Source organism: Vigna unguiculata, chromosome 4 (genome assembly GCF_004118075.2).
Source record: "Vigna unguiculata cultivar IT97K-499-35 chromosome 4, ASM411807v1, whole genome shotgun sequence".
In the NCBI taxonomy this organism is placed as follows: domain Eukaryota; kingdom Viridiplantae; phylum Streptophyta; class Magnoliopsida; order Fabales; family Fabaceae; genus Vigna; species Vigna unguiculata.
This window is the reverse complement of record NC_040282.1, coordinates 2542495-2686673: the sequence shown is the minus strand read 5'-3', so window position 1 is coordinate 2686673 and position 144179 is coordinate 2542495. Positions and strand designations below refer to the sequence as shown.

Below are 144179 nucleotides of genomic sequence, written 5' to 3'. Positions count from 1 at the left end.
CCCTCTGCTTTAGAGGAACTAATTCCTTGTTTGAAAATGGATATTTCTTATACTATGTCCTGTACGATAATTTTCTCTTGGAGTATATCTTGTTATTTTGATTGAAAATCTCCGTGTGTTGTATGAACTTTAAGATTTACTTTTGGTGAAGTATTATTAACTTATTGTGGCCCATTATGGATGTTTCATGTCATTGACATCTCTTTTCATCAATATAATTATCCATGGATGCAATGTGTTTAGTGTGACCGGCTAAACATTGTTGAGCTTTTGAGAGCTTAGAAGATCTTCCATTTATCTGCATCACTTCATAAGTTTTAAGTCCAATCTCTTCTGTGTTAAATATCATCATATTTTCAAGTCAACTATTTTTTTTTTCTTGTTCATAAGCAATCCATTCCTGGTTTTGAATACTTCCCTGCCACTGGTGTAATGAATAAATGGCATTAGTTGTTCACAGTTTCGTCTGTTCTTATATTGTGTTTTTCTTCTTCCAGTGTGAGTTTTCCAATTTTAGTCAATAGAGGGTGGGTTCCACGCAGTTGGAAAGACAAATTTTTAGAGGCTTCACAAAATGAAAATTTGGCAGATTCGCCACCTTCCTCTTCTCACACAGATGGAACTACATCCTGGTGGAGACTGTGGTCTAAAAAGCCTCCTGTTATCACTGAGGTTGCCTATCTCCTAAGTCATTTCCTTATATAATGTGGAAAAATCATGGATTCAAACTTATCATGTGGAACCACTTACAGGATCAGGTACCGTCTGTTACACCTATAGAAGTTGTTGGCGTAGTTCGAGGAAGTGAAAAACCAAGTATATTTGTTCCTGCAAATGATCCTAAATCTTCTCAATGGTTCTATGTTGATGTTCCTGCCATTGCTCGTACTTGTGGCCTTCCAGAAAATACCATCTATGTTGAAGATATTCATGAAAATGTCAATCCAAGTAATCCTTACCCTCTGCCCAAGGATGTGAATACTTTGATTCGAAGTTCTGTCATGCCTAGGGACCACCTTAACTACACATTGACATGGTATGCAACTTACTCTCCAATGCTCATTGAATATCAATGTAATTCTGGTGTTGGCCCTATCAATAAATGGTTATTTTTGTTGTTGATAGTCAATTTTTATATTGATAATGTGTAGAAATTAAACTTGTAAATGGTTATTTTTTATTGGTTGGCAGTGCCAAATTATATTGGTAATGTTTGGAAAGTAAACTTTTTGTATAAAGTAAATAGTGTATGCATTAAGGGTGTAAAGATTCTTACATTCTCATTGAACTATATAAGTCATGATGTTATGCAAAGTAAGTTTGTTGAGTTGAAGCTTTATTGACTGGTTAATAGTGTAAAACTTTCACAGAAATTAAACTCTTGTGTATAATTGATTGGCAAGGTTATAGGTTTTGCGTTAATAATTATATGATTGACATTACTTGTATGATACTGCTAATATATTAATATTATATGATTGAAAATCTATTAAAATAAACAAGTTTCTGTTGAATCCTGTTTGTAATGATGAGGTTGAAATAATCTTGCTAACAACTTTTCTTTTGTATTTGGGTCAGGTATTCTCTTTCTGCAGCAGTTACATTTATGGCTTTTAAGAGGCTTAAACAGAAAAGTAAGCGGAGATAGCAAAGTCATTTTTCTGTTGCATGTGATAGTTGAGATATACACACAGATGACACATTATATCCTTGAAGCATTGTCTTACCAAACTTTTCTTCAAATGTCAATTTTCATGCAACTTTTGTCATTCAAGTAAAGTCCTCCCTGAAAGTTATCCTCACCTCAAAAACAGTGATGAAATGAAAGTGAGGTGATATTTTTATCAAGAAAACCATGTCAAGAATTTTGGTGCCACTGAGGATGAAGTTGCGGATATTCATTTTCTAGAAGGTCATTTTTTTTTTTCTGTTGTTGGAAAAGCAAGTAGTTGTAAGAGGATATCATATGAATATGTTTGGATTGTAGGTTAGGGAGTTGAGAGTGCAAAACAATTTTACCGACACAGACACATGTTCTACTAATTGGCTTAATGGTAAAGTTGGATGAGAGGGTTGAAAGATGTTCTGGGTTCAATTCTTCCCATTAATATTTGTGAGTTGAAAATACTAACCATCATGATAGTTGAATCACGAATCGAATGGTGTATTCATGAACATTAAAAAAAGTAATATACAAAACATGTAAATATGTAATTAATGTACGGTTAGTAATGCTAACAACGATAAAGAAACAAAATTGATTAATTTTTATTTTATTTTTGATGAAATGAAATTCATGGATTCTATTCCAAGAGTGATAATTCTTCAAGAGGTTTAAAACGGACTCCTTTGGAATACTTACAGAAAAATTCACAAATTTAAGCTTAATCGATGGATTTATATTTAAATGCACAATTATAAGTTTTTTTTGTTATCACCTTATTTCAGGTTTTCTTCCCCACTTTTAAGTGTTCTATTAACCAAAACATTTCCTATAATAATATTCTTTTATGAACAGATTTAAGATAAGGGTGTACCAAATAATAGAAGATAAGATATAAAGATATTCTCCTTAAATTTTTATTCAAAGAGTAACTTGAATGTTTTTATAAAGTAGCATTACATGTATATCTGAAGAAAAATGTTTTTTTTTTCTTTTTTTAAATTGAAACAGACATATTTCGGTACCTTTTGGTTTTTGTTTTACTTAATAATGAATACAAAAGTATTATATTATTCAACTTTATATGCGAAATCAAAATGAAGGTGGGAGGACATTTAAAATGCAAGGATTACATGAATTTACTTTGAAATCACAATATTTTACCATGTAACTTCTTCTTAAGATTATTTTGTAAGTTTTGCTTTAACAAAGGAAGCCTTATATCATTACTATAATTTTACAACCTATTTATTTTTATAAAAATTCAATTACATGGTTAATTTTAGGGTTAGATATGTTTTTGGTCCTTTAACTTTCAATGAATTTTGGAATTAGTCCATTTCAAAACTTTGAACCAATTTAGTCATTCATCTTTCGAAATATGTGTCTTTAGTACTTTTAATCAAATTTTGTTAAGTTGATTTGACATTTCAAACGCGTTTCATAATAGTATTTGACTTAACATTAAAGCAAAAATGTGTCAAACAGTATGAACAATTCAAATACAATTTTGAAATACGTACGAAACATAAAATAAACCTAACAAAATTGGATTAAAAGGACTACATTTACATATTTCGAGAGATGAAGGACTAAAATGATTCAAAATTTTAAAATAGACTAATTCTAAAATTTACTAAAAGTTAAGGGGTCAACAGCATATTTAACCTTTAATTTTATGGATATTGCTTATTAATGTCCTAGGACGAGTTAACAATAAGTATTCAGTTTTACAAAAGTTGATTATAAATCATGATATTGAATGATTATTGACTTAATAATAATTAATGTAACTTATTTAGAGGACAACAAAGTCCAAAAATATTGTACAATGTTTAATATTTTATCTAATATGCACTAATACAAAATAAAAAAAATTATTTACCAATGTTACTAAAATTTAAAATATAATTAATTAAAATCTAAAAAGTTTAAATTAATAGAAAAATAAAAAAATAGCAATAAACGTGTAAAATGTTAAAAAAAATTAAAACATAAATTAAATAATAAAATAATTAAATTTTAATGTTGGTAAAAATCTTAAATTTTTTGCAAAAATTAAAGAATTTAATTTTTTAAGTCTTCACATTTTAAATTTAGAAAATCTTTCAAGTGTCAGAGATTTTTTTTTTTTTTTAATAAAAGTTTTAGAAATTTCAAAATATTTATTTTATATAAAAGAAAAATTATTTAAAAATTTCAGAATATTTTTGTCTTTATAAAAATTTATTATATAATTAATTAATAAAATTAATTATTCCATTTTCAATGTCGAAACGATGAAATCAAATCATTAAGAAAAAATCACTTGAACAGAAGCAAAATTCAAATACATTTCGATCTAGGTTACTATAAAATCCAAAAAGAGTCATTGTTTTATATTTCCTTTGAATTTATTTTTGCAGTTTTTATTACTATAGAACTATTAAACATTTTCTTCCAAAAGAATTGTTAAATATTTTATAACAAAAATATACTAAATATTTTTAGTATAATTATCTACATGTCTAAATGAGCATCAAACAATGTGAATCACTTTACTTTGTGACCATCCATGGCTTCACTCACGTGTCTCCACCCAACCCACCCTCTTCTTCTTCATCTCGGTTCAGCTCTTCCCGCCATTTCCAACCGCTGCTTCAACCATTCCTCCTCACTGAACCGGACCCTCTCTGCAAAATCTCCTCGAACAGTTCCTCCACGCGCCATGACCAAGCCTAGTCTCTCACCAGCACAAGACCAAGTTGCTTCTCGTAAGTTCTACTTCACTCCACTGATTCAACCCTATCTCTCTTTTTTTAATTTTTTTTTTCTCAAGCCTTGGTCTCTCTGTATGTTTTTTTGAAGCTGGTGATTTTGAATTTGTGCCACCTCTGAGAATTGTGGAGTATCCAGACCCGAAGTTGAGGGCCAAGAATAAACGCATAGTTACCTTCGATGATAATCTGAAGAAGCTTGTCCACGAAATGTTTGATGTAATGTACAAGTAAGCTTTTTTTTTTTTTTCGTTTTAGTTGAATTATTAATAAAATGTGGCATCAGTTGGGTTTGAGCTCGAACGCAAGGCTTCTTACCTCAGTTCATTTTCTTGTTTCTGACTGCCAGTGAGATAATGCCATTTGTGTGATGTTCGGGTTTTAGTGCATTTCAGTGTTTGCTCTAATTTGGAAGGAAAGCTTGTATTTTTTTAAAGCACGGTTGTGAAGATTGATTTTCAAATTATATAGGCTACTTTTGTTTTCGAATACTAGACAAAACAAATATAAATTTACTCTTACCCTGACAATGTTTTTCTCAATGGATGTTTCCTTACAATACAAGAGTGTTCTTTATTGTAAGCAATATCAACCATAATAGAAATTTGAGGGCAGTTTGCTGTTTCAAACACTGTATTTTGTTTTAGGACTTTTGTCTAAAATACCCCTACAGTAGGAAAAGGCAGTTTGAATTGGAACAAGGCATGCGATATATTTTAAATTATGTTGAATATAAATAAGCTATATTAATTGACATTTTGATGTTATTGTAATCAATATTGTAATTCAAATAACATATCTCTATTTGCTTAATTGTTAACAATATTGGTTGGCTTCCCACAGAACTGATGGTATTGGTCTCTCAGCACCTCAAGTGGGAATAAATGTTCAACTTATGGTGTTCAACCCAGTTGGTGAGCGTGGTGAAGGAGAGGAAATTGTTCTTGTAAACCCAAGGGTTAGCAAATACTCAAAGAAATTGACTCTATTCAACGAGGGTTGCCTATCTTTCCCTGGAATTAATGCTGATGTAAAGGTACCTAACACGAATCCTTTTCTTTTGCATCATTCTTTTGACTGTATCTTTCCTTTTATACCTGCTTTTGGAGAACTGGAGTAGCAACTTTTAAATTTTAGTCAGTTGGAAAAGTTTGTCGTGTTTATTATATATTTAAAACTATTCTTCTTCATACTTGTGATCTTTGCTCCTATAAACTCAGAAAATCTTGGTACTGTTCTCTGATATTTCAAATCAAGCTTTGTTATTGGTGTTTTGGTTCTATATGTTAGAATGTAGTGACTAAAAGATTGAAGTATGTAACCAGCCTTTTCAGCATACATACTTCAATTGCGTGAATATCCATTGCTTTTCTTCCACCTATTTGGTGCTTGCTGAATACCGAGTTGGGTTTCATAAAATCATGATATTTTGTCTGATTGCGTGATTCTAATTTTCATTGCCTGATAGATCCTGATCATGCTGTAGAACATGTTGTGAAGTCATCTAGGATTGTATTGTTTACAAATAAATGGAGGGATCATGTGATCCTTCAAGCTGGACCAAAATACCTATAGAACCCAAATTCACGGTTGGCTCTTCCAACCCCAATTTTGGCATATCCCTTCGAACAAAACTCATTCTCCACCATTCCTCTTCTGTTCTTGCACTTCCCATCTGTACTGGTGTTGCCTGTGTTCTCTAGTGCACTAGTTGTCTTTGTTCATATGGTTCAATGCCAGTGCAGGGTCAGAGGCTAGTACAGTGTGCTGCTGGTTCCTCTGTTTCTATCTGTTGACTTATATGGGGATGTGCTGGACAAAGCTTTATTTTCCTTTTACCAGTGTTGTTTACTCCACTTTATTTTTCTGGTTTATAGAGAATCTATATACCCTAAAGTTATAATTTTCTTGTATATAGTTTAAGTTGTTTTTCCCTTTTTTGTTGCTTTCAACATGTGCTCAACCGCAGAAATATAGCCATTTTGTCGTTTGTTTCATATGTATTTACTCTTATGCCTACTTATGTGTCTCATAATTGTGGTTTAGCGACCAGAATCTGTGAAGATTGATGCACGTGATGTTAATGGAACTAGATTTTCAGTCAACTTGTCTGACCTTCCTGCACGAATATTCCAGCATGAATTTGATCATCTACAGGTGTGCTTTGAACTTTGATAACTAAAGCAACTAGTGTTTTAGTTAGAGCATCTTGTTTTTATATAATTAAAAATCATAACGACTAAATATTTTTAAATACATGGGTTATATTATAATTATATTCATAATAAATATCTTTGAATGTATAAAATATAATTTGAATTTATTTTAATTGTTGTATAATAATGGTTTTTTTAATTATTGACAAAATTTAGTGAAAGATACTATGAAAATGCAGCTCAGAGATAGAGATGAAATATTATAGATTGACAGAGTGGTCAGGAAATATCTCATCATATCATTACTGTACAAAAGAACAATTAAAACACTTACACCTCTTGAGCGTGATCTCCAAGTTTCATTATATTTTATGATTTGTATCTTTCTTTTTCTTTAAAATCAAGATAAGATTGTTATGGCACCACTCTAAATGTTATAATTCTAACTAGTTAACACAACCTATATTAATCGCATGTAACATCCCTAATACTATTAATAAAAAAAAAAAGGGAAGTACAACAGGAGAGGGACAAATTAAACCCATTGGCAAAACGTAAAATGTGGAAGACCTGATCTATCTCCACAATAATCACAACAGATGCAAGGAGGAGCACCCTCCCACCAAGTGAAAGCTAGTCCCCTACTACCATGGTTAGTTGAACTATTACAACACCTGCTAGATTCTCTAAAAATATGAGGAATTCTAAAGTACTTGAACTATCCAAGGAAACAAGAAAACAATTTTATTGATAACAATCACAGGAATTACATTCTCAGCTCCTCTATTTGTAACAATCAATCTCTCTAAAATAAGGAAACAATATATGCTAAAATAAATAGAAATTCAAAAGATATTTTATCATAATATAGTCGTGATGACTATGTTGAAGCCCATCAAATCATGTCAAATCACAATACGTTAAATGTATACTATTTTTTTCCTATTAATTCTTGATTTTGAACATCTTTTATTAATTTATTCACTTGATTGTATTGCAAAATTAGTTCAAAGTTAAACTTTTTAAACTAAATTTATGTAACGACTTGGTGTAATTTTAAACTTTTATGTAATTTTGAGCATATGCTTACATATTGTTGTGGTGTCTGCAGGGAATTCTTTTCTTTGACAGAATGAGTGAAGATGTTCTTGATAGTATTCGCGGGCAATTACAGGTTAGAAAATCCTTTTCCTGTTTTGTCACTGTCACTTGTTTATCTTCTGGTAGAATGATATTAAGTGGTCTACTAGAAGTTATTAGAAGGTTCTTTAGATCTCTCTGTAGTTATTACTTTAGGATTAGATTTCTATATATGGAGGCTGATGTGCTGCTTAATAAGAATCTTTTTTCTTTCAGATTATCCCTTTCAAGTTCTTCCTTTGATTTTATAATACATTATTAGAAAATATTTATTTCTTTGCATAAATAAGCTAGACGATTCATTTCATGATATGAGGTTTTTAGTTATGATTTGTGATGTATAAGGTGGAATTGACTAAGCCCTTAGTAATCAAAACTAAAATTCTAATTTCTATTTGTAGCCCAAATTTACTTGTTTTAAAAAAAGATAGAAAAACTTGTCAGAGAGTGAGCCTTGTGAAAGGTATAAGGTACCTTCTGACTTGGATGTCATAAGTTCAAATCTTGAAAATAATATATCTACTTGCGGAGATAAGGCTGCATGTAGGCCTGGTCAAGAAAACTGAAACTGGGCAAAACTATTTTGAGAATAACAGGTTTGAATGTGTGAAGTTGGATATTGGGTACTGAAATAAAAATTTGGTTATATTTGGATTTGTTGGGTTGGTGTGGGTGAGGTAAAAGTAGCCTGTCAGAATCCACACTTGACCAAAAGAAATTGTGTTTAAAAACTTGAACAAATGACAGTCTATGTGATAGCATAATATAATGATGGTGATCCACCTTCGAGTATTGTATAATGGTAGGAAAAACCTCATATCCGGGAAGAGTAAAAAGAAAATTTTAGTTTCAAGAACCTGTGCCAAAGCTGAATATAAGACGATGGAGGTAGCTACTGGCGAACTCATTTGGTTGAAACAGGTCATTGGGGAACTCAAGATTGAAGAAAATATATAAATGACCATAAAGTTTTGGACATTGTATTCTACGACAGGACCAAAGACATTCAATTGGGCTATCACTTTATTAGAGAGAAGATCAAGATAGGAGACATAACAACTAGATTTGTTAACTCTAGTAATCAATGGTATGATGCTTTCACAAATCCTTAAGGGGTCTGCGGATTAGCTATATATCTAGTAAAAATGGTACATATACAGGAAATAGTATCTACATATAATGAGGTTTATTGGCAACAAAGATCTTATCTAGAGGAAACAAAATCTCCTCTTATTATTTGCATTTCATTCTCAAAACTTTCATTGTTTTGTAAGAGTAACACAAACTAATCATTCAAGACTATTTATCACATTTCTAAAGGTTTATTTCATCTGTCACACAAAGTAAATATCTATGATGTCTATATTGAGTTCAAAGGGATTAAATTCTAGAGAAAGAATGTTAATAAATGTTTCGGTTATGGTTAAATTATTACAGGCCCTAGAAAAAAAGTACGAGGGAATGACTGGACTCCCAAGCCCTGAAATGATAGAGAACAGCAAAAAGAGAAAAGCCGCAGTTGGTTTTGGGAAATGATTATCTTCAAGGTCTTTTCTATGATAAATTTTATTTTTCTCAATCGCATAGATATGTAAGAGTTTACATTGAACTGAAAACGGCTTACCTATTTTACAGGTCAATATTCATAGCACTGAACACATAAAGACATTTCTCAGGGTGGACTTCCTTGTCTAGAATTGTTTGTTACACTGATTACATGACACCTCTATTATAAACAATGCCAAAGTCAGTTGTTCATGTTGCCCTGAAGGAGAGAACTGTCTCGAAGAGATATTTCCTATTGATTTATTGGTTTTAATTATGGTTCTTGAGGTCACCTGTGGAGTTGATTTTATATTTTTGTTGGCCTTTACTATGTATTATTTTGGGATTTATCACCTGAAAACGGCTCATGGAATGGAAGAAAACCTTTCTTTATATGGTTTTCTCTCAACATCCCAAAGGCAATAATTGTCTGTAATAAAAGGGCCAATTTTAGTTTCATAGCTTCACTAGTTTGAATGGTTATCCCTGCCTTTGTTGATGGGGCTTTTGGATTTTATACTTGCATTTTAATTTTCAGTGCAGTTGTGTACTTTCACGTCTCTTAACTCATTTTGATTTCTAGGCATTGGATGTTTTCAAGTGTCTTGCGGTCACTTTTCAGATATCTAGGCATTGGATTCTACATACTAGGAAGAATGGATGCGCAGAGTAAGTGGATTTCAATAAATAACCTTGCTTTTACCATATTCTCATTCTTGTGGATGAACCAATGGATATGTTATCCGGGTACGGATACGACACGGACACGGATACAGAGATACGGTTAAATTGAAAAAACATAGGACACGGGACACGGCGTGTATATACATGTTAAGTTTGAAGCTGTCAACTAATACATTGCCAATTAACACAAAAATAAATCAAATCTATCTATCTAATATTTAATATGCCAAAAGTAGTGAAATAATAAGATTTGTTTCTTATTTCAATCATCAAAATCATGTCAAAGATAAAAAAATATTTTTCAAATTGGACATAGTGTGTCTTACAAGTATCGTACAAGTGTCGGTGTCCGATACGTGTCGGACACGGGACACGCCATTTATGAGGCATGTCGGAGCATCACAGTGGAAGTTGGTATAGTCTATAGACACTGATGGAGTTTGTTTGTGTAATGCAAAATTTGAATGAATGTTTGGTTTTAATAAACTTCACAATGTTATGTACCTTTCTGCAAATCATGCTTTGGCTTATTTCTATAAAAGCTATCTGGATCTGTCGTAAATTTCACAGTAGGAGGTTTTAATAATTTATCCATGATGGTGCTGAAAGAGATAAATTAAATCGATGATGGGAAAAGATGAAGCAACAAATTCAGACATTTTAAAATTTTGCTTATCTCATTATTAAGCATGCTTTCATCATCCTATCCAAAATTATTTTTCTTTCTATATGCTTTATTTTCCCCATGCATCAACAAAGGGAAACCGCACTGAGGCAAAGTAATTGGTGGTGACAGATTAGTTTGGCAAAGAAGATTTTGGGAAAGTTGCAACAGAGATTAGTTCCATCAAAAAATAGTTCTTAAACCTATAAATTACAATATAATTTAGTTCAATATTTTCAATATAGAACAGATCTCATGAAGCTATAAATAGTTCATATTAGTTTGAACAAAGAGTGCGAATTTGATTCTTATGGAAAAGTTAGAGTCTTGAGCCCTTTTGAGTGATGCTTTGAATCATGAATTGATTTTTCTTAGTCTTTATCTTCTTCCTTCCAATGTTGTTCTTTTGCAAGATGTTGATTCTGTAATTTAAAGAGTAATGGTTGATACCAAAATTTTCTCCTCTAAATTTAAAAGGGGATACTCAATCAAAAGAATGTAATTTTATTGAAGTCATTATTTATTGAAGTTAACATAGACACAAAAACACTCACAAGAGCAAGAACAAGGTCAGTAAAATATGAAAAATTAAAGACACAGAAAAAAAGAAGTCAAAGCAAATAAATATATGATATCAAGCTAAAATAAAAGAAATCAGGGCAAATCAAATAAAAAGAAATAGAAACAACAAAACAAGAGACACAAACATGTTAAAGCAAATCAAAGCAAAAAGAATGAAATAAAATAACACGACCAAACCAAACTGAATCAAGCAAGATAAATGAAATAAAAAACCACACCAAATAAAATAAGTTAGTAAAAGAATATAAATTAAATATTAATAAAAATATAATAAAAATAATTATAATAAAAAATAATATTATAATTTAATAATTAAATGAAATTAATTTAATTTAATATTATTCTATCAATAAAAATATTTTTTATTTTAACTGATGACTCATATTTTATTTTAAATTCACTTCTACAATTAAAATTAATAATAATAATATAAATAAATTTATATCTTAAAAATAAAAAAAATAATAATTGATACTTATATAAGAGATTTTTTTGTTATGTCAACATTTATTTTTCTATTTTATCCTTTAAATAATTTTTTTAAATTAAAATAATTATTTTATCAATTTGAACTTAACCACATCGTCATATTTAATCAAATTTTTTTTTTCAATTGAACCAACTTTTAAATTTAATCATTTATAAAACTACCTAAAAAGTAATAAAAATGATTTATTTTAATTTTGTAATTAAAATAATAATTTATAACTATATATAAAGATATATTTCTTTTGTTTCGTTTTTATTTTATTTTATTATTTTAATTACTAATTTTTAAATTTAAATAATTATTTACAATAAAGAAACTATTATTCAGCTTTATCATTTTATTAACTATTTCTTGAATTCAAATACTTACATAATAATTTAAAATATTTGAAAGAGAATTATTTACTTTTATATTTTAATAACTTCTTTTTAAATTTAAATAATTATTCATAATATTATTTATCTTAATAATAATAATAATAATTTTATTATTTTTTACTATTATAAAAAAATTAAAAATGAATAATAATAATTTTTAATATAACGATAATTTATCTTTTTATTTCATTATTAATTTTTTTATTTACATTGCCTAAAATTATTCACAAACTTTTTTTTCTTCTTTTTTTGTCTGTCTTTTTTACAGTCTTGATAATTATGGTTATATTAAAAATGATTATAATTCAGCAGCAAATAATCTGAAAATTAAAAAAAAAACATAATAAGAATTCAGTGTTTGATAAAAAAAAATTTACTTAGAACGGTAGGAAAAGGACTTAATTTGGAAAAAAAAATCTATAATAGTCTATACACGTCAATAAAATTCAAAAAACAGTTTACAACACAGAAAAAAAATTTAATTAACAACCAATATATCTCTAATCATACTCTTTTAAATAAAATTATTCTTTTAAAATAATTAATATACATTTTTAACTCTTATCACAATAAAAAAAACCTCTTTCAAATATAACAACGAATAAATCACTTTATATATATATATATATATATATATATATATATATATATATATTATAATTTGTTGGTATTTTTTATTCTATGCGTTATATTGTATAGGGTGTGACATTTGATGGTTTTGGCGAATACTTTGTTGCTGGAGCTTTTTTAGAGAGATTTTCTTTCACTTCCTTTTAAAATGTTTTTCAAGCCTTGTTGATATATTATGCGAAATGTAGCTTTTTAGTGATTTTTTAATTTTAATTTTTTTGGCTTTTTGCAAATGGACTAGTTGAAAATAAAGTGCATTTGTGTTCATATTCTGAGTTTTCTTAGGTGCTGTTGGTGAGTAATGCATACCAAAGAAAAGAGAGAAAATGACCTAAATTATTTAAAGAATCAAATTTATTATGTGTTTATTTTTTATGTTCTCGTATTGTCATCTACTTGACAAATTTTGCTTTAGCATTATTCTTAGGTTGATTACACATAAAGTATTTTCAAATCTATTTTAGGTTGACTTGTTAACAATCAATAGTATTTTATCAATGACTGGAAAATTATTCAGATGCAACTTTTAATACACTATTATTTTGAGATTGAGCCATAAAAGAGAAATATGAGGTCTTTGTAACTCATTTAAATAAAAACTTAGTTTATTTATTTAAATCATTTTTACATCAAATTTTAATCGTCAACAACTTTGTTTTAGTCCAATTAATTCAAATTTTCTGATTCTTACTAACTATAATTAATATTTACAAGTAATAAGCTATTGAGATTTATATAATAATTATTCATTAAAAAATGTTGTACATGTATATCAGTCAAAATTAATAACTTATAAATACTATTCAATTAAAAATGTTTAAATATTTAAAGTTGAAACAAAGTATTAAAAAACTAAAGATAATAAACATAGAGTAAGATTTAAGTAAAAATATCGATGTTAAAATAATCATTAATGCAAACTCTTGATAAAGAATGTTTAATATATCAGGATTCTTAATAGATTTTAGACTTGTCGTTAAAATATTAGAGTTTGTTATGTAAGGTGTGAATGTTAGAGTAGGAATTAAAAAAATATTGTTTAGTATTTTTGTTTTGAATTGGATCATGAAAGTCAATCTCAAAATTTTTGTCTTATATTTTTTCTCAATCAAAGATATTTGTTTTCATTGTGCCAATTTCAATTTATTCTTTACATTAATTCTAAATTTAGTTTTTATTAATATAAACCAAAATGTTTTATTATTTTTATCCTTGATCAGTAAACAACCAGTTTATTAAATCACATTATTCTTTGCAGGAATGATATTTGAACTTGTCTACTGAATTATTTGTATAACTTGACAATTTGGTACACTTGTCAACATGTAACAATCCTAAAACCAATCATTATAATTTTCTAAGATATTAACATAAAAGAAAAACTTCTCAATAAAAAATTCCAGTTTGACTATAAATTAAAATTAACTCACAAAGAAAATTAAAAAAATATTTTTTAAAATCTATATAAACTAGTATACGTAAGTTAATTTTAACTAATACTCATATATATATATATATATATATATATATATATATATATATATATTATAGATAGATAAATAAAAACAAAGTTTTACATATTACATATGTTATAAGTGTAAAAATGTGCTTATAGATGAGTATTAACAGAGTCAGATCAGGTTACTCATTCTGTAAGGTAAAAATGATGTGGATCTCAAGAACAATGTTAAGGTTTGGTCTTTCTTCTTCCATTCCGAAGTTTCATCCTTTTCTTTCAAACCCTTCTTCCCTCTCTTCCTTTCGCTCTCACACTCAGACCCCATTACTTCACGATTACTATGTTCCTCACACTGTTTTCCAATTGGATAGAATGATTAGTACGCGCCCTATTTCTCCCATATATGAATTTAATAAGATTTTGGGATCCGTTACAAAGATGAAGCGCTACCCTACTGTAATTTCCCTTTCTAAGCAAATGGAGATCAAGGGAATTCACCATGACCTTTTTACTCTCAACATCCTCATCAATTGTTTCTGTCACTTGTCTCAAATGACATTTGTTTTCTCAATATTCGGCAAAATTTTCAAACTGGGCTATCACCCAAATGTCGTAACCTTAACTACACTCATGCGAGGTCTCTGTACAAATGGTGAGGTGAAAAAAGCACTCAACTTTCACTACAAGATGGTAGCACAAGGATTTCGGTTCAACGAAGTCGGTTACGGGACTTTGATCCAGGGATTGTGCCATATTGGAGAAACCGAAGCTGCCATACAGTTACTCAGAATAATTGAAGTTCGGTCAATTAAACCTAATGTGGTAATGTACAATACAATTATTCACCATCTATTCATTGATGGACTTGCAAATGAGGCTTTTGATTTGTATTCTGAAATGGTTGCCAAGGGAATTTCTCCTAATATTGTAACATGCACTACTCTGGTCTATGGATTTTGCATTCTAGATCATTTACAAGAAGCAATTGACTTCATAAATGAGATGATATCAAATTACATCAGACCAAATATTTATACTTATAGTATTCTCATTGATGCCTTGTGTAAAGAAGGAAGGATAAAACAAGCCAAGAATGTGTTAGCTATGATGGTGAGAGTTTATGTGAAACCTAATATTGTTACCCTCAACACTTTAATGGATGGGTATTACTTAGTTAACGAGGTGAAGAATGCAAAACATGTATTCAACCTTATTACTAAGTTAGGAGTGACACCTACCGTTAACAGCTACAATATCATGATTAATGGATTATGTAAGAGTAAAAAAGTGGACGAGGCAATGAATATCTTTCAGGATATGCATAAGAGAAACACGGAGAGAAACACGGTTAGTGACCTACAGTTCTCTTATAGATGGTTTTTGCAAATCTGGAAGAATAGCTTATGTTTGGGATCTTATTGATGAGATGCATGATAGAAACCAACAACCGGATGTAATCACTTACACTTGCTTGATAGATGCTTTATGCAAAAACTATATTTAGACAAGGCATTTGAATTATTGAAGACAATGATGGAAAAGGGAATTCAGTCGAATATGTACACCTGAAACATACTTATTAATGGAATGTGCAGAGGGGGAAGACTTGAGAAGGCACAAGAGATCTTTCAAGATCTTTTAATTAAAGGCTACCCTTTAGATGTACGTAGCTATAGTATTATGATCAGTGGTTTTTGTAAAAGGGGTTTGGTTGACGAGGCATTGAGCTTATGGTCAAAAATGGAAGACAATGGTTGCTTGCCAAATGCAGTAACTTTTGAGATAATTATTACGGCTCTATTTGAAAAGGATGAGACTGATAAGGCAGAGACATTTCTTCGTGAAATGATATCTAGAGGCTTGTTGAAATCATAAAAGGTTAAACCTCATTTCCATATCAAGTTCTACCTTTCCTATATGTTGGAACAGAGGACTTGGTTCATGCAGTGACCCTCTTGCATTTTGATTGCTATCAAACTTCTGTGTTCCTTGAAATTGGATTTTTATGGTAGAATTTGTTTAAATGATTAGTAGAGGGGTTGGAATCAATGATCGCAATGTGTAAATCCTGATGTCTTCGTTTTTCCAAGTTCATTGTACTTTTAGTGATTCTCTATCACATAAGAACATCATTGAGGAAGGCTACTATCATACTTTGTTACTTTTTTGATAATGATTTAACTCATTACAATTTTTAAATTATGCAAATAAGCTTCAATGCAATGAAAAGATGCCTACTGATAAATTAATGAAATATAAATTTCGGATTTTTTTTATCAGGTTGCAGAAGACACTACGGGTATAGAGTTACACTAAAAATGAGTTACACTAGAGAATGTTACAAAAGCAACAGAGTGGCAATTGAAGTCTAACATTAGGCTTGAATATTAATAAATTAAGATCAACCAACTCTTACAATACAATCATCACTTGCATTTTCCAAGTTTAAGTTCTTCCATTAGTAGATGTGCCACTGATTTATATCCCATTTCACGAGCTTCATCATTTCAGTCCATCAAAAGAAAAATCACATACTCAGTACAAAAATATACATCAATTACAACAACAACAAAGGAGGTGAGAATGGAAAAAGAACTAACCTTTAAATACTGCTATTCCAGTTGGAGGCATCTTTCGCTTCCTCAGGCATATTGAACTAATTATCAATTACAGCAAAAAGAGACTTTACATAAAGTTTTATTAACTGCCTCAAAAAGGAACTTTGCACTGAACACTTTGTTTCTGCATGTTTCTATTTACATACCACTTGTCTGGTTTTACAGGAGGGGTATAACTGGGGAGAACAACACCAATGAGATCTGAGCCTAACTACATAAGACATTGACACCACTCTCAACCCAAAATTTTAAGGCAAAGAGTTTATGGGTCTTTATTCTTATATAGTGCTCTATTTTCTCAATTCTGGTCAATGTGAGACTTAGACTCACACTTGAATTCTTAACATTGTTCATGTCCAGAGCTTCATACTAAACCCTTTACTTATCAATCAATTTTTCATGCAGTGACTATCACCTTTTTACATTAGCTATAATTATATAAAGCATATACCACAGACTGTGTAGAATTTGTGATCCTTAACTTACAGAAAAAAAAAATACATTAATCTATGATTGTTGTTAAGAGAGCTGAGAAAATGAACCTGCAAAAATGGCAGCATATTCCCAAAACTGGATTGTAGATACTACCTCTGCCTTTGCTATTACACCGCCTACCAGAATTCTCTGATGAAAGCAGAAGATCAGCATCGCTTAGGTTCACAAGAGGAGCATTGGCAGGTCTCTGTTTCTCTTTTTTCTCCCCAGACAAAGTTACCTTATCTGTCACAAAAAAAATAAAAAAACATTAATTTCCAACCCATGTTCATAAAAGAAGTATTTTTTTTATTAGTTATGCAAAACCATCACATATTTTATATTTATCATAACAATATAAATAGAGATGTCAATGTGAGCCGGAACCCGTGAGCCAACCCGGCTCACCACGGGTTCGAGCCGGATTGAGTTGAGAAATTTTCTTTTTGTGATAATGAGTCAAAACGGGTTGAGCTCACTTAACCCACGGGTTATGCGGGTCGAACCGGGTTATGGTGAGTTGACCCACCAACCCACCTATATTTAAAAAAACCTAATTTAATAAAATTAATTATTTAAAATTAATATTTTTCAGAATCTGAAAAAAATTTAGACAATCCCTAATTCATTTCATTTTCACGCAGCGCGCAATTCCCTTTCTCTTTTCCTTTCCCTTTCCCTGTCGCGATGGTGCCATAGGTGGTGGTTGTCGGTGGTTCTTTGGCGGCGGTGGTCGACGTTGGGTGGCGGCCGTTCGGTGGTGGTCGAGCTGAGGAAAAACGCAATCCCCTACCAACCTAGTCCTGTTCTCATTTTCAATTTCGACCCACACAGCGCAGTTCCCTTCCCTCTCAGTCGTGTCCGTCGCAGTGGTGCCCACAGGTGGTGGTCGTCGGTCGTTCTTTGGCGGCGGTGGTCGACGTTGGTGGCGGTCGTTCGGTGGTGGTCGCGTCGAGAGAAAACGCAATCCCTAACCTTATTCTCTTCTCATTTTCATTTTCGACCAACTCGCACTTCCCTTCCCTCTCACTCGTGTTCGTGGCGGTGGTGCCCAGAGGTGGTGGTCGTCGGTCGTTCTTTGGCGGCGGTGGTCGACGTTGGTACCGGCCGTTCGGTGGTGGTCGAGCCGACGCTTCTTTTGCTCCTGCTGCTCCTGTGCCTAGCCACTTTCAGGTTTCTTTCTTTCCCTTTCTCTGTTTTCTTCTATCCTGATAATATGTTCTGCTCCTGTGCAACATCAGTGACCACTGTAAATGTGTTCAAGTTTTTAAATTGTAGAAAGATCTAAATTGGCCACTGTAATATTCATTCTAAATTTGTATTTATATGTGTAATTATGTATGATTCTGTTTCTACTAAGGGAGTTTTGCAGACTACCTGTTTCTACTAAGGGAGTTTTGCAGACTATTAGTCTCATATCTATGATTCTGTTTCTGCGATATTGGTACGATGCTGTGAGAGTGTTGCATATGTATGGCAGAAGCTTTTACTAATATTTGTTTGTGGTGCATAACATTCATCTCATAAATCACCAATTTTTTTATATGCATTATTCAACAATAGATAAAAAAGAGAAGAAAAAAAATTACAAATATGATTTTTTTTTAAAAAAAAATCTTTTTTTTTTAATTTTTATACGGGTTAGTGAGCCAACCCACTTAACCCACCAATCCGTGGTGGGTTGAGCCGGGTTGGAAAATTTCTGGCTCACTAAAAGTGAGTCGGGTTGGCTCACTTTGACATGTTTAAACATAAATAAAAGGCTAAACCTTGTTTTGGTGTTGGAAGGGGTGTGGAATTAGATTGTGGTGGCGTAAGGTTGTTGCTGATTCTAAGGGAACGACGCAAAGGGGTGAGACCGTAGACTTTCTTTTGGTAACTACGACGAGGTGGTTGTTGTTCCTTTACCTGTTTTCTAAGCTCAGAAACAGTTTTTCCAACACCCAGAGACTTCAACCTAGCCTGCATAAAATCACCATGTCCATCAGACAAAAACATAATATAAGTGTGAGTACTTTCAACTACAGACAACTATGTCAAAACCTCAAACATGCCTGATTCTCTAACATACGAGCCTGTCTGAGAGCTTCATAGTCGAATTTTGGTTCTTCTATCACTCTCCCCATTCCTTACTTTTTTCTTTTTTCTTTTTTCTTCTTACACTCCTAAACTGTAGCATTACACTGAGTACTCTTAGGTTTCAAACATAACGGTCGAATCTCTGACCATATTTAGAGCTTTTATTTCAAATTGTAAAACAGAAAATGAACTTAAGAAAATGAACTTAAGTGCTTGTATTTAACTACATTCCATCTAAGAGTTAAAACTAAATATTAAGGATCATACTTCTGAACTAAATATAGCTATTAGATTACTGTAGATGGCACCTAGGTAAAAGAATTGGACTTATGTAGTCACACTCAATAAATCAAATTCATCTGATAAATATTGGTTTTAAAATAACTAAATGTAAAATTATAAAAAATGGTATTTTAAAAGTAACGGTGATTTAATAATAGTATATTAATTATTTTAAAAGAATAATTTTATTTAAAAGAGTATGATTAGAGATATATTGGTTGTTAATTAGATTTTTTTTTGTCTGTGTTGTAAACTGTTTGTGAATAATTAGATTTGCCTCGGTTGGTCCTACAAGCAAACATTCCACCTGCATGACAAAGAGGAAAAATAATCAGAGAAATAGCAGACAAGAAACAAGTGTAGAAAGCATAAACGAAGAAGACGCAAATTTGGAACAAAATTAAAGAGTATACAGAGAGAGGAGAGATATAACCTAATTATTACCAATTAAAATAAAAGCACTTAATAGTACTAATAATGTATATTTTGTGAAATATTAAGATGTTAATATACAATTTAAAAATATTAAATGTAATTACTTTGACTAAAATAAAAGGAATCCACCTTAAACAAATAAATGAATAACATGGAGACTAAGTTAACTCATCCAGAAGAACTATAGGCATTAATTATTAATAATAAGAAAGTCTACAATCAAGTATTTTTTTATTATGAGCGTGCACGAAATACAGTTTTAAAATATGAAAATACTTGAGTTGTATTTTGGGTTACATTCTATTTTTTTTCTTCAAAATAACATATTAATCGTGAATCTTATTTTAATAAGTATATTCATACAAGAAGATATTGTATTTATATTAGTATTACGTTTCTTAAGTCAACTCATTATTTAGAATAAAATTATATATATATATATATATATATAAATATATAATAGAGAAATTGTAATTAAAATTTCAAAAACTAGGTATAATTATATATATTGTTGCACTTTAGAGCTCTTCATCGCTTGTAATATTATTTACTTATTATCATAATTTTAACCTTAGCATAGGTCTCCTTTGTAATTTGTTGTAATTTAGCATTAAAGATAAAAAATTATGATATTTTTTCCAAATAGTAAAATAATTAGTTTGATTTCTTTTCTGAATTTTAACTACAACTTTAATAATTATTAACTTTTTTTCAAAGAATTACATGTAGCAGATAAAAGAATGGTTTGGTTCTTCTAATATATATATATATATATATATATATATATATATATATATATATATATATATATATATATATATATATATATATAATGTGTCAAGAAAATGAGGAATGGAATAACATATTTTTTAAACCCAACTTTTTATTTATTTATAAAACAATGATAACCTGCAATTCTATTATTTTGTACAATGTTACATATGTAATTTTGGATTAGTTCGAGTTAAACGACATCGTTTCTGTCAGTGGTGTCATCATTTCAACTCTGAAGTAATCCCCCATTTTTTTCCTCTTTTTTGTTTGGCTGCTGAGAAAATTTTCCAATTATTTTCCCTTGAGACTGTGAAAAGCTTTGCGATTACGAATTACTTTCACTGCAACAAAATCACTTCTGGCAGCCGCATTTGGAATTGCGGTTTCACTGCTTCTGTGCTGACAAACTGGTAGCGTGACGCATTTATCTAAGGTGTGAATTCGCCGTAATTGTATGTAACAAGAGCATGTGAATGTTCTCTCTTTGCATTTTGTTGCTGCGTTACTTGAACCTGTTGTGTGTGCAGAAGAGGTTTGAATTGCTGCCGCAATTGCGGTTTGAAACCTCAAACAGTGGTTCTCTCTTCTGACTTAATATCTTTGTTTTGTGTTAATTTTATATTAATTTTACGCATTGTATTATAATTCTGTTATGTTTATGATTTTTAAAATTTGTGTGCTCTCTTATATCATATCCATGTCACATGTCATATCCCTGCTTCCTAGCTATTGACTAGATACTTGATGTTGCATTTTATTTGAATTTGAACTCTTTCCTCAAAACAAATGTATCTTTTTCTCTGCAGGAATTGATGTAAAATCTAATAGCTCATGTACATAAACGCTCCATTGTTTGTGTGTTCAGTATCTCTCATCTACTAGGACCATTATCTGGACTATTTTAGATTGTCAAAGGAAAGTTTTGGACTTGTGTGATAAGTATCTCTCATTGTTTCATTTTCTGGCTTTAAATGCAATAGCATTATAGCATATACGGACTTGATGCAAATGCAAAAACATGGTGTATGAGCGAAATTGAGTAGATGCTTATCATGCCGTGCACTTTCCATGGTTTGTGCTTAGTCTGTTATCGGCAATTTATGACTGTGTTTCTCGCCTTCTTTAGTTTTTATATTCAGATGTGCCGGGAGTGGAGCTAAGTTCTGTTTGTAACCAGGCCTTAATTGCCAAATTTGAGAAACCTTGTCTGGCTTTTAGTCTCACTCAAGTGAAAGAGATAGGGAGGAAAAGGTTGAAAAGGTATGAATGACTGGCCATTGATTTACATTTTTATGGTACAACAAATTTCGTTTTCATACTTCTATCTACTGACATATAACATCTGTCAGAATAATTTTATTTAAAAGAGTATGATTAGAGATATATTGGTTGTTAATTAGATTTTTTTTTTCTGTGTTGTAAACTGTTTGTGAATAATTAGATTTGCCTCGGTTCGTCCTAAAAGCAAACATTTCACCTGCATGACAAAGAGGAAAAATAATCAGAGAAATCGCAGACAAGAAACAAGTGTAGAAAGCATAAACGAAGAAGACGCAAATTTGGAACAAAATTAAAGAGTATACAGAGAGAGGAGAGATATAACCTAATGTAAACTGGCGTGCGTGCTCACAGAGGAGATGCTGCTGCTGCCAGGTCCCACTTTTGTGTTTGGGCGTTTGAAGAAGAAAGTGTGCTCTGAGGGAACAAGGTATGTTGTCTTTAATTTTTTTTTTTCATTAATATTTTGAGATGCATATATAAGAAGAAAATGTTAATAAGTTTGCCAACTATCCAATTGCATAAAGGTTGTATGGGTTAGTGAGGTGCTTCTCTCATCTCTGTTTTCTTCTTCTCAATTCTTAATTGGTTTCAATTATTGGATGCAAATCTTCGCAGGATATGAGTGTTGTGAAGTTCACCCCAACTAATTCTTCGTTCAAAGTTTGGAAAGAGCAGTTGAGTGGAAGCTTAGAAAAAGAAAAATCCAATCTTGGTCATACTTGGAAGGAAGATTGTCATGTCGTACACTGCTAAGACAACAAGCTTAAGGTACGCCATTCCCAAATTTAGTGTCTTTCTGAGGTTCTTTTCTTATTCCCAAAACCAAAACGCCAAAAACAATTATGGGTTTGATGCCATTGGTGATGCTGTGGCCTTATTCAGTCGCTTAATCACTATGCACCCTCTTCCATCTGTTGTAGAATTTAACATGATTTTAGGGTCAGTAGTGAAGATGAAGCATTACCCTACTGCTATATCATTGTTTAAACAAATGGGGTTGAGAGGAATTACCCCTTCTATAGTGTCTTTGAGTATCTTGATCAATTGTTACTGTCACTTGGGTCACTTGGGTTTTGCCTTTTCAGTGTTGGGCATGGTTCTCAAGATGGGTTATCAGCCCAATCCAGTAACCTTGACCACGCTCATGAGAGGGCTTTGTCTCAATGGTGAGGTTAGGAAAGCTGTGGACTTTCATGATAGCGTGGTGGCTCAGGGGTTCCTGTTGGATGAAGTTAGTTATGGGACCTTGATCAATGGGCTGTGTAAACTAGGACAGATAAGAGGTGCCTTTGAGTTCGTGCAGAAAATGGAAGGGCAAATGGTTAAGCCTAATGTAGTAATCTACAATATTATGATTGATGGTTTGTGCAAAGATGGATTTGTAACTGAGGCGTGTGGTTTATATTCAGAAATTGTTAGCCGGGGAATAAGTCCTGATATTTTTACTTACACTTGTCTGATTCATGGTTTTTGTAGTTTGGGGCAGTGGCGAGAAGTTACCCAGTTGTTGTGTGATATGGTTGACAAAAAGGTCAACCCAAATGTTTATACCTATAACATATTGATTGATGCATTATGTAAAAACAGAATGCTCACAAAAGCTCATGATATGTGTAATTTGATGATTGAAAGAGGTGAACAACCAGATGTAGTTACTTTCAACACTTTGATGAGTGGATATTGCTTGTACAATGATGTGGATGAGGCAAGAAAGTTATTTGATACATTTGTTGATTGGGATATTGTGCCTGATGTTTGGAGTTATAACATCTTGATTATTGGGTATTGCAAGAGTAAAAGGATTGATGAAGCTTTGATCCTCTTCAATAAAATGCACTGCACCAATTTGGTTCCTAATATTGTAACTTACAGTTCTGTTATTGATGGTTTGTGCAAATCTGGGAGAATCTCGTATGCGTGGGAACTTTTTAGTGCAATTTGTGATGGTGGGCCATCCCCTAATGTTATCACTTACAATATCATGTTAGATGCTCTTTGCAAAACTCAACTTATGGACGATGCAATTGAATTATTTAACCTAATGTTTGAAAGGGGATTGACTCCTAATGTTTCGAGTTATAACATATTGATTAATGGGTATTGCAAGAGGAAGAGGATTGTTGAAGCCATGAACCTTTTCAAAGAAATGCATCACAGAAATTTGGTTCCTGATTCCGTGACTTATAATTCCCTCATTGATGGGTTGTGTAAATCTGGAAGAATCTCTCATGCATGGGAGCTTTTCTATGCAATGCATGATGGTGGTATGCCAATTAATGTTATCAGTTATAATATCTTGTTAGATGCCTTTTCCTAAACACACCATGTTTTCTAGGAAATTGATTATTAAACCTAATGTTTGAAAGGGGATTCACTACTTATGGTTTTAGCCATTGCATTGCATCTTGATTGATGAATATTACAAGGGTAAAGGGATGGAAGAAGCTATGAATCTCTTCAGAGACATGCATTGCAACAGTTTGATTCTTGATACTATAAAGTCATCTCTTGGTAATGTTGTCACATATAACACCATTATCAATGGACTCTGCTTAGAAGTGAGAATGATAAAGCATAGGAGCTACTTCAAGAAATGTTTGCTGAAGATCTGAACAAATGATAAAACCTGGTGAGATACAGAAGCTAATTCACACTGAAATCTATACTTCTATACTTATTACTAAAGATAGGTTTGAATAAATGCTTGGCAAATGCACTGTTGCAGCTTTGGTGTAGGTTGAAATGAACCCCATGGAAAATGCATTATTGCATATAGTCTTGCATGATCATCTCGAATAGTTCATGAAAGGTGGCACTCTCTTGAGGTAATCGAGTTCAGGCAATTTACATTTATTCTTGGAATAAATTTTCTATTTCTTAAATCAACAACAGTGCATATAAGATTTAGCCTGTAAAATTCTCATGTAATTAACAAGAGTAAACTTTCTTTTTGTACGTTGCTTTTCAAATTTCTGTGGCTGTTTCTTTTATGTTTTATTTTTATTCTTATTTTTTGCTTCTATGGAGGTTTCTTGCTCTCCTTTAGTCTCTCAAGAGCTTTCATATGTCTTACTCGGTTGTTCTACCATAATTTACATAATGTATTTTAATCTTTTTTACATCTACCAATTTAAATTAATTGGTGAACACTACTTGTTACTGGAGGAACAATTTGGATTGGTATGTAACTATGTATGTCAGCATATTGTATTGCAGTTCAATTTTCAATCAATGTCTGGTTTGTCACTAAAGATGTAGATTATCAGTTTATTCTTAATGAAATCATTAAGGCTTCTTTAATCTTTCTGCTAGGCTCTCCCATATTATCTCTGAATATGTTGAACCACCAGGATCAGGTAAGGGAATTGGAAACTACAGAAAAAAAAATAAAAGGGCTGTTCATGAGCATAAACAGTTGGTGTGGAAGGACCTGAACCCCAAAATTTGTTCATCATTAATGTTATTTTTGTAATCCTGTGCTGCTGCAAATTGTACTTTGCTTTAATAATTGTTCTGGTTAGACTTTTTAAAAGAAGAGAAATTGAGATTCAACTGAGGGTTGAAAATTCAGACACAATTTCCTCTATTGAATTTACTTTGTTTTTTGTTTACTACTCTCAGATGTGATGATTTCATTCTTCAGTATAAATGTGATGTTAAAACCCTGAACTTAGAGAGTTATTCGATTGGTTTAATGGGAAAGTTGGAATGAAAGGCGAGAGAAGTTGATAGGTCAATTTTTCTCACTAATATTTGGAAGTTATAAAGTTGACTCGATGGATTTGAAAGAAAAATTGAAAGAGATGTGGATTCAACTTGATTATTAACAAAATTCTAAAATTAACATTTATCGATAAAAAAAAAACACTAAACCGTGGACAAGGGTTGTTAATAATATCAATGTTGGATCAAAAGAAAGATATTTTTATATTAAAAGAAAGAAAGGTCAAATATGTTTGTAAAATTTGGAATTGGTTATTTTTGAAAATATTAAATCAATTTGGTCCCTCAACTCTATAAATAATTAGATTTAGTTTTTTTTAATTAAATTTTATTAAGTTTATTATAGTATTTTAGTTTGTTTAGACTGTTTGACACTTTCCGCTTCAAACGTATGTCTGATAAAAAATTAAATTAGTTTAAAATTTTCAAGAAAAATTAATATCAATTTTTACTAAAATTTGAAGATTAAAATCATTAAGGTGGAGCCTAAATTTTCATTCATTTTACAATTAACTTTACCGGATTGAATAAGTCAGAAAACTTGTAAATTTACTTGAACGTTGGTTTTGGTTAATCATTTTATCAAGAACCAAAATCTTTCTGTAATCCATATTTTTCTAATAATTTTTTTTATCTTTTGGCCTAAATGCAGCATATGATTACGACCAATCACCCATAATGTCTGTGTATTAATAATATTAGTAATTGGTAATTATAAGGTGGTGGACCACAATTATCAAAAGAAGAACAAAAGAGAAAAAGTAAAAAGCCCAAAAGGCAAAGCTTGCGTTTTGCATATAAACCACGGACAAAAAGAATCTTAATCTTCCAATCTGTAAAAGCCAAACAATCCAAAAAAAGTTATAAAAAATTAAAATAAACCCACAAAAATTTCTTTTCTTTTTATAAAATATTAAAAATAAAAATTGGAAAAACGCTATCATAACAACCTAAGCGGCTCCGCCGCTGCAAATTCCGGCGAGCGCGACAGGAAACCGATTGCAAAGGCTCTCTGCCGCCCGTGCTCCGTCGTCGACGTCGGCTGTGGGCGGAAGAACCCTCCCGTCGACGAACAGCACTCTTCCACCGTTCCTCTGCTGGTGGCCGGCGACCATCCCCTCGAGCTCCGCCGCCGTGCCGTAGAACTCGCCGTCGCCGAACCGTCGCTCCACCTCCAGAAACTCGCCGAGCGACGCCGATCTGGTGTCACCGTCGCGGCAAAGCTGCCACCACTTCCGCCGTCTCTCCGCTGCTGTCGACGTCGACACGATAGCCCTTTTCTTCTTTTTGACTGCGGCGGCGGTCCTCCTTGCACCGCCGGTGACCTCGGCCACGGAATTTGGATTCCGGTGCTGTGACGGGACTCTGAATGTAATCGTGGGGAAGTTCACTCCCATCAGAGTCCCCAAGGTAGTGCTTCTGTCATGGAAGAATGATCCGGTGGACTATCATTCAGAAACCCAAACAAAAAAAAATTAAAACTTTTGATTAATTTGAAGTGAAAAAGGAAAAATAAATTCTGGGGTGTGAAAAAAATTTGAGATTTCTGAGAAGTTTAAAAGATGATGCAACATGAATCAGTGACAGTGAACTTGATGATACCTCAGTGTCAAGATCAGATGAAGAAATGGAAGAGATTGTGGGTGAAGATGGTGGTGGCACCAATTCAGTGGCTGGATCCAGCATTGTTGTGTTGTGATTTGTGGCGAGAGATGAATCAGAGATGAAAACAGAGAAAATCTCTGAGGTGTTGTGAAGGTTTTGGGAAGAGTATTTTGTGTCAACTATGAATGTTTTGAGGTTGAGATTTGAAGGTTTATATGCAGAATAAGGAACAGATGAAAAAGCATGTTGGGATCAAAGGAATAGGATGTGATGCATTTGAAATGATTGTTTGCTTTGGGTGATTATCAGTTTTGGAAACTTCAAATCCACTTTTAATTGGACATTTTCTTTGAAACCAAAATAAAAAGAGAGTTAGGTAATAGGATTCAAACTTGGAAATTACATTCTTAATGTAGGTTTTTATTTTCTTTGAAACTCTTGTGAACATTGTTAATTGTTAATGCAGCTAATTTAATTATATTTGGATAATTGACTTGAGTCAAATGTTAACCTTAATGTAAAAAGTAAGAAATTGCTTATAATGTCATTTTTTTTTAAGGTTTATAGCCTTATTTGCTTTCTTATAGGTTACATTTGAGAAAAGGTGGAGGGATAAGTCAAAATGTATTGGTAAGATGCCTCAATTATTGTTTTTCCTCTTTTATCTCCTCAGAACAAATTTTTCTTTACTCCTAACTTTTGCACACAATTTCTTAACTTAGTATTTGATAGTTGTGTGAGGACAAGGAAAATGTTTATCATAAATGTGATTCCTTTAATATGACTCTTGTTTTGAAAGGAATGAGTTCCTAGATAGATGGTTTTTAAAGCTAAAGATGAAAACTTTGAGTAGAGACTATACTAGCTTTGTGAAGATCAATAAGAAACAATTTTTTTTTTTTTAATTTAAGAGTAAGTATCTTTTTTCTAAAATTATGTTTCGTTTTTAAATTAGTATATATACTTAGTTTGTTCTTACATTCTTAAAAAGGTAACATAAAATATTATCCTCAACAAAATACATGAAAATTATGTCATAATTTATAGTAAATTTCGTTTGTCAAATGATATTTTTTTTTACTTGTTTATTGGAAAGATATTTTACATAATTTTCAAAAAATGTACAAATATATATAAAAGTTATAAACAAAAAATATATATATATATATATATATATATATATATATTTTAAAAAGTAATTTAGAAAAAAATATATTTAATTAATATAATAATATATAATAAGGTTAAATATGTTTTTGGTCCTTCAAGTTTCAGCGAAATTTGGAATTAGTCATTTCATCAAAACTTTTGACCAATTTAGTCCTTCATCTTTCAAAATGCGTGAATTTAGTCCTTTTAATCAAATTTTGTTAAGTTTATCTGATGTTTCAAGTGCATTTCATGATAGTATTTAAATTATTTACACTGTTTGACACATTTTGGCTTCAATGTTAACTTAAATACTATCATGAAATGCGCTTGAAATATCAGATAAACTTAACAAAATTTGGTTAAAAGGACTAAATTCACACATTTTGAAAGATGAAGGACTAAATTGGTATAAAGGTTTGATGAGGGACTAATTCCAAAATTCACTGAAACTTGAGGGACCAAAAACATATTTAACCCTATATAATACTACTGGGTGAGAGAATACTGAGGAAAACATTGGTGGCTTTTCAACTAGAGTTAGTTTAGATATAGTTCAGCTGAAATAATAGAATAACTTCATTTAAATTAAAAAAAAAAAGTAAAAATATGAACCATTAATAAATTATAGGATTAAATATGTTTTTGTCTCTGAAGTTGTAGCGAAATTTGGAATTAATCACTTTTCAAAACTTTTAACCAATTTAATACGTGAATTTAGTCTTTTTTAATCAAATTTTGTTAAGTTTATCTTACGTTTCAAATGTACCTTATGATAGTATTTTAATTGTTGTTTGACACATTTTTGCTTCAATGTTAACTCAAATATTATCATAAAACACAATTGAAATGTCAAATAAACTTAACAAAATTATGTTAGAAGGACTAAATCTACGCATTTCTAAAGATGAAGGACTGAATTAGTTAAAAGTTTTGATGAGAAACTAATTCTAAATTTTACTAAACTTGAGGATACCCTAAATTATAATATGGTCTAAAAAACCGTTAATAAGATTAATTTAATATTAAACTCTGAAACATTATAACTTCTATCCATTACAAAAAGTTGGTGTAATTAAAGTTTGTAAATTGGCCTGAAACAATAATTGAATTATTAACATCTATATTGTAACATGCAGCATAGTTCTGAATGAGTGGGGAGAGATAACCTAATGATGCTTGTGAGTGGTAAAAGATGAATTATAATATGGAACATTATGACAGGCTTTAGTAAGGAGATAAATTAAGTATTAAGTACTGAAACATCATAATCCACATGATTTAATAAATTACGTTAATGGTACTTGAAAGTTGCAACGATACTCAATGTCATACTTGTTAAAAATCATAGGTTGAGAATATAAATTATAAATGGTATGAAGTATAAGTTACAAGAAAATGGTGATTCAAATCTTCAATTTAAGCCAAAGCTAGCTTGAGAGAGACTTTCATTCACATGATGTAGTGCCCAACCGATGGTATATTTCTGTCCATATCCCCAACTAAAAAGCTGAATTAAAGCGTAGTTTTTTTTTTTAATCGATTAAATAGTAATCTCTTACAAATTATTTGAATTAAGAGAAATAGATATAGGAAGGGTTAAGAATCTCTGAAAGTCTTGTATTAATTAAAAATAAAAAAAGTTGAAATATAAAAAAAATAGACCCACAAACATTGGATTTAAAGATTTTATATAAAAATGATGTCAAATTTTTTATATAAACAATATATTTTATTTATGGTGAATCTCTTTGATCTATTAATAAAAAAAATCAATAATTGTATCAGAATCTAATTTATTTTACTTGATGTTAAAGATAAAATAAAATTATAGATACTTAATAAATTAAACATATATGTTTTCAGATGTTCTAACTTGTTTATATTACTTTTAATGTAGTTTTACCATTATAAATGTTATAGTCAAAATATTATCTTAGATCAAGAGATTTTCATATTTTTTTATACATGACATTACATATGATAGCCAATTAATAAATTAAAGGACAATGATATTTTGATTCTTACAATTTGACTCTCATTTTGTATTTTCGATGTGGCTTAGTATTGGACATTGATTCTTTTGAAGAAAAAGATAATGGTACATTAATCAATGCTCTACACTAAATTACACAAAGGAGTACAAAATGATAATCAAATTGTGGGAGTCAAAATATGATTTTCCTAAGTTCATTGTTATCGATGCATTTTTAATAATTTAAGATTTATTTAGGTTAATATTTGTATTGTATTCATACATGGTGTTACCAAGATGTTCATACAACCTTGTGAGTTGTTATTACTCATTTTAAATTGTGGAAATGACACCAAAGTGCATGAGTCATATGATATGATCAAAAGGGAATTGCATAAAGTGGGAAAAGGCTATGCCATCATACATGGCGCACGAGATTTAGCACATCAAACTCATATGGTCCTTCCAAATATTCAGACTACATTCACGTGGAGTTTGAGTTTTCTTTAACTTTACAGTTCAATTGGGGGTTTGGGATTCATGGAAAAAGTTTCAAGCACAAATATGGCTCATTCATTCTATAAAGGTTTTGGCCTTTCTAAAATTGAGAACATGTTTTCTATTTTTATTTATAAGAAGAAAATTTTAAATACCTGTTTCATTGCCATCTTAACAAATCAAGAAATATGTTAACTTGAAGTAGTAACTGTTCGACCACTATTTATTCATTTCTAGATTAAAATGATTATAGAAATATATTAAATAAAAAAGGATGAATAACAGACATGTGTGTACTATGCAGCGAGTATATTAAGAAATTTGGTAGAGCTATTAAATTAAAGTAAAAGGTTAACGTAATTATGTTGTGTAACAAAAATATTATCACATTTTGAAGTTCATTGAATGGCATAAAACTATCAATGCAGAAGAAAGAGAGGAATATCATAATGTCTTGGGGGATACTGAATCACGTGCGAAATTCTATAGCATGACAGCAATGTATTAGCCTTTCAAGCTAAGTCAGTTCTCTGTCTATGTACCTTCATTCCCAATTCCATGTCAGTATATTTCTTATGGTCCCATGAACATTTGAGTACACTGTACACCAAATGTAACTATATCTTTTTGGCTTGAACAGACTATGAATATTGAATGTGAAGGTCACCCACATGACCTCACTTGGCAACAAGAGGAGGTACAGAGAGAAAAAAAAAATCTTCCAAACAACTATAGGAAATTTGGATAGTAAAAATTGGCAAAGAAACCATTTTTTTGAAGGAAACTCTACAGTAGAAGATCTGAATTTTTTACTGTGTTCATCTGTCGGCAGGGATTGGAAGTTCGTTGGCCCCAATATTGAAGTGTATAATCCATCTTACAATAATTAAAAGCAAAAGCTAATGATGTGAGATGTGATGTACAGGAATACTTCTGTTTTCTGAACAAAATGCTAAAGTAAATTATGGCATACTAAGGATCCAGAGGAAAATGCAAACCTAATCTGATCGTATAAGCTGGATTAAAGAAATTTACAAGGGGGGGAAATCTTGAATAAAATCATTCCACATTTCAGCAGCAATAGAGTTCCTTAACTGTGAAGCAACTACAACTTCTTTAGAATCAAAAGTATGATCGGACGGCTGAGTCTGGGTCTCAACATCCATCTTTGGTGCTACTGCCATCTCTAATGGGGGTTCTGATTCCTCCATTGGAAATGAACCATGCTCATACATCTTGAAAAGCCAATCATCTGGATTCTCCTTGCGAATGAAATTGTGTAATGCACATGCAGCCACCACCAACTTCACTTGTGTTTGTAATGGGTAAGAAGGAGCAGACATCAATATAGGAAATCGTGCCTTTAAAGCCCCAAAAGTTCGATCTATGACGTTTCGTAATAATGAGTGCCGTTGATTGAATAGCTCTCTAGCATCTTGTGGGTGGAAATCGCTGGGAAATTCCTTGTAGTAGGGAGCAATGGAATATGGAGCAACAAAACCTGGCACATTTGGATACTTACTGTCTACGATGTAGTATTTACCTGTAGCATAAGACAAAGTGTATGGAAGTCATAGGAAATAATTAATCATTTGACCCTTAAGTTCGCATCATGTTTCATTTTTGTTGTGTTAGCTTCATATGTTTCGATTGAGTCTTAAATATAAAAAGTTGGAAATATTTTCCCTTAGTTGCTATGTGAAAATAGGAATACATCACCAATCAATCACTTAAGATGGCATTTGCCATTGTAATCTCCTAACCATCAATCTCTCACAAATACAACCAAATTGTGCTTGAAAATTGTTACTCTCGTTTATTTAGGACATAATTGAAGCATAAAACTTTTGGTACAAGAATGAAATTAAAAGGCCAAAGGAGTTCAGATCTTCCTAATCAATTAGTATATCATACAACTGAAATAAAATGACTTTAACTTCCGAGTGTCAGAAGTTGGTTTCATTCAAGAGACAGAGTTCAAACAGTATGACTACCTCAATCATAACTGCATTTTACATAAATTTACCCAAATAAAATAACAGAATATTTACCTTCAGGGACCTGCAATTTGTTCCGTCTTGTAATTGCTGAATTAAAAACTTGCAAGTCTGTAGCAGATCCTTCCCATCCAGCCAAAACATAATGGAACTTGAGGTCAAATGAGCAAGCTGCCAGAATATTCTGTGAAAGTAAACCATTCTTGTTGCGGAAAGGTCCTTGCTCATCCACACCTACCGTCACTGGTACATGTATACCATCAATTACTCCCACACAATCCTATTAAAGAGTTCTTAAAAAGTAAGACAAAATCAACCCATACAAGATAGTGATCAAAGTCATTTCTGAAATCTTACTTTAAAATATGGATAAAATCTAGGATCTTCAGAGATTTCTGAAGGAACACCAGAGCCAGGAGGCTGAAATAGATCCAGTGAAATTGACATTATAGCATTCAAAACATGGTTAAAGTGACGACTAATAGTTTCTCCAGAATAACGAAATAACTCTTGAACTGCTCTTGTCCGTAGATTATGTCCAATTATGAACACAAATATGGCTAGTTGCTCCTCAATTTTGATTCGATTTGTGTGACGCAATAAACCCTTGGCTCGCAGGATATTACATAACTTATGAAATACATGCTTATCCATGCGAAAACTCTCCAGACAACATTCATTTTGACCACTGAGTACTTCGTCAACAAATTTTGCACCATTAGATGCTAAACGAATCAGTTCCTTGGGGACATGATTTCTGGAGACTCCATCATTTTCCTCTTCAGAACTCTCCATAAAGGAATTATGACTGCTTCTAAGTTCTGACAGATGTTATATGTCAGTAGATAGAAGTATGAAAACGAAATTTGTTGTACCATAAAAATGTAAATCAATGGCCAGTCATTCATACCTTTTCAACCTCTTCCTCCCTATCTCTTTCACTTGAGTGAGACTAAAAGCCAGACAAGGTTTCTCAAATTTGGCAATTAAGGCCTGGTTACAAACAGAACTTAGCTCCACTCCCGGCACATCTGAATATAAAAACTAAAGAAGGCGAGAAACACAGTCATAAATTGCCGATAACAGACTAAGCACAAACCATGGAAAGTGCACGGCATGATAAGCATCTACTCAATTTCGCTCATACACCATGTTTTTGCATTTGCATCAAGTCCGTATATGCTATAATGCTATTGCATTTAAAGCCAGAAAATGAAACAATGAGAGATACTTATCACACAAGTCCAAAAATTTCCTTTGACAATCTAAAATAGTCCAGATAATGGTCCTAGTAGATGAGAGATACTGAACACACAAACAATGGAGCGTTTATGTAAATGAGCTATTAGATTTTACATCAATTCCTGCAGTGAAAAAGATACATTTGTTTTGAGGAAAGAGTTCAAATTCAAATAAAATGCAACATCAAGTATCTAGTCAATAGCTAGGAAGCAGGGATATGACATGTGACATGGATATGATATAAGAGAGCACACAAATTTTAAAAATCATAAACATAACAGAATTATAATACAATGCGTAAAATTAATATAAAATTAACACAAAACAAAGATATTAAGTCAGAAGAGAGAACCACTGTTTGAGGTTTCAAACCGCAATTGCGGCAGCAATTCAAACCTCTTCTGCACACACAACAGGTTCAAGTAACGCAGCAACAAAATGCAAAGAGAGAACATTCACATGCTCTTGTTACATACAATTACGGCGAATTCACACCTTAGATAAATGCGTCACGCTACCAGTTTGTCAGCACAGAAGCAGTGAAACCGCAATTCCAAATGCGGCTGCCAGAAGTGATTTTGTTGCAGTGAAAGTAACTCGTAATCGCAAAGCTTCTCACAGTCTCAAGGGAAAATAATTGGAAAATTTTCTCAGCAGCCAAATAAAAAAGAGGACAAAAATGGGGGATTACTTCAGAGTTGAAACGATGACACCACTGACAGAGACGACGTCGTTTAAGAACTAATCCAAAATTACATATGTAACATTGTACAACATTAAGCAATAATAGAATTGCAGGTTATCATTGTTTTATAAATAAAAAGTTGGGTTTAAAAAAAATTTTATATATATATATATATATATATATATATATATATATATATTATAAGAACCAAACCATTCTTTTATCTGTTACATGTAATTCTTTGAAAAAAAGTTAATAATTATTAAAGTTGTAGTTAAAGTTCAGAAATGAAATCAAACTAATTATTTTACTATTTGGAAAAAATATCATAATTTTTTATCTTTAATGCTAAATTACAACAAATTACAAAGGAGACCGACCTATGCTAAGGTTAAAATTATGATAATAAGTAAATAATATTACAAGCGATGAAGAGCTCTAAAGTGCAACAATATATATATATAATTATACCTAGTTTTTGAAATTTTAATTACAATTTCTATATTATATATATATATATATATATATATATATATATAAAATTTTATTCTAAATAATGAGTTGACTTAAGAAACCTAAATTATTTAGAATAAAATTATATATAATACTAATATATATATATATATATATATATATATATATATATATATATAATATCTTCTTGTATGAATATAGTTATTAAAATAAGATTCACGATTAATATGTTATTTTGAAAAAAAAAATAGAATGTAACCCAAAATACAACTCAAGTATTTTCATATTTTAAAACTGTATTTCGTGCACGTCTCATAATAACAACAATACTTGATTGTAGACTTTCTTATTATTATATTACTAATAATTAATGCCTATAGTTCTTCTGGATGAGTTAACTTAGTCTCCATGTTATCCATTTATTTGTTTAAAGTGGATTCCTTTTATTTTAGTCAAAGTAATTACATTTAATATTTTTAAATTGTATATTAACACCTTAATATTTTACAAAATATATATTATTAGTACTATTAAGTGCTTTTATTTTAATTGGTAATAATTAATAAATATTATGATTGATGACTGTTAAGTTGTATAAATATATTTTAATTGTAATCCAAAATATTATAAAATTAGTAATAACCAGTGGCATACGTGACGAGTTCGAAATAACCGATGTGGGACATTGACCGCTTATATATTTGGCTTGGAATTTTATATAGTTGGATTGGAATTATGAATGACTAGGAAATGAGTCAGTGAAAAAGATACGTAGTACACTTGCAGCGGGAACATCTTGTATATTTTTAAGATAATTAATATGTTGATTTTTTTTATCTAATACTTCTTTATAGATTAATTAATGGACTGTTTTAGGATGATTTGTATAAAAAAGTATAATATATTAAAAAAATTAGTAGACCTTACGTTAAAAATTTAAGATTTTTTATCTCCTTTTTGTTTAAATTTTTTGAAAGTACTAATAGTTTTAATTTTTTAAGACAAAATATCCCCTTACCAATTATATTTATATTTATGTTATTTTAAATTTAATAGTACTTTTAACCTCTAGATATTAGTAATTATGATATTTTACTCAAGAGATACGTACATTTTTTTCTGAATGTCTTCCATCTATTAAAACTGTGCAATTATGGTTTATCTATAAATTAAATTATCTATTAAAACTGTGCAATTATGGTTTATCTATAAATTAAATTTTCTTGACGTGATATTCTCTTGTTTTGAATCACCCGATCACTATATTAATATTGGGGTTAATTATCTTTTTCGTCCCTCAAGTATTATGCGATTTTGTTTTTAGTTCTCCAACTAAAATTTGTTCCAATTTGGTCCCTCATGTTTTGAAACGATTGGAAATAGTCCTCCTTTTTGGACGCCGTTAGTTTTGTTTGACACCTGGCAAACGGACTGCCACGTATGGATCCCGTTTTAAGCTGTGTAAGTGGACTGTGTTTCTGCACGTGCTAATTAAAGAGAATGACATCCAAATAAAAGAGGGTTGGGAGAGTTTGAAACCCTAAAATTGAAATTTGAGAATTGGGGCTTCGAGATAGTGAGGAATTGCTGCATATCGTCACTGGGCAGGCAAAGTTTGGCATAGTTATTGCGTTCTTGACTGATGAAGAGTGGGAGCAAAGGGTTTCCATGTACGCCGCGGAATACAGGTTCGAAAATGTCGCAAAGTTGTGCGTCATCTTCAGAAATGTCATACCAAAGTCTGTGGGTGTGGGGAAAGATTGTTGCTCCTAAAGGCATCTACTGTGAAAAACAAAGGGAGATTATTTTGGAGATGTCGAAATTGGGCTGTAAGTTTCAAATCCCGTGACTTATTGGATGTTGCTTTTGTATTTGTGGTAATGGTTTCATCTTTTTCTTTGGCAGACCAATTCACATTATAATTACTTTGAATGGGTTGACGATGAGGAATCTGATTTTCAAGGGAAAGAAAAAGAAAGTGAAGCCAGTGGTGGAAAAAGAGTTGATGGTGGGGAAAAAGGTGAAGAAGATGAAGTTTCTTTGAATAGGGAGAAAATTATGCTGGATTTGATGAAGAAAAATGAGAAGTTGAAGATGAAATTGCAACAAGAGAAAAAAATTGGGACATTCCTGCTTTTTTTATTTGTGATATCGTGGGTCTCAACAATTGTAATGGTGTTCATGCTGTTGTTCAAAGTTAATTGCAATGTTTGAGATTACTGTAGTGGGAAGTGTTTTGTAGTTGTGATTATGATATTATTGGAATTGTAATGGAATTTCAAACTTTTGGTTACTATTATGTCTTAGTATTTGCAATGAAAATGGAACTTGTAGCTGTGATTATTACGCGTTTACTGTTATCATTAATCTCAGATTCTGGAAATTTTGCTTAATACCACATTCAGCACATTGAAACAAAACTCACTGCAATGAAATAATTACATCATGATTTACTGATAAAACAAAGTGATCTAAATTGTTTTCATTCATAAACAATAAAACGTAATCTAACAGTAGTTGTCAATTAAGTCTAGCAGATAAGTGGTACCTAATTGTGAATACAATAATCCAATAGTTCTGCAATCAAAAAAGTGGTTAACTTTCACTATGCCCAATATTATAAAACAGTGGTCCACTATTATAATGCACTGTATTACAGAAAAGTGGTCCACCATACAAAAAAAGCAACAAAAAAACTTGATTCTTTCACATTCACGTGGGTTGTGCTGAAGTTGCAGTACTTGCTTGAGACCCTAAAACCCGTGTTCCCATTCTTCTTCTCCTTATGGTGGTTCGAGGTCTTTCTCCTTGATTGGTGGGTGCTACAACCCGTGATGTGGATCTGATTCTACTGGTGGAGCTAAGGTTTGATGTTCCTGCAGTGTTGCTTGCTGCACTACCAGTTGTATGCATCTGTCCCTGCTAATTTGGTATGAATTAAAGATTCAGAAGTTGTATTTAGGAAGAAAAGAAATTGTAAATAGTACAGATGTGCGTTTACCTTTTTGTTTCTGATTCCCCTTCTACAGCTTCTTATGTTATGGCCTAACTGTTTGCACTTGCTACATTTGATGATGGTATTCTTCTTTGATAGTTTGGAATGACTGACATGTTCATCAGCTTCCCTTCTTCTTAGCTTTTTTGGTCTCCCAGGTGGAGTCTTGTAAATGGGTGGCAGTAGTTCAGGTTCATTAGTTTTTGGCCAAAGTTGTTGTCCATTGATTGGGGTAATTTGAGGGTCATACGAAGCCTGGTAGGCATCCCTTTTGTAATAAGCATGAACATAATCCTCTGGGTTTTCAACCTTGTAATTAATGGCTGCCACAACATGCCTACAAGGTATACTTACTAAATCCCAAAAATAACAACTACAACTATGGTTACTTAAATCAACAACAAATTTTTTCATAGTGAACCCCTGCGTCACTTCAAACTTAGAATCTCCTGCCCATACAGGAAGCCAATTCCCACTTTTTTCTATTTCCCTGTCCAGCCTTTTCTGTGGTTTAGGCATCACAGTTCCTGAATATGCATTCACTTTCTCTCTAAGGGTTGCAAACCTACTCATTATATATGATCTAATCCATTCCATCATAGTAATTATAGGTTTATCCCTAGCCAGTAAAATAGTACTATTAAATGACTCTGACAGATTATTCATCAAGACATCACATCTTGGATACATGCTGAATGCATGTTTACACCAAGACTCCCTAGGAATGACAACTAACCAATTAAAAGCATCAGGGTTGATGTTTCTCAACTCACCCATCTTTTTTTCCCATCCTGCATAGTACGTTGCCTTTGCTGCTCCCATCATCAAGTCCCTGATCACTACACCACCACCAAATTTCTTCTTGAAATTGCTATATAAGTGTCGCAAACAGAAACGATGCTCCACTCCATTCAAGATTTCATCAAAGATCGTCATTAGGCCCTGCACAAATTTAATTCAGAGGTAGAATTAGATGTCAGTTTTACATTCCAGATTAATTTAAATCAGAGTTACATTCCACTTTATTTCAATGTAAATGACAATTACCTTTTGTTGATCTGAAATAAATACCCATCTATGATTTTCAATGTCCCCAATATCTTCTAACAACAATGTCAAGAACCACCTCCAAGTCTCCTTGCACTCGTTTTCTACTACTGCAAAAGCCAGCGGATAGTATTGATCATTCGGGTCCCTACCCACTGCAACCAACAATTGACCACCATATGATGTTTTCAAGTGGCAACCATCCACACCTATAAAGGGTCTGAATCCAGCCAAGAACCCTTGCTTACATCCATCTAAACACATGTAAAAACAGCCAAACCTAGGTGGCAGAGTTGGTTGGGGTTGATTTATCTTAATCTTGAAAGTTCCAGCTTTCACTCTCAATAATTCAGCCACATAGTCATATAAACGACCATATTGTCGCTGACCATCCCCAACCAAACAGTCCATGGCAATCTGTTTTGCTTTCCCAGCCCTCCATGGTGTTATACCTACACTATATGTCTTCTTCACCTCATCAATAATTTGAGCCACAGTCATAATACTAACATTCATAAACCTGTCTACAAGGACCTGAGCAATCCAGTCCTTATTTGCATTTTTATTTCCAAATACCCTTCCACATTTATGACACCTAATAAGTGTCTTGACTCTGTAGGTTTCCCTCCCTCCAACCCTGCTAGCCATGATTAGAAAACCACATTTCTTCTTGCAAATTACCCTCACTCGCTTCTGATCATTTTTAACAAACTTTACTTCTTTTTCATTAAGAACACTATGCTCCATTAAAGCTTGTTTAAAGTCCTTCAAAGATCCAGACTCCATTCCCAATTTAAATTTGAAGTCTTTATTCATATCTTCAGGTCTGAACTTACTAAATTTGGGACCAACTGTGCTAGCACCCTCATCACTGTCAACATCAGAATCTAATTCATCTGTATCGTAGTCCTCATTAATGTCATGCACTCCAACTTCTTCATTTGTCACAAATGCCCCTTCACCAACATCTCTTTTCCTCTTCACTCTGCTTGAATTCCGTTTGAATGTTTTCCACCTATCTAAAACAGGCCCAAACTTCCTCACAGGTGGATCAATATCCATCCCAAACCCATCATCGTCGTCTGCCACCCTCTCTTCTTCACTGTCATTTAATTTCTCTCCACCTAAACCTTCTTCATCTTCACAATTTACATCTTCAGCCACTACTTCCTCTTCTGTTACCACATTCTCTTGAGTCACATTATCTATTACCACATTATCTGCAGCCACTTGTTCCTCTTCTACAACCACATTATCTACACCCACTCCCTCCTCTTCAATTACCACATTAGCCGCAGCCACTTCTTCCTCTTCTCCTACCACACTCTCTTCAACCAGTACTTCCTCTTGGTGTACAACATTCTCTTCACCCACTACCTCCTCTGCTACACCATCACAAATAAAGTGAACAACTTCAGGCTGACTAGGTACATGTTGAACGTATATATCAACCTCTTCCTTAGTCTCCTCTGCAAAGTTAGCCAAAGCCATTGCTTCCTTGTCATCATTCAGCGTTCGTAGATTGTTTAATAGCTTCTCTTTTGAACCCTTCCACCACAGTTTAACATCACCCCCGTATTTAAACTCTTTGAGGATGCCCAATGCTTCAAAATAAGACCAAAAATCGGGGTCGATCCCTTTAACTACATGAATCTCACCCCCAACGTATTTTAGTCCCTTATTCCTTTCGAATCGACCCATATGATGAAAAGCAACTGCAAACCCCATTTCCAGCCCTACATTTCCAATCAATAGACAAACTAAACAAATACAACCATACACGAACCAAAATATGCAACCAAACCAGACCAAGTATCCAAAAAAAAACATGAAGGAACGAACTTACCTTAGGTCGCGATTCTACTCTTCAATACTTGAATCCCTTACATCAACCTCCTGATTCTACTCCCGATTCTACTCTTCGATGCTTTAATCCCTATCCTCAACCTCCTGATTGCTGTGTAATGGTTTAATCCCTTCCCTCAAGCCCTGGATTGGTCTGTGCAACGCTTTCGTTCAGACAAAATAACTCTCCCACTCAAGATACGACCTTTCCTATCTTTTTAATTTGAACAGCGACATTCTCATTTAATTCGGACAACTTAATTAAATAACACATCCCACTTAATTCAGACAAAATAACTCTCCCAATGAAGAAATAACATTTTCGATTTACTTAATTAAAGCTTCTCTTTAATTAGCATATGCAGAAACACAGTCCACTTACACGGTTTAAAACGGGATCCATACGTGGCAGTCCGTTTGTCAGGTGTCAAACAAAACTAACGGCGTCCAAAAAGGAGAACTATTTCCAATCGTTTCAAAACAGGAGGGACCAAATTGGAGCAAACGTTAGTTGGGGGACTACAAACAAAATCGCATAATACTTTAGGGACGAAAAACATAATTAACCCTTAATATTGCGAATAGTCAATTGGAAGTTTGAAAATATAAAAAATTAATCACATATTCCAAATATTAAAAAGAAAAAATATAGTTAACGTAATTTGAAAACTAAAATCGTAACCATGACCGTACCTAAAAGATGAAAAGTGCAATCAACTTTATATTTGTTGCTCTACAAAATTAAGTATTTTTATTCAAGCTTTATCAATAAATTAAGATGTCAGAATATGTATCAAATATCCATGAGCATTATGGAACTATACATGTCATATTTCCTAATTTATTTGATAATATAAAGTATTAAATATGTTTTTGTCACTTAATTTTTTTAAAAATTAAAATTAGTTTTTCATTCAAATTTTAAACTAATTTAGTTTCTTTATTTTGGAATGTGTGGAGGTAATCATTTTAACCAAATTTTATTAAGTTCATTTAATATTTCAAACGCGTTTCTTAAATAATATTGAAGCATTTTATGATAATATTTTAGTCACTTATACCGTTTGGCACATGTTTGTTTCAACATTACATGAGAAACATGTTTAAAACGTCATATAAACTTAACAATATTTGACTAAAATGACTAAATTCACACATTTTTAAAGATGAGAGACTTAATTGGTCTAAAGTCTCAAAGAGAGACTAATTTCAAATTTCACTAAAAGTTAAGAGACCAAAAACATATTTAACTCAAGTAAAAGTGTCTATCGAGAACATATGAGTCTTTATGACTTGTTTGTTCCCACTTTAGTTTTCTTTAATGGTGATATACCAAGTTATTCACATTAAAGTCATCTATATTTTTTGGGAGGATTAAAATATAAGGAATTTAGAAAAATGTTGGGTGAAGTCCACATAACAAAATATGCATTGTCATCGAATGTAGATTGGGGATATCACCAAAAGCAACAACGAATCAATTCATAAAGTTTAGGAGTGACTCGTAATTTCTTTCGTTGACATGTTTAAGGAAGGTTGATAAGGTTATCGCAAGTTTGTTGTTGGTAAACAGAGATGTAAATATGACACAAATCAAAACAAATCAATGGAATTGGAATGAAGGAAATGATACTAATTTAAAGCTTGATCTTTAGGAGTGATTAGGAAGTGTTAGCAATTCACTCTTATATCTCATGAAAATAGGTTTGCTTGAGGTAGGAATACATTGACAGGTAAGACCCGTGAAATTTAATTAATTAAATAAATAATTAATTAATAAATGCGGGTCGTGGAAGCCTTTATGAAATTTAATAGTGGTTAGTGTGACCTGGAAAAGTATTAGCTCAAGTGGTTGAGAGTACTTTATTATGCAAGAGGACTTGGGTTCGAGTCCTATGTATGCCACTTATGTGTATTTAATTATTATTGTTTTAATAATATGAATGTGCGTGTTAAGTAAGAATATAGTAATTGAGTTATGTTAGTTTAGCATGAAATATGAATTGGCATGATGGTTAGCATTGACTTAATATTTGCATGGTTAGGGGGTTCAAATCTTGGTGAGACCTAAATTAAGTTTTCTTTTTGCTAAATGGTACTGCACGGACGCAACATGCGTCTTCTTATTTTTTTCGTTTTGGTTAGTTTGTCAGCGATGTCGTGGTGTTTGGGTTGTATTTCTATTGTACATATTTAATTGGCATGATGAATTATGGGATTGTAGTTACTAAATTGATTGGACATTGCATGAACTTGAAATTTTCATGAATATTTGGTGGGTTGATGAATTGGAGATTTCATAGTCGCACTAAATTAAAGGGAAAAGGTTAATGGAATTTTACTTATTGTAAGTTTCAGGAATGGATCATGAACCTAAACATGTGAGTACAACCTTTTGAGTCGTAAATTGAATGAAATCAGAGTTGTTGTGAAGAAGGCAAGGTTCGCAGGTGCAGGAACCGCCTGGCGGTACCATATTGGCCGCCAAGCGCCACACCAGAGGTGCATGGTGTGTTGATTCACGAAAAACGTTGTTTTTCGTACTTTTTGCGTAACAGTAACCCCTGGACGATATTTTAGTCCCGTCGGGCGCCAGTCATCTGATTCTGGGCGCTAGGCGCCACCAATTTTTCTGGTTCGCGCAGTTTTCATAAAACTGCATTTCTCGGTCCGATTTAGGTCAAATTTTGACAGGTGGTTCATCACATGTGGTTCTTCACTTTGAACGGTGGAGATTGGATTTGGAGGTCAGTAGCTAAAGATATACATTACTTAATATTGCTGATTTTGGAGTTTGTAAAATACATGAATAAGCCTTTGATGAGTTCAAGTAACTTCTAATGAAGCATAATTGGGTGCATGTGGTAAGTTAAATTCAGAATGTATGTTAATTGGGTACGAGTGAGATAATTATGTGAGATATGGTATGGATGGTGAAACTTTACCCTAGTCGTGGTTTTGTGCTTGTGAATTTTTATTGAGGTACATATGCAATATTGACAAAAGTGTGGTGTCATGAGTTTATAAAAATATCAGACTGTATGATCCTAAGACGGGGTGTATGTGGAATGTATGTGGCATGTTTAAAGGGGTAAGTGAAGGAGAGTATGAGTGCATGACAATACTTGATTTGATGGCATGTTTGAATGGGTGTGGTGTAATCTTATTATAGTTGTATGACTGGAAAGCTAGGTTGTGTTGTAAATTGTTGTGTTGTATGATTGGGATCCCTTGGGGATCTGTTTAAGTGCCAAGAAACCCATAGCACTGCGCTATTGGTATGGCGCCTGACAGCGCGAGCGAGCTGCCAGGCGGACGAAACGCAATCAGCGACAATGGTCATAGTGCCTGGCGGTAGGGAGGGTTCCGCCAGGCGGAATGGTGCAACAAAGACTCTGATGGTGCGGTGGCGCCTGGCGGCGCGAGGCAGGTGCGCCAGGCGGTGACAGTGAGTGGCGCTTGGCGGCATGGTGGGTCCGCCCGGCGATGACAATGCAGTGATGATGCTGCAGGCGCGTGGCGCCTGGCGGTGTGTGATGCCCGCCAGGCGGTCTGAACCTAGTGTGTGCCTGGCGATGTGAGATGCGCGCCAAGCGGTTTTGGTTCAGTGATGGTGCACGAGGAAAAGTTTCTACACAGCTTTAGGTGATGTTCATGATGCAAGTCTTTGGTTGGGGGTCCAGTTACGAGTGTAACCCGTATTGGAGTAACACGTTACCACTCTAGGTTGTAGCCTGGTGGTTTAGGAAGTCCAGTGGAGTGTACGAGTTGTGGCTCGTACGGCGAGGTTCGGATGATTGCCCTCTTCAGAGTGATTCTGATAGAGTTTTGGTAGTCTGGAACAGCTACAAACTTTATGTTTGTTTCGGGGAGCTCCACTTGGTGTCACGGTGAGATGCTGTGGCAAGGTTATTCCCACGTGTGGACTATCAGGTGGTGGCCTGTAGTCGGAGGGGCGAGTAGACACTCGTGCAGTAAAGATCGATCATCGTTCTCACCTAAAGGGTATAGAAATGATAGACGTCTAAATGCAAGTACTGGAAGTGAAGAGTAAAGGAAAAAGGGAGAAGAATACTAACCCGGGGTTTTAATGTCGCGACGTTGAATTTAATATTATATTTGTTTGGTTTTATTTAAATGAGCTCACCCTATCTGTGTGTGTGTGGCGATGATCATGTAACTTGTTACATGGGAGCAGATGTTAATGCAGGTGAGCAGGCGAATACGTAGAGACAGACTGGGAATCACGACGGGATTATTTACTCAGTTTTATTATGATTTTCTTTTGTATTTTTTTATGGTTTGGTTTTGTAATAACTGAATAGTACAATTTTAATTACTACGGAAGCGATGTTGAACTTTTAATTTTCCCGCATTTTTGGGAAATTGCGAGAATAAATGTGATGTTTTATAAATCTTATTTCTTATTTATTTTTAAATAGTAATTTCCGGCTAGGACGTTACATGACACGGGTCTACAAATCAATTGATTTGTCATATTTGTTGATATTAAGGGTAATCCACTTGGGAATTTGGACCTATTCAATCTGTAGTGAAATGGTGAAAATTGTAAAGGTTGACTTGCATGACCTTGTTCACTAATTGTTTAGGGATAACCATAAAAGAAAATTATTGATCAAATATTCATAATTCTCTTTGTGTGGAGATCTTGGAACTCATACGAGATCTTTAGGAGTATTCAATTTCTTTTAGCTTTTTTATAATGTTCAAGAACCTTTTTCTTGTCTTTTACTCTGTCTATCATGTCTGGCTAATGTGTTATAGTTAGCGTCATTGGTTGTCATGGTTTTTTGTCAAGATCTTGGAGCTTGATCTGAGCTTTCCTAATCGATGTTTGTACTGGCGACTTGTCAACCAGCTCCTTATGCTTTGCTGATGGTGAGGGACTTTGATTGTTTAGGCAGTACAAGACTTGAACACCCGTTAAGAATGTTGAGACTACCCGTTTGCCTCTAAGCATTGAGTGGAACAATATCCATCAAGATTGTCGAGTTTTTTTATTTAGAGCTTGAAACTCGTAATAATGTTCTATTCATGTAAGCTTCAAGTGGTGTTTAAAGTCTTTGTCAAATTTTTCCTACATACCGATTACCACTTGTTAGAGATTTCTCTCATTTTTCTAAATGAGTGTCTCCATGTGGCTTTTGATATTGATGACTATGTTAGGATCCATCTATGGATATGAAGATGTGGATGCTTGAGTTTGGATTCAAGTAAGAAGCATATGCAATGTGGTTGGAAAAGTCTTTTACTTGGATCCCAAGATGAATGCTAAATATTCTTACTGAATTTGAATTAAGTGTTTTTGACATATAAGGACTAAGACTCTTAAGAGTTGAGTTGCTATATCCTAATAAAGAAGTTCGTGATGAGATTCACTTTAGAAAATTTTTTAACGATCGAGTCAATAAATTTAAAATAATTGTAGAATATGATGAATGAAAGAATGGAGGAGTACTTCTTTGATAATGTAGTGTGTTCATAGGCTTATTACTCCATAAACAAATATGGATTTATTTATTAGACAAATTATATTACTTATTTTTTCTTTGAAAATAATTAATTATTATATATCATATTCATGTATCCGAACTAATTGATTACAACTACGTCTTTAAAAGTATTATTAATTTCAAATATCTTAGAGATTCACTCCAAATATATCCATATCAGAGTGTTTCATACTAAGTAGGTACATTAATTTAAATATCTTAGAGATTCACTCCAAATATATCCATATTAGATTATTTCATATTAAGTAGGTACATTAATTTATTTTTCTTTATTCAATGCTTTATTAATAAATTATGACGAGCATATGTATCAATGCATCACACAATTTTTTTTTTTCACTCACTTATTTAGCACTAAGAGGAGTTATAATTTTAAGATATTAAGTGTACTAATTAAATAAATGTTTTTATTCAATATAATTGAAATAAAACTATACAACGAAATTAAAGTAATTAATTAAGTTTTATCATAATAAATTGAATTTAAAACCACAAGTTAAAATGAAATAGCCGACACTGCACTCATTAATCTACAAGGAAAGTTACGGAGGATAGAATCAGAGAAATTAATAGAGTGAATCGCAAATATAATTAATTGGGTGTACATTTTTAATAATTGGTCCCAGTGAGGACATTTTTTATAGTCCTTGCAATCGCGCATTCTGCACGAGTCTCCAATTTTCTGATCAAATTGAAGACAAAAAAGCATACAACAGAGAGGCGTAATTTCCTTACTCCTTCCTTGTCTGAGCTTCTGCAATTTCCCAATTTCATCTTTTCTGTTTCAATCAAGTTCGATCCTCACTTCACCTATCTATTTATTGATTTTATTCTCGTCTCTTTCTCCTCTGCAGTTGACTGAAATCAATCGGAAGGTTCTTCACAATGGCGTCTCAGAAGGCGATCGGTTTTGTTGGCGTTGATGAGTTCAGCTTGGAGATGGCGCATTCCGCGATTCGCCATGGATACGGTGTGCGAGCTTTTGAGGTTAGCTTTCTTTGAACAGTCTCATATGAACAGCTATACGAATAGGATCTATCACGCTAGAATCACAGTATACTCCACCTTTTTGCGGTAGGTGCAAATTAGGAATTAGGATTCTGATCGTATGCTCTCACATTTTGGTTTTCTCGCATTGTCATGCAGTGACTTAGTATTGGAACCGTTGAATGAAAATCCGACGGTTCAGTTTTGGATGCGTGGTTACTAGGTAAAATACAGGTCGTCATTTTCATTCAACGGTTCGATTTACATCTAGAAAAATGCGTGGAAAAATGAATTTTTTTTATAATATATAATTTCTTTAGATTCAATTAATCTTTTAATTCTTTAGCTTGCGTCATTTCTTTTGTTTTTTACTCTCTCCTCTAGTTTTTGTCATTATTATTTCTGAAAGAGAAATAGGCATGTACAACCATTATCATTACTTAAAAAGAATTAAAATGCATTGATAGAAAATAATGCAAAATATCAGGTTTAAGTGTATGATTAAAAATATTTAATTTGTTGCTGAGAAAAAAAAGAAGGTATGGTTAAACAAATTTTTATGTAGTTCCTTTAATTTAATATTTTATTGATTCATATTTATTAAATTTATAAAAAATTAAGGTTAAAATGTTAAATAATAAATGAAACCTATATAATTTGTAATTTTAAATTTCGGTTGCTAGTTAAAATATATTAAGAGATTATACTGGCCCACTATGCGAGCGGGATTGCCTTTTTGATTTTTTATTCTTTCCTTGTGGGTGAGCGCGTCGCACCATTTTGTTTAGCAGGATATTTATGTTTTTCTTTATTTTGCTCTTAATTTTTTTTTTCTCTTTTCATAAACAAATTATTTCAAATTTTTTTCTTAAATCTCAGCTGTTTATTTACAAAATTTATTTTCTTTCAGTATTTTCCTTTGACTTGAAAAATTTCCACTTCTACAATAATATTCATTAGTTAAAACTTATTACACAATATATTTAAATTTCACCTAAGTTACCTATCATTGACATTTCTTATTTCATATTATAAAATTATATATATATATATATATATAATATTATGATTCTGAATATTTTATTATTTAAAATAATATAATTAGGGTTTTTAATAAAATTAACTGAGTTAGAAGTTGATAAATTAGTTTTTAGTTGATAAATTAATATTTGATTAATAAACTCTTAGTTTGTAAGTTTTGAAGTGATAAATTAAAAAAATTACAAATAGTAAAACAATACATTAAAATATAAGAAATTAAATTAAAATAATTGAATTAGCTCAAATTAACTCTTAAGTCAAAGTAAGTATTTATAAAAATATTTAATCGAATTAACCTGTTGATGAGTCAAATAAATTAAAGTTAACTTCTTAGTATTATCAAACACAGTTTTTAATATTCATCAATAAAAGAAATATTTTTCTCAAGTTAGCTTCTTAAAATAAATGATACATCATAATATAATATATATATATATATATATATATATATATATATATATATATATATATATATATATATATATATATATATATATATATATATATATATATAAAAACACACACGTATGTCGGACGTGTCCATGAGTGCAAACATCATTTAGTTACCCCTTCTTTGCATTGGCCTTGAAAAGGTAACATTATTCTGTGAGCCTTATCACGAGCTCAAGTTTGTTTGACAATTTGTTTTAAATATTCAATTTAATTTTTAAAAGTCTATGAAGATTTTAATTTAGTTATAAACTAATTTAGGTGAAGTTTTAATTTATGTAAAATGTAATTTATTTTTTGTATGTTATCATTAAATATAATTTAACCAATATAAAGACTGACTTTTATTTTAATAATAATAATATGAAGGAGAAATGAAAATAAAAAATGTAAGTTATTTTGAGGGAATTTTTATTTATTTATTTATTAACATCTCAAAATTAATTTGAAATTAGTATGTACAAGAATGAAAATTTCATCCCTTTTTTTTTTTATTTAAGAAACCTTGTTTGACTTGAGAACTTTATGCTGAACTTTTCTTTTTCTTTTTTTAAGATGAAAGCCTTGTAATAATATTTTGACTATTTAATTTTTATATTATTTTTGTAATCACGGTATTTTGGTCTTATAAATCAAGTTTTAATTGTACCAATTGGTTTTTAAATATAATATTGCTGTGATATTAGTTCTCGGGATTATTCTCAAACCTGTACTAGTTCTGTCTGACTTGAATTCAGTTCTTTTGTCTGATTAAGAACTTATTTCTTGTGGAACTAGAAACCTGTGACACGTCTGTTTCGGATGATACAAAATCAGTAAAAAGAACCCAGTCAAACTACTAAAAATCGGGTTAACACATAATAATAAATTAAAAATTTATCCTTTTTACCATACAAAAATATAAAACAATTTGAAATACTGATTTGTTTTTTACTTTATATAAAACTGTTATTCTTAATAAATATCAATATGTACATAATTTAAATTTAAAATGCACTCATTCTATTTAAACTTGCATATACATTTAAAAGATTAATATTATTTTATGTATTTTTAATTAATATTTTTTTGTTAGTATCGATTGGTTTGTTAAACTCTGAACCAAATGGTTTTGGTTGAATGATTAGTCCGAGTTTAAAAAGGTTTGTTTAATTTACATAATATTTTGATATTTAAAAAGATATTATATAATTAAATTTTAGTCGTTGTTTAAAGGATATATATATATATATATATATATATATATATATATATATATATATATATATTTATAAGCATACTTTTTTTATTAAATTTTTATTTTTTATTTTGCCCTTTATAATATGATTGTTAACGGTTTATTTTAATATAATTATTAATTGATTTTTTAGAAATAACCATTATTTAAAATATTTTGTATAAAATTACCACATGTTTCTCTTTTTTTCTTTTTTTATTATAGATGTAGTGTCTACAGCTAACATTTTCTTCTTACTCTTTCACTCATTGTTTTGGTCTTATAAAATAATTTAATCAATCTATATATATTATTAACTTATGATACAATATAAATATTTAAAAAGTACGGTAACAAGAACGCTTTTGTGGTGCATGTATTTATACTGGGCATATAAGGAAAATTAATTTAGCCCTTTTAGTTGAACACCCAACAACTGATTTTGCATAGGTGGCCGGGTAGCAATTTAATTACCTTGGATTTTATCTTAGGATGACATTAAGTTCTCGAATCATATGAAAGCTGCGTATCAACAGCATCCATAATACATTTTTATTGGCATTCCTTGTGAAAATATTTTCCTTTTGATAACCAATAAGTGCATAAACAAATAGAGAACTATAATTTTTTGTTGATAAGAAGAGCACTATAAATTTGACAACGAATGAAATATAATCTGTACTAAAAATATTCAAGGCATTGATGAATTTGATATCTTTCATTATTAATTTATATCTATTTACGTCGAATATCATGTTTAATATAAATTTATGTCATTTTTATTTATGTTTGACTCTTATTTAATGTAAAGTATTCGATGAAAAAACTCTAAAAAGGTTATGCATTTTCTATTATTATAATTTTATTGGAACTATTGTTTACTCTTTAGTTTGTTAAACACCATCACTACTAAGAGAGGTTGCATTTAATTCATACATTTGGAATATATTGTTCCGTAGATAAATAATCCTGTTATTGAAGAACTCGTGAAGCTTGGAGGAGTGAGATGTTCAAGCCCTTCGGAAGCTGGGAGAGGTAAATTTCAGCCATATGGTTGACTTTGACTATTTCATAAATTGTATTTCTTTGCTCTAGTTTGTTGTAGTAAGTTCATAAATTGTTATATAAAATGCGATATCATTCTAAATTCTGATTTAATATAATTAACGTACTTCGGAAATCTAAAAAAATATCAAACATTAGGCGTAATACCTTAAAATCCTCAAATGTCCTTTGAGTGTCAGCTTCTGTCATCAATTGCGAGCTAAAGTTTTCCGCCGTACGTTTATCAGCCAGTTACTCAATTACAGATCATGAAGCTAAAAGTCTTGTTAGGTCGTAATATATTCTTCAAGGAGGTGACAAAATTGAGTAGGATAAATTAGTTGAATGTTACTCAAGTCATGACGTCCTTCCACCTAAAGGATTACTCTTTTGGCTGTCCTCTCCTCTTATAACATTTGGTGCATGCGCACGAGAATTAAGAGTCGAAGCTTTCTGCATTCCTATCGACTCTTCTGATCCACGATCTCAAATTGAAAAAAGCATTCATCTTCGTCGAACTCCCTCCTTAGCATTTAGAGCTAACAAAGAGTATCACCTCACCTCCCTTTCTGCTGAGATGCGCATGGGTTTTAGAAGCTCCTACTGGATCACTGTTTTCTATCTCAGCATCGCATGACTGTTGAAGACAACTTGCAACTCTTGTCAAAGCGCGGCGAAGACCCTGTTAGTTGGATCGCAAAGGCTGAACATTACTTCTCGGTCCCTCCCGAGATGCACGTCCATCACTCCCAAATCTATATGGAATACATGACTCTCTTAAAGTAAGTGTGACTTGGAAGTACCACCTGGGATAAGAAAGAGAAAAGAAACACCATATAACGATAAAATGACCCATAAGCCGTAGCATCAAGGTTTAAGATGGAGGATACTTTCATGATCTTTTATATAAATTTGTTCTCAAGGTGGAAATTCCGTTCTCTTTCATTCTCAAGGTGGTCTGCGTGAAAATATTATAATAGAGGTTTTGACATTTCTAGCCTTCAACTTGACATGGGATGATCTTGGTTGTGCGCCTTATTACGAGTAAACTCGATCATTATGCTGGAAACGGTTGGCGGATCAGCTCTTTCATGAGATGCCGATCTCCATCCATTGCATTGTCTTCCCAAGTAACTTCTCGTCACCTACTAATGGGCCTTCCGGCTCAACCCATTCAGCATGATAGAGTGAAAGCGAGCCCCGTAGGCAGCTGAACTCATTTTGGATCTTCCGAAGGAAAAAGTACTCGCAATCTCCCTTACTATGATCTTATGGAGCATAGGGCTGGCGGATTACATTTCAAGTGCGGTCAAAATTGGGGTCCGACTCAAATTTGTCTAACAAGCACCTTCGTCTGCTGATTTGGGAGGGCGAAAGCCCACCGGATGAAACCCAAGTGGAGTAAGACAAACAACTTGAATCTGACGAACGTGAGATGGAGTGTCTGATTATTAATTACGGCGCTTTGGATCCCAAGGAGCTGGCGGGGTCGAAGACGATTAAACTTGAAGGCATCATAGCCGGATATCCAATCGTGCTTCTGGTTGATGAATTCATTTGGATTACTGGTCAACAACTACGGAATTTAACGTGGGTCTAGGGAATTGCACGAAATGTTCATCACAGGGATTTTTAAGGTGTTGAAGGTTCGTGCGGGCAAATATGTTATAAGTTTCGAGGATAAAGGATATGTCACGCTAACGTTTGAGATAGTACATTTTCCCTGATTTTATAAGGGGTTTTGCATGAGACAACAACTGAAAAAGTGGACTTTATTTGCTTTCAGAATCAAAAGCCTCTCCTTGTGACTCCTTCTGTATGTGATTCTTATTTGTAGCTTAGATTGAGCTAGCATGAGGAGGTCTTTACTCCTAGCAAAATCCTTTCTCTCTAGAAAAAGAATTCAAAACCGATCAGCTTTCGTCTATGCTTATCATCACAAAGACGAAATTGAAAGGCAGTTTCATGATTAAGGTCGTTGTCGTGACACATCTTAAAGTTTATGTTCGTAGGCCCAAGAGGGAAAATATGACCATTCAGTAATTGCTGTTAGTGGGGGGAATCAGTTAGTTATAGGAGAGAGTTTGGACGTAGAATTCGGTTATAAGTATTAGAGGATGTTGTTTGTAATTGTCGAGGACATTTTGGAATTAAAATAGATGTCCAGAGGATCATTCTCTGGGGAGCATTACTCTCATTATTTTCTGCTTGTTTTCCTTTTTCTGCTTGTTTTTTCCCGTTTTGCAACTTTTTCTTGGATACAACATTTATTGCATTATTGTATTAAAAAAAGATACTAAGTTTTTAAACTTCCTTCTAGTGAACGTGTATTAGAAACAAAATCTGCTTTGCCATATTTCATGTTACTTCCGAGTTCAACATTTATTTATTTTACAAGAATTTTCAGTAAAGAACTAGTCATCGTATAAAGAGAGATGATTCTTAATGAATTATTATTGTTGTTAATTGGTATGGTCATGATTTTCTCTCAAAGTATGATCAGTGGAATGATATTGTCAATCTAACCGTCCCTTGGTGTTATCTAGAACATTGATTGTACAGTTTAAGTAAATTACACTATTACATGGTCTCCCTAATACATATATTTCTGTCCCACTTGCAGATGTAATAGCTCTGGTTATCCTAATATCTGACATAGATCAAACTAATGATCTCATTTTTGGAGATGATGGTGCTTTGAAAGGTCTCCATGCAGCTATTTGGCGTTAAACAGGTTTTACGTACTAGGATTTTGTTTCATGTAAACAGCATTCATTTTGGGTTATGCAGGTCTAAAACCAGATACTGTTCTTATTCTCCGTTCGACCTCATTACCATCATTTCTCCATAAACTGGAGAGGGATCTAGCAGGTAATACATGCCATGATATTTTTGGCTTTGTAAGATTGTTGATTCTTTGTTAAAGGAGTCCAAACTTAACCATATTTGTATATCGTGTAGAAATTCATGAGATTGCTTATGTTGTTGATGCATATGTCTCTTATGGGAGATCCGATGCTTTGAATGGAAAAGTCATCGTAAGTTATTGTCTCATTATTTTGTATTAGTAATTTATTGCTGGGTTGTAGAATAAACATGAATTTCCTTCTCTAATTAGATACCTAGCATGTATCTTGACTATTTTTTCTTGAATATTTAGATTGCATCATCTGGAAGACTAGATGCAATTGCACGAGCACAGCATATTCTTACTGGTAAAATTGAGATCTGTTGTTTTAAACAGTTTTTGAACTTGATATGCATTAAGAAAAGGGCCACTTGTTTTAATTATATTTGAAGGTTAATTTATTGTTGCCTTTTGTTGACAGCAATGTGTGAAAAGCTCTTCACTTTTGAGGGTGAAATTGGTGGTGGCAGGTTTACTTCGTTCTTGCTCTTTTAAAACCTAATATTGCCATTACGTAAAATTCTTTAACTGGACCATTTCTTGTTTTTCTCCCTCTCCCATGAAGTGAAAATAATTAACTTAGATTATAATCCTAATATGTAGTATCCATCCCAACCAAAAGTTACTATTATAGGTTGCTGGGTTCTGTTGGATGTGTTAGATTTAATAAATTTTGACCCTTTTCCTTTGCAGCAAGGTTAAAATGGTTAATGTGATGCTGGAAGGCATTCATTTCATTAATGCAGTGGAGGCCCTCTCTCTTGGTGCCAAAATTGGAATTCATCCTTGGATAATCTATGATATAATTTCCAATGCTGCAGGAAATTCATGGTATGTGTTTAACTGATGCCCCTCGTCCTCTATTGGAAGGTGGAAATAATTTCATTGATTTTGTAGGGCGTTCAAGAATTATTTACCCCTTTTGTTGAAGGGAGAGGTTAATCATCAAATTCTGAACACTTTTGTTAAGGAGTTGGTAAGATCAATGGAGATTTGAACAATTATATATTTCATTGTTTTTTGTCATATTTGATGATTATATGATTACATTGAAATCAAAAGTAGTCTACCATGGTTTGATTAACAGTAATTTTATAACAGAAACCTCACAAATAAGAATTTTTCAAACGGAAATAATCCATTCAAATGGTTTCTTCTGGTAAAATTGTTTCTATTTTCCTCATCAGTGGAGAAATTTCAAATGGAAACTATCCATACAGATTTTTTGTTCTGTTTATCCTTTCAATTCAGCGGATTTCATGTTGATTATAGTCTTTGTTTGTTCCCATGTCTATCCTTTAAACTCAACTTCCAGCTTTTTACTTATTAAAAAGCACATTTTGATATTTATGGACGAATTTAAAAATGTGTAAAATGAAAAAACATATAGACTTCATATATTATCATAAATTAAACACTGTTTGAAATTAATGTCATAAGATGAATTGATCTATGTTATAAGAAATTTGAAGCATTGATTATAAAGGCCAAAATGATTTTCAAACAGTTTACATCTATTAAACATATAGACTGTAAACACCGTACATTATATATAATCTTATGATACAAAAAGTGATTAATTGCTGTCAGAGACGTAAACCATTCTTGAAGCTCCACCCTGTAGCTTAAGCTTTTGAAGTGATCGGTTGACATGGTATTAGAGCCTTGAAAACCAAATTGTAAGGAGTTTGATTTCTAGCACCTATAATTAAATTATAGTTTCAGCTCAATGTTTGAATTTGTCATTGTTATGTCCTCCAACACAAACAATCTCTTTTACGAAATGATGTCCTAGAGATATAAATGATTTTATGGGCCTACTTAATAGCCTTAGCCGTTGCTCTTTTAGTACTAAGTTTATTTGACTTTTTGAAATAAACTTAATGCCTTGAATTTCTATTTCATATCCACGAATGAAGTCACATTTTTTTTTGTTGAGTTACCTTATAATATATGACTCTTTTTTCAAAATTGTCATTTTTCTTGCCTTAGAGCAACTTTGTGCGTGTGTAAAATCACTGTTATATTATTCATTTTTTTTTGCTTTCGTTATTGTTATTCTTTTGCAAACACTATAATAATATTAAAATTTGCTTAAATGTTCAAGGAAACCATTTTGAATATGTCCAAGTCACTTACTTTTCCGCTTCCAATTTTGGCTGCTACTCATCTACAACTTATTCACGGTACAAAATTGGTAAACTATACATCCCTTTTAAAAGTTAAAAACTTATTTCCAGCTTACATAGTTTGGAAAATTATTTTTTCAGGGGCTTCGCTTGTTGATAGTGGAGAAGATATTACAATATTGACTAAGGTTATTGATGAACATCTGTTTGAGCTTTTCAATCAGAACTTGATTTTTTCTTTAGAATCCGTAGTGTGTTCTCTTAACATCTATGATGGTCGGATACATTGTGTATCTGATACCATTATAGGAGCACTTCTAATGTTAAGCATTTTTTCTTCATCTTAATGACAGGTTTGGGAAAAGGTTTACGGGGTTAAAATTTTAGATGCTGCAAATGCTGATGCGTATAACCCAGAGCAATTGGCATCTAAATTTACAACTGATTCTAAGAGTGCGAGAAGGATTGGTTTTATCGGCCTTGGAGCTATGGGATTTGGCATGGCAACGCATTTAGTGAATTCAAAATTCTGCGTTGTTGGTTATGACGTAATTTCTCACTCTTAAATCTTAAGATATATTGCATATTACTCACAAATTTGCTAGGAGACTTGACGTTAGTATCTTAATAATGAGTTGGTTGACCAAAGGTAATACAAATGTTGGTTTTGCATTACCAATAGCATGGGTGCCTGGTAGTAATATTTGTGCTCCATCAGAAAGTAGAAAATCAAGAGTCAGGTCCAACTATAATATCTAAAAGCACTTGAAAACTTGTTCTGAATGTTTGAAGTTGACTTTATTTGTGTAAATTTTGTTAGGGAAAAAACTAGTACCATTTTGTTTTAATCATTAAAAAAAAAAAAAAAAACAAGCGCTGCTTGTTTAATTAAAGAGGCTTTTGACTTATTCTATTAAAAATTAAAATGATAGATTACATTGCGTGATTGGGTTTATTTAGTTCTATATCTGTTTATGACGTAGAATGTGGGTGTTTGTATATTCATGCAAAGATCAAACTATTACTTTAATATCATGGAAGAAAAAGTTATATGATCACTGTAAGCATCTTTTCAATTTTTCATTTTCTAGGTGTATAAACCAACCCTAACACGATTCACAAATGCTGGTGGTCTGATTGGAAATTCTCCAGCTGAAGTGAGCAAAGGTAAATTGCTATATACTACGTACCCATAAATAAAATGCTACATAAAAAGCTGAAACATTGGTAGTGTAGTGAATAATAAGATAAATAAAATATTTCCTTTTTATTCCCAGCTCTAAAAAAAGAAAAGCTTGAGATATTGGTTATGGCAATGGGAATTGCTTTGCTTTAGAATTTGGACTTTGGAACCAACTCGACCTCACAAAATCTAGCTTTTAGGAATGGGATGCTTAAAAACACACCCTTTCTCGCAAAAAAATACGAGTGACCTAATAGAGGATTTATGATAAACTTTGATACCACATTTCAGAATTTGGATTTATAGTCAAACTTAACCCTACAAAATCAACCTTTAAAGTGACAATTGCCCAAACTTTATAAGGACTACATTGGCTATATCTTTAATTGATGTAGGATATACATTTTCCTAATGGCACATCTTGTAAATGAAGTTATGGTATACATTAGTTTGTTCTTTATGATTTTTTTACTCTTTAAGTGCACACTATTATTGAATCACTATACCAAGTTGAATTTCTAAATTGACGTCTTGGTGAAAAGGTCTTAATTGTTTTCATATGCAAGATCAAGAATCATATTTTTAATGCAATATTATAATAATGTGAAAGAATAGATGGATGTGTTGTCTATATTCTATATTTTGATATTTTTGTCCACTCAATTGATATATCTTGCTTGGTCAATGCCCCTAATCAACAGGCCGTTAATTTAAATGATTAGATTACATTTAAATAGAGTTTTGCAAGAGAAATCTTGAGAGCTTAAATAGATCAATCCTAAGGGCTAATAGCTAATCACCTCAAGAATTCTTGTACCGCTTTCATGCTATTGGTCTGGATGTCTTGTACATGACCATTTTATGTGTAGTGTGTACTAGTTGTTAGTTATTAACGTGATATTCCATATTAGAAATAAGTGGGTTGATAGCCGTTACAGATTCTCAGTTGATTGGTATGAAATTAGGGGTTAGATTAAGCATCATATTCTTATTGTCCTCAATGCTGTACATGATTTAGATGTACTCGTATAGTCCACAATTCCTGCAATTTCTGTAATACATGGATACAAGCTGTCCTCAACAAATAATGGAGAAACCGAGTGGGGGTATGATAAATACAGCTTCAGCAGTTTAGAAGAACTAAGCATTGATGTCAGCTCGTAGCCTCTTACAACACGGAATGATACATTCTGGTGTAATCATTTCTACTTATAAGCAGAAGGATATATTCAACCCATTTATTTATTTGTTCTTTATATGCTATGTTTTTGCTATATAGGATAACTTGATGGATTCCTAAACCGGGAAGTCATTCACTTATTATTGCTCACAGATGTTGATGTTCTCATAATTATGGTGACAAATGAATCACAAGCAGAAAATGTTTTATATGGAGAAAATGGTGCAGTTTCAGGTGCGTATAATATCTTTAATACCCATATTAAGATGCCTTTTTTACTATACTGATATATTTTCTCTAATATTAGCTCTTCCACCTGGAGCATCTATCATTCTCTCTTCCACGGTTTCCCCTGCATACGTGAGTCAGTTAGAGCATAGATTGCAAAGTATGTTACTCCTCCAGTGATATGGTTATCTAATCTGTATTTAGTATCTGAATTTCTTTCTTCATTTCCTTTTCCATGCAAGTGCACACTGAACTTTAGACTTATGATTTTGTTACTTTTGTATGGACAAAACATATATATTGTTTTTACGGTAGGAGTCGTTCTTCAATTAAATTTAGAGTTCATAGTTCATTTAATAAAATGTAAATTTTCTAGATGAAATTCCAAACATAGTTGGAGAACAGCACCTACCGTATAATACATGAGTTTTGTCCATTTTATAATATTAGATCATTTTTAACAAAATGATTCATATGCCATACAAATACAAGGAAAAATAGATCACAAAATTGGCTAGCCTAGTTAAAAATTTCATAAATAATCAATCTAAGGAAATCTCGCATAGGTTATTAGTTGGATAAAAGTTTGTAGCCAAGCAAGAGACATGACGAAATTAGGTTTTAAAAATCTTCAAATTATAAAATTCACTTCAACCTTACTGATGTCATCATTTTCATGAACCGACACACCGTGTTAAATACATTTCCAATTTCAGTTCATGTGATAGTAACACACTGAAGAGCCCCTACAATGGATTTGTAAACAATAAGAGTATCAAAATAATTTGAACCATATTTAGCCAATTTGAGAGTGGCTTGCAGAGAAGACAAACGCCTTAGCATTTATTCGTATCAACATTTTGCAAAAAATCCTGAATACTTAGCTTGATTCAGGACAACAGAACCTGAAGAAGTACACTTGACTTCTATACCAAGAAAGTAGTCTAAATCTCCCAATTGTTTAAGAGAAAAAATAGCATGCAGTCTGGAGATAAAATGTTGAATAAGAGAATCTAGGGGCCTGTTTTAAGTCCGAAAAGGGATTTCTATAACATATAAACAAGTTACCTGTCAGAATTTTAAAATCCATTTGGCTGATCCCCTATAAGCATCTTCTAATAAACCATTCAAGCATGCATTGTTGTATAATTACAGTCAAACTTCTGATGAAAATATTTTGCCACAAGTCTTGCTTTGTATTGGTTAATAGAGCCATCAAGATTTTCTTTGACTCTAGATATCCATTTACAACCATTAACATATCTATTACGAGTTTACTTGATGAGTTAAAACTTGAAATTCAGATGGCATAGCACTTCTCTAATGTGACAATGAAAGAGCTTGCTTTACCGAAGAAGGTTTTGCAGTAGTGAGAAGCAAAGTGAACTGAAGATGAGGTTTTACTATACCCGAATTAGTTATGGTCTAGTGAGGGGCGGTGATTGAATGAAGGAGGTAGGGAGAATATCTGTTAAATACACATTATTGTTAATTTGGATTTTTAAGGATGTGATTTGATTAGGTACATACAAAGGAGAGGTAATTGGATTTAAATGATTAGGTGCAGTAGGTATATTTACCATAGTTGAAGATGGTTGGGTGGTATAATGCCAAGATGAAACATGAAGGTAGGTAATTCTGGTGAAGGATTTGTGTTTGTAGGAGTTTGATGGGGAAATTTTTGTTCACTAATACCCTAATATTGTGAAAGCATATTAGGGTAAATATAGAGTTCATCAGAGCTGAGTTGACCATACAACAATACTCTGTCTGATCATCCTGAGATTTGACTACTGGAAAGTAGAATGAAATTTAAAAAACTTCACTATCATTAGCAAATCTACTGACACTAAATATTTGGTAATACGAGGAACAAGTGAATGTGATTAAGATGAAGACATAACTGGAATTATAGGAAGAAAATAAAATAGAACCAGTAGATTTAATAGGTAGTAGATTTAACAGGCAGACCTTGACAATTGTCCAATAATACATGATATTGACAGAGTTTGCAGTCATATGATGTGAAGCACCAGAATCAACATACGAATTCTGAGATTCTTGCTGATGAATAATGTTAGCTAAAGTTGATTGTGGTGAGGGAATGGTAGGAGGAGGAGGAGTCTGCATAATGTACTGGTAAAGATTTTGTGTAGGAGGATATGATGACGGTTGATGTTGTAGTGGATAGTAAGGTTGATAAAATGAAAATGAAGGATAGTTGTTCTGTGGAAAAGAATACTGTTGTTGAGAAGGAGAATTCTGCTGTAGAGGTTAATAATTTAGATTAAATCTGTGATAGCAATAGGAAGCCTCGTGCCCAAACTTTTCATTGAATATTGGAGGGTCCACGACCATGACCACTACGACCTCTGCCACGACCAAAACCACGAAAATTACCAGGGCCACCAGTATCAATGTTTTCAGGTGATGGTTGAGAGCTTGAATTCATATAGTTTGCTTGAGGAGTTTGAGTTTGAGTAGTGATAACAGATTTAGCATGAGTAAGAGTCAAGGTAGAAACAATGTGAATAGTTTCTTTTGCTAATAAAAGAGGATGAATATCATCAAAATCAAACCATTCTAGTTTGCAAGAAACTAGGATTACCTACCAGTGATTCAAAATCAGGAGCCAACGAATCAAAAGCATCAACTTTCTCTTGAAGAGAAATAGTTTCGCCAATAGGGATGGAGAGAGTCCGAAATCAATTTGATTCCATTAAGAAGTTACGCACTGTAGCTATCACCTACTTTCTGTTCCTGTGTTCTGATAGAGGAAAACGAACTTGTACCCGAGTTTCAGAAGAAAATGATGATGAATTTTCTCACAAAGCTGCCAATAATATCGACATCCAATAACCTCTCGCAGAATTGAAGCAGATAAGAAGGATTGTAACCAAGCAACAAGGAATTGATCTAGTAACACCCACACAGCATAGTCATGATTATTATCACGTTTCGCAAAAAGGTCCTTATCTGAAAGAAACCGACTTCGACTCAGATGTGCAGCACAATATCGATGAAGCCCATGAGCATACAGAACAGATTTGATCTGTAGAAGCCAAAACAAGATAACTCTCATCGTTAAGCTTCTCTGAGATTGAAAATGCGGAAGGAAACATGGGAGACGGAAATGTCGCTTAAAATTAGGCCCAATAAGAAAATTGTGTTGGATTGAAAGCTATGACTGACTTCAAGAAGCTCCCGGAGATGGTGGATAAAGAGGCTTTTGTAGGATCGAAAGCCATGAACGAATTAAGAAGCTCTTGATACCATAAAAAAAACTTTGACTAGATAAACAAAGAAAATGTAAATCTGAAAAATATTGATTCTATAATTTCTTTTCTAATTTCTCGAAGTGGGACGAAACGAAACTCAACAGAAATAGCCATGCAGTTATGTGGGACTAAACTCAACAATATGTAACAGAAACAACAACTTTTCTAATGTGGCAAATGCCATTCAGTTTTACAAAAGCAGAGGTTTTGTTCAATTACTCTATTCTTAACCATGGACTTGATTATAATGCAGATGAAGGTAAGAATTTGAAGTTGGTGGATGCCCCGGTTTCCGGTGGTGTTATGAGGGCCTCATTGGGAACACTTACGGTGTGAAATACATCTCTGTCTTTTATTGGAGTTTCGTTTTAGATTTTGTGGACCAAGACACTGATGTAATGAATAATCCTTAGATAATGGCTTCAGGAGCTGATGATGCCCTTAAGAGTGCTGGTCAGGTCTTAGCAGGTAAAACGAACTGATAATTGATGTGAAAAATGCTAATTCTAATTCTAATTCTAGATATACAGTTATTTCAGAAATAATTTTCTAGTTAATTTATGTTTCTTTGAAATCAGCCTTGAGTGAGAAGCTTTATATTATCAAAGGTGGTTGTGGTTCTGGAAGGTATTTATTAATTTACCAATCACTGTGAATTCATTGTTTTCCTTTGATTAATACTGATACTTGTTTCTTTTTTACATGAAATAGGTAATGCAATGTTAATTCTGATTGAAAGAGGCACTGAAATCCACTGAATGTAGTATCATCAATTCAAAAAATGTACAATAACATCAGTTAAAATTGTTCTGTAGTGGTATAAAGATGATTAACCAATTGCTTGCTGGAGTTCACATTGCCGCAGCAGCTGAGGCAATAGCATTTGCAGCTCGGTTGGGTTTGAATACAAGACTGTTGTTCGATTTTATTACAATTAGTGGGGGAACTTCCTGGTATGTCTCTTCTATGATGCAGTCAAGCTGTCCTCTCAATAATTCTGGAGTCAGTATATTTTTTTTTTATAACTTTTTGATCAATTTGTGACGTTCATAATCCATTTTTTTTGTTATTATGGTTGTGTTCATGTCTTCTCTCTAGTGATTTGTTTATGGCTATTTCAAAGGAGTTTGTGTGCATTGTTTTCTGTAATTCTTGAGGATTGTTTATCCTCTTCTGGTTTTATTTTCACTTCTCTACTTCTTGTATTACATTATTCTTTTCTAAAGCATAGTCATAGATTTTAATAGAAAATTTAACTGCTAACCTTAAGATATGTCTTTTGTTTCAGGATGTTTGAGAATCGTGGCCAACACATGATTGACAATGATTACACACCATGTTCAGCACTTGATATCTTTGTGAAGGACATGGTAAGATAGTACATTCCTCATGCTACTCAGCAGGGACACTTTATTTAAATAACGTTATGATATTACTTTAGTAATATCTACTATTGCTACTCATGTACAGGGAATTGTTACTCGTGAATCATCTACATGGAAAGTTCCACTTCAGTTATCAACTATTGCTCACCAACTATATCTGGCAGGTGCTGTATATTAATTTGAATCTTAATGTTGTATACAGTCTTATGTTTCTCTTCAATTCAAGTTGGCTATTTGTACTGCTGATTTTACTATACAGAAATGAAAATAAGATACTTGAGTGTGCATGTAGGATCTTTTTGTTCATGATCTTTTTTTTTAATGAACATCTTATTGGTTAAATTGATATCTTGTTTTCACAAATGGTTGGGCATTATGACAAATTAACTACCTCAAATATTATTTGAATCCGACCTCTATTTTGACGAGAAATCTCAACATTGATTGGACAAAGGTACGAGTATACCCAATTTAAAATCATGTATGATTACGGAAAGGAATGTGTATATATCTGCCCTTTTGTCGTTTTAAACTACTAAAACAACTCTAGTTTATTATGTAACCTACCTTTCTCTTGCTACACAACTTTTCATTATCTCAATTGTTTCATTTTGACATCTACCATAGACCCCTTAGGTACTTTCGCTCGTCACAACCTCATTTGAACTTTTTTTCTTAGTGCAGTTTCATTCCAACAAATGTATTGCATTTTATGAAATATAAACCTCAATTTCAACAAATTAAATTGTTTTTAGAATACACAATTTATCATCTCTACTCCTTTTTATATTTTTATTTGTCGTTTACTTTTTGTTAAATGACAATGTCTGATTATCACTTTTGAGTGTTCAATTATGTAAACCCCTTAGTTTATTAGGTAACCTATGAAACTTATCTTGTTTTTTCTCTTTGGTTTTTAGTATCGTTTGAAGAACTTTTCTTATGCTGCACAATTTTTTAGCCTCTCTCAACAACTCAACTAGTTCAATATTCCCCAAGTTTACTCAAATCTCTAATGTATTTTATTTTCCCTCTCATTATTTGCAAAAATAAAAAAATGTTGGAGTTGTCTTTAAATTTCAATTAGGTGTAATTGTTTAATACTTTTTATAATTACTTGACATTAATGCAATTGTTATTTGATACTCTATTTTAATATTTATATAATTATAATATTTTTTCTTGAAGTTTGAAATTGAAGAAAAAAATGTGTCATTTTGATATTAAATCCTTGTAATATATGTTTTCTTTTTCTCTTTTGTGAAAGAAATATTTATTTAATATTTGGAACAGTGCCAGAGTGATTATAAGGCATAGGTATACTTGCTATGTGATGAGGATGGGAACAGGGATGAAATACAAATTTCATACTTGACATAGATGAACGGAACATGTATGAAATTTTACTTCAAGAATAGAAATAAGTATGGTCAAACTCGTACCTGTTCCGTTCTATCCCTAGTTTGGAAATTCTGCATACGATGCATATCGATGTTTCGAAGTATACATCTTTTTTCCAATTTGTAAATACTAAATCACAAGGAGTGGGATACTAGTAAGTAATTTGAGTTGTTTGCTGGATATCTTGAGTTGAGATGCTCACGTTGTTAGGTACTACCACTGAATAAAAAATATTTAAAATGACAGTAGTTAACTATATATTTTTCACAAACAAAATGATACATAATAAAAATACTAAAAATGACTTTTTGGAGAATTGCTTGCTCAAACTTATAAAATTACTGTACAGGTTCTGCTGCTGGCTGGGGACGGATTGATGATGCTGGTGTTGTCAAGGTATGAATAACTAATTTCAGTTCGTAGAACCTCTAGAGTTTCATATTTTAGTTTTTTCCGATATCACAAAATCCAATTAGAATGCAATTAACTCGCTAAAATAGCAATTTAGTGTCTGCCATCTTCGAGCTTGACACAAAAATCCACCTATTTGGAGCTGAAATTTAACTTTTTTATTAGAAAATTGGTATGGCAAGGATGAACTCTAGACAACTTGGTTCTTTAGGCTCTGATACGTTAGGAGTAATTTAAGCTCAACTCAACTTCAAAATTTAGCACAAGGGATGATGATTACCCAATGCCTTATTTTATATTAGGAGTATTTTGACCATATTCCCAACTGATGTGGGCATCTTGATACCATGTCATGATCTAAACATTATTAGCTGGCAAATCAAGTATAGATGTTTTTAATAATATGACAGAATGTTTTGTGCATTTGTTATGTTAGCTTTCAGATAAAAGATTTATTTTGCTATAACAAATTCAATTGTAGTTTTGTTTGTGTCTTTGTGTTTTTTCCATGATGTATATATGGTGGTTTTGAAAAAACATTTTTGAATGACAATTCATTTTTATAAAATTGCATTTTCCTTTTTCTCAATTTCCTTCAATTCTTTATTTGCTACTGGATGATGGAAGATAGTGTTCCTTGTACCAGCTCTCTATTTTCCATGTAGCATCCTATCCATAGGAATGTGAAGCTATAGTTATCACTAAACATCAACTGTACTAGGTTTAAGTTTCTGGTAGACATATATCATGGTATTCTATTATAGTTTGTGAATTTGTTGGCACCTTTTCCCTCTCCTTTGCATTTTTAACCCCCTTTCACCAATCATCAGCAGTGACAACTTCACTGTCATCAGTTATAATTTTGAGCTCCTGCTCTAAACATTAAAATTCTGAAATTCCCTGATGATTTTGTCAAGAAAATAAAAACAATTGAATAAACCCTTCTTATCTTAAAGGCATGAATCCTGTTTACATACAATCTACAATTGTTTAATATATATGATAAACACAATGGCTAGAATAACTTGGGAGGCCGTACCAAATTTGCACAGGTTTACGAGATGCTAACTGGTGTAAAAGTTGAAGGAAAACTCCAGGCTCAAAGGAAAGATACTATGTTACGTTCTCTTCCACCAGAGTGGCCCCAAGATCATGTTCTTGATATACAAACACTAAAAGAAAGCAATTCAAAGATATTAGTTGTATTAGATGATGATCCGACAGGAACACAAACTGTTCATGATATTGAAGTATTAACAGAATGGTAAGTTTATTTAATTTTCTTAGCTATTTCTATTTTCTTGGCATAATCGATGCGAAAGATATCTCATATCGTGCTACCTCAAAAACAAACTACCAAAGCACTGATTTTTCTTTCATATTGTGCCATTTTTAATCATTTATACAATTAATAATGATTTGTTATCATGAGATTGGGATTGAAAGCAAGATCTTCCTGAATAAAACCACAAGTTGTTACTCAATTGAACATGTTTCACTGCAGGACCATTGAGTCACTGATTGAGCAGTTTAGAAAAAGTCCAAAATGCTTTTTCATTTTGACAAACTCCAGGTCACTGAGTTCTGACAAGGTAAACAGGAAAAGTACTTTTATTTTTATCTCTCTTCTGTAAGGATTCTACTAATAACCATGGGTGAACTTTTGAAAAACTCCATTCAAATGTAAATAGGCTACAAGTGTACAAGAGATGTTCTGCGTTAGGCCACCAGAACAATTTGTATTTAAATTGCTTTAGTGATACTATTTGTATTTGGCCACCACAACTAAATCAACCAAGCTCCACCACTTGACATATTGTTGCCCAGGAAATGGAAAAGCTTGTCCTTGAAGTACAAAGAAAAAGTGTCATCACTGAAGTGCAATATTTGAGTTGAATAAAGTTTTGAACTGAAGTACATGGGACACTTTATTTATTAGCGCCATACCTTAATTTAATACAATCTGAAGCATAGGCCTTGTGTCCCAACCAGAGTTCAAGCCACTGGATAATTCAACAATTATCTATATCAAATTTATAAGTTTACAATTGATCTGTGGCAGGCCAGTGCACTGATAAAAGAGATTTGCAGAAATCTGGACATTGCGGCGAAATCATTTGACAGCATTGACTATTCCGTAATTTTGAGGGGAGATTCAACTTTACGAGGCCATTTTCCAGAGGCAAGGATAATGTGTTTTAGCTTAATAAGCATATTTCAATAAATAATATCAATACTCTTCAATTTTCTAAATGATACTAGGTTGTTGTGTACAGGAAGCAGATGCGGTTGTTTCAGTATTGGGTGAGATGGATGCATGGATAATTTGTCCCTTTTTCCTTCAAGGGGGTCGTTATACTATTGCAGACACACACTATGTTGATGATTCTGATATGTAAGTCTTTCCATTCATGATCTAGCTATAGGTGATTCTGAATGGATACAAATTAGAGTCCTGAGGATTTAACTTTTTCACTGCAGGCTTGTTCCTGCAGGGGACACAGAGTTTGCCAAAGATGCTTCCTTTGGCTACAAATCTTCAAACCTGCGTGATGTAAAGCTTCTAATCCCTTTATTGACTCGGTCAATGCAATTTATATTTTCATGATTTGGATAACTTCTAAATTTTGAGATGTTTTTTATCCAATTATAGTGGGTAGAGGAGAAGACAAATGGACGAGTACTTGCAAGTAGTGTTGCATCTGTTTCTATCCAACTTTTGAGGAAAGGAGGTCCAAATGCAGTTTGTCATCATCTGTGCAGTTTGCAGAAGGTATACAAAATAAGGGATATAGTTCATGCATCGTAATTTGTGCACTTTCAACTTCTAAGAAGAGAACATGTGTCTTACTTTGTTCAGGTAAGAAACTACAAATATGAATGTATATTCAATCCACTTACTATGACTGTCTATTGTATTAAGCAGGGGACAATATGCATAGTTAATGCGGCTAGTGAACGAGACATGACTGTATTTGCACTTGGAATGATCAAGGCAAGCCTTCCTTCTTCTCTTCCATGCCTTTTTGTCTCATTTTGTGTGTTTTGTTACTGATCCAAATATTGTTGGACTGTTTTTTCTTATTAACAGGCAGAATTGACAGGAAAACGTTTCTTGTGTCGCACTGCTGCTAGTTTTGTCTCTGCCCTTATGGGAATCATCTCTAAGCCTCCAATATTGCCAAGTGATCTAGGAATAGCTAGTGAAAAGAATGGTGGTCTGATAGTAGTGGGGTCCTATGTTCCAAAAACAACAAAGCAGGTGATAAATGAGATTAAGATCCAAATCTAATCTAAAGCATACCCAATTTTTCATTTAATGCTTATGCTTGCAAGTTGTAATCCATAGGTTGAAGAACTCAAACTACAGTGTGGTCAGTTCTTAAAAAGCATTGAGGTGACTAACATTCTAAGTCTATACTTCATTTTTCATTGTTAATTGTTAATTCTCTCATGGAGAGAATGATGATGAATGCTTGTTTAGCAAAGACATTTCATTTTTATGCATAACTCAATTTCTTTTTGAAATTTTATTTGCCAGTCTACTGACAAGGGTTTCTTTGTACTAGGTATCAGTTGAAAAACTTGCAATGAGCCCTATTGAGGTGAGGGAGGAGGAAATCAGTAGAACAGCTGAATTATCAGACGCATATCTTAAAGCTCATAAAGACACTTTAATAATGACCAGCCGAAATCTCATTACTGGAAGAAGTTTGTCTTTCTTCCCCCCATCTCTTCGTTAGTGTTGTAATATTGGAAACTGTTCACATTGAAGATCCAACTCTGACATCGCTGACTTCTGTTTTCTTTTTATCTACCATTCAAAGCAAAGTGTAGTGTATTAAGTGGGAGAAATGTAAGTTATGCCCCTCAATCTAATCTAATTTCTTCAAATGCACAGCTGCAGCTGAGAGTTTGGACATTAACTATAAAGTGAGTTCTGCTTTGGTGGAAATAGTGAAAAGAGTAACTACAAAACCTCGCTACATAATTGCAAAGGTACTCCATATTTTAAGGAACCAGTGAACCCTCATTTTGATTTGGAAAACATGATATTTCCTTTTGTCCTATTGTCCTTACTTTTTTTCTGAAAAATAATCACGACTTTATATGGGATCAATATTGCATATATTGCGAACATGTTTTTGGGCTGATCATCCAGGCACACTTTGTATCATGATCATGTTATTAGCTGTGCTTTATCACGAAGTTAATTGTGACATGAGAAATGTATTAAGGTAGAGTTCATTAAAACCTTTTAGAGGTACAGAAGTACAAGTGGACACTTAGGTTTCATGCTCAAGAAAGCAAGAAATATATTCAAAAAACAATTTTGTTGTTTAATTTACTACAACATATTAAAAACTTCATTGCAATTATCTTTAATGTTTCACATGTAAAATAAGAAAATTTCGTGCCCTATGGTATTTAATCACAATATCAAATCCGGGGCTATAAAACCCAGCCGCATATTCTTCCTTTCTGACTTTGTCCCACGTTTTTAATCATACCTGACAAACGTAGCACCTTTAGGGTGGTATTACGTCTTCAGACCTCGCTACAAAAGCCCTTGGTGCTAGATGTGCGAAGATAGTTGGACAAGCACTTGCTGGTATTCCCTTGTGGCAATTAGGCCCTGAAAGTAGACATCCTGGAATTCCTTACATTGTCTTCCCAGGTAAATTTTGTGATTTAAATTTTTTCTCTTCTTAATTACACTTTCCATCTAAATCTTAGTATCTGGTGCAGTAAAATGTATATTTCCTGTACTTTCTTATATATTTCATCTGATCAAAAGATAATTTGCTTCTGGTAGGCAATGTTGGTAACAGCACAGCATTGGCAGAAGTTGTGAAGTCATGGACTTACCCAATCAGATTTACATCAACGAAAGAAATTCTTAATGTAAGGATAATCTGGTTCATGGTTTTACAAATTTGAACTGGTTCTCTTTTAATATTGTTTATTTTTGTATAAAGAATGCAGAAAAGGGTGGTTATGCTGTTGGAGCATTTAATGTCTACAATTTGGAAGGAGTTGAAGCTGTTGTTTCTGCTGCAGAGGAAGAACAGAGTCCTGCTATATTACAGGTCTGGAACAATTAGTTCAAAATCAAAATATTGATTTGTTTGAATCTTTTTTTTATTGCGAACATAAATAATGTGATAGCATACAAACGATGGGGAAAAAGTGGTACTGAGATAGAAAAGCCTAAATATCAAGAGTTCCAGCTTCTAACCCTGTTGATGATATTGGTGTAAAATCATAATCCTAGAATACTCCTCTAACTAGGGTTTCATAAGCTCATAAAAGGAAAAGGAAATTTTAGTATTCTATAATGAAGATGTTAGGTTTCTTAGAGCTAGAAACCCAAGCTACTCGGGCAGAACTCACTCACACCAACACATAAAGAAACAGAAATAGACTTTTATTATTCTCTCAAAGAATGCGTCCAGGGAAAGACAACAATTCCCCCCTCACAGGATCTGTTATGACTCCTGTTTACACTTACAAAAACAAAACGAATACCCCCTTTTACAACACTACCCCCCTTCTTATTTATACTTTTCCTAAAACAAACTTTCATTCCCAAACAACCTACTAACAGACTAACTAACTAACTAACTCAGTTCTTATTTCTTCTCACATACACCTTTAATATTCTATCATTACTCCCCTCTGGCTGAGCAACCTTGTCCTCAAGGTTGAAGTCAGGGAACTGCTGTTGGATAGTTGTGACGTCTTCCCAAGTAGCTGTTTCTACCCCTTTATCCTTCCACTGAATTAAGACTTGCGGTCTTGCATCTTCCTTCCCTGGTATAGGTCCCCATCTGTTATCCAATATCTTCTCTGGGAACCAATTAGAGGTCCTGCCTTGCAAACCTTCTGGCAGGTCTTTCTCAACTTGATGAGTGCCTACTGCTTTTTTTAATTGTGAAACATGAAATACTGGGTGGATCCTGGCAGTTTCTGGAAGTTGTAATCCAAAGGCTACTGGACCTACCTGTTTCAGCACTAGAAAAGGACCATAATATCTAGCAGATAGCTTTGGGTGCAGTCTGGTGGGCATTGAGACCTGTCTATGGGGGCGAATTTTCAGAAAAACCCAGTCCCCTACTTGGATGGAGGATTGTTTCCTGTGTTTATTCGCATATTTCGTCATATGCTCTTGGGCTCTTGCGAAGTGGAACTTGAGTTGGCTCAAAGCTTCATCTCTGGTCATGAGATCTTGTGCTACTGCTTCCACAATGGTTTCTCCTGGAATAAATCTGCTGATGGAAGGAGGTGGTCTGCCATAAACTATTTCAAAAGGGGATTTTTGGGCTGCCCCGTGAAAACTGGTGTTATACCAGTATTCTGCCCATGAGAGAAAGTGAGACCAAGATTTGGGTTGTTCTGAGCTAAAGCATCTCAAGTATGTTTCTAAGGTTCTATTTAAGACTTCAGTTTGGCCATCTGACTCAGGATGGTACGCAGTGCTCATGTTTAACTGTGTTCCCTGCATTCTGAATAACTCCTTCCAGAAGAGACTTAAAAATGTAGGGTCTCTGTCACTAACAATAGATGCAGGAATCCCATGTAGTCTCACTATTTCTTTGGCAAACACCTCTGCTATGCTCTTGGCTGAATAAGGATGTTTAATTGGTATGAAATGCCCATATTTACTTAGTCTATCCACCACCACCAAGACTGAATCATACCCATTGGATTTTGGTAGCCTGACAATGAAGTTCAAACTAATGTCCTCCCATACTGCATTGGGTATGGGTAAAGGTTGTAGCAACCCTTGTGGTGAAGATGCTAGGTACTTGTGTTGTTGACACACCAAACAAGCAGCCACAAAATCTGTTACCATCTTCTTCATTCCAATCCAGTATAGTGATTGGCTTATCCTCCTGTAAGTTCTGAACACCCCTGAGTGACCTCCTGTAGATGTGGTATGGTATTCAGCCAGCAGTCTTGGAATCCAAGCAGAGTTGGCTGATAGCACGAGCCTGCCTTTATGATGAAGTCTTCCATGTTCTAAAGTATACTGCCCCTGCTTCCCAGGATTCTCTTTCAGCCCTTTTATGATCTTCTGTAATTCTGCATCTTCTTCCACTTCTGCCAATATCTTCTGGAAGTCCTGCCAGAATGGTATGGACATTATAGTCAATTCTTTGTCATCCTCCTCATTCTCCCCCCTTCGAGAAAGGGCATCAGCTACTTTGTTGGATGCTCCAATTTTATAAACAATATTAAATTCATATCCCATCAATTTGGCCAACCAATTCTGCTGGTTTTGTGTGGTGATACGCTGCTCTAACAAATACCTTAGACTCCTCTGATCTGTATATACTGTAAATTTTTGCCCCAATAAATAAGGTCTCCAATGCTGTATGGCTAAAACTAAAGCCATCAACTCCTTTTCATAAATGGACTTAGTTAAGGAAGTGTCCGATAGGCCTTTGCTGAAGAAAGCAATAGGACGTTTGTCCTGTGTTAGCACAGCACCCAGCCCACTGCCTGATGCATCACACTCAATGGAAAAAGGTTGGCTGAAGTCTGGTAGTTTTAGAACAGGGGCTGTTGTTATAGCTTTCTTTAGAGCCTCCATAGCCTTAGTGCTTTCTTCATTCCAGCAGAAACATCCCTTCTTTAATAGACGTGTTAATGGTTTTGCTACTTTTCCATAGTCTCGGATGAATCTTCTATAATACCCAGTCAACCCAAGAAAACCCCTCAAGGCTTTAAGATTTTTTGGCAAAGGCCACTGATGAATTGCTGCCAGCTTGTCTTGATCCATCTCTACCCCTTTTTTAGATATTACGTGGCCCAAATATTTCACCTCTTGTCTCCCAAACTCACACTTCTTTTTATTTGCAAAGAACTGTTGCTGCTGCAGTGTATGCAACACCTGTTTTAAGTGACCCATGTGATCCTCCCATGATTGGCTGTAGATTAAGATGTCGTCAAAGAACACCAATACGAACTTCCTTAAGTATGGCTGCAAAACTGTGTTCATGGCACATTGGAAGGTTGCTGGCGCGTTGGTTAGCCCAAAGGGCATGACCAAGAACTCATAGTGGCCCTGATGTGTGCGGAAAGCTGTTTTCTGTATATCCCCTTCATACATCCTGATTTGGTGATAACCTGCCTTCAAATCAACTTTGGAGAAATAGGTAGCACCATGTAGTTCATCCAATAACTCTTCTATCACGGGTATTGGAAATTTATCAGCCACAGTGACCTTATTCAAGGCCCTATAGTCTATGCAAAACCTCCAACTCCCATCTTTTTTCTTTACTAGGATGACTGGACTGGAATATGGGCTATTGCTGGGCCTGATGATTCCAGATTTCAGCATTTCCTCCACCTGTTTTTCTATCTCAGATTTCAGCAGATGAGGGTACCTATATGGTCTCACATTGACAGGGTTTTCACCTACTTTGATAGGTATTTTATGATCAATCCCCCTCCTTGGTGGCAGCTCCAGTTTTTCTTGGAAAATGATCTTATGTTCCTGCAAAACCTCCTCCAATTCCTCCTGCTGCTTGGCTGACAATCCTTTCCCCCCTTCTTCCTCTTCGTGACTGGTTAATCCCAACTCCCACACTAAGGAGATTGCTTCAATTTCAGTTTCCTTCAACAGGGCTTGTGGTGTCACAATTCTTTTTGTCAGAGTGGGATCCCCTTGAATGTTCACCACTTTTCCAGCCACATTAAAACTCATGGTTAAGGTGTTCCAATTTACCTTAACTTCTCCTAAAGATGCTAGCCATTCCACTCCTAAAATCACATCAACTCCTCCTAATTCAAACAGGAAAAATGTCTCTTTAACAACATGATTCTCCAAATTAACTTCTACATCTTTGCAACACCCTTGTGTTTGCTTCTTGTGTCCATCCCCTAATCTGACACAGTAAGGAGGGGTATCTTCCACCATTAATCCCAATTCTGTCACCAATTGTGCTGAAACAAAATTATGACTCGCCCCACTATCAATTAAAATTAATACCTTTCGCCCATTGATATCTCCCTGCAATTTCATGGTATTATTTTGCGTTAAGCCTCCTGCTGAGAACAGAGATAGCTCCATTCTTTTGTTTTCCAACACTCCAATTCTCTCCTCTCCTCCATCCTCCTCTCTGCCCTCACTATTCTCCTCATCTTCTGCTAGAATTACCACTCTCAAGCTTTTTTCTGGGCAGCGGTGGCCTGGCCCAAAAGCTCCTCCACAATGAAAACATCTTCCTTCTTCCCTTCTCTTTAGGTACTCTGGGTAAGGCAAGTTTCTGACTGCCCTGTTTTTACTCCCTCCTGTTGTTGGATTTCCACTTGTCCTAGAGCCCATAGATGAGGTTCCCCCTCCTTCTTTCCTTGCTGTACTCATATTGCTGGGAGAAGACTGAGAGTTTCCAGCCCCTTTAAAAGTCTCAGTTCTTGATACCACACCCATTCCTCTCTGAAATCTGGTGTCTGCTGCTGATGTTGTCCGATAGGTGTTTGTTCTTCCTGCCCATGATTCATTAAGAGACTCCTCCACATCCCTAGAGATCTCCATTGCCCTCATTAAATCCCTTGGATCATGTGGCTTTACTTGGCTTCTGATCCGGCTTTGTAATCCTGCAAAAAAATACCCCAGTAGTTGTTCTTCTGATAAATCTGGAATTTGAGCCACCAATCTTTCAAATTCTTGTACGTATTCTTCTACTCCCTCATTCTGCCTTATGGATGCTAATTTCTCAAAGACTGTACTCCTATCCTTGCCTCCAAATCTTTTATTCAAAGCTTCGACAAAACTCTCCCAAGATGGGTTCTTGGATTTCTTTTTCCAGAAGCTAAACCAATGACTAGCGTTTCCTTCCATACTTATGAATGCTAATCGTAATTTCTCTTTTGGAGAAATATTTTGAATCTCAAAGAACTTTTCTGCTCTAGCAATCCAGCCCATAGGATCACTGCCTTCAAAAGTTGGTAACTCTACCCTTTTCATCCACTGCTTCTGGACCTCTTCTTCACTGTCAGAATCAGACTCCTCCTTTCTGATCATCTTTACAACTCCTTTCTTGTTGTTAACAGAATTCTCCCCATTTTCAGAACTCTTCTCAGACCCTTCTTCTGATTTCTTGCTATTCTTAATCATATTTCTGATTTCGTGAAGATTTTCTTGAATTTCCAAGATAATCTTCCCATTCTCGCTGGTCCACCTTTCCAACGCAGCAACTCTTCCCTCCATGATAACAGGCCCTTGGATCCGGCAGGTCGGACCAATTGTTAGGTTTCTTAGAGCTAGAAACCCAAGCTACTCGGGCAGAACTCACTCACACCAACACATAAAGAAACAGAAATAGACTTTTATTATTCTCTCAAAGAATGCGTCCAGGGAAAGACAACAATTCCCCCCTCACAGGATCTGTTATGACTCCTGTTTACACTTACAAAAACAAAACGAATACCCCCTTTTACAACACTACCCCCCTTCTTATTTATACTTTTCCTAAAACAAACTTTCATTCCCAAACAACCTACTAACAGACTAACTAACTAACTAACTCAGTTCTTATTTCTTCTCACATACACCTTTAATATTCTATCAGAAGAGGGATCAGTTGTTCTAACTTTAAAGGAACCACAAACTTCATTTTCTTGTACTCAACCGTTATAGACGAGTTATCCGTTAGAACTATTAGATTACATGAAAATGAAAAATGAAAATGGAGTGCAACTCTTTTTAAAGTTATTGTTCAAGTAAGTTGATCTCTACTCCTTATAATTGCTCAAAAAGGTTTGAACAAGGCACCTAAAGGGTATTTGTAATAAAATTCCATTATAAATCCTAATTAAATACAAAATCCTAGATGCGTTCTAATTCAAGATTAAAAAAAAAAAAGCTATGCAATCAAATATTATTTCCCAAAAATATGAAATCCTAATTGTATCAAATTAAATTAAATTTGAATATCTTTCCTCTAAGAAGGTTTAGCGTATAAAAGGCAATATCCCTAAAAGTAACCAACGGTTCCTTACATAAGAAGAAATGTGAATTTAACTCCTTAACTATGCTTCTTCGTTCTGCACCAAAGAACCTTCCAGTATGACAAACCTAGTTGCTAGTGTCTGTTGTGGGATCCGGGTCTAGAGGGATTGTTTTGTTCCATTTTCCTTACCGTTTATCTTTTTCTTGCTGAGCACTAGTGACCGAAAGACTCTTCAAATCAAGATAGTGAAAGATATCTCTGTAATGCTTCTGGGAAAATCACATGATATGCTGTATTAAGGATTATGTTTTTTCACAACTTTCACGTGAATCTCTGGCTAATGCTTAGAGTCTGCACAGATAGTGTTTTGTAGAGTATCTTTTCTCTTTAGTTTTGGCTATTTTTCTTATTTTTCTATGTGATGTCTTTCTATCCTTTAAATTTACTCTATCCTTGTTAAATTCATTTTGTCAGTCATTCGTTGGATAACACCTCCAATCTCCATGATCCCACCAGTTTGAGAAAATAGTGGAAACCTAAACAAAATTCCTTTATTCATAATTTCTTATTTCATTAAGAGTTTTGGATTATTTGTGGACCAACGTGCTTCATTCTATTCTCTATTAATTGTTTCATATTAATTCCCTGCATATGGGGATCATATTAAAGGACCTTTTGAATGACCCACAATACTATTATATTGTATAAAAATGTTGCTTCCTCTAAAATTCTTGTGAACTATCTTTATAATTTTCAGATCCATCCAGGTGCCTTGAAGCAAGGAGGAATTCCCTTGGTTGCTTGTTGCATTTCTGCTGCAAAGCAAGCCAGTGTAAGTGGCCTTATTTTATTTGAATTTAATGGAGGTCTACAGAAAACAAAAACACAAAGTTATCTGTCATTGTGGAAGCTTGGAACAAGATTTGATAACAAAGTTAAGCTAGGAAATGAAATAAACGAATTTTGATGTTGAAAACTTTAAAATTTGAATATGTATAGTTTGTGACTGTGCTTACTATGTTGAGGATTAATCAAAAGAAACCAGTATCAATAATAAAGTAATGAGGGAGTTGTTTTGGAGCAAACCCATGCTATTATAATTATATTTATTACGTGTTTTAGGTAAAAAGAAAAAAGCCGTTTTTAAAGGATTTTTTAGTGACCCCGAGAGTAGAATGTATTCACGCCTTAAGGTGTGAACAAACACCACTTAAACATGTTCCTATGTCTTACTAAGTATCTAATAAAGTTACATGCTCGACATGTGTGGGTGAGGAGAATGCAGAGACCTGTATTTAGGTTTAGTAACCAACTAACCATTAGTTTAAGTGTCTTTAAAATTCACTGTTATTCATGTTCATATGACAGGTTCCAATTACTGTTCACTTTGATCATGGAACTTCAAAGCAGGATCTTGTGGAAGCTCTTGACCTGGTAGTTTGAATTTTTACTTGCATAACAATCTTACTTACAGAACCATTTCACAATCTCAAAGATGATACAGCATCTATTTGTGGTTAGTTATTACTCAGTTATCTCAACCGCTATGCAAATATAATGATTCCAGGGATTCAGTTCCATTATGGTTGATGGTTCACATCTTTCTTTCAACGAAAATGCTGCATACACAAAATTTATAGCATTACTGGCGCACTCAAAAAATATGCTGGTGGAAGCTGAGCTAGGAAGATTGTCAGGGACAGAAGATGATTTGACTGTAGAAGAGTTTGAAGCCAGACTAACAGATGTGAATATGGTTGCTACCTATCCTCTAGGCTACTCAAAATGTTCTCATGCTTTGCTTAATTCCTTTTTGATTGTTGCATTAATTTCAGGCATCAAAATTCATAGATGAGACTGGAATAGATGCTTTGGCAGTGTGTATTGGTAATGTGCATGGGAAGTACCCTGCAAGTGGTCCAAATCTCAGACTTGATCTGCTCAAGGTGATCATACATTTCTGTTTTGTATTGTTTATGCTTTTATTTGTAAATTCTTCCCCGAAAATAACTAAAGTGAAAAGTCCAGAACATTGCTGATCTCCCATGTGATGAATTTTTTTAAAATTGCAAAAACCAGACTTCTAGGCTGATACTTCCATGACCTAGACTGGGTGACCTATAATTATTTTCAGAATACTTCTTTTCCATGGTCTTTTCAATATTTTTCAGCTGTAGTTTTCGTAGTTAAGATAAAATATACAGATATTTGAGGACAACCTTATGTGTTTCCTTCTCTGAATTGGATATTTTGAGGTGGGGAATGCGTCATGTTTCCCGATGAATAATAATTTAATTTAAGCCATACACCTGTGGTTTTCATTTCAATTGTTTAATTTTGACACTGTAACATTTTTAGGAGCTGCATGCTTTGAGCCTGAAGAAAGGAGTTTATCTGGTGCTTCATGGTGCGTCTGGTTTGAGCAAAGAACTTGTTAAGGTACAGTTACATAAACAACAGATTTTGGAAGTTGGCTTTAAGTTTTGGTCCGTCAAAGTAAAACGTACCTTTTATTAGCGTTGAGCTCACGGTACAGTTGTAACATGCATCTCAAATTTTTTAAGCTATCCTTTACGTATCCAATTTCTGGTACCTACATTGAAGTCTAGTAGTTTTTGCACTTTATATTGATATAAGAAGCTTTTTTATTCTTGACAGGAATGCATAAATCTTGGTGTTAGAAAGTTCAATGTGAACACCGAAGTAAGGAAAGCATACATGGAGTCCCTGATTACCCCCAAGAACGATCTAGTTCATGTCATGGCTTCTGCTAAGGAAGCCATGAAAGCTGTGGTTGCAGAAAAGATGCATCTCTTTGGTTCAGCAGGAAAGGCCTAATTTCTTCAAATTTACTTGCTAGGACTATTGGTGACTGTCAACTTCATATTATTTTCCTATAATGTTTTGTCTTGTTTGTAGTAAGGACTATCATTGCTGCATGAATTCGTTGTATTATTTCATTCAGTTCAATAAATGCTTTCTAATTCTCTTATATCTACGCAACTTGTCTTTGACTGTTAGGCTTATACGAATGACCGACGGTGATTATTTAAGTGATATTACTTTTAAATCAATTTAATTAAACAAATGCATTCTTCATCCATTCTATGTGTGAAAAAAAGATCGTTTTGTAAGATTTTTATTTTATAACCATTTTATACATTGTATTTCAAAATTAAATATATGGTCGTACTCTTTTTTACTCGATGAAACTTTTTCATTTTTTTTTTTCATTTAGTTGTTATAGTTTTTTCCCCATTTTTATCTTCTATGATATTAATAATGATTCCTTTATTGACATTATACTTTTTCTAACAAAATGCTATATTAACATTATCTCTGTATCAACAAATTAATTGTGTAACGGTGGATGGACTGAAATTAAAATGAAATATTTAAAATTTTCAGGAATTATTAAAAGAAGTTAGGGACAAAATATATAAATTAACTAACTTAAAGATTTCAATCTATTAAAAAACATTTATCTCGTATATTTGAATTGATTTAAAATTCTAGTTTTAAGATAATTAAGATGTTTTTAAAATTCGTAGTAATTTAAATAATAATAATAACAATTATATTTGCCTTTCTATATACTATTATTAGTAATAAAATTGAATAATCAGTGAAATATAAATGCAAATAGCATTGAGTATCATTTTATTTGCTATATCTTTATATAATTTATTCAATTTGATTCTATATTATTAAAAGTTTATTTAAATTAATCCCTTTAATTTTAAATCAGCGCCAATTTGGAAGTTACAAACAAAACATCGTGAGACATTGAGAGACCAAATTATTGATAAATTTTAGATATTTATTGCCAATTTTAATTATTATATATATAGACCGTATTGATAAATTATATAAATACATTAATCAAATTGAGCAAACTATAAATTATTTTTGAAAACTGATTTCAATAACTTAAAAGTTTAAATAATAAAAAATGATAATTGAAATCATTATAATAAAAACTTTAAAAAGATTAATCAATTAAGTTTATCACGGGTGCATATGGCTGGTTTAATTGATTTATTTAATTCAAAATAGAAAAAAAAAATGAATAATCTTTGAAATGGGGTATTTGAGATTTACTTAAAATTACCACTATTTTAGTCTCTCAAATTGTAATTTATCAATCACACAAATTCAAAATAAATATTACACTTAAATAGTATTAATGACATATATACTTATACTATAGCCATATAAATAATAAGGTTAGAGATTCAGATAAAATAATTAGAAATGTAAAAGAAATATCTATTTTTTTTACTTCACTCTTCACCTATTTTTAAACGTACTTAGATTTTAAAATCATCTATCATCTATGTTATATAACACAAATCTATGTGAAAAAAAGAATGCAAAATCAACCTTAACAAAAAATAAAGTGTGAATAACCTTCTTTTATCTTCCATGTCTTTTAATTTTCGGAAGATGACTGACTATACATAAATTTTGTATTAAAAGCTTTAATTAAGCCTATTAATTTTTAAATCAACATTAATTTAATTTGTTTTGTACCAGTTGACAAAGAAATCAAACTAATGTTAATTCAAATATTAAAAAAATTAATTATAACTTTTACTAGTATAGATTCAAAATCAAGTGAATTATATAAATATATAACCAAACAAGTGATTTAACCATTCATAAGAATATTAACTATCAATTATAAACCGCTACAACTGTGTGATTACAAAATCTTTTGTACACAATTGAATAAAAAATTAACCCAACAGAAATTATACTCTTTTGAAAAGACTGTATTTGGATGAGATAAAGATAGAAGATAAAGATCCAGAAGAGGAAAATGTAACAGTAGAATTTTGTAACAGCTGGTGAAACATTGTTGGTTATTATTACCTCGTACCGTAGCAGTTAATGTTAAGTTGGATCTGTTCTTATATACATGTTATTCAATCTCATCACTTCAGTCACATTCATACTCTTTTTTCTCTCTCTCTTCAATTCCAATGGCGGATCAGAGCCCCAAACCAGAGACCTTCGAGCTCAGCAATGGCAGCATGAAGATTCTCCTCACCAATCTCGGATGCACCATCATCTCCTTATCTGTTCCCGGAAAAGATGGTTTTTTTTTTTCCGTTCCAATTCCTCATTTTCAGCTTTTCGTTACCTTCAATCATGTTTGCGTTTTACTGATCCGTGACATGCTCTCTATTTTGAAGGTGTGTTATCCGACGTCGTTCTTGGCCTCGACTCTGTTGAATCCTATCAGGTCCAGTTTAATTTTTCGATTTCTTTTATTGAAATTCTGGCGTCAATCGTTAATGGGTGGTTTTGTTTTTGCTTAGAAAGGATTGTTTGGTTGATGGGTATCATGTGTCCTTTTCAAGATTCTACCTTTCTGGTTTAAACTATAAAATGATGGGTGCCCTGTGAGAATCCATGAAAGTGATCTTTTTGTGACTCCAATGTGCCTATTGTCATTCTTATTTATTCAGATTTCATACTTATTTTTTTTAAGTTATTAGTTCGCTTTGTTAAAAAAGAAGGTTTTGCATAAAAGTTCTTTAAGAGGGACAATGTACAAAAGAGTTTAGTTTAATTTCCATTAACTTCCATGTTGAATAATGATATATAGCCAAAATAACAGATAAGTTTGCATATTATGGTTTAGAACCTGATTTTTGGCTTCTGAACTTCTCAGTTGTTTGCATTCAAGTAATCATCTCTCTCTCCTGAGTTTAATCAGATGATTTTTAGGATTGAAATAGGTTTAAACTCAAATTCTAAATTCATCTCGTGAGGGAGTGTTAGAGATTATATACACATATTGGATCACTTGCAAATGTTTTCATCTTGTAAAATTCATGATTGAAATGTTTCGCCCTTGACATGAGGGAGTGTCAGAGATTCCTCATTGGTTAAATTTTGGAGTTGATTTAGACAATTGAAGTACAATTCTTGTAAAAGCTAACACTTTTACCATGTATGACACAGTATGTGATTGATGACAATATAAGAAACCTTTGCACAGTTAGTGTACTCTCATCTAATTTAAGATTATCTTTTTCTGCTTCGTGTATTATGTGTATAATCTTCAGTTTCTTTCTGATGATTGATTTACTGAATTATGTCGCTTGCAAGCAGAAAGGTCTTTCTCCATATTTTGGCTGCATTGTGGGTCGGGTTGCAAACCGAATCAAGGATGGCAAGTTTACACTTGACGGGGTTCAGTACTCTTTGCCTCTGAACAAACCTCCAAACAGTCTCCATGGTATCAATTCTGTGTTTTCATACTCTTCATTAGTGAAATCTCCAATTGTGCCTTGTGTAGTTAAGCTAATCCTTTCAGATTTTTCTGTTCTTTTATTATGATTCAAGTTAAAAAAAGAAAGTCTTTTGCCATCTGAAGTACTAGATCATGAAATGTTTGGGCTGAAATATATGTGTGAGGTTTTTATGAGGGGAAAGAGAAGATTTGGTACCAATGAGTTGTGAACATGTCTGTATAAAAGACCAGAACACCACTTCCAATCCAAAACTTAAGTTTATGGGTCTTTCTACTTATATATTAGTCATCTTTCTCAATTTTATCCCATGTGTGACTTCCAACTCACCTTGAACTTTTAACAATATGCATATGATCACTCACTATTTCCTCCATTCCATTGAAAACTACGCTTTGAAAATAAAGGTTGTGTGTGGTTTTGTCAAGAAAAACACTACTTGTTATTTTCAAGGATGATGGACTATCCAATGATGATGGATAGATGTTATTTTGTGCTGTTTTCACTGATAACATGATTCTGCAGAAGGACTTTAATTTTGAACTAACACAAGTCTCTAGAGTTTTCTAAATAAGAAATTCACAAATGCATTAACTTTGTTTGCTGTTTTCATGACCCCTTTATCCACTCTCCAAATTTCAGGTGGAAATGTTGGGTTTGATAAGAGGGTATGGGAGGTAGTTGAGCATAAAAAAGGAGAAACCCCTTCAATCACTTTTAAGTATCACAGTCAAGATGGAGAAGAAGGTAGTGTTTGTTCTCTCTTTCTTCCTCACTTTCAAGCATCATTAATCTCTTTTTCTTTGTTTTTCCTTGATTCAGCTTTTGTTTTCTGTTGTACAAGGTTATCCTGGGGATATCACTTTTACAGCCACTTACACACTCACCTCAAACACAACTCTGAGGCTTGACATGGAAGGAATACCAAAGGACAAACCCACCATAGTTAACTTAGCTCAGCATACCTATTGGAACTTAGCTGGTCACAACTCAGGGAATGTACTTGACCATTCAATTCAGATATGGGCTAATCATTTAACTCCGGTAGATGAGAATACCGTGCCGACCGGTGAAATCAAGCCAGTGAAGGGCACCCCTTTTGATTTTACATCTGAGAAAAGAATAGGGAACAATATCAGTGAGGTTGGATTGGGATATGACCACAATTTTGTGCTGGATTGTGGAGAAGAGAAAGATGGTTTGAGGCATGTTGCAAAAGTTAGGGATCCATCAAGTTCAAGAGTACTTAACTTGTGGACAAGTGCACCTGGTGTGCAATTTTACACTGGAAACTATGTTAATGGTGTTGTAGGAAAAGGAGGTGCTGTATATGAAAAACATGCAGGGTTATGTCTGGAGACACAGGGATTCCCTAATGCCATAAACCAGCCAAATTTTCCATCTGTTGTGGTTCGTCCGGGGGAGAAGTATCAACACACAATGTTGTATGAGTTTTCAGTTGAGTGATGTTGTCTGAGTGGCATAGCAATGAGGTAGACATCTTGTTTGCATATTCTGGTTTAGAACCTGTTTTTTGGCTTCTGAAATTATCAGTTGTTTGCGTTCAAATAATTATCAATTATCTCAAGTTTGAGTTTTTCATAATAAACTATGGTGTTTTACTCTCCTCCTAAATATAGGTGAGACATAAACCTTCTTTTGGTCAATACACTGGTTTTTTCTTTTTCTTGACTTGTTGTCTTGAAGCTGAGAAACAGTTTTCCCAACATCTAGAGACTTCAACCTAGCCTGCATAACAACACGATGTTCATTAGATATACACATAATATAACTAACATAACTGTGAGTACTTTCAATGACAAGTCAAAATCTCAACAGGTTTGATTCTCTAAGCCTTTATGAGAGTTTAACAGTCTAATTTTCGAATTTTGGTTGTTCTGTCACTCTCTCTATTCCTCACTTTGTTTTTTTCTTCTTACACTCCTAAACCTAAACACACAGTGTAGATTTTTTATATATAAATATTTTTAGTTAAAAAAAGTTTCTTTGTTCCCTATGATTATCATTTGCTATTATATCATGAATTCTTGGTTTTCATGAGATTTCTCAAGTTATGTTAACGTAGATGTATTATTTCTCATCTTTATCACAAACATTTCTCTTTAAAAAAAATCAATTCTTTTACTCTTTATCATAATGTTTTTAATATAAATTTATCACCTCTCACCTATTTAGAAAAAACTAAAATTTATATTCACAAATCACAATTATCACATCTATCGCAAGACATAATACAACTCATACCATCCTAATTAAATAAGCAACAACACTGTATAAATTCAAAACTTTAAAAAATTTATCATAGCAGCAGAAAATACAAAATTCTTAAATTTCATAATTAAAACAAGCACATATAATAGTAGAATTCAAAAAAATATGACTCATTTGATATTATATCATGAATTCTTGGTTCTCATGAGATTTCTTAAGTTTAGTTAATGTAGATGTATTATTTCTCATCTTTATCACAAACATTTTTCTTTAAACAAAAAGAATAAATTCTTTTACTCTTTATCATAATCTTTTTCATATAAATTTATCACTTCTCACCTATTTAAAAAAAGATAAAATTTATATTCACACATCATAATTATCACATCTACATCGCAAGACATAACAAAACTCATATCATCCTAATTAAATAAGCAACAACATTGTATAAATTCAAAATTTTAAAAAATTTATCATAGTAGCGGAAAACACAAAATTCCTAAATTTCATAATTAAAACAAGCTAGTAAAATTCAAAAAAATATGACTATCATTTGATATTATATCATGAATTCTTGGTTCTCATGAGATTTCTTAAGTTTAGTTAATGTAGATGTATTATTTCTCATCTTTATCACAAACATTTTTCTTTAAACAAAAAGAATAAATTCTTTTACTCTTTATCATAATCTTTTTCATATAAATTTATCACTTCTCACCTATTTAAAAAAAGATAAAATTTATATTCACACATCATAATTATCACATATACATCGCAAGACATAACAAAACTCATACCATCCTAATTAAATAAACAACAACGCTATATAAATTCAAAACTTTAAAAAATTTACCATAGAAGCGGAAAACACAAAATTCATAAATTTCATAATTAAAACAAACACACATATTAGTAGAATGCAAAAAAATATGATTATTCTTGGTTCTCATGAGATTTCTTAAGTTTAGTTAACATAGATGTATTATTTCTTATCTTTATCATAAACATTTTTCTTTAAAAAAAAAAGTATCAATTCTTTTACTCTTTATCATAATCTTTCTAATATAAATTTATCATCTCTCACTTATTTAGAAAAGATAAAATTTATATTCACACATCATAATTATCACATCTACATCGCAAAACATAATAAAACTCATACCACCTTAATTAAATAAGCAACAACACTGTATAAATTCAAAACTTTAAAAAATTTACCATAGACAACGGAAAATACAAAATCCCTAAATTTCATAATTAAGAGTTATACTAATTTGGAAAAAATTATAATTAGAGTTTATATCCATTTCACAAAAAAATCTCTAAAATTATAATTAGAATTTATACTAATTTGAGAAACATTCTAAAAAGAATCTATTAAATTTTTTATTTTATTTTTGATTTATTATTATTTTTTCCATAATATAAATTTAATATAAATAATGTATAAATATAATTTAAAAAATATATAAGTATATATAAAAAATAAATTTCAAAAAATTTGGGGAGCCGCAGCTCCATGTTACTTAAATGTTCTATCACTAACTATATATAAAAATACATTATTTGTGTCCACGATTACTTATTTCTATAATTATATATTTATAATTATAGTTATATATGAAAACCATACACCTTCTCGTGTCCCCTTTTATTTTTACAATTTTTTATTTTTTATTACTAGTTTTTAAATTTTAATAATTATTCTTCCGTTTTATCATTTTTGTAACTAATTTTTTAAATTCAAATAATTACTTATTATAAAAAATTACTCTTCTAATTACTTATTCAAATTTAAATAATTACTCATAATATTATTTACGAACTATTATTTATGCTATTTTTTTTCAATAACTAAAATTTATTTTATCTCTAATTATATATTTATAAAAATATACAGTTTTATTTTTTCAATTTTATTACTACTTTTAAACTTTAAATGATTTATAAATATGGAAAAAATAAAGATGTGCTTATAGATGAGTATTAACAGAGTCAGATCAGGTTACTCATTCCGTAAGGTAAAAAAATGATGTGGATCTCAAGAACTAGGTTAAGGTTTGGTCTTTCTTCTTCCATTCCCAAGTATCATCCTTTTCTTTCAAACCCTTCTTCCCTCTCTTCCTTTGGCTCTCACACTCAGACCCCATTACTTGAGGATCACTATGTTCATCAAGCTGTTTTCCAATTCGAAAGCATGATTCGTACACGCCCTGTTCCTCCCATGTATGAATTTGGTAAGATTTTGGGATCCCTTACAAAGATGAAGCGCTACCCTACTATTATTTTCCTTTCTAAGCAAATGGAGATCAAGGGAATTCACCATAACCTTGTTACTCTCAACATCCTCATCAATTGTTTCTGTCACTTGTCTCAAATGACATTTGCTTTCTCAATATTCGGCAAAATTTTCAAACTGGGCTATCACCCAAGTGTCGTAACCTTAACTACACTCATGCGAGGTCTCTGTACAAATGGTGAGGTGAGAAAAGCACTCAACTTTCACGACAAGATGGTAGCACAAGGATTTCGGTTCAACGAAGTTGGTTACGGGACTTTGATCCAGGGATTGTGCCATATTGGAGAAACCAACGCTGCCATACAGTTACTCAGAATAATTGAAGTTCGATCAATTAAACCTAATGTGGTAATGTACAATACAATTATTCACCATCTATTCATTGATGGACGTGCAAATGAGGCTTTTGATTTGTATTCTGAAATGGTTGCCAAGGGAATTTCTCCTACTATTGTAACATGCACTACTCTGGTTTATGGATTTTGCATTCTACATCATTTACGAGAAGCAATTGACTTCATAAATGAGATGATATCAAATAACATCAGACCAAATATTTATACTTATAGTATTCTCATTGATGCCTTGTGTAAAGAAGGAAGGATAAGACAAGCCAAGAATGTGTTAGCTATGATGGTGAGAGCTTATGTGAAACCTAACATTTTTACGCTCACCAGTTTAATGGATGGGTATTACTTAGTTAACGAGGTGAAGAATGCAAAACATGTATTCAACCTTATTACTAAGTTAGGAGTGACACCTACCGTTCACAGCTACAGTATCATGATTAATGGATTATGTAAGAGTAAAAAAGTGGACGAGGCAATGAATCTGTTTCAAGATATGCATAAGAGAAACATGGTTCCTGATACAGTGACCTACAGTTCTCTTATAGATGGTTTATGCAAATCTGGAAGAATAGCTTATGTTTGGGATCTTATTTATGAGATGCATGATAGAAACCAACAACCGGATGTAATCACTTACACTTGCTTGATAGATGCTTTATGCAAAAACTATCATTTAGACAAGGCATTTGAATTATTGAAGACAATGATGGAAAAGGGAATTCAACCGGATATGTACACCTGGAACATACTTATTGATGGAATGTGCAAAGGGGGAAGACTTGAGAAGGCACAAGAGATCTTTCAAGATCTTTTAATTAAAGGCTACCCTTTAGATGTACGTAGTTATAGTATTATGATCCATGGTTTTTGTAAAAAGGGTTTGGTTGACGAGGCATTGAACTTATGGTCAAAAATGGAAAACAATGGTTGCTTGCCAGATGCAATAGCTTTTGAGATAATTATTACGGCTCTCTTTGAAAAGGATGAGACTGATAAGGCAGATACATTTCTTCGTGAAATGATATCTAGAGGCTTGTTGAAATCATAAAAGGTTAAACCTCATTTCCATATCAAGTTATACCTTTCCTATATGTTGGAACAGAGGACTTGGTTCATGGAGTGACCCTCTTTGATGTTTTCCTTGTTGCATATTCGATGCAAAGAGTTGATATTTCTTTAAATTTTCCCCTGCATTTTGATTGCTATCAAACTTCTGTGTTCCTTGAAATTGGATTTTTATTGTAGAATTTGTTTAAATGATTAGTAGAGGGGTTGGAATCAATGATCGCAATGTGTAAATCCTGATGTCTTCGTTTTTCCAAGTTCATTGTACTTTTAGTGATTCTCTATCACATAAGAACATCATTGAGGAAGGCTACTATCATACTTTGTTACTTTTTTGATAATGATTTAACTCATTACAATTTTTAAATTATGCAAATAAGCTTCAATGCAATGAAAAGATGCCTACTGATAAATGAATGAAATATAAATTTCGGATTTTTTTTATCAGGTTGCAGAAGACACTACGGGTATAGAGTTACACTAGAGAATGTTACAAAAGTGACAATTGAAGTCTAACCTTAGGCTTGAATATTAATAAATTAAGATCAACCAACTCTTGAATACAATACAATCATCACTTGCATTTTCCAAGTTTAAGTTCTTCCATTAGTAGATGTGCCACTGATTTATATCCCATTTCACGAGCTTCATCATTTCAGTCGATCAAAAGAAAAATCACATACTCAGTACAAAAATATACATCAATTACAACAACAAAAAGGAGGTGAGAATGGAAAAAGAACTAACCTTTAAATACTGCTATTCCAGTTGGAGGCATCTTTCGCTTCCTCAGGCATATTGAACTAATTATCAATTACAGCAAAAAGAGACTTTACATAAAGTTTTTTTAAGTGCCTCAAAAAGGAACTTTGCACTGAACACTTTGTTTCTGCATGTTTCTATTTACTGTGTCCAAACCCAAATGAAAAAGTAAGAGCTAAAATATAATGGATGTACCTGTTACATATCCAATAAGGCTTTGTTCCTTGTTCTTCTATGCAATGTGGACACATCCATCCCTTCTTCTCTCTCACTTCCTCAATTTCTAAAACAGAAAATAGTGAATTTGCATTTATCTTTCTGAACAACAACCAAACTGCATGTGACGCCAACCATTTTATTGTAATTCAATTTTAATCTTTTTTCCTTGTTTAGCTACCTAACTTTGGTTTAACCATTGTTTCTTACCTTCTCCATATCGAACCTTGAGACAGGCTCTACAAAAAACACCCGTGCTAGAGTGACAGACAGAACAATCAGTTTTTCCTGGTACAAAAAAGCATTCTTAAACTGTCAAAAATATTGTGGAACTAGCACAAAATACACAAAATAAAATCATTTTAAATCTGACCCAGGCATGGTTCATTCACATCAAAGTTGCCACATCTCTTGCAGTCTTCTTCACCACACAATTTCTTTTGCCTGCATTTGTGTTTTACATTGCAATGTCATCATCATCATCATCATCATCTATCCCAAATACAACACACTTGTTCATGTACAGAGAGCTTCATACTAAACCTTTTACTTATCAATCAATTTTTCATGCAGTGACTATCACCTTTTTACATTAGCTTCCAGTATAATTATATAAAGCATATGCCACAGACTGTGTAGAATTTGTGATCCTTAACTTACAGAAAAAAAAATACATTAATCTATGATTGTTGTTAAGAGAGCTGAGAAAATGAACCTGCAAAAATGGCAGCATATTCCCAAAACTGGATTGTAGATACTACCTCTGCCTTTGCTATTACACCGCCTACCAGAATTCTCTGATGAAAGCAGAAGATCAGCATCGCTTAGGTTCACAAGAGGAGCATTGGCAGGTCTCTGTTTCTCTTTTTTCTCCCCAGACAAAGTTACCTTATCTGTCACAAAAAAAACATTAATTTCCAACCCAATGTTCATAAAAGAAGTATTTTATATTTATCATAAAAACATAAATAAAAGGCTAAACCTTGTTTTGGTGTTGAAAGAGGTGTGGAAGTAGATTGTGGTGGCGTAAGGTTGTTGCTGATTCTAAGAGAACGACGCAAAGGGGTGAGACCGTAGACTTTCTTTTGGTAGCTACGACGAGGTGGTCGTTGTTCCTTAACCTGTTTTCTAAGCTCAGAAACTGTTTTTCCAACACCCAGAGACTTCAACCTAGCCTGCATAAAAACACCATGTTCATCAGACAAAAACATAATATAACTGTGAGTACTTTCAACTACAGACAACGTTGTCAAAACCTCAAACATGCCTGATTCTCTAACATACGAGCTTTTCTGAGAGCTTCATAGTCGAATTTTGGTTCTTCTGTTGCTCTCCCCATTCCTTACTTTTTTCTTCTTCTTTTTTTCTTCTTACACTCCTAAACTGTAGCATTACACTGAGTACTCTTAGATTTCAAACATAACGGTCGAATCTCTGACCACATTTAGAGCTTTTATTTCAAATTGTAAAACATAAAATGAACTTAAGTGCTTGTATTTAACTACATTCCATCTAAGAGTTAAAACTGAACATTAAGGATCATATTCTGAACTAAATATAGGCTATTAGATTACTGTAGATGACACCTAGGTAAAAGAATTGGACTTATTTAGTCACACTAAATAAATCAAATTCATCTGATAAATATTGGTTTTAAAACAACTAAATATTTAGTTAGGTTTATTTATTAAAAAATTATTTAGAGAAAATTATTGACAAATTAAATTTTTTTTTTTCTATTGAGAATTTTTATACTTTGCTATATTTTAAATTTATATATTTTTTTAAATAAAACCTTTTTAAAGAAATTCTATACTTTTTTAATATTTTCTTTAAATAATTCTTTTTATAAATAACCTAAATATTTTACGTTCATATTATTAATTTTTAACTTTACATTAACTTTTTTTTTCAAATATTTCCACCTACAATCATATTGTTATTATTTAATTTTGTTTTTCTAACTTATTATACAATTCTTTTTATTATATAAATTATTTTAATCAAATAAATATAAATTTATCAAATTATTATGACAATTTTTCTATTACCATAATTACAGTATACTTAAATTATTTTATTTATTATAATAACTCTTCAAATCTTTTATTTCCAATTAATTTATAGTTATTAAAGTAAATATATTTATTAAATTTATAAAGAATTTAAATTTTTAATAAAGTAATTTATTATAAATAAATATAAAAATCTATAAAACTAGAAAAAAGGTCGTTAAGAATTTGTTCATAAAAAAAAATATAATTCAGCAGCAAGTAATTTGAAAATTAAAAAAAAAAAACATAATAAGAATTCAGTGTTTGTGTTTGATGAAGAAAAAAAAAATTGTACTTAGAACGGTAGAAGAAGTACTTAACAAAAAAAAATCTATAATAGACTATACACGTCAATAAAATTCATTTAAATAAAATTATTCTTTTAAATATCTAATTAACAACCAATATATCTCTAATCATACTCTTTTAAATAAAATTATTCTTTTAAAATAATTAATATACATTTTTAACTCTTATCACAATAAAAAAATCTCTTTCAAATATAACAATGAATAAATCACCTTTTATATATATATATATATATATATATATATATATATATATATATATATATATATATATATATATATATTAATTTTTTTAATTTTTTGGTATCTTTTATTCTATGGGTGTAACATTTGGTGGTTTTGGCTAATACTTTGTTGCTTGAGCTTTTTTAAAAAGATTTTCTTTCACTTTCTTTTAAAATGTTTTTCAAGCCTTATTGATATATTATGCGAAATGTAGCTTTTTAGTGCTTTTTTAATTTTTTTTTGCTTTTTGCAAATGGACTAGTTGAAAATAAAGTACATTTGTGTGAGTTTTCTTAGGTGCCGTTAATGAGTAATGCATACAAATAAAAGAGAGAAAATGACTTAAATTATTTAAATAATTACATTTATTATGTGTTTATTTTTTATGTTCTCGTATTGTCATTTACTTGACAAATTTTAATTATTCTTAGATTTATTACATATAAAGTATTTTCAAATTTATTTTGAGTTGACTTGTTAACCAGCAATAATATTTTATTAATGATGGGAAAATTATTCGGATGCAATTTTCAATACACTATTATTTTGAGATTGAGCCATAAAAGAGAAATATGAGATCTTTGTAACTCATTTAAATAAAAACTTAAATTTATTTATTTTAAATCTTTTTTACATCAAATTTTAATCATCAACAACTTTGTTTTAGTCCAATTAATTCAAATTCTCTAACTCTTACTAACTATCATTAATATTTGCAAGTAGTAACTATAATTAATATTTACAAGTAGTAAATTATTAGATTTATATAATAATTATTCATTAAAAAAATTTGTACATGTATATCGGTCCAAATTAATAATTTATAAATACTATTTAATTAAAAATGATTAAATTTTAAAGTTGAAACAAAGTATTAAAAGACTAAATGTGATACCCCTTTTATTATTCTTTCATCTCCCATTTCAGAGCACTGAAACCATACACTCACTCCTGCCTATTCTCTTTTGTCTCACCACCACTCTCTACACTGTCACCCTTAAGCACTCTTTATCTAAATCCCTCCTCTTGCAATTGGAACAAATTCTGGAAGAGTGACCTCAATAGAGTCTCCTGCTGTCTCCACTCTTAGCTTCCCTCCCTCTAGATAAGTTTCCATTTTCGTTTTGGGGTTCAATTTCAGCTTAAAACTCGAAATTCTTTTTCTGTTCTGAGTTTGATCAAGTGTTCCTTCTTTCCCTGTGTCTTGATGATGAATTCTTTAGGTTGAACTAAGGAATTCTGCTTCTCCTCTTTTAAGTTGCTTTAACCAAAGCATTCACCAAAAATAGGTAAGGAAAGCTAACTCTTCACTCAATTTTCGTGTAAAATGTGTTTCTAAGTGATTGGATTGCATGATCATGTGTTTAATTGATGTTTGGAACTGCTTATTGTGTGAAATTGAGTTTTGGGTGAATTTGCGTGGCTCTGCATGTGAAGAACAGATGGGAATCCTAGTAATTTCGCCCAGGCGAGCAGCTCTCGCCTGAGCGAAAATATTAGAGGGATGCAAATGTCACTGCGCGAGGTCTCGCCTAGGCGAGTTGGGGTCGCTTGAGCGAGAGATCCTCTCGTCTAAGCGAATCAGCTTAGTCTGAGCGAGAATTCGCTCAGAATTGTTGAGTTGTCACTGTAAGAGGTCTCGCCCAAGCGAGAGCAGCTCCCCTAAGCGAGACAACTCTCTAGCTCAGGCGAAATCCTCTAGCTTGAGCGAGATTCACTGCAGAATTTGATTGATTTCCTGATTTAGATTAAATGAAACTGTGCTAAGTGTATTGATGTGATAATTGTCTATCCTGTACGTGAGTTTTATGAATAATAGTCAATGTGATGGAATTGTGTGAATTTGGTCTGTATGAGAATGTGATAGAATTAGGATTTCAAGGGAAATTTTAAAGATGATTGTTTTAGTGAATGTAAGGACATAAGGACTCAATTTGGTGGTATCCTGACGCTCCTATAACCATTAAGACTCATATAGAGTATAATGAATTATGTCGGGAGGAGTAGCAGGAAGTCATAGTCTATGGACCCGATCCGTCATAAACGTGAAGGGGACTTACCTTGGGAGTGGTTGGGTGAATACCCCTTGTGCCCAAAACTCTGCAGAGTTTGGGAACCGTCACAGGTGCAAGCCACATAGAGCTCCAATGTCACTTACATAATCTGGATATCGAGTCTAGAATTGTGAATACATGTTATGATGGTAGCGATTTGAACAATTCTGATAAATGTGATAAACCTTGATTGGTGCTTAATTATTAAATTGCATGATTTCTCTTTATTTAAGTTAGCTTACCCTTCTTGCATATGTTTATTCTGTGTGTCTTTCTCTTTTGCAATTATCGCCCTTAACGATTGGCATGAGCAGCTAAAAGTGCAGGTGAGGACACACCCCTCTTGGATAGGAGTTGAGTTGTGACTGAGCGTTTCCAGCAGTAGTCTTGACTCTTGTTTTGCTTAGATGGTTGGGTGTTTTGTAACCCCTTTTCTTAGTATAGGCTGTATGTATAGGCAGTACATATATGATTATTTAAGGATGACTGTATTGATACTTTATATCGACATATTCCTATCATCTGCTTTTGAATTATCATAATATGATACTTTATTTGATAGCGTAAAAATTATTAAAACAGGATATTACAGACAATAAAATACCGATATTAAAATAATCGATATAAAGTACAATTCCTAAATTGTATTACAATTTTTCTCTATGATTACTTTTTCTTTATATTTTTTCTCCGTTTATATTCTTATCTGAATCCCTTTTCTTAATAAAATATAGATTGCCCTAATTTCCATCTTTTCCTTTCTCCTTTCTCTACATGTATTCTTTTGTTTTTAATAAAATAAACTTTGACAAAAATCACCTTTTTATGTGCTATACTTCATTTTTTTTTTCTTTGACAGGTACAGCTACACAAACAATAATGATTTTATTTCAAATAATTACTTTAAAAGTAAAATCATTATTAATTTATTTTAAACTCGGAGTATGAAAGAAATTATGTCTCACATCAAGGTATTTTAATTAATTTAACATAATTGTAAAATAACAATGAAATAAAATCTGAAAAACTCCTACACATCTCGTAGTCATGTCCTAGCTCTTATCTTTCAGTGTTGTGCTTCCTCTTCAACATGCATTAACTCCTGATATAAAGATATGATCATCAAATGAGGCAATAACAACCATAAACACAAGGTAAGATAAGATAATATAATAAAGATTCTCATCAAATAACATCCATATCACATGCATCACAAAACACAATCATTCAGTAAATTATGACACTCAGGTCTACATTCAATGGATTATGAGACTCCTGATCGTGACTTCATTCCCCTTCGTACCATGGATCATGGCACTCTTGGTCATGGCTCCATTCACCTTTATACCATGCATTGTGTCGCTTGATGATAGACGTTATCATGTTTTTATTTTATTTTTTTGTTATATTATTATTTTATTTTTGGATTTGATTTAATATTTCAGGTTTTAATTAATAAAAGTGAAAAATATAAATGTGTGAATTATATTATGCAAATAAGTGAAAATCTCAAATATTTGGAAAGATTATCAATAATAAGCGGAATATTGATTAATCAAAGATTATTAATAGTATTAGTTATCCACAAAGTTAGTTACTCAAGTTCAAGTCCTGAATTGAACATAATTCGAAAATATTGAGTTCCAAAAGATAAAAAAGATAAATCCAACAGGGGAGTTGTAGTACAAAATCAAATACAAAACTAAAGGTCAAATCAAATTTCACACCATTAACTTAGCTAATCATCACTCGCCTAGCGAATCATGCTAGATTAGACCAGCGAGTCGTGCATGTCTTAATGTTTATAAATTGAGGGTCTAACAGAGGTCAAAAGACACACTTGCTTGGAGAGAAATAAACTTGATATATCTACACTTGAAGGTAGTAGGGTTTTTGAAGGCTAAAGGCACTTAATTTCAACATCAATCTTCTGTTAAGTATGTCTAGGAGTAGTTAACTTCATCATTTATAGGAGTTGGGTTTAATGTGTTATTAATTCTCTACGAATTTATCATTCAATATAATTCTTTTTCATCACTTTTTGTGTTTTATCTTTGATTTAACTGCATGATAATTATTGATTGCATATTTGTGTGGTTCTAATTATTGGACACAATATTAGAATCTAAAATAAAGTAGACAATTAATTGATTGTGGATCTAGACATAGACTTCATCATTGGTCATTCATAATATCAGAATTTTAATTTTAATCATTAATGCGAACTCTTGATAGGGAAAGTCTAATACATCAGGGTTCTTAATAAAGTTTAGACTTGTCGCTAAGACATTAGGGTTGGTTAGATAAGGTGTGAATACTATAGTAGAAATTAGAAAAATATTGTTTGGTGTTTTTGCTTTAAATTGGATCATGGAACCAAATTCCGATAAAGTTTTTGTCTTATATTTTTCTCAATCAAGATATTTGTTTCCATTGTGCCAATTCCTATTTATTTTTTACATTTAATTCTAAATTTAGTTTTTATAAGTATAAACCAAAATGTTTTGTTATTTTTACCTTTGATTAGTAAACAACCAGTTTTATTAAATTACATTATTCTCCATGGGAAAGATATTTGAATCTGTTCACTGTGTTACTTGTGTAATTTATCAAACTGATACAATTGTCAGCACGTAACAATCCTAAACCAAACTCCATGAACCTCCAAAATTATCATTTCAGCATGCACTCAATGAGAATGTGTTCATGTTCTCATTGTACTCGTCAAAACTTGCATTCAAGGGAATGCGCTCATGCTCCCAAAACGTACAATCAAATAAAAAATAAAACAATAAATTTGGTCCCAGAAAATCAAATTTATTATTTGTATAAATGATATTAATTAATTTATCTTTTAAAAAAACTGGATTGATAATATTTTAGTTTTAAATACTTTCTTTTTGTAAAAATATGTATAGTTTTAATCTTTAAAAAAACATGGATTAAGAAGTGTGGTTTATTTTTTTATTACAAATATAATTTTTAAACCTAAACAAAAATTATAAAATTAAGTAGCGCAACTTTTTTTAGTTATAAATATATATTTTAAATTGTTGAAATGAATTATTAAAGAAATGGACAAATTCCAAATCTAGCATTAAAGTTAACTAACTAAAATCAAACTTAATGTAACATCCTAAAAACTGGATAACCTCAAATTAATAAAATGTCACATACATGAATATTCAGAGACTACGGAGTTTGGAGTATGAAGGTACACAGTACGCCAAACATACCCATTTTGCATAAAAGAGGCTCCACACGGCCCAAAACAAAGTACACTGATAAAATTAAATATACTAGGTCTTGTACGGACAAGAGAATCATAACTAATAAAATCCTTCAGTGATGGGCCCATAGTGGGCCCAATCCATCAAGCTCCAGCATCCCTATTATCATTACCACTGCCAGGGGTTCTCACATCTACTCACATCAATGGAATTGATGATCATCGTAATAGAGAAAACCACACACAACACACAAGCAAGCAAAAGGGTAAGCTAGTGTAAAGGAATCTTATATCATAATAGTCAACATGCAATTTACAAAGTCAAACACAAATAGCAGGCATTCACCCATAGGTTACCAAATCATTTGAGACCCCAAGACTTAACTTATCCGGATATGTAAAATGAGGCACCACCACGAGGCAGTGAAATTATTTCCTAGCAATGAGGTGTCACCACGAGGCCTTCGCGGAATTACACCCTTACAAGAGGCACCACCACGTGGCCTTCATGGAATTACATCCTGGCCTTGAGGCACCACCACAATACTCGCGTGGAATTACGTCCTTATGTTGAGGCACCACCATGAACTCTCACCACGAGGTTCATGGAATTAAGTCCAATAGGTGAGGCACCACCAGGGACTCCCATTAGGAAGGTCCATGGGATTATGTCCAACAGATGAGGCGCCACCAAGAGCTCTCACTACAAGAGTCATGGAATTACGCCCTACTCACACTTTGTACATGTTTCACCAACCAATCAGAAAGTTCCCATAATACTAATATCATGTATAAACAACCAATCATACAACTCATGCTTTCCAACTCATACACAATAAAGCAATATATCATTTCCACCTCAACCTCATATATTAATCAAGGCATCATCCCTCAAACCATTCAAGTAAAGTATTCAAGCCAGGCAAACAAGCAACCATATCATTGGCCATTCACATTATAGCACACAACTCGCCCCAGTCTCGCTCAGGCTAGAAGATCTCGCTCAGGCGAGGGAGATCCTCTTGCTCAGGCGAGTCCCTTCTCGCCTAGGCGAGAGCTCGAGCAGTGGAACAATGGCTCCTATGAATTCTCGCTTAGGCGAGTCCCTTCTCGCCTAAGCGAGATTACACCTCGCTCAAAATGGAGACGACTTGCCTGAGCGACAGTTCGCGTAGGAAGGCTTGGGCGAGCCTCTGTTAGTCTCGCCTAGGCGAGACAGGCTCGCTTGGGCGAGAAAACCAGTGCTCACCACTGTTCACTCATGCAAAACACATAAACAACACCAAAATCACATTTTAACCAATATCCAGCAATCAAATCACGAGTACACCTCAAGGATATGACTTAAACTCAGAAAAATATACAAAAAACATAAATAACCGTAAAGCCTAGCTTCCCTTACCTGGAAAGGGGGAGCAAAGGGCTTCAACACCAACTACGGAGTGCAAAAAGCTTGAGGAACAAACTTAGAAACTGGAAGAACAACGGACCAGTAAAAGAACGGGGTTAATATGGAACCCTAAAGGAAGAATACGAAATAAGTTTTAGAGAGTGTAGGTACGAGCTTGAGAATCACTTACACGGAGTGGAAAACAATATTGAGCTTGAGCAACTTGACCAAGATCGGAGTTAAACCCTAGCAGAGCGTTATGTTAAGAAAGGGAGAGTGGTAGGGAGTTGTGTTTGGAAGAATGAGGGCTGAATGGAAGACCCTGACAACTTTAGGGGCCTTAGCACCCTATGGGCCAGCCCTTAAGCCCAACAGATTATGGTCAACCCTTAAACGTTAGGACAGAAAAGAAAATTGGGCTTTACACTTAATCCCTACAATTACAAGTTGTTACATTTTAAAGTTAAAAATAGTAAAAAATGAATTAAAAGAATGTAAAACAAAAATTATAATATTAAGAAATATGATTTTTTTATTACAAATATATTTTTTAAATCTTTGAAATGAATTATTAAATATAATATTTTAATTTATTCGGTTATAAATATAATTTTTTAAAACAATATAGGAAAACATACTTTTTGAAACATACAATTAATTTAATTTTTACATAATAAAAAAGAAGAAAAATATTTAATATTAAGAATATTTATATTATTATTTAATATAAAAATCATAAATATAATTTTTTACTGATAAATTTTTTAAGACAAAATTATTTCATCACGATTATTTTTATATTTTAGTATCAATAAACATATATTATTTTATTTTTAAATAATGTTATTTTAAAAAATAAAAGTAAAATATATTGACAACTATATGTTTATTCATTTTAAAAATAAACTTAATTTAAAAAAATTGGTGTAAGATATTCTATTTTTTATAATGATAAATTACATTTATTGACAAAAAAATTCAACTTTAAAAAAGTGAATATTTTTTATAATGACAAACTAAAATATATTATTTAACAAATCAAATAAATAAAACTGTAAAATAAATTTTCAGAGAGAATTTTTATATAGGAGTGTAAATCATAAAAATATAAAATAAAAAATGAAAAAAATAGTATAAGTTTTTATAATTTAAATATAAGATATTTTTTAATAATTTATTAAATGACCAATTAATTATAAGTGACAAAAGGATAAAATTAAGAATAAAAAATAGTTTAAAAATAAAATAAATGGATAAGAAAGTAAAATAAATTCTATGCGCGTATGATATGTAGAAGCAAAATAAATATAAATGAATAAATTAAAAAGTAAAATAAATAAATGAAAAAGTAAAATAATCTTTATGTATATGTGACAGCAAAATAAATATATTAAAAATTAAAATTATTAAATAATTAAAAAACTAACTTTTTGAAATTTTTTCAATTAAATAAAATGGTTAATAAAATAAATTTTCTAATATATTCTTTTTTATATTATATTATAATAGATTAAGAATAAAAAAAATTTAAAATAAAATAAATAAATAAAAAAGTAAAATAAAATCTATACACATAGGAAAGCAAAATAAATATAAATGAATAAAATTAAAAAGTAAAATAAATAAATATTGTAATGTCTTCTTTTTATATTATAATGATAGATAATAAATTAACATTAAATATTATATTTTATAAAAAAAATAAAAATCTATCTAATTTAATTTTCATCAATGTAATATATTTAAAAAAAAGTTAAAAATTTGGTGGGATCATACTCCTTGGTTAACAATTAAGATCTTTTCTTCAAAAACTTCTCACCATATTATTTATTCTTTTAATTCTATTTACTCACCTTACAAAGAATAACTCTTCGTACACTTGTCTTGCTTATTTTTGGTTTCATTCTCATCCTTAAAATCCTACAAACTTGTAAGAGATTTTACATAATTATTATAATAACTGCAAAGTATCATATTTATTTTTTTATACTTTTTGTTTCTATTGCTTAAAATTAAAATTTTTTATTATATCTTTCAAATAAAATCTCATACCTTAAAAATATTACTAGTAATATCCTTAAAAATTATATAAAAAAAGACCTTAAATATAATTCTTATTCGCTCTAAATAATAAAATATATTATAACATAATAAAATAACTCTTTCGAATTAAATAATATATATTCCAAAATCATTAAAATTTTCTAAGATATTAACATAAAAGAAAAACTTCTCAATAAAAATTTTCAGTTTCACTGTAAATTAAAATCAACTCACAAAGAAAATAAAAAAAATACGTAAGTTAATTTTAACTAATTCATATATATAGATAGATAAAAACAAAGTTTTAGATATTATATATACTATAAGTAGGAATGAAAATAATCCGTACCCGCAGGTATCCGCGGATAAAACCTGCAACGGGTAGAAAACGGATATTAAAAATGGATACTCGCTATATAGGGGTACAGGTATTTTTGATACCCACATGTTAACGGAGCGGATACGGTATCATAGTATCTGTACCCGTAGTATTTTTGATACCTTCATTTATATATATATATATATATATATATATATATATATATATATATATATATATATATTAGTTAAAAACATTATGAGTCTTCATTCAATAATGGTGGTCAGATTCTTACCCCACATCGGAGTAGATTACTTCCAAATATTGTGGTGGCATTTATGTGTCTTCAAGACTAGTTATGGACCAATATGGAAGGTAATGAAATTAACACTTTTATTTAGATATTTTAATTAAGTGATTGTTAGAAATTTTTAATGAACTTATGTTTTCAGGCTCTTCTAAATTAAAATTGGACAACATGAAACTTTATATAATGTTGCAAGATGTGAACATTGATGAAGTTAGTAATTTCTTTAATATTTCATTCAAAAATAAACTACAATATAAATTGTTACTGACTTTTTATTAGTTTGTTTTTCAAGAATCAATCAGAGAAGATGGACTTGTTGATTCAAGCCCTAATTATGGTTAAATATTTGTTTTTTTAAATAATTTTGTAGATACTCGTGGATATGAAAAAATTAGGCGGTTACCCGTATAATGGATACCCGACGAATATAGGTACAGATACAGGATGAATATTTATCCAGCGGATAAAATACCAAAAAGCTACTACACGTACACTACCCGCCTCGTTGACATCCTAGGGTTAAAGATGCGTATTAATAGAGTCTGATCAGGTTACTCATTCCCTAAGGTAAGAATGATGTGGATCTCAAGAACTAGTTTAAGGTTTGGTCTTTCTTCTTCCATTCCCAAGTTTCATCCATTTCTTTCAAACCCTTCTTCCCTCTCTTCCTTTCGCTCTCACACTCAGACCCCATTACTTGACGATCACTATGTTCCTCACGTTGTTTTCCAAATCGATAGCATGATTCAAATGCGTCATGTTCCTCCCATATATGAATTTGATAAGATTTTGGGATGCCTTACAAAGATGAAGCGCTACCCTACTGTTATTTTCCTTTCTAAGCAAATGGAGATCAAGGGAATTCGCCATAGTCTTATTACTCTCAGCATCCTCATCAATTGTTTATGTCACTTGTCTCAAATGACATTTGCTTTCTCTGTATTAGCCAAAATTTTCAAACTGGGCTATCACCCAAATGTCATAACTTTAACTACACTCGTCAAAGGTTTGTGTAAGAAAGGTGAGTTGAAGGAAGCATTCAGATTTCATGACAAGATGGTAGCACAAGGATTTCGGTTCAATGAAGTCAGTTACGGGACTTTGATCCAGGGATTGTGCCATATTGGAGAAACCAAAGCTGCCATACAGTTACTCAGAATAATTGAAGTTCGATCAATTAAACCTGGTGTGGTAATGTACAGTACAATTATTCACCATCTATTCATAAATGGACTTGCAAATGAGGCTTTTGATTTGTATTCTGAAATGGTTGCCAAGGGAATTTCTCCTGATCTTGTAGCATGCACTACTCTGGTTTATGGATATTGCATTCTACATCATTTACAAGAAGCAATTGACTTCACAAATGAGATGATATCAAATAACATCAGACCAAATATTTTTACCTATAATATACTCATTGATGCCTTGTGTAAAGAAGGAAGGATAAAACAAGCCAAGAATGTGTTAGCTATGATGGTGAGAGCTTATGTGAAACCTGACATTTTTACCCTCAACACTTTAATGGATGGGTATTACTTAGTTAACGAGGTGAAGAATGCAAAACATGTATTCAACCTTATTACCAAGGTAGAAGTGACACCTAACGTTTACAGCTACAATATCATGATTAATGGATTATGTAAGAGTAAAAAAGTGGATGAGGCAATGAATCTCTTTTAGGATATGCATAAGAGAAATATGGTTCCTGATACAGTGACCTACGGTTCTCTTATAGATGGTTTATGCAAATCTGGAAGAATAGTGTATATGGCCCCAACCATACCTAAGAGAAGGACAACACCCAGCAGCCCATATACTTCACAAGCTGCATCTTCCAAGATCTAGAAACACGATACCAGATGGTAGAGAAGATAGCCCTTACACTAATAATAGCAACCCACCGATTACGATCGTACTTTCAATCCCACACCGTCATCATTCGAACAGACCACGCCATACAGAAAATCCTACAAAAACCAGACTTGGCAGGCCAGTTATCTTCTTGGGCCATTGAGTTGTCGGAATTCAATATCCGATATGAACCGCACAGACCCATCAAAGCACTGTGCTTAACAGATTTCACCAACGACCTTCAAGAGCAACCCCTCATCCAAGACACTTGGTGGACAATGCACGTAGATGGCTCTTCAAACCCGCTAGGCGCCAGCGCAAAAGAAGTATTGGAAGGACTCGGTAGTATCCTCATAGAGCAATCCCTCTGCTTCAATTTCAAAACATCCAACAATCAAGATGAATACGAAACTATAATAGCCAGCCTCAACCTAGCACGAGACGTCGGTGCCAAGAAACTACTGTGCAAAACGAACTCCAAGCTTACAGTAGGACACCTCAACGACGAATACCAGGTCAAGGACCCCATGCTCTCATAATATTACCCATGGTAACATCACTCACTGAACATTTCGAAACCTTCAAAATCGAACACATCCCTAGAAGCAACAATACCAGAGCTGATATCCTCTCCAAACTTGCCAGCACTAAAAAGAAGGGGCGATATAAATCACTCTTGCAACACACCCTCAACACACCATCCATCGAACAACATAACCAATGCCTAAGCATAACCACAACCGGCACCTGGATGGAACCCCTCGTCAAATACCTAGAAGAAAGAGCCACCCCAGCAAATGAAGAAAAAGGATGGGCTCGGAAAGCGGCACGTTACACCTTGATTGGGGGAGAATTATTTAGAAGACCTACTAATCTCCGCCAAATCTAACATTGAAACGTTGAAACAGCAATCGGTGACGGGTACCTCCTTGTACAAGAACTATGCCTGTCTCAATGCTTTCTCGAAACCCTTCACGTGTTTCGAGTACACAGCTTGTTGGAGACCACTAATCTCATCAGCCGTCTCTTCGACCTCCGCGTTCCTTTTCGCCTGCAACTCGTCCACCTCAACCTGCTTCAGCTTCAGCTTCAACTTCTTTTTCGCAGCCGACATCCCAACCTTCAACCTCTTTACTTCAGCTTCCAATTTCTTCTTCTCATCATCCTAGTTACGCTGATCACGCTCCACCTGTGACTTCAGCGTGACCAACTCATCAGCCAACTTCTTCTTATCACCAACAGCAATCTCCTCCTGCATCATCGCTGACAACCTACGCCCCAGTACAAGACCTCGAGACATATACTCATCTAGAGCCCTCATGATCAAACCAGGATTCGCAGCCTCGACGATAGCAACCTCCGAGTTCGTCAGCTTAATCTCCACCCCCTTCCTCATTTGAACCTTGGCCTTCTCGAAACCGCCCAAATCCGGGTTGTTTGACCCACCAGGCACAACCCCCCGGTTTTCGCAAAGGCCCTTAGCCTCTTCCTATCCTTCCCCACCCCTTTCAATTTCGATACAGTTGGCCTCTTCGCTGCAGCAGGGTGAACAGTCTCCGCCACAGGACCGGCCAAAATCGACACCTTTGAGGCACCCTCACCCTTCGAGGAAGCCGCCAGCTGGTCCCTAATCTTGGCAAACAAATCCTCTGACACCCCAACCTTCTTAGCATAATGAGCCATCACACCTGCAAAAGAGCAACATATTCAGATTAGTCCAACACATGAACTAGTACGGCTAAAAGAAAACATACCACAAACATCCCGGTTCGGATCATCCGTCAAATAGAAATAAACAATCCACTTTCCCGGGGCCCTAGGCGACAATCTCTCCAACGTATCGACAATCTGCCTACTCGCCACATCCAATGCCTCCTTCGCCGTCAACTCCCATTTTCTAGGAGAACCCGTCCAATAAAGTGGGAATTTCGCCATGCCCCCTTCGTCATAATACCACGACTACTCCCCCACCTCCATGCTTACACGAAAGAACCCGTCCTTGAAATTCTTGAAAGATTGCGTGAACCCGTCAAGAACACAACTCTTAGGTCTGCCCACAAGCGAGACCCAACTACAAGGGTCCATCGGTCTGGTCACATAAAAATACAAGAAGCTATCGGCAGTCAGCTCTAATGTAAGCGCCCTACACATCAACCTGAACGCTTGCAAACTACCCCACCTATTTGGATGCAGCTGGGTAGGCGTCACGTTCAACAACCGAAAGACGCCCATTGTGAACTCATCAAAAGGGAGTCGGACGTGCAGCTTCGCAAACATACACGAATACATGTAAAAGAAGTCGGACGTCGCACCCTCTATGCCATGGCAAACACAATCCATGACACTAACCCATTCCACACGCATAGTATCCGGATCAAAGCCCCTCTCAAACAAATACACACTATTCAACCAAGACCTGAGCAACCGCGACCACCTGTACTTCAAAAAACAGTTCGTTACACCTTCTGCCACCCAACCATACCCGTCACGCTTCGGCCATGAAGACTCGCCATGCTCACTAGGGGGATCCTCACGAATCTCCCTTTCCACCTCAATACGCAAAGACTCGGACGAGCTACTGAGAAACTCCAACCACAATCCACCATAACTTGCATTAGACCCATCGGAATTAGAACCATGGGAAGAAGACAACATACCGTCGAAAAACAACACGGCACCTCCATGCGAATATCTATAACCTCGAGCCGCTATCTCTCTTAGAAAATTCAAGACGCAAAGCACAAGTGCGAACCAGCCACCACTCATAAGCCTTAAATACCAAACACACACCCCTTCAAATCCCAGCGAAATAGTGTAAGCCAAAGGCCCAAACCACTTTGAAAAACGCACCATGATGCGAAACAGTGCAACCAAATGTCACATCACTTCAATGCACCTTAACAGACGCCAGTAATACCTTCTGACAACCAGCCACAAGCTTCCACCTAACCAGGACGCACGGACCTCTATGCATTGATTAAGCATTAAATTATTCTTTGAATCCCTAACATCACCAATGCTGACTTAGGCATCGGAGTGTCTTTTGCAGGTCCCCGGCTCGCCCCCAGATTCCCTTTGAAGCAAGAGAAGATCAATTCGAGATCACACGTCCGAGACCCTCAAGTGATTTGTGGATTACAAGTTTTGGTCCCGTAAGAATAAATAGCTTATGTTTGGGATCTTATTGATGCGATGCATGATAGAAATCAACAACCGAATGTAATCATTTACAATTGCTTGATAAATGCTTTATGCAAAAATTATCATTTAGACAAGGCATTTGAATTATTGAAGACAATGATGGAAAAGGGGATTCAGCCGAGTATGTACACCTTGAACATACTTATTGATGGAATGTGCAGAGGGGGAAGACTTGAGAAGGCACAAAAGATCTTTCAAGATCTTTTAATTAAAGGCTACCCTTTAGATGTATATAGTTATAGTATTATGATTGACGATCTTTGTAAAAAGGGTTTGCTTGATGAGGCATTGACTTTATGGTCCAAGATGGAAGAGATTAGTTGCATGCCCAATGCAGTAACTTTTGAAACAATGATTACGTCTCTCTTTGCAAAGGATGAGACTAATAAGGCAGAGATATTTCTTCGTGAAATGATCTCTAGAGGCTTGTTAAAATCATAAAAGGTGAAACCTCATTTCTATATCAAGTTGTACTTTTTCTATATGTTGGAAGAAAGGAATTGGTTCATGCAGCGGCCTCTTTGATGTTTTCCTTGTTGCATATTGGATGTGAGAGTTGATATTTTTTTTTTTTAAATATTGTCCCTTATCAACACCCAATTTTGTCCAGATTATAATATATATATTTTATTTATCTATTTATTTATTTATTATTTTTTGTTATTATTATTTTTACTTATTTATTTATATTATTATTATTATTTGCTTACTTATCTTGGTTTACTTTGATTTTATTATGTCCTTTTATCTTATTTTATTTTATTTATTTATTTTCTTTTCTTTTTCTTTTTCTTTGTTTTCAATTTTCTTCATTTTTATTTTTATTTTATTTCTTTTTATTACTATTTATTTTTTATTATTATGTTATTTTATTTTTATTTTATTTTGTCTTATTAAAAAAAAGAAGCAGATTTGAAAAAAGAAAAAAAAAAGGTAACGAAAAAAATAAAAGGTATGAAGCATTTAATTTTTCTGTTGCCTGAGTTGCCTGTTGTGTGCTGCCCTGCGTTGCTAGTTGCTACCACTTTCCTTAATTGATACTCTGGAACATGCATTGATGGAGCTGCTGCTACTTACCATACCAAAAAAGGAAATTGTATCAGTGAATAAAAGATGGCACGGTAATTGACCGGAGGGGTGGATTGATTGAAGGGAAAAAAAGTGGTCTGGCATAGATAGAGTAAAGGGAGAAAAAAACCGCCACTTCACACCTCTTTACATCTCTCAAACCATGAAAAGGGGATGGATATTTTTTTAGAACAAAAAAGGGGGAGAAAGTGGATTTTTAAAGGAGAGAAACATATTTTCAAAATACCATTTCTGCATAGCGGGGCAACGAAAAAAGGAGAGTTAGGGGAGATCGCAGAGGCTTGAGAGAACAAGACAAAGCCAGAGTGAAAAGAGAAAGGGGCAGCACGAGTGAAGGAGCATCAAGAGGTAAGTATCGTTGTCGTGGAAATGAACTGAAAATGTATGTGACTTGTTGTGCATGGTTAAATGACCGAATATGATGTTCTGTTGTGCTATTTTGTTGTGTTCTTTTGCTTGTTGATTCATACGCCTGTGTTGTGATGTTGTGGTCTCCATTTACACGGTGTTTATGCCATCTAAATAAAAACAAAAAAAGCAAAGAATCGGAGTCCAACTACAGCGACTAACATCAATGTCACGTAATACACTCCATCCTCCTTCACCTTCACCATTCTATTCTCCTCCGCCTGTACACACATAACATGACCAGCTTTACCTTCTCAGTCACTTCCCAACCGAACCCCATAGCCACAAATTACCTCCATTTATCCCTACCGTCTCCATTCCCCAAAGGCAGCCAACAACGCACGAGCTTCCATCACCCCTATATTCATGGCTATTGTCCATTCACCAATTCCCCCACTATTACGTACTCCACACTCATCTTCCACCTGAAAAAAACACATGAAAATACAAAGTCCAAAACCCAGCTCGACTTTCATTCCCAATCACAGATCGGAGACCGATCTTCTTTTCTTCAATCTTCCATCACCTTCACCCTGCAATCAGAAAATCAAGCAGACACACCTCACCACCACTCTTCGTTTTAGGTTAAATCCCGGTTGCGACACCCCTGCATTTTGATTGCCATCGAACTTTTGTGTTCCTTGTGTCGTAACCGGGATCGCGACGGGACGACAAACCAAAAAAGAAAAATGGGTTTTAAGAAGAGATTTGGAGTCGACACCATAGTTATTCTGGAAAACTATAAATCATAAAGATAAGACAAGTCTGCAAAAAACCAAATTTTTGGATTCGAGAGTTGGTTACGTGTAAGGAAGGTATTATCACCCTACAGCGCCCGCCCGAGGGCGGTGCCTTTAATTAAAAATGCAAAGTCGATGTGGTTTTCAAAATGTTAATTTTCTCCAAAAATAACAAGACAAAAATGTTAAAAAGAAACAAAAATATTTTTTAATTTTTTGGGCCCGACAAGGATTGACCTTGGTCCTACGTATTCTCATTCAAAATGAGAAATCAGGGTTACGTAATTCTTTAAAATATATTTGTTTGAAAGAGTTGATGTTTTTATATTTATATTTTTTGGTATTTTTTGAATTATTAGAAAAATGGTGTCACATGACGCGAACGACCGGACAGACACCAAAAGAAGAGAAAATATTTTTGGTATTTTTAGAAAATAAGTGTCACACAGTGCGATCGACCGGACAGACACAATAAAGTGAAACGGGACATTTTTTATTATTTTTTTTAGATTTTTTTTAGATTTTTTTACAATTTTGATAATTTTCAAATATATTTGTTTTTTTTAATAAAAAAATAAATTTATAAAAGGATGAAATTATTTAAGAAGGATAAAAGTGGAAAACAAAAATGGGGTACATGGGTAGTTAGTGGGAGTGTGTGCATTAAAGGTAGGAGTGCAGCAAGTGAAATAAGGAAAACAAGCGCAAAACAAGTAAAGCACAAATGGGTTCTACAGTCAGCAAAAATGGTGGTGCCATGAGCAAAAATTGGGAGCAAAAATTGAGCTCCAGCCTCGCGTTTACTCTTTAGCCACCACCACGACCTCCACCGGAGGCTTCATCGGCGACACCATCACCCTTCACTCCACCTCGCGTGAAACACTGCTGCATCTGCGTCTCCTCCTTCTTCTTCGTCGCGTTCAAGATAGCGGTGGCTTCTTGCGCGCGGGACCACACGATAGTGCCGATCCCCTCACGTTGGCTTCAAGCCCAACACACGAACACACCATGCTCCCTCCAACATTCATTTATTCAAGATTGGATTTATTCAAGACCGGGTGCGTACCTCTTGCAGTTGCTTATTCTCCCCCTTCTGCTTTGGCTTGTGCATTCTCTCTAATCCAGTGCCTTGAGTGCTTCCGACCAGTTCCAGTGCATCTTTTTCTTTGCAATCTCCTTTTTCCCTTTTTTGCTTTGCTATGGTGTGTTATCAACTGCATTTTTAAAACGGTACCATCCTCTCGTGCACGTAAGTTGTTGTGTCCCCTTCTCCACGGCTCTTTACAGCCACCCTATACCTCTGCTGCTGCTACAACTGTCGTGGGTGCTGCCACAGTAATATACACAGATATCCAACATTTTCGTTTTTGTGCTAAGAACCCTCGAGAACATGATAACGTATGAAAATGGTTATAACATTTTTGCATGAACCAGAAAGGATGACACAGTCAAGTCAAATCAATTCTTTTTTTTTTCATTTTATACATTTTATATATTTTTTAAGAGACTAAAAACAAAATGGTGTGAAAGTAAAATAAAAATTGAAATTGAAATTAAAATTAAAATAAGATAAAATAAAAATAAAAATAAGATAAAGTAAAGTAAAAATAAAAATAACATAAAAATAAAATAAAATAAAATAAAACAAGATAAAATAAATAAAATAGATAAATAAAAAGCAAGACAAAATTAAAATTAAAAATAAAAAGAAATAAATAAATAAAAGAATAGGAGTATATATGTACATCCAAATTAATGTTGATTTTTTTTGTAATGTTTTTTTTCTTTTAATTATTATCAAAGTCAAAATTTTATTTTTTATCCGGACGAAATTGGGTGTTGACACCTTAAAATTTAATTTTGATGGTAGAATTTGTTTAAATGATTAGTAAAGGGGTTGAAATCAATGATGACTATGTCTAAATCTTGATGTCTTCGTTTTTCCAAGTTCATTGTACTTCTAGAGATTCTCTATAACATAATAACATCATTGAGAAAGTGTACTATCGTACTATGTTACCTTATTGATAATGATTTAACTCATTGTGCAATGAGAAGATGGCCACTGATAAATTAATGAAGTATAAATTTCAGATTTTTTTATCAGGTTGCAGAAGACAGTACGGGTATAGCATATGCCATGTCTCTTTAGCCTGAATTTCTTTAACAGATCCTACGTTGTCACACTTCCTTCAAGCATATATAATTATAAAAAGGCTGAGTTAGTATCACTATTATTAAGTTATGAGGTGCCTCAAATTTCTAGTTTGATAAGAAAACTGCAATTAAATTAACATTGTATCATAACAAGCACTTAAAAATCCAGTTGTTTATGGGATTACAACCTTCATTTGAACATTCTGAACAAAAATGGAATTCATTGGCAACTAAGTCAAAATGATATTATCATACAAATTTATTTTGCATTTGTATGTGATAACTGTTCCCTCTTTTCTTCCTTAATTCCTACTTCTTTTCATTCTTGTTTTATAATTTCTGAAAGTTTTATCTGATCTGTAGTGAAACTATAAAACTCCCCTTATAGGCTCTAGGACTTCATGTGAAGTGTGAGATTGTCTGTTATTTGACTGTTCCATATATATTCTAGTTATGTTTCTTTATGCTTCCTTTACCATAGAACTTGTGTAGCAGGTTGAAAGACAATATCTCCTTAATTTGTAGTTCTCAAATCATCTTTACATGTTATTTTCCTGTCTCCTTAAAATGTAGAAATCTGTAGCTCATTGGTCTTGACCTTATTATCTACCATTGATCAAATGAATTGTGTATACAACTAGTATTTGTACATGGACGGGTATATTTTTAATTATATTTAACATTTAATCATAAAAATTAAATTTATAGAATTGGTTAATTTTATATATGTTATTCATTCATGTGTTTTATTTCATATATAGTTTTATGAAAAATAAATAATTTCAGTTATATAACAAGTTGTAATAAAAATAATATCGAATCTATAAATTTAATATTTTCTTAAAGTTTATAACTAATATTATAAAATATGGGATGAAAATGGTTGATTTACTAAATATTAAACTCAATTTGGTAGTGAAAGAATATATTTACGTATTCAATATTCAATGTATTTAATCTTGTCTTTCTTTTAATAAAAATATGTTCTTTTGTAGGTTTAAAATAGTTTTTTAATAAATATAACAATTGAGCTTTGTACTCAATTTGGTGAATGCTAACCTTAATGAACTTTGAGCCAAAGAGAAAGGAACGAGAGTTTTATTTGATGAAAAGTAGAAATCCCTCTATCATTTAGTTTCTTTCTGTTGAGAGATGAAAATTTATTTCAATGCAATGCTTCTGTAACACAATGAAATCTTGCAAGCGTAAATTTTGAAATACATCACATCAAACTTGAAATAACCAAATATCCAAAATGTTGCTGGAGTAAAGCCATGTTCGATATCTATTCACAAATTGAAATCAATTCATATTTTCAGAAACTATACAATAAAATCTTCTTACTTTGCCCTAACCAATTCAAGTGGTAATGTTTCCATCGCCATCTGAAAGTTCACAAAATGAAAAATGTTAGTCAGAAACATGTCTTTGCTAGCATAACATAGAAATGATACTTCAAAGTGAAGAATGATAAATGATCACAAATCTAACAAAGCACCTGCACCTACCCATAGTCTTGGAATTTTGGGGTCAGATTTCTTATGCAATTTACTTAGCTCTGACTGAAAGCTTATAACAATTGCAACTTTGAACTCTATTGAGAAGGGACTGCACCAAAGTGATAGCATAGACATCAAGCCCAATTGATTCAGTATGCCATAAACATGAAAAAGTTACAAGCACATAGGAGGAGAATAATCATGTTGGTGAATGGTAGGATCCAAATGAAAGGTATGAGGTTTGAGTTCCAATTTTTAACGTGGTTTCTTAACAAAGAATCATCATTTACAAATTAACAAAGAATCATGATGAAAAGCACAACATACCCAGCTAAGGTTGTTGGACAGGTCACAAGACGAGGTAGTATTACATAAATAGGCAGAGTCAAATATCGGCATACATCTCCATCTGCTATCTGCTAAATCAAAATATAATTAACATCTTATTTTCAAATGACAAGCTCCAACACAATACAAATCCACCATCACTTGCCTGTGTTGTTTGAATCAGAGAGGTTTCAGTCACAATTTTCTCCCCAAGAAGAATTGATTCGACTCTAAACAACTGAATGTCAATTGCCTGAATTGGAACTGCAGAAGCTTCTACAGTTAACTCACCACTAATAGTACCAGACAAAGAACACTGAGTTGAAATTTTTCCTGTCACCCGAAATCCACCTATTCATGAATATCATCGTTTCATGAGCCACACAACCTTTTCTCATTGATATTTATTATAACCTTTTCAAGTCCACTACTGATGTATTTTTTCCATGTAATCTTAACATGTAACACAAGAAGGTTAATATAGGCACAGAGCATGATAGTGAGTTACAACTTGTGATGTGAGATATCAAAGCATAACAATGGTACAACTTTTGTTTTAGTTTCGTTTGTCTTTTCATGAGACTAGGTCAACATGTATATTCATATTACAAGAAAACTCTTAAATAATGACCAGTTTTAGTGAACAAAAATTTGTTCAGAGACCAATTTGCTAATTAGAAACCAATTTAAAGATTAATTCATTTGGTAGCCAAACCTTGGTAGCTAATGTTAGTGACCAATTTAAAAACCAATTCATGATAAAAACTATTTTAGTTACCAATTTAGAGACCAATTATAATTTTTTGAAACTATTTTAATTACCAATAACTTTTAGTTTATAAATTAGTATCTAAATTGGTTATTATAATGACTAATTATTTTTTGTCACTAAATTTGGTCATTATTCAAGAATTTTCTTGTAGTGTCATTAAAGGTAAATCAACATACCAGATTTTAATTCATGAAGTAGAGGATGCCTTTGAGTGTCTTGGGTGATGTAAAAGATTACCATCTCCGGAGAAAGTGGTCTTTGTAGAAGATCAGCTTAATTTTCCACAAAAGAGAGAGACTAGTAGTTTAGAACTTCTATTCATTCACATACAAAAAACAAAGAACAAAGATTTCGGCCAAACATAATCTCACCTTTATCACTTTCAACTATGAACTCTGTTGTTGCTGATAATGATTTATGCAAGTATCCACGAGGTATATCTACACTCACCAAATACTACAGAGACTATCAATCACCAACCTTATACCTTATGTAAAATGATAAAAAGAAAAATATAAAGGAATAGCAATGAAAAGTTATGTGATTGGGATCCTTTGACAATGAAAAACTTTATTCCACCAGTGAACTATAGTGAAAAGAATTTATACTGGCAGCAGATTGATTTTAGACTCTTCAGTAAATGTCAAGAAAGGAAATGAAAAAAAAAAAAAAATATATATATATATATATATATTACGACTGTAATAATGATAATAATAATAATAATTTCATAAAAAAGATCAGTTGCCCAACAAAGCACTTCCTAAGAAAATTTTACCTGGATGCTTATATTTGCACCATGGAACGTCTCATAAAATCTTTCTAAATTTTCGTCCTTCTGTCGTAGATTCATCGAGAATGGTATCTGCCATAAAGATTGCAAAACTTACAATGAGTATTACCATGACAAAATAGGTTACATAGACCAAGTATTAAATTGAGAACTTCATCAATAGAGCATCTAAGCTTTGCACACATGAAGAGTGCATTATTCAAATATTTCAGAATTCCACTTAGTTTAGCTGCATGGTATTATATTTTTAGCAAAACTATGAAACAATATCCAGAGTATTCCAGACCACTTAATAGCACATAAACACATATAAATGAGAACAGGGAGAAATACAAAGAATAAACCAGGCAGACTCTAAAAATGAAACTTTTATAAAATTATTAAAACTGAATCACATTTTACATGCTATATTACATACTAATGACACCTGAGGGCTCCTCCCCTTCAAATTTAAATTCCACTGCTTTAACTAAGATGAATTTAGATGACAAAAGATGCATTTGATCGGTAAAATTATAAATGACATAACAGAAAAATCTATCAAATATAATGTATGAAACAACTTTTAAAGCAGTAATTAAGTATGATGTTGTAGAACTCAGATAATGATTTGAAGGGAAATTCACCATAAAGCATGAGAATCACAAGCCAGTAGTACTTTTTTATCAGATTATTTTCTTATTTAGAAGTTCTCATGTCATATGATATAAATTAAAAAAAAGAACACCAAAAACAAAAAATAAAAGAAAGGTTCTATTTGAGTGGCTCAATCTTCCTTCCAGTAGACCACAGATAATAGAATATTTACAGGCATGTAAAATTTATCTCAAGAAATGCTAGAAATAAATTGAACTCAAGTAACTAAGCAAAATAAAATTGCTTTAAAAAGGCACTTTTATTCATTTGCTATAATACACTACCTCTGTTGTACCCAAACCAATCTTTCCAGAAGATTTAATCTCAATAGTCCTGTTCCTGTTAGAAGCCAATCACAAGAATCATGTACATTTGTCCTATTGTGAGCAAAAGAATTTAGAAACATTTGAAGGAATTATTTCAGATTTTTTCTCTAACATTGATAAAGCCCTTATTAGCTCAATTTAGCTATGGAGCATCCTAAATGAAAGTGATGAGTCAAAGGTACAATCACAACTTTTACCATGAAAAAAAAATTAAATGATCCAGCATACATTCATTAAGGTTTTACCACTGCAGATAGATTGACGTGTACTATAGGTGAATTATAGCTAGGTTAAGGAGAATATATTAGAATTTAGATCCCATTTAAAAATCAGATTGATCTTACAAAAATGCAGAGTTATCCATAGAACATGTAGTTTATGAGGATAACTATCATGGTTTACTTATCCAAAGAGACCATACGTTTGGTAAATTGAATATGGTTGAAATGCATTGTCAATCATATAAATAGACCAATAGGACAAATTTTGAAACGAAAGAAAAACAATAACAGTGAACAGTGTTATACTGTATACAATCAACAAGATCACAACACTGCATTAATTTGGTCTTTTTGAGGCAACATTGCGTTATCTTTGGATAACTATAAATCAAATATCCACATAAAAGGCTAAAATTCTTTGAAAAAATGGAACACAAGATGTGATCAACACGGTCAAACACAAATTACATCTAACAGCATAACCTACTGTTACAGCAGGAGTATTATATATGAAAGCACTAAAACAAAAACAAAAAAAAAAATCATAATTGGTAATCTCCCCATAAATGCACACCAATTATTTTAAAAACTTACACAATTGGGATAGGCTTAATAACGCCGTAGAACGATTCAACAACTCCAGCTGATCCTCCACGAACCTTCAACATGGTATCAAAACATGTTTCATAATCAAAGCTACCCAATGAGAATCGCCCTTTGGCTTAGAACAAAGGAGTGATTTTGAGCATAAAGTTGAAATATTTTCGCCATTTTCTGAACGATAAAAGAAGAGGGTACCTGCAAGTTGACGGATCCTTTGACAGTGAGGCGAATTCCATAGTGGTAAATTGAAGACTGAGTTTTGATAACGATTTTGCCTTCCAGAGCTTCCTGCAAAATCAAATCATGAACAATGCTTAGAGAGAGAGAAAAGAGAGAGAGTAAGGTTTTACCGAAGGACGATAGATACGATTGGAACGAGAGAGCTTGAGTTCGACGGCCATGGCTGCCAACTCCCCTTCACAGTCACTGGATTTAACAGTTCTGTTCTTCTGTTTTAGGTATTCCAAAATTTAGTTAAAATTAACTTTAGTGGAGTAGATTCCTGAATCTTTCGAAAACTAAAAAAATGTTATTAGATTAGATTCTTGATTTTGTAAATCTTTTATAAGAGTTATATGTATAGTTGAAAAATATTTTAATTTTTATTATTTTAGTACATGTATTAAAAAAAATCATTCTTGCATATATTATTTTAAATATCTTATGTTTTTTATATTATTTTATTTCTATATAACTTTTACGAAAAAAGACGAAAACATTTAAATGATATGCACAAAAATTTAAAATAGATGCTCTTAAATACCTAGATCGAGTGAAATAAATAATTAAAATTTTAATTGAATTCTTAAAGTTAGTTTACGAGGTCTTAAATCGGAATAAAATACTTTTAAATACCTAAATCGAGACGAAAAAAAAACTATAATAGTCAAAAATAAATGATTAAACTTTTTAAATTGAATTCTTAAAATTACTTCAATATTTTAATGAATAAAGAGTTTACTTTGATTTAATGGTGTAAAGTTCTTGATTTATTATAATGTACATATTTCACTTAAGAGAATAGTCTCTTGAACAAATGGTATTTAATGTATACAGCTACAATATCACCATTAGTGGATTATGTAGGAATGAAAAAGTGGATGAGACCATGAATTTCTTTCACAAAATGCATAGTAAGAATATCGTTCCTCATATAGTGACTTCATTTTCTCTTATCTATGGTTTATGCAACTATGAGAGAATCTCATGTTTGGGATGTTATTGATGATTTGAAGTGCTTCAGAAGCTAAACAAAGTGGTTTATGTTTTTATCACTTTTCAAAGCACGGTTTCAAAAGTAGAGAGATAGTTACAAGAACCATTTGGAGCATGGAAACCATAACTAGTAATGAACATCACATTGAAATGGAAGAGGATGCATAGAAGTTTCGTTTATGTTGTGCTAGACTGCACAAACATTCTTTTCTCAAAAGATATAAATGACAACAAAATAGTTATACAAACTGCTATCTGGAAAACTGTTCATAGTACTGAACTAAATATATAGGCATAATAAGAGATATGATGAGATGAGAATTAAGCATCATTTTTTCTTGGCAATGAACAAACCCCATATTTGTTCACCATCTGCACCCCTCATCTGCTTGGCCTTCCATCTTTCACTAATTATATTGTAGTCTTCCTGAAACCAATGATTTCCACCAATGAATCAATGCTCTGAAAATAAAGCTTACACTTGAATAAAAATAATGTCACCAATTTTGACATTCTCTTTTCAGTAATATCTCTTCTATGGATTGAAATTTATGTGAATATCATGGAATCGGACTCATTTAGTGGGAGCAACATGTAAAGCTTTTAAAACATGCAAAAAAAAAAAAAAAATTCCACCTTCGAGAATTCATCAATGAAATCATCCTTCTTGCTCTCGAGGGCATTTAACTCCTGTTGTAGTGTTTTCATGAACTGAAACACACAAGTATTCAAGTAAAAAATTTGCTTGGATTATCATAGGTAAAATATACTAACCGTCAATCAAGTAAATCATTATCATTTTGTTCTGACATACCAAATTAGATTGATCCTCCGCAATGACATCATTAAATCCAGCATTTTCGAGCATCTGTGCATGATTCAGAATAGAAGAAACATGTCACGTACAAGAAATATCAGCATGAATAATCAAATAAGATCATGTTAGGCATTACTATGAACTCTAACTTCTCAGCATGAATAATAAATTATATGTAATTTTATGGTCTTTTTTCTTTTTCTTGTTATTCCCCCACCAGAATTGGTGTTTTATCTTGATAATTTGTATAATGAAAGTTTACATTCAAGTTTAATACAGAATTTCTAAGAGAACAGTGCTAAAAACATTTATGAAACCAGAACTAAAATTTGTTCATAATTTCAGGTGGGATAAAGAAGCCAAATGATTTTATTATCATACCTGAGAATATGTTTTCATCTCATGGATATAGTATCCTCCTTTTTGTATGTAGTTAGCATATCCTACTGATAGACTTCCTACACTTTTGCAGTAATCAGTAATTAGAAGTGTACCTCCAGGCTTCAACCATTTGTAAAAGGATCTAAATAGTGATGGTTTATCCTGAATAAATCAACAAAAATTTGCAGAAAATAGAAGTTAAAAACATGAAATGAACTGAAGACACAAAAGGGTGTGGACTTTACCAAAGAAAAATTAAAAAACCAAAGAAGGTTCCTTACTTTGATGTGTAGCAATGTGTCACGGGAATAGATTACATCGAATGTATTCTCAGGGTATGATTTTTTAGTGCAATCGGCACATTCAAATTCTACTGAACATTTGAGCCCAATTACACGTTCAATGGCAAGAGAAATCATGTTTATGGAGAGGTCAATGCCAACTACCTCAACATCAAAATTTTCAGCCATGTAAATGTCACCTCCCCCGGTACCACAACCAACATCCAAAACTTTTTGGCCTGGTTTTAGTCCCAACTTTGCCACAAATTCCTCTGTTGTTTCTGCAAGAGTAAAAGCACTTTCAATTCAGTAACATGTGAAATCTACTATGAAAGCAGAATTTTGTATTGCATAACAAAACATACGAAGGAGTTATAAAGTGACTTAGTGATAAAGTTGGAAGGGAGGATGTGAGAGGTTATGGATTCAACTCTCCGATAACATTTGAGCGATAACATTTGAGAGTTATAAGGTTGGTTTGGTGAGTTTGGAAAGAAGGGTGTAAGAAGTTGTGACTTCAATTTCTCCACTAACAAAATACTAACTACTAACATTTGCCGATAAAAAAAACATAACATATGAAAGTGGCAAAGCATACCAAGTCCTCCTGTGCTGACAAAGCCTTGGCCAAAAACACTCTCATAGAGTAAAATATCCTTGTGATTATACTCAACACTATCTAAGAACCGTTGGAACCTCCTATCATCTTGTGATCTCACTTTTTGCCATATCCAACAAATCTGCATGACAGGTTCACTGTTTTAATAAGATACTTTCAACCAATTGAATAAACTAAATTAAGATATAATAATTAAGAGAAATGGAAACCCTGTTTCGTTACCTGGTTTTGATTCTTCTTGTTTCGTACATAAGCTCCAATGCATTTACAGCCAATAAGCGAAAGTTCAAAAGAATTCCCTCTATCATCACTCTTATGGCACTCTTTAAACGCCTGCACGAAAATAAGAAATGTAATCCAAACCAAACCCTTTTAGAAATTAGAGTATGTTTAGACAATTTTTACCATTAATACTTTAACAAATAAAAGTAAAACTTAAACTTATTTTATAAAGAAATAAAATTATCATATAATTTCCTTAAACTTTTATCTTCAACTTTGTACATAAATTAATTTTGATGAAGGAATTCATTTCGTTCATTGTAGAAATGTTCATAGAAAAGTTTGTACAGACGTTTCTTTAGTTTAATAACAGTGCATGGTCAGTTTAAGTTTTTATTAGATGATTATTTCGATGGTTTCTTCATCTGAAATTCTTTCTAAAGGGTCTGCTTCTAATTCTATTGCTGAATTCTGTATTTTAAAAGCATTTATGGAATCTACACATGCTACTTCTGCTCGTAAGATTACTCAGGTAAATTGGTATCTTCCCAAATATTACTTTATTAGATGTAATGTGAGGATCCTGGTTTGTCAGCTTATAATAAGAGATCTTTCAAAGGTTGTTTTGTTTATTTTTATTGGTACAGCTTCTGTGTTTCATGCAGAGATTACTGCAATTATGAAGGCTATTGAGTAAGCTCTTTAGTTTGGTTAGAGTTCTTTATGGATTTAGAGTTCTTTCTATGCTAGTTTTTGATGCTTTTAAGAAGCATCATGTTGTTGTTTGGAGATTAAGGAGTAAATGGTTGAGATCCCAGAAATTATGTTCTTCCATGAACATTTTATATTCACACATTACAGGAAAAGGAATGATTTTGCTGATAGATTGGCCAATTAATTACACTAAGAACAAACCTTGGTATAAAATCTAGGTTCCCTGTAGTGAGTTGGGTTGTATTTTCTCTTGGAATCTCCAGATTGGTGGAAACATGATTCTCTGAAGAACACATATCCACCTACTTTTAACCATTTGATCATTCTTCCTGCTAAATTCTCAACCTGACATGAAAAAAAAAGGGAAAAACAAGAGCCTTACAATAACGAAGGAAAAAAGAATAATCATCATGGTTTTTGTTTTTCTTTCCACCACTTTGGCATGAGAATCAACCACTTTCAAATTCACCAATACAAGATAGCTAGAAACATCAATACATCATTGTCATTCATTGCAAAGGCAAAACGACAAAACCATAACCAAAAGAAGCCATTAAAGAACTCAATAACACATCATGTTATCTTCAACATACCTAAATTGAACATAAAAACCATGAAAATTTGAATGGCTTAATATTTTCCACTCAAAAACTCACCTCTTCATCGGAAAGATACATGAGTAACCAATTTGAGAAAATCAGATCAACGGACCCTTCAGAAATCTGCAAGTTCGGAGATGTGACATCAGCACACATGAACTTGACATTCTTGTGGTGCCCATTAAGGTTTTCATTCTGCAGAAACATTATGTGACATGATTAAAACCCTAATTTTTCATCATTACATCATAACATGGGTAGAACCAATTTCTTTTTTTTTTTTCATGTTGACAAACATAATCACTAATTAGGGTTCAAAGTGTGATTAGAAATTTCAGTTACCTTCTTGATAGCACTCTCAATGAAGTCCACAGCAAGTAATTGGCCAGCTTTCTTGGCCAATTCACCTGTGAATCTTCCAATACCTGCTCCAAGTTCCACCACTGATTTTCCTTCATATGCTGGTAGTAAAGACAAAACCTTTGTGACAAAATATAGATGATGAGTCAAAAAAAAATCACTTTGAAAAGAAAAAAACAAAAGGGGTACTGATAAAAGGTACAAGAAGAAATTTTTCTAGCCTCTCATTGATTCTTACATCAAAAAAATAAAGTTGGCCTCTATAATTTATTACTTCAAACTAACAACCATAAGAGAAAGTTGATTAAATCCTAGAAAATCCTTAAGAAAAAAATATTACATTGAAATGTAAACTAATTTAATATTTATTGTTTAAATAATTTCAAACATTTAATGTTATATATTTGATTTTGAGTTTAGTTTTTATACACTGTTAACTTAGGTACATGTTTATTTATCAAGGAATTAGAAGTCAATCTAAATATACTTTTTAGAATAATTTTTACAAAAAATTAACAACCCTACCACATAACAATTCGTGTTTAGTTATTAACTTAGGAAACAAAATCTTTGAATTGTAATTAAATTATTTTTTTCATGAACTAATTAAATTCTTCAATATCTTTCATCATGGCACACAATAAATAACCCCTAAAATAGCAATATTAAAAACCAATAATGTTCTCTTATTTGTACGTAAGATAGTAAATATCAGTGATATTTTTTAGCAAGCTTCTGTAACACGTTTTCCTTACTTAAAATTCACAAAACTATATAAATTTTAATACTTTCTATTGAAATTTACATGTAATTTTATGAAACTTAAAATGTTCCACCCAATAACTAAGAGCATATTAAAAGGAATAATGAAAATATATTAGTAATATTAGTATTCTATAAAAACATATATTACCACTCCGTGATGTAAAGATGCATAGTGGAAGAACTCAATTTGAATTATTATCTCTCTTTTATTAAGTTTCTTATTGTCACATAGTATTATTTACAAATATTCACTAATTCCCACTCTAAATTTAGTGTCTTTATAGTTTATTTTTAATAGTTCTTGCTTTTATTAGGACGTTAAGCAAGATTTATGTAAATTTGGTTCAGTAATTAAGAGTATTAAAAAGAAAATTATCTTCTCTTTAAAAGTTACGTATGCGTTTACTTCTTAAAAAACAATTTTTTTTTGTTAAATTGACGTAGCTGTCACACACTTTAACACAGTGTGGTAAATTGATAGAGTGACTGGATTAATACACTTTTTACACAATATTTTTGTAAATATTTCTATGAGAAATTTCCCCGTAAGTTAAAATTAGTTCATGAAAAAATTTCGAATAATTTATCTAAATTTTATTTAAATTGTGTAAAAATTAAGTTTCTCAAGTTTTTTTATCTCTCTTAGAATAAATACTTATGATAGAAATTTTATTCAAAATCTAACGTAAACTAATTAAAAAGTGAAAGTAAAAATTTTCAACTTAGAAAAATAAAAGGAATGGTGATCTCAACTTTCACTTTATTAAAATTTAATATGAGAACATAATATATTAGAGATATTTTTCTCTGTTTGAATTACAGAAACGCAGTAGTTAAATGATAAAATTGTGTAAGAAAATAATGTGATAAAAAATGTTGTGAGTTATAGGAAGTGAAGAATCAATCTTATAGAAGTGGTAATAATTAGGGTTCTCAAAATGTTCTTATAAATATTTTTTTTTTCAAGTGTGAGTGAATTTGAAACTCTGGTACGTTGAAGGTGAATTGACCACTCACTATTCAAAGTATAATTTTTTTTTCATTTTTTTATTATAATTTTTTATCGTGTAGGTTAAAAAATTGATTTATTTTAAAATTAAAATGTTATCGAATAATATTTAAATAGATCAAATATTTATTTATTTCATTTGTTTAATTATATAAGTTAACATTTTCATTTTTAATTACTATTATCTTATAATATCATATCACTTTTTAACAAGTGAATTTTATTATTTTAGATAGATGAGTGGAGTCCATATACTTTAATGGCATTACAATAAATATACAAAACAAAATTAGAAAAAAAAAAGTTTAGTAAATTGGTGAATCGTATAACTATAACATAAATATAAGAAACAAAATAAACAGAATGAAAGAATGAAAAATATATTTCCAACAAGTCATGATGGATTGAGTTAATTTCCAAATTTTGGCCAAAAATTATTTTTTATTAAATTAATTCATTTTTAGCCTAACTTGAGATTAATAAAAAAACTAAAATAAATTATTTTGACACTCTATTAATAATAGTAAATAAATAAATTATAATACTTGTAAAATATAAATTAACTTTAAATTTAGTATATTTAAAGAATAATGAGTATATTAGATGATGTTTTCAACAAGCTTTAGAGGCAACTCAAAAACATGTTTATTCTTAATTATGGTTAACATTTAAAGAAATAATTTTATAAATGTATAAAACAAGTTAAAATAACAAAATATCTAATTAACACGTAGAGTATTGGACTACACAACTTTTTACCCGGAAAAAACTAAATCAAGTTGATTAACGAGTAATAAAATGAATTGTTAAACAAACTTGAAAAAGAAAGAAAAACTTTATATATAGTAAAATTATATTATAACTACCATCTTTTTAACTCTTACTTTTATTTTTAACGTGGTTTAGTGTGGATAATTGATTATTTCAAATGAAAAGACAGAAATATATAATCAATAACTCACACTAAATCATGTCAGAAGATAGAAGATGAGAGTCAAAAAAATGAAAACATCGTCTTTTAGATATAATAGTTAGATAGTTAGAAGAAGATGAAAATAAAGATGGCTAATGAGAGAATGCAGAGTCCAGATTCTTTATTAGTTTTTTTTTTACGTTGTTTTCTGCTAAACATAAAAATATACTGTGATAACATTTTAAATACTTTTTAATATATTTTAAAATATTAAAAATAGTGATAATCAGTATATTATGAAAATACAGTACTAAAAAAAAATCCAGAATCTAAATGCGAGAATGTAATAGAATTGAAAAGTTTAGATAGGGAAAAGAAAACGAGACGCACTTCTGGTCTCTCTTCCTTGTCGAGATGAGAGGCGTTTGAATCCAACATCATCGATTCTACCGACAACTCTGTCGTGTGTTCCATCCAATAGTTTTTCTGAACGCACCGTTCATCCACTCCTCCACCTGCACATTACATTCTCTTCACATCAAATTTTAATAATATTCATTCATTCTTCATCACACATCATTATATAACAACAACAACAATTCATTCATGCATGTTCATCACCTTGCACCATAGCCAACGACGCCATTAATCACTCACACACGAACTCTGTTATCACTCTATTACCTCTTTTCTTCTTCTCTTTTTCCCTTCCAACTTCTTCGTCTCTTATTTATAGACAAAAATCCTTCGTTACCAACAAACATCCCTAATTTCAGTTTCTGTTTTTTTTTTTTTTATTTTGGTCCCACTTTTGCTATGTAACAAGAAACACCGACCTTCACATGTTGCTATTGTCCCTACACTCTTACACTCAATCATTCTATGTTGTCCACTTCTTTTATTCTTATTTCTTAATTCACAAATTCAATTTTTATTTAATCAAATTAACAAACTCTTTTACCATTGTATCTACCACAACCATATATTAAGGACCATAATAACAAATTCACAAATTGTAGGTAGTTTTTTTTTTTAATATGAATAAAGAATCTTAACCATTAATTTTATGGATAAAAATAAAACATTTTAATTAAGGTTAATACCGTTGGTGTGCACTACAACAATGTGATCCTTGTGGTGGAAGGTGCCTCACGCGGGAATGATGAAGAAGAAGGGATATCCCTAACCCTAAGTTTTGAAAAGAGTTGTTTGGTTCATTTCACTAGATTCATTTTGTGTTTTTCAGCTCCTTTTTATTTTACATATATATTTCAAAGACATACGTACATGTTTAGGGTTTAGGGTTTAGATGAATTCTGGTAAAGTTGATTTTTTCAAATCAATTTGAATTGATGGAGAAGTTAAATGTAGTTGTTTCAGTATGGATATTAATTTATCATATTAAAATTGATTTTGAAACCAAACAAGATCGATTATTTCATTCTTTTGATTACTAAATTTTGACAACTTTCTCTTATAATATGATGTGTCATCTTTTAAGTGGTTTTGAAATATTGAGAATGAAAAAATGAAAAAATAGAAAACCACTTAGAAAATGCCACCTAAAATTGTAAGAGAAAGTTGTCAAAATTTAGTAGTCAAAAAATCATTTTCCTATTTCATTATCTGCCATTATGGATGACCACATAAAATTTATCTTAAATAATATGCCATGGTACGTGGAGTTAATTAATTCATGTTGTTGTTCTCATGAATAGTTAGTACATTCATCATCAACACCTAAAATAAATGACCAAGTTGTTCAAACCCTCCAATCTCCTTCTTATAAAGTGGGTACTTCAACAATGCCATTGAAATGTTCCTAACATATTTTGTAGCATTTTATTTTAAATAAAGTGAGAGTCATATTATATTGCTCAAAGATTTAAAATGTTGAATCAATTAATTAATCAAATGCAGCAATGCCATTGGAAGTGCTCCACTTGAGGTTGAAAAACTTTTAGATAATAGTAGTGTAGATTATTGATGATCCATATATAAACTTTTCGTTCTTAATATTAATGTTGTTGGTTGCAAATTTAAGTATGTAACTTTCATATATTAATGTCAATTGATTCAACTATTTAAGAATTTGAATATTTTCAATAAGATTCCGTCTTCAAATGTTATACATACAAATATAAATATTTAATTGTTTTGTCGGAGTATTTCACGAATTTTATATCTTTAAACCATTCCATTTAAATTATTTAAAACCTAAAAGTTACTTTTTCAAAAGAAAAAAAAATACCACACACAATTAATATTTTTCTTTAATATAATGACAATGTAAACTATTTAAATCGTATTATAATATACAATTTTAATTTGATCTGATTATTGTACCATCAACAAATAGATGAAAAGTTTATATTATATAGCGACACATGTAAAATTCTATGGCAAATTCATTTTATGAGACTTCCAACTTTTATTTTTGTGAAAATAAATAATTAAAAATAAATACTTCAACATTTAAAAAGAATTGTCATAAATATTGTAACTTGTGATCACTAATATTTGTTGAGTGCGAAAGGGATACCCACGAAAGGCACAAAAACTAACGTGGAACATTGAACTTTTCTAAAAACATAATTAAGTAATTGAAAGTATAAAATGAAATTTGACGAAAATCAAAGGCTTTGGATAAATGATTCGTAATATAGTAGTTTTCATATTTGTTTTTATGAATAGATAGTGAGATATGATTATTTAAACTATATTAAGAAGGGAGAAAGTGATATATACTAATCTTTATTCATATTATAAAAGATTCCCAATAACAAAGACAAGAAAAAGAATGATATGAGAATCCAAATTGGTATCTAAGATTGTGGTTGTGATTTGAGAAAGATAATAAATAATTGAAAGCATTATATGTGTTTGACTCTTTCAAGTGAACGAAAAAAAAATGATGATAGGACGTTGTTCCATTATATGAGTCAAGTTAATCTATTTAACTCTTATTAATCAAGATATCTAATATAAGGATAATAATGGTTGATAATACAAATATAAATCTAAGTCTTAGAGATATAAATGTACCATAAAGTAGGAAATTTATAAATTTATTATCTTAATAATTAGTTTAGATGAAGTAATTAAAATATCATATATTTCAATTTTGTTGTTTGGATAAAGTAATTTAAAATCTATTTTAAAACGAACTAGGCTCAACCTACGACACGAACCAACTAGGCTCAACCTTCGGCCCAGATCATCTTGGCCTAGAGCCATCTTGTTTCGACCTTCAGTCAATGCCAACTTAGCTCGACCTTCGATCTGAGTCAACTTAGTTGTCCTTTTTCCCAGGCCAAGTCGACTCAGCTCAACCTTTGACACAAGCTAACTCGATTGACCTATGACCTGAGTTGACTCGACTTGACTTGGGGCCTGACACGACTCAACTCGACCTGGCCCAGGCCTACTCTACTCAACTTTCGACTCAAATCGACTTGGCTCGACCTCTGGCCTAAGTCGACTAGTCTCGACCTCTAGCCCATGTCGACTCGACTCGATGTCTTACCTCAGCCAACCTAGCTCAACCTTCAATCAAGACCGACCCAGCTCGACCTTCGACTTGGGCCGAATTGGATCAAAGTCATCTCGTCTCAACCTTTGGCCAGGGCCGACTTGACATACGTCCCAGGCCGGCTCGGCTCAACCTTTGTCCTAGGTCAGCTTGGCTCAACCTTCATCTTGGACTGGTTCGGCTCGACCTTCAGCCCGAGCTGGCTGAACTAGTCCTTCAGCCCAAACCACCCTGTCTTGACCTCTTGCTCGACTTGACTGCACTTTCTGACATGTGGACTTTTTTGTCTTAACCAATGAGCAATTTCACAACTTAAAAAAATTCAATTTCCTTCCTTTTTGAATGAATTTCAAATTATACTGTTTTAGTTATTTGAAATGCCTTCTTAAAATTTCTCAATTTTCAATTTATTTTTAATTTTCTCATCCAAACATAATATTTTTTTAAAAAATTTCAAATTCTCCAAACAAATGAATTACTATCTTAAATTATCTCATCCAAACACACCATAAAGTTTTAAATTGAAAATTGTGTCAATCCTACATATAACTTGAGTTTATATCGTATTGGTATTATGTTTCCTTAGTAATTCTCGTATAAAAAAACTCATCTATAGTTTCAAAATTGATTGTTAATTTTGGTAAACCTTCTCTTACAAATAAAGCATGGGACTTCTCAATAATGTAAAGAGTTTTGAGAGAGGTTAAAGAAAAAATGAACCAACAATAATGGAATGTAGGGTACAAATAATTGAGAGAAGAGAAGCACTAAACAATGAATGCATGCTTGGAAAAAAAGAAAGGGACATCATGCAAGAAATAACAAATAAACTCTAAAACGTCATTGTCTTTTGTCTCATGGTATTGTTTGTTGTATTCCAAGTACATTTTTTTTTTTATATTTGATTGTAATGTTGTCCAAAATTGTATACATTTTAAATAAGGTTAAATATGTTTTTAGTTTTTTAACTTTCAGTGAAAGTTGGAAATAGTTCTTATTTAAAACTTTAGACTAATTTAGTCCTCCAACTTTAAAAGTACGTGTATTTAGTCCTTTTAACCACATTTTTTGAAGTTTATTTGATATTTCAAATGCATTTTATGATAGTATTTGAGTTGATTACATCGTTTAACTCGTTCTCGCTTTAATGTTAGATGAGAAACAAGTTTAAAATATCAAATAAACTTAATAAAATTTGGTTAAAATGACTAAATTCATCCAGTTTAAAAGATGGGAAACTAAATTAGTTTAAAATTTCAAAAATAAACTAATTTCAATTTTTCCAAAAAATTAAGGAATAAAAACATATTTAACCCCTTTAAATATACAATTACGTAAAAAAAAACACTTTAAAAAATTATCACATTTTGGACAAATTGTCTTCACCTATATTGTCTTTGGGTATAGTAGCATCAACTAGTGATTGTAGTAGCATAAGTTTGCACCCACCATTAACCATATCCACAAAGATTCTACCACACAAAAAATATGGAGAAATCCCATAGGAGGAAGACACAAACCATGTGAAGAAGTTTCATTTAAGATGAACATTTATGAATAATACCAAACTTTCTGAAATGTATTTAAACACTATATCATTCATGTTCATTAAGATAACTTTTTTATTGGTTGATGTTGTTTGCAGTTTCTGTGATTTGGAAGTAGTGCTCTGTTGTTTCTGTTGATGAAAGAATTGACCAAAAACAAGACACGTAGAAAGAAACACACACAGTGCCTACTGTGGGAGGACAATGATTGATGTTTTTTTTTTTTTTTAATTACATATTGTTCATTTTATTTGTACAGATAACATATTTTATGGTTTATGTTTGAAATTTCATTTTCGAAGAGTCGAAATCCAAGTTATTCATTAAAATTATATTTCAGAATTTCACTGTCTGAAAACTAAATTCTAAACTTATACAGGAAATTCGTACTATTTGTATAAATAAAAGACATATTATATTACTTGAGGAAAAAATTTAACAAAGTGCTGTTGTGTTGAAAAATTCACAATGTTTCCTTGGCCTTTACCTCTACCAACCTCAATGATTCACCTTGTCCTATATTTCATTTTTTTTTCTCTCAAAACATTTATTTATTTTTCTCTTGGATTTTGGTGAAACAATTTTAAACCAGTTATTTTAACTGTTTCTGGATTCCACCAAAACAAAATACTTTTCAAGTTGAGAAATCATTGCATAAATAGTTATAGAGTAAGAAAATGTGAGTTACTAAAAAGAAAGAAAGAACAGAGTAAACAGATACTTTAGCTCTTGAATTTGGAAAATGTTAACTCATTCATTTAGTTCTAAATATCATACCTAACACTAACAAACAAACTTTCGACGTACGATATTTTTGAAATTTGACGTTTGTCTAAACATTAATGTCGTACTAGGTGACGTTAAAATAACGTCGAAAATTAGAGCAGACGTCACTTAACATTGAAGCAATAGAGGTCTGACATTATTCAACGTCGGAGACAAAAGACAACAGACGTCAATTTTCGCTCTAAATGAAACTAAAAAACAGAGAGTTTGATATCTGGTGGTGTTCTAACAAACATTAAATAACGTCAATTAGAGCACCATCGAACGTCAAACTACTCAACTTTTTATTTTTAAATTTGATTGTTTTTACAACATTCTCACACCTAAAAATCAAAAAATTTCAAAACAGTTTTATAATAATTTTAGCATAATTCTGGAGTTAAATATAGTTATAAAATTATATTATATATTAGTCTAAAATTAAAAACTTATTCGACATGTTAGATTTATTTGGTATTATTTTATTCACGAGAGAACTAATATAATTTTTTTTACTTTTAAGGATTAAAGTAACTATTTATTTCTTTTTCAAAGAAAAGTTAAAACAGTAGAATGAGGTGAAGGTTCACCGTTAGTCCGTTAAAGGTGCTCCACTTTTGGAAATTGGATGAGTGTGTTAGGACTTTTGTCTCCAATAATTTGTACTTTATTATATATATATATTTTGGAAATTACAAAAATAAGAGAAAAAATAAAACCTTGTGTGGACCATAACCACATATGTGATACATGATTGCAGGGTTGTTTTATTTCGACACAAGATCAATTATTTCAACTATGGTTGGTTTGATAAAGAAGAAAGAAATCGAGTGAATGATAAAATAATTATAAAATGTTGAATATAAACAGGTGGGAAATAAAACTATTTTATTAGAAAAATGAAATGGTGATTCTTAATTTTTTATTTTTGTCTTTTATTCTTGATATAATTTTTTGATATAATTTAATGTGGATCATTAATTCTTTAAAAAAAAAAAGTGATATATTAATTAATGGTCTATACTAATTCATATAAAAAAAAGTAAAAAATAAAAGTCGTAATATATTTTCTTCTGTTAAAAGGACATATTATTCAAATCTCTTAATTTCTCTTTAATAAAAGCATAAGCAGTATTCAACAGCACTAAGTGGAGAAATTATGAATATTTAAAAATATATATATCTTGTTTTTTTTTTCCAAAATAAACATAACATTATTAATGACAAGGTAACATTCTTACGTTTGAGGTAAATATATTCTTAATCTTTTAAATTGTAGTGAAAATTAAATTTACTTTTTACTTTTTAATTCAATTTAATCTCTAATATTATAAATACATAAATTTAATCATTTTAACTAATTTTTATTTAATTTAATTTATGTTTCAAATATTTTTTCAATAATATTTAAATTGTTTACATCATTTAATATATTTTTACTTTAATATTAATAAAATAATATCTTTAAAACATTAAATAAATATAATAAAATTTAGTTAAAAAAGTATATCTTTTTAAAGTTAAAAACTAAATTAATCTAAATGTAATAAAATAAATTCTAATTTTAACCATTTTTAGTTAAAGGTTAAAAAATAAAAAATATATTTAAACTATTTTATTTAAATCGTAATATCTTAAGAAATAGATTACAGTAAAGTTTATTAATTAGTTGTGATGAAAACATATGATGTTGTGGATGACGTGGGCATGGATGTGTGGGAATCGCCGCGTCCCTTGCTGTTCAAAAAACAAACCACAAAATTAGCTTTTGGAATGAATGAAAGGTTATCTTTTTTCAATATTTAATGGTCATTTTTATTTTCTCTTTTTTGGGAGATATGAAAATGACATTCACTTTAATATTGGTATTTCAGTACTCAATTATTTTCATTACTTACTGTATTATCATATATAATATTTTTTAAATTATTACTTCTTTTTTTCTATTTCATCAATAATTCGGTAACAAGTTTGTGAGTTATTCGAAACACCACTCTTCACCACCTTGGAAAGATTCACATTCTCCTTTCATAGGAGTGCAAGAAGTAAAAGTCATGGTGTAATTATCAGAGTCACAGGACAGAAATGGATTGGGTTGACACTATGGGCCTTCAAAGAAAAGTAAGTTTCTATTCACACCCCTATACAAACAAAAAACTTCATTTTATTTTCTTTTTTTTTTAGACTGTACAGTCTGAAAATAAAAAGATGGCTTATAAATTGTCAAGTCTATAAACCTTTTCAATTATGCAATCCGAAAGTTAAAAATGATTTTCCCATATAAGTAATTTTTTAAAAAAAGTAGTGTCTGAAGTATACCATCCAAAATTGTTATTGTTTTCAAAATATAATTTTCAAATTATACAATTTAAAAGTATTTCGTTTTTAAAGTAGTTTTTAAATTATGCGATTTGAAAGTTAAAATAATTTATTTATAAATTGTATAATCTGAAATTTATTTTTAGTTTTCAGATTATACCATTTGAAAGTAAAAAAAATAACTTTGGTTTTCAAATTATATGATCAGCAAGGAAAATAGCTATTTCTTTTATTTTTGTAATTAAAAATATTCTCAAAACACATTACCTAAAGTTAATTAAATGAATTCTCTATGAATCCTAGAGATAAGAGAAAGACTTATGAGAGATAATTGAAGATGAAAAATGTAATTCACACATATCAGGAAGAGATGAACCTGCTAATTTTTTGTTTAAATTAAAAATTAAAATATTGAATTTTTGCACTATATTATTTAGGAAAATGATATTTTAACCCACTTTTTTTGAACCACTTTTAATTCATTGTTTCAATCACCATTAGATCATTTTTTTTTTATTTTTTTTAGTAATGTGATGTGATGATCTAATAGTGATTGAAGTGGTGGATTAAAAATGGATCAAAAAAGTGGGTTAAAGTATCATTGTCCTATTATTTAAGCTAATTTTATTATTATAATTAAATTATTAAAATTTAAAAATCAAGTTTCATTTATTAACATAATAAAGTAATTTAATGTGTAAACATTTTTATTTATCTAATTAAAAATATTAATTAATCAATTACAAATATATAAAATAATTATAAGTCGGATTTGAAATATATTCTTAATATACACTATAAAATAAAATAAAAATTTGAATTTTACAATTTAGAATATAATATATATATATATATATATATATATATATATATATATATATATATATATATATATATATATATATATATATATTGGAATGTGTAATCCAAAATATAAATTTTGTATTTTGTATTATGCAATAAAAAAATGTATTTTTTATTTTGTATTCTGAAATATACGAAATACAAAATTTATATTTTACATTATACATTTTTTAATATATGATATGAATTGTGTATTCTAAAACTCAATGAAAAGAGAATAGATAGAATTGAAAATTTGAATTTATGAAGGTCCAAGTAGAAATTATGGACGTGCAGGAAGAAACTGCCTATTTTTTTATTAGTTAAGCCCAACAATTGAAGGCTTTCGATCCACATTTTGGTACTTGACCCGTTTTATATTTTGTATTCCGTTTGGACCTCGACCCAAATAAAAATAAAATAACAATCACTTTTTCTCTATTTTTTTTTTAATTAGAGATCCATGAATCTGTCTAGGGAAAGGACGAAAATATGTTAATAGTTATTGGGCTTTTAGATGGAGTCAATACATTAATTAGTCTCAAACCAAATATTTTTAATTAAAAATTTCATCTAAATAAGTCACTGAAAAATCTATTTACCTATATATAAGTCTTTTATGTGTATCTAACACTCAATACAAAAACACACACTTTTTCCTTTTATATTTGGCAAAGAAGGACTTATTTTCAAAAAGTTATTTTTTAATTATTGTTCTTAAAAAACGTAGAATAGAATAGTTTTCAATAAGAAGAAATAAAATACCATTTTCGTTTTCGTATTAAATAGGATAAAATTTTACTTTTAGTTTATAGAGATAATGTGTGAAATACATATTTAAAAGATAAAATGACAATATCATAAATATCTAATAAAGAGATAATGATAATAATCTTCAAAAGGTTGCATACTATAATTTATAATACAGAATATGTGATCCAATTTCAATTAATATTATTTAATTCTTTTTGTTTAAAGAGTTTTTCTAATTTAAAAATGAAAAAAAAAAAGAGAGAGAGTAAGTGCTTACAAGCATATAAACTAATTAAAGAAGATTGTGTCCCTACACATGTTGATTTTAAAATATATTATCATCCAATAATTTTAAAAGTTACAGTTCTTTATTTTTCGTTTGGTATTCTGTCAATTTTCATCCACTTCAATTGGTCATAAGAGGATCCTATCATCCAAATCTTCACATTAAAACATTTCTAACAAGATTTTCTTATATTATACATTTTTTAAAAAATTTAAGTAAAAAAATGCACAAAAAATAATTTAAAGAGATAGTACCCATTTTAAAAATAAATAATATATATTTTATAATAATTAAAAGCATGGAATTTTTTAAAATTGAAAAGGGGTGGTACTATAATATTGCTGGTAGTTGTAAGAATAGCATAAATATGCGTAATTAAGAAAGCTATATTTGTACTTTAACTTGTGCATTTTATATAAGTAGATTAAAATCAATAATAAACTTAAATATATAAATTATATTATGATCAAAATAAAATAAATGTTTCAGAATACGTACTGATTATCTTTTAGACTTATAAATAATTTATATTATGACCAAATTTTGTTAGTCATTGAAATTTTTTAATGTTATTGAAATTCAAATTAAATACAAATATGAAAAAGAGAAAGAAAATCAAATTTCAGGATAAAGGATAAAGGAAGTAATTTAAAATGATAGGGAAAGAAATTTTGATTTGATCTATTAATTTTAAATCAAATTAAAAAATATTTAAAAAAATACAACTTAATTTTCTAAAATTAAGATGCAACATTTATATTAATTTTATAAAATTAACTTATAAGGATTGTATTCTACTTACATTTCATAATTTGACTTTATTTTTAGATCGATCTAATGGAAGTTTGATAACGATGAATAATAGTTTCAAAAATTTTGATTATGATAAATTCTAATTGATTTTTATATGATTATGTGAAATGAGTTTTTGTTTAATTGAATCTTATAATACGTTATTTGTTTAATTGAATCTTATAATACTAACGTGTAAGTGTAAATTATACCTCACTTATAATTATATATTTAATTTGAAATCCATTCCAATAACTTATTAAAATTAGGGATGACAAAAATACTTGTGTATGTAGATATCGCAGATAAAATTCACGACGGATAGTTAGTACCCAAAGGTATTTATTATTCGCGGGTAGCAGGTATTTTAATATCCGCCTATAAACGGGTCGGGTACGGGTATCATACTATTCATACCCGCAGGTACCCGTTACCCGTAAAACATTAAAATTAAAATTTAATTTATATTTTATTAAATTTAATTTAATTAAAATAAAAATAAAAATTATATTTTATTAGGTTAAATTTAATTAAAATTAAAATTTAATTTAATTTAATTTAATTTTACTTTATTTTATTTTTATAATTTTATATTAAAAAATTTATAAAATATATATATTTTTTAAATATTTACGGGTATGCGGGTATCCACGGGTACCCGCAGGTTTTAAAAAAATTTGCGGGTATTCTTTAAGTGCGTGCCCAGCGAATACAAGGACGAGTAACAGACGGAATTTTTTTTTTCGGGTGGATTGCGGGTAGGCACTATCCGTACCCGACCCGACATGTTGTCATCCCTAATTAAAACTATTATTATTATTTTAAAAAGAACATCTAAAAGTAATTGTGGGAGATCCATAGATACAAAGTTAAATTATAAAATGCAAAATTCATCATACAAACTTTGTGATATTGAACACATACATACTGAGGAGAATAATTACTCTAATTACTTATAAAAGCAATTTTAAAAAATATTATGGTGAAAGATAGAATCTAAGATTTACAATATAGAAGCTAGTTTAAAGTGGGAAATGGATTTGTGGTGGATTCTGCTTCAAAAAATTTGTTTAAATGGAAAGAATTAAATCACTTTATTCCTTTTACAAGTTGTTTTTCCTATTCCTATATATTACTTTTAATTACCAAATAATATTTTTTATTTTCTTTAAAAGGAGAATGTTTTAGTTAAGTGTCAATTTTTAAATGAGAAAAAAAAAAGTAAAGGGAAAAAGGTGATTGAATGATGAATCAAATTGATTTAGACATTATGTTAGGTTTTGAATATTTCCACTCAGTATTGAATATGAGTATTATTGAATTGGAATCAAGATTCCATTTTACTGCTCAACATACTCTTATAATGGATTCTCCAATAAAAGCAATATTTTGTACACAAACCTATCATGTATATATCCAACTTCCATTTATTGTAAAATCAACAATGTTTCATAATTAAGAACAAAAGAAAAACAATTAAAAATGGAAAATATAAGTACCAAAAATATTAATAAGATATATAATACACTTTGTAGGGTTAGTTCATTATTACACTTTTAGTTTCTTACACAAATTAAAAAAATAAATCATAATATTTTTTCCATTTTTTAAATTAGGTTATGAAAAATACATATACTAATAAAAAATAGTTATTTGGATAATCTTTAAACATATATTATCTGTTTAAAAATAAATTATTAATACAGACACATATATTAATTAACAAAAAAATTAATTAATAATATATAGTATTGATATTTAAGTTTTTGATTCATTTTAGTATTTATATTTTTTCATTTTGAGTTCTTATTTTTTTTAAAAGACTCAATTATGTCTTTATTTTTGGAGAACGACATTAATACAATTTACAAGTGTCACGTATCAAAAATTGTATTTTTCATGTAAAATATATGTGTCATCTTTTATTTGTAACATATCACCTCTTGAATCTATATTTTGATACGTGACAAACCTATATTTTGACCCTTAATATTTTAAAATGATATTATAATACTAATTTAGTAAAAGACACCACATTTAGTTTTTTTACAAAAAGTAAAATTAATATATATATATATATATATATAAATAAGAACAAAATGAAATCAAATGCATAAACATAGAAACAAATTAATAATTAAATCTTAAAAAAACTATATTAATACACGTATTGATAAATTTGTGTATATACCATGTCATCGATGGTGTAAGCTCAAAATATCTGTATTCTAATTATTAAATTTAAGCTAGACAAAGATGATACAAGGCAGTGAGAATAAAAGTTAGCAACACTAACAGTTTTTTTCCTGTAAGTATATAAAATTGTTTTATTGTTGCATACATCAATCATGGCTTTTTTTTTTTTTCATTTTATTTAATTATTGTTGGATATGAAGACTTGAAAAAGATAAACAAAAAGGGACAAGGAAAGAAGAAAGAAAAGTGGTGAATTCAATGGCTAAGGTTAGTTACATTACATTATCTCCCAATACAAATGTTCCAAAGCATGCGAGGTGTTGAACAATGGTGGCCATGTTGTTGCTTCCCATGAACTTGTCACAGTGTTTTGTTTGTTTGATTCCTTTCATCTCCACCTTGTTGTTTGTCTTGTGATAAAGGAGTTCATTAACGCGTGCTTTGTTATTACGACAGGGTTAGAGAGAAGAAGGTTAGAAGTGAATTTTAAGTCTAATTCAATTTCACAAAATCGGCTAATAAATGAGATTTGTACCTCACTTATATATTGTGAATTGATCTTACTTTTAGTCGATGTGAGATTTTAAAAAAAAATGAGAAAGTTTAAGCATGGTTAGTGTCTTTAATTTGGCATCATTGTACTTAAAAAAATAATGTTAGTAAGTTGGTCGTAATGGTGATTATGTTGTGTGTGGATAAGGATGGTTTGGGTGAGGAAGTTGATTAGTTGTCTCCCTCAGAGATTAGACAGTTACTAGAATGTTTGGCAAAGAATGAAGTTTCCAAGGAGATAAGAGTGTGGCATTGGGTGAAGCTTTGAAATGGGTTTTATCTCTTTCAAAATTCCAATCACCAAAATCCAAGAATGTGCCCTAATTATAGTATGATCTTGTAATGGGGTTCTTGTCGTTGGTGCATGTTTTGGAACCCTAATTATGACGCAGATATGGCTGCCTTCTGCCTCTGTGACACCATGCCTTCACATCAATGCAGTTGGGGGAAACACCAAAAGTACACATTTATATTCGATATGGCTTAAAATATATCTTAAAAATATCAAATTATATAAATACTAATTTTTGGTAACCAAAATGTACTTAATATTATCGATCTAAGATTATAAGTTAACGAGAATAAGTTAAATGGTTAATTTATATACTCTCGTCTATTAAAAAATATCTATAATAATATTATAAAGAGGATTATTTTTGTGTTCACATTTTAAAATACCAATTTTATTATTTAAAATATAATTATTTATTACATTTTTTAAAATTGACCATTATTTTCACAAATTTTTTTGAAAAATTGTCTATCTTTGTTTCTTCTTTTTTTCTCTATTTATCAACAGTTATTCTCTCATCTTTTTTTATATATTTCACTTTATTTTTAATAAATATGATTTTATTTTATATATTAACTTAAAAATATTACATTATCATCACGTATTAATATAATATCACATATATTTAAAAAATGCATACACACATTATTATGAAACAAAATAATCTTTTTTTTTTGAACAATTTTAATAAAATCAACGAGTGCACCTATCCAACCTGGTCGACACATAAGTCTACCCCAAGATGTTAGAGATCAATTTAACTGTCAATTTATAAATGAATTATATTTCTTTATTTATAATAGATATTGTTTTAGATATCAATAATCTTTAATTTTGAATTGATATCTAGATCGATCAATAACTTAATTATTTTATTATTATTTTTTGTCTCTATTGGTTGTTATTTAGGTTTTTTTTTGTAGAAAATGGTATTAATGTTTTTATTATTTTATTCTTCAATAATTAGTTTATTGATTTTCTACCCTAACGTATAGTTTGATTAATTTGGTTTAGTGTCCTAACTTAAAATTTCACACTCAAAGTGATGTCCTAATCACTCATTCATTTATATCCATTCATTGCAGAAAAATAGAATATCTACTTTTTGCATTATTAATACTAAGTAGAAACTTATTTATTCGCTTTAAAATTAACTCAATCGATGTACTCATTTTATCAAAGACCACCATTTTCTTCTCCTTCAAATTTTTCATAATATATATATATATATATATATATATATATATGTATGTATATATATATATATATATACATACATATATATATATATATATATATATATATATATATATATATATATATATTCATCCATAATGAACTTCAGTTACATTTACAGATGAGGTTGTGTATCAAGTTTCCAAAATAGTGACGAGTCAGATTTTACCATTTTGAATTCACGAGTTCTTCTAATAATACATTCTTCTTTGGAACCTGTTTTCTACTATAAATATAAGTGTTTTATGCATAATCACAATTATTTGATTTTTGAGATTATATTCAGGTTTACATATCCCTTTTCTAAATCCTAAATATATTTGATTTAATTCCTTTTTATATGTATCCTAAAATCATGAAAATCTATATTTCAATATTAATTCTCAATTTTTACCTGTGTTACTTAGTTCTGGTTTATTTAGTTATGATAAATTTTGGTTTGACTTTGCAGGTCGTTTAATATAGTGTGAGAGTTACTCAATGAAAATATATTTTTTAAATACCACAATAGCTTTGGTTGTCTAAGGAACCGAAACATCATTACAAAAAAAATATTTTATTAGTAACCAATTTTAGTAATAAAAAACTGATAGTCACTATAATGATCAATTTAGATACAAATTTACAAAATAAAAAATTATTGGTTATTAAAATAATCACTATTATAAATAAAAAAGTATAATTGGTTACTAAATAATTAGAGACCAATCTAGTAATTAAGTCATTTTGGTAGCCAAAATCTAGGTAGCTAATTTCTAGTGACCAATTTCCTTAGGTAGCTAAAATCATGGTAGCTAATTTTAAAAACCAATTTGATCAATTATAATTTTTTATTCATAATAATGACTATTTTAATAACCAATAATTTTTTACATTATAAATTGATATCTAAATTAGTCACTATAGTGACTAATACCTTTTGGTCACGAAATTGACTAATAACTTTTGGTCACGAAATTGACTAATAATGAGACATTTTTTCGGTGCATATAGAGGAATGACTTCGTTTATTTTTCATAAGATCCATTCCTTTATTTTTATTTTTATTTTTATTTTTTTATTATTTTAAACTTTGGCTTTAGAGCATCTAAAGCCTAATGTTGAAGTTTATGTTTTCGTTCAGAATCGAAGCCAAAATACTTCTTTTTTGTCTCATCTCAATATGTTTTAGTTCAAAAATTGAAATACAATATCAAAAATCATCTCGTCTCAATATGTTTTAGTTCAAAAATTAAAATACAATATAAAAAATCACCGGTGTTAAAATCACTATTGTTAAATCTAAATAGTATATTTTGATCTTGTTTATTTTTTATATCAATGTTTATAATTTTTGTATAATTAATATTAGTTTATTTATATTTTAATAATTTATGTGTTGTTATCGTGGAAAACTCTTCCAAAAGGAATTAGAGTCACAAGCAAAAGGGGAAAGTATTGATTCAAACGCAAACTCTATACATGACATACACCTAAACACTATTTTTTATTTTTAGTTAAAATAATAATAGTAACATTTCTGTGGATATTGATAACATCGTTTAATTTAAAAGGAACATGTCTATCTCAAAATTGTGTACTACTAACCACTAAAACTTAAAAAAATATTTAAAAATCTCCTTTTATATTGATTATGTAACTTTTTATATGACGATACGAATGACATAAAAAGTGAGTTAATAACAAATTTTGTCTTTGTCATGACATTCTAACTAATATTTACTATATCAATTATTTGATCAATATAAAAAAATCGTATTACTGGGGAGAACAACACGAATGAAATCTGAGCCTAACCACATAAGACACTGACACCATTCTCAATGGGTTTATGGGCCCTCAAGGGTGAGTCCCTTCAACCACATTTGTAGACTCCCCCTCCGGGACACGCTTACCTGACAACCCTTGTCAGGTTTATAAGGAGGGGGTATTACTGGGAGAACAACACGAATGAGATCTGAGCCTAACCACATAAGACACTGACACCACTCTCAACCCAAAACTTTAAGGCAATGGGTTTATGGGCCTTGATCCTTATATGGTGCTCTACTTTCTCAATTCTGGTCAATGTGGGACTTAGACTCACACTTGGATTCCTAACATACATCTATATCGTTTTTACGATCCATATATTGAGTTTAAAACAATCGTCATGAAAAAACATCCTTATCATGATAAATGAAAGAGAAATAGAAAAAAATATAACAATAATAACATAATTATATTTATGATCAATTTAAAAAAATGTCATTCAATTTAACATGATGTTGTTTAGACACTAATTGTTATAATCCTAATATTGATTTTAACAATCAATCACAAATATTATTCCATACCCATAAACATGCTGTAAATTGAATGTGAAAGTCTACCAGAATTCGACATAATAATAATACTATTAGAGCATTGTTCATACTCTGATCTTTCTTCTGTAAAGCCTGTATGTCCTTATAGGTTTTCTCTCCTGATGGGGATATAGAGAAAGGAATAGGGATAGAAACTTACGTTCTCTGTGTATGCTCTCAGAAAGGGACCATAACCCTTTAAATAACCTAATTTGGTTAATTACTTTAAGATTCAGTATTTCTAATTTGGCCCCTCATCAAATTAGAAATTACTTTATGGTCTCTACACAAATTTTATTTTTATGACATAAGCCTTTAGCCAAAACTTTAATTTAGTCAGATCACTTTATTATTTAACTTAATAAATAATGGCTCTAACACATTTAATGATGTATCATATATATGTATGATCCAAAATTACCAACATCTTTTTGTTATTTGAAAAAGAATAAAGAAACTATTGATCTAAGCACCAAAAGAATCGTCCTTTATATAAAGCCACAAAATTCATAGTGCTGAGTTTCTTAAAGAAGATCCATATCTACATTTAAATTTTGATTAATCCATCATATTTCAAATTCCAAATATCTTCTTTGTAGTTTATAGTAGAAACTAGAGAACTAGAGAAACCTTTTCGACAATGGCAATGGCGATATTGGTTTGATTTTGGAATAATTTTGCTCTTTTCATGTGCCAAAAGTCACTTTGAATAATGTTTCCACGCATATATTGTGTAAGTTCAAACATCTTCAAGTTGGTTGTGATTTCTTTGAACATGATGACCAAACATTCTCTATTAGATACAAGCCAAACCTAAGACTATCATCTTCCCTATTTGAAGGTCACCACATACAAATATAATTGATTTCAAACATTGGAAAAATGCTTTTCATAATTACACTGCAAAAAGATAAAAAATGAAGAGTTCATAAATAACTCCGAAACATACTCTTAAAAATCAAAGAACATTTTTATTCTTAAGATACTTAAACTCCAGTTTTTAAATAGACTTTTACTAACAACTTTTGTTGTTATTAATGTTTTGTAGAGTGATATGATGTAAACTACTAAATTTACATAAACAAATCTATGCTTGTTGAAAAGAAAAAAAATCTATGTGGTTTCCTTTCAAACAAATAGAAAGACAATAAACATTTATAAAAATAAGTATAAGAGATTTAAGTTTAATAACCTCGTTACATATATATTGAGGTTTTGGTCAATTTACAAGTCTCAAGCTATGAAGAATCAAAGAATGAGTCTAAATCCTATATTTAGTAGAAATGAGAAAGTTTGGAAACATATAAAAAAAGAGACTCACAAATCTATTGTCTTACGGTGTTGTATTGGAGATAGTGTCAATCTCTTTTGTGAGTTTGACTCATGTCTATTATTTTTGAATCTCTCCATTGAATCCAACTTGAAAAATTCATTAGTCGTGTTAGATTTTATGGTTTGCATTGGTGATCTAAGTCTCACATCACAAATTTTTTATGTTTTTCGGAGAGGTTTCCTTTTTTGGGAGTGGACATTCTAAATCTTCTTTTCACAACCTCTTCCAAAGGTAGTCATCGTGACAATTCCTTGAAAGAGACTCTAAAACTTATTCTTCAATAGGAATTTATGTAAGCTCTCTTTAATTAGGTTTTTCAAGGGATAACATTGGGAGATTTAACATCAATGCTATCAGTAAATTTACTAAAGAGACTTGATACCACCTCCTATCCAGAACCATAATGCAAAAGATTTGTGAGTCTTTTTTTCTTATATATTGTTCAAATTTCTCACTTTTACCCAATATAAGACTCAAACTCACTTAATTTCGAAGAATCTTCCTCTCAAGTATGAGCCTCTTTCACATTTGTACACTCATCCTCAATTTTTACATTTACATATATAGTTGTTTATCACGAAAAGACATGTTTTTTTCATATTATTATATGTGGGATTTTGATGAATACATACTTGAGAACATCATATCATCTCTTCGTCAAAAGTCATACATATTAAAGCAAGCAACTCACATACTCATCTCAAAGTAATGCAATGCTATTAACACCATGTTCCTCAATTTCAAATTCTTTAAATTTCATTTATAGATCTTAAATTATTGTATGTATTATTATTTAAACTTTTATCAAGGAAAAATTTTCTATATAAAATTACATAATTTTAAAATAAACTGTCAACAAAACACAAATACATATATCCTGCAAAATCCACATGTTCTTCATGTAACATGATCATTATTACAATTGATAACTAACAAACAAACTCAGAGAGGGTAAGTTAAAGTTTTAAAAACTTTCATGTATATATTAAATTATACACATATTATAATCATATCTCATTCATATACTCTAATGGATACAAATTGAGTTTATTTATTTAACAAATGCCATAACCAAATGTCTAACTATT

At 31.6% G+C, this 144179-nt stretch overlaps 13 protein-coding genes, 1 long non-coding RNA gene and 1 pseudogene across 23 annotated transcripts in view; 8 read left to right on the top strand and 7 right to left on the bottom strand.

The window, feature by feature from the left end:
- The window catches only part of LOC114182026 (surfeit locus protein 1-like), a gene marked incomplete at its 5' end in the record, with an annotated part of 4690 nt that extends 2608 nt beyond the window's left edge, over positions 1-2082 (top strand). Inside the window, 3 exons of the mRNA XM_028068768.1 lie at positions 498-672; positions 753-1036; positions 1579-2082. Coding sequence (XP_027924569.1) covers positions 498-672; positions 753-1036; positions 1579-1648 — 529 coding nt within the window. The remainder of the gene's footprint in view (positions 1-497; positions 673-752; positions 1037-1578) is intronic.
- A 2091-nt stretch (positions 2083-4173) lies between these two features.
- LOC114181360 (peptide deformylase 1B, chloroplastic/mitochondrial) lies at positions 4174-9810 on the top strand. Its single transcript, XM_028067786.1, has 7 exons — positions 4174-4416; positions 4511-4649; positions 5263-5455; positions 6466-6576; positions 7687-7749; positions 9153-9262; positions 9351-9810. Exons 1-6 carry the CDS (start codon positions 4218-4220, stop codon positions 9249-9251), a joined length of 804 nt encoding a protein of 267 aa, XP_027923587.1. The 5' UTR covers positions 4174-4217; the 3' UTR covers positions 9252-9262; positions 9351-9810.
- A 4557-nt stretch (positions 9811-14367) lies between these two features.
- On the top strand, positions 14368-16283 carry LOC114182572 (annotated as a pseudogene).
- A 132-nt stretch (positions 16284-16415) lies between these two features.
- Positions 16416-22462, bottom strand: LOC114181656. Its single transcript, XM_028068167.1, has 6 exons — positions 22412-22462; positions 19293-20032; positions 19008-19200; positions 17307-17484; positions 16747-16802; positions 16416-16643 (listed from the first exon to the last, which is right to left on the bottom strand). Exons 2-6 carry the CDS (start codon positions 19362-19364, stop codon positions 16573-16575), a joined length of 570 nt encoding a protein of 189 aa, XP_027923968.1. The 5' UTR covers positions 19365-20032; positions 22412-22462; the 3' UTR covers positions 16416-16572.
- LOC114181655 (pentatricopeptide repeat-containing protein At3g22470, mitochondrial-like) lies at positions 22405-25700 on the top strand. 4 transcript variants are annotated; one of them, XR_003603883.1, is made up of 4 exons: positions 22405-22516; positions 22705-24718; positions 24815-24914; positions 25440-25700. XR_003603883.1 is itself a non-coding variant. In XM_028068166.1 (2 exons), exon 2 carries the CDS (start codon positions 22826-22828, stop codon positions 24404-24406), a length of 1581 nt encoding a protein of 526 aa, XP_027923967.1. In that variant the 5' UTR covers positions 22405-22516; positions 22705-22825; the 3' UTR covers positions 24407-25391. The 4 variants fall into 4 exon arrangements, 1 of the variants encoding a protein (XP_027923967.1); XR_003603882.1 differs by having other exon boundaries at positions 25402-25700; XR_003603884.1 differs by lacking the exon at positions 22405-22516 and having other exon boundaries at positions 22705-22857; positions 23175-24718; positions 25402-25700.
- Positions 25701-26509: 809 nt separating this feature from the next.
- On the bottom strand, positions 26510-27759 carry LOC114182343 (uncharacterized protein At3g17950-like). 2 transcript variants are annotated; one of them, XM_028069204.1, is made up of 3 exons: positions 27415-27759; positions 26763-27257; positions 26510-26645 (listed from the first exon to the last, which is right to left on the bottom strand). In XM_028069204.1, exons 1-2 carry the CDS (start codon positions 27496-27498, stop codon positions 26763-26765), a joined length of 579 nt encoding a protein of 192 aa, XP_027925005.1. In that variant the 5' UTR covers positions 27499-27759; the 3' UTR covers positions 26510-26645. The 2 variants fall into 2 exon arrangements, with proteins under 2 accessions (XP_027925005.1, XP_027925004.1); XM_028069203.1 differs by lacking the exon at positions 26510-26645 and having other exon boundaries at positions 26690-27257.
- A 4266-nt stretch (positions 27760-32025) lies between these two features.
- LOC114181220 (putative nuclease HARBI1) lies at positions 32026-34989 on the bottom strand. 3 transcript variants are annotated; one of them, XM_028067613.1, is made up of 5 exons: positions 34774-34989; positions 33947-34080; positions 33394-33857; positions 33091-33316; positions 32026-32582 (listed from the first exon to the last, which is right to left on the bottom strand). In XM_028067613.1, the coding sequence occupies exons 3-5, from the start codon at positions 33829-33831 to the stop codon at positions 32071-32073; spliced, it is 1176 nt and encodes a 391-aa protein (XP_027923414.1). In that variant the 5' UTR covers positions 33832-33857; positions 33947-34080; positions 34774-34989; the 3' UTR covers positions 32026-32070. The 3 variants fall into 3 exon arrangements, with proteins under 3 accessions (XP_027923414.1, XP_027923415.1, XP_027923413.1); XM_028067614.1 differs by lacking the exon at positions 34774-34989 and adding an exon at positions 34631-34755; XM_028067612.1 differs by lacking the exon at positions 34774-34989 and having other exon boundaries at positions 33947-34615.
- Positions 34990-47374: 12385 nt separating this feature from the next.
- Positions 47375-79652, top strand: LOC114182281. 2 transcript variants are annotated; one of them, XM_028069116.1, is made up of 43 exons: positions 47375-47580; positions 47713-47845; positions 51512-51587; positions 54220-54300; positions 54387-54467; positions 54558-54634; positions 54757-54811; positions 54926-54974; positions 55198-55335; positions 55402-55480; positions 56612-56690; positions 56775-56821; positions 56987-57181; positions 57725-57800; positions 59150-59230; positions 59304-59384; positions 62756-62832; positions 62916-62970; positions 63081-63129; positions 63318-63455; positions 63791-63872; positions 63973-64051; positions 65638-65684; positions 66752-66963; positions 67204-67291; positions 67762-67881; positions 67976-68094; positions 68181-68253; positions 68353-68472; positions 68626-68694; positions 68791-68961; positions 69049-69096; positions 69269-69410; positions 69601-69698; positions 70233-70377; positions 70516-70604; positions 70679-70789; positions 77418-77492; positions 78029-78094; positions 78228-78416; positions 78496-78606; positions 79019-79099; positions 79319-79652. In XM_028069116.1, the coding sequence occupies exons 2-43, from the start codon at positions 47744-47746 to the stop codon at positions 79496-79498; spliced, it is 4131 nt and encodes a 1376-aa protein (XP_027924917.1). In that variant the 5' UTR covers positions 47375-47580; positions 47713-47743; the 3' UTR covers positions 79499-79652. The 2 variants fall into 2 exon arrangements, with proteins under 2 accessions (XP_027924917.1, XP_027924918.1); XM_028069117.1 differs by lacking the exon at positions 47375-47580 and having other exon boundaries at positions 47607-47845.
- Positions 79653-81498: 1846 nt separating this feature from the next.
- Positions 81499-84590, top strand: LOC114181988 (aldose 1-epimerase). Of its 2 annotated transcripts, XM_028068725.1 has the most exons (6): positions 81499-81760; positions 81859-81908; positions 82634-82669; positions 82784-82910; positions 83566-83670; positions 83768-84590. In XM_028068725.1, exons 1-6 carry the CDS (start codon positions 81646-81648, stop codon positions 84388-84390), a joined length of 1056 nt encoding a protein of 351 aa, XP_027924526.1. In that variant the 5' UTR covers positions 81499-81645; the 3' UTR covers positions 84391-84590. The 2 variants fall into 2 exon arrangements, with proteins under 2 accessions (XP_027924526.1, XP_027924527.1); XM_028068726.1 differs by lacking the exon at positions 82634-82669.
- A 2582-nt stretch (positions 84591-87172) lies between these two features.
- LOC114181987 (pentatricopeptide repeat-containing protein At1g12775, mitochondrial-like) lies at positions 87173-89174 on the top strand. The gene has a single exon (XM_028068723.1). It carries the CDS (start codon positions 87185-87187, stop codon positions 88850-88852), a length of 1668 nt encoding a protein of 555 aa, XP_027924524.1. The 5' UTR covers positions 87173-87184; the 3' UTR covers positions 88853-89174.
- Positions 89175-89278: 104 nt separating this feature from the next.
- LOC114181989 (cell division cycle-associated protein 7-like) lies at positions 89279-91295 on the bottom strand. Its single transcript, XM_028068727.1, has 8 exons — positions 91115-91295; positions 90830-91022; positions 90563-90740; positions 90221-90291; positions 90058-90135; positions 89827-89914; positions 89617-89672; positions 89279-89514 (listed from the first exon to the last, which is right to left on the bottom strand). The coding sequence occupies exons 1-8, from the start codon at positions 91184-91186 to the stop codon at positions 89444-89446; spliced, it is 807 nt and encodes a 268-aa protein (XP_027924528.1). The 5' UTR covers positions 91187-91295; the 3' UTR covers positions 89279-89443.
- Positions 91296-97655: 6360 nt separating this feature from the next.
- Positions 97656-99391, bottom strand: LOC114181990. The gene is made up of 3 exons (XR_003603993.1): positions 99298-99391; positions 99120-99190; positions 97656-97911 (listed from the first exon to the last, which is right to left on the bottom strand). It is a non-coding gene; the product is annotated as an uncharacterized LOC114181990 (long non-coding RNA).
- A 2961-nt stretch (positions 99392-102352) lies between these two features.
- LOC114182025 (pentatricopeptide repeat-containing protein At1g12775, mitochondrial-like) lies at positions 102353-103462 on the top strand. Its single transcript, XM_028068767.1, has one exon. The coding sequence runs from the start codon at positions 102353-102355 to the stop codon at positions 103460-103462; it is 1110 nt and encodes a 369-aa protein (XP_027924568.1).
- Positions 103463-112358: 8896 nt separating this feature from the next.
- LOC114182132 (Down syndrome critical region protein 3) lies at positions 112359-116956 on the bottom strand. The gene is made up of 11 exons (XM_028068909.1): positions 116756-116956; positions 116601-116693; positions 116397-116461; positions 115540-115594; positions 114605-114691; positions 114198-114282; positions 114003-114098; positions 113221-113405; positions 113055-113143; positions 112737-112836; positions 112359-112613 (listed from the first exon to the last, which is right to left on the bottom strand). Exons 1-11 carry the CDS (start codon positions 116804-116806, stop codon positions 112569-112571), a joined length of 951 nt encoding a protein of 316 aa, XP_027924710.1. The 5' UTR covers positions 116807-116956; the 3' UTR covers positions 112359-112568.
- Positions 116957-117726: 770 nt separating this feature from the next.
- On the bottom strand, positions 117727-125043 carry LOC114182131 (phosphoethanolamine N-methyltransferase-like). 2 transcript variants are annotated; one of them, XM_028068906.1, is made up of 12 exons: positions 124922-125043; positions 124691-124815; positions 121596-121733; positions 121311-121448; positions 120856-120999; positions 119941-120051; positions 119698-119839; positions 119100-119380; positions 118819-118980; positions 118435-118488; positions 118257-118331; positions 117727-118047 (listed from the first exon to the last, which is right to left on the bottom strand). In XM_028068906.1, exons 1-12 carry the CDS (start codon positions 124944-124946, stop codon positions 117949-117951), a joined length of 1494 nt encoding a protein of 497 aa, XP_027924707.1. In that variant the 5' UTR covers positions 124947-125043; the 3' UTR covers positions 117727-117948. The 2 variants fall into 2 exon arrangements, with proteins under 2 accessions (XP_027924707.1, XP_027924708.1); XM_028068907.1 differs by having other exon boundaries at positions 121311-121376.
- Positions 125044-144179: the final 19136 nt, after the last annotated feature.

Excerpts from the sequence above, each read along its gene's own strand:
- LOC114181360 (XM_028067786.1), top strand. The coding sequence starts at position 4,218 with ATGGCTTCACTCACGTGTCTCCACCCAACCCACCCTCTTCTTCTTCAT. Across the intron at positions 4,417-4,510 it reads ACAAGACCAAGTTGCTTCTC|CTGGTGATTTTGAATTTGTG; the intron begins GTAAGTTCTACT and ends GTTTTTTTGAAG. Across the intron at positions 5,456-6,465 it reads GAATTAATGCTGATGTAAAG|CGACCAGAATCTGTGAAGAT; the intron begins GTACCTAACACG and ends ATTGTGGTTTAG.
- LOC114181656 (XM_028068167.1), bottom strand. The coding sequence starts at position 19,364 with ATGGGGAGAGTGATAGAAGAACCAAAATTCGACTATGAAGCTCTCAGA. Across the intron at positions 19,201-19,292 it reads CTCGTATGTTAGAGAATCAG|GCTAGGTTGAAGTCTCTGGG; the intron begins GCATGTTTGAGG and ends GATTTTATGCAG. Across the intron at positions 16,803-17,306 it reads ATATGCTGCCATTTTTGCAG|TTCAATATGCCTGAGGAAGC; the intron begins GTTCATTTTCTC and ends ATTGATAATTAG.
- LOC114181655 (XM_028068166.1), top strand. The coding sequence starts at position 22,826 with ATGTCGTACACTGCTAAGACAACAAGCTTAAGGTACGCCATTCCCAAA.
- LOC114182343 (XM_028069204.1), bottom strand. The coding sequence starts at position 27,498 with ATGCTGGATCCAGCCACTGAATTGGTGCCACCACCATCTTCACCCACA. Across the intron at positions 27,258-27,414 it reads CATCTGATCTTGACACTGAG|TCCACCGGATCATTCTTCCA; the intron begins GTATCATCAAGT and ends TCTGAATGATAG.
- LOC114181220 (XM_028067613.1), bottom strand. The coding sequence starts at position 33,831 with ATGGAGAGTTCTGAAGAGGAAAATGATGGAGTCTCCAGAAATCATGTC. Across the intron at positions 33,317-33,393 it reads GATTTTATCCATATTTTAAA|GATTGTGTGGGAGTAATTGA; the intron begins GTAAGATTTCAG and ends ACTCTTTAATAG. Across the intron at positions 32,583-33,090 it reads CAAATTGCAGGTCCCTGAAG|GTAAATACTACATCGTAGAC; the intron begins GTAAATATTCTG and ends CTTATGCTACAG.
- LOC114182281 (XM_028069116.1), top strand. The coding sequence starts at position 47,744 with ATGGCGTCTCAGAAGGCGATCGGTTTTGTTGGCGTTGATGAGTTCAGC. Across the intron at positions 59,385-62,755 it reads GTTAGAGCATAGATTGCAAA|ATGAAGGTAAGAATTTGAAG; the intron begins GTATGTTACTCC and ends ATTATAATGCAG. Across the intron at positions 63,873-63,972 it reads ATATCTTTGTGAAGGACATG|GGAATTGTTACTCGTGAATC; the intron begins GTAAGATAGTAC and ends ACTCATGTACAG.
- LOC114181988 (XM_028068725.1), top strand. The coding sequence starts at position 81,646 with ATGGCGGATCAGAGCCCCAAACCAGAGACCTTCGAGCTCAGCAATGGC. Across the intron at positions 81,761-81,858 it reads ATCTGTTCCCGGAAAAGATG|GTGTGTTATCCGACGTCGTT; the intron begins GTTTTTTTTTTT and ends TCTATTTTGAAG. Across the intron at positions 81,909-82,633 it reads ACTCTGTTGAATCCTATCAG|TATGTGATTGATGACAATAT; the intron begins GTCCAGTTTAAT and ends TGTATGACACAG.
- LOC114181987 (XM_028068723.1), top strand. The coding sequence starts at position 87,185 with ATGATGTGGATCTCAAGAACTAGGTTAAGGTTTGGTCTTTCTTCTTCC.
- LOC114181989 (XM_028068727.1), bottom strand. The coding sequence starts at position 91,186 with ATGGGGAGAGCAACAGAAGAACCAAAATTCGACTATGAAGCTCTCAGA. Across the intron at positions 90,292-90,562 it reads ATATGCTGCCATTTTTGCAG|GCAAAAGAAATTGTGTGGTG; the intron begins GTTCATTTTCTC and ends ACACAAATGCAG. Across the intron at positions 90,136-90,220 it reads TGTGAATGAACCATGCCTGG|GAAAAACTGATTGTTCTGTC; the intron begins GTCAGATTTAAA and ends TTTTTGTACCAG.
- LOC114182025 (XM_028068767.1), top strand. The coding sequence starts at position 102,353 with ATGATGTGGATCTCAAGAACTAGTTTAAGGTTTGGTCTTTCTTCTTCC.
- LOC114182132 (XM_028068909.1), bottom strand. The coding sequence starts at position 116,806 with ATGGCCGTCGAACTCAAGCTCTCTCGTTCCAATCGTATCTATCGTCCT. Across the intron at positions 115,595-116,396 it reads ATTAAGCCTATCCCAATTGT|GAACAGGACTATTGAGATTA; the intron begins GTAAGTTTTTAA and ends GGCTTCTAACAG. Across the intron at positions 114,283-114,604 it reads GTGCAAATATAAGCATCCAG|TATTTGGTGAGTGTAGATAT; the intron begins GTAAAATTTTCT and ends TAGTCTCTGTAG.
- LOC114182131 (XM_028068906.1), bottom strand. The coding sequence starts at position 124,946 with ATGGCGTCGTTGGCTATGGTGCAAG. Across the intron at positions 120,052-120,855 it reads AACCTAGATTTTATACCAAG|GCGTTTAAAGAGTGCCATAA; the intron begins GTTTGTTCTTAG and ends ATTTTCGTGCAG. Across the intron at positions 118,332-118,434 it reads CGGAGGATCAATCTAATTTG|TTCATGAAAACACTACAACA; the intron begins GTATGTCAGAAC and ends TGTGTGTTTCAG.